Consider the following 144,179-nt stretch of genomic DNA (forward strand, 5'->3'; position numbering starts at 1 on the left):
GCCTGAGCCTAGCCCCTCTGTCATACAGGCGTTGCTGACGCTGCTGAGCCTGGAGCAAATTCTCCCGTGACAACCTCCCCAAAGTGTGGAGTTTTGCTCTCAGGTCCAACACGTACTGAATCTCATTTTTGGCGGGGCTCGGACCGTCCTCCCAGCTTTCTTTAATCAGGTCGAGCACCCCACGTGGCCTCCTGCCGAACAGCAGTTCAAAGGGAGAAAATCCCGTGGAGGCCTGGGGCACCTCCCGCACTGCGAATAACAGAGGGTCTAGCCAGTGATCCCAATTGCGTTCATCCTCGTTAATGAACTTCCGAATCATGGACTTTAAAGTCTTATTCAGCCGCTCCACCAGCCCATCCGTCTGCGGGTGGTAGACGCTGGTCCGAATAGATTTAATGCCCAGTAATTCGTACAGTTCCCGCAGTGTACGAGACATAAACGACGTGCCCTGGTCAGTCGGTATCTCTTTCGGGATTCCGACTCGGGAGATGACCTGAAACAGTGCCTGCGCCACACTCTTTGCAGAGATGGTGCGCAGCGGAACTGCTTCCGGGTACCGCGTTGCGTAATCCACCAGGACTAACACAAAGCGGTAGCCGCGTGCACTCCGGTGAAACGGCCCGATGAGGTCCATGCCGATGCGCTCAAACGGGACCTCAATGAGGGGGAGAGGGCGCAGCGGCGCCTTCGGTATGGCCGGCTGGTTAACAAGTTGGCAGTCCGGGCAGGACGCGCACCAGCGGCGCACATCCGCTCGGATGCCCGGCCAATAAAATCGGGCCGTTATTCGCTCCAGAGTTTTCTCATAGCCCATATGCCCTGCCATGGGGTTATAGTGGGCCGCCTGGAAAAGCGTTTCCCGGCGGCCCTGCGGCACCAACAACTGGGTGTGTGTTTCCTCTGTCTGAGTGTCACGACTCACTCGATATAATCGGTCGTTTAATACGACGAAACGCGGGTAGGTCTGCGCGGCCTCAGGGCGCACCACGTGACCATCAATAGCCATCACTTGGTCAAAGGCTGAGCGTAGGGTGCCGTCACGAGACTGCTCCAGTGGGAAATCGCCCATGGGGGACACTTCCGGGGCCGGCGGGACGTCCCGTGAGGGACCCGCCAGCTCCTCCCCCCCGGAGTCGGTGTCGGACGACCCCGCGTCACCGCTGAATGCCGCGCACACGCTACACCCCGCTTCCGGTCGTGATCGCACCCCCGCGTACTGCCCCAGTAGCTGATGAAACCCCGGCCAATTGGTACCCAGAATCAGGGGGTGCGACAGGCGCGGGCTAACCGCCGCCGTTACTCTATGCGTTTTGCCCTTATACTTTAATAACAGCGGCACAATGGGATACCTGTGAACGTCACCATGCACACACCTCACCTCCACCCATTCTGCCTCCAGCAATGCCCCGGGGCGAACCAAGCTTTGGTGTACGAGGGTCTGCGTGCAGCCCGTGTCCACCAACGCCTGGCGTATACCCCCTCGAGTCCTTACCGGAATACTGTATGTCCCTCCTGGACCGGGGGAGGGTGCTGGGGCGCCAGCAACACGAAACACCTGCCCCACTTCCATAAGCGGACAATCCCTCCTCAGGTGCCCCGGCTGCCCGCACTTCCAGCACTCCGGCCCCGGCGTCTGTGCTGCTCTCCGTGGCTCGGGGGCGGCTCCACTTGGCTCGGCTGCCCTGGACGGCACCAACGCCGCGAAAGGGTTAGTGGGGCTCAGCGCCGGCAGCCGCTCTGCCTGCCCTGGTGCCGGCACACGGCGTCTCGGGGCCGGCACTGGGGCCTGTTTGTTCGGCCTCCGTCCGGCGTCCCCGGGTTCCCCTGCTCCAGCGGCAAGGTGGTCTTCCGCTAGCGTCACCGCTACCTCCAGGCTTGCGGGCCGGTGGCACCGGACCCATCTCGCCGTCTCCGCTGGCAATCCCTCCGTGAACTGTTCCAGCACCACCTTGTCCACCAGCTTCGTCTCGCCCTCCGATGTTCCCGGTTGCAGCCAGCGAACCGCCGCGTCGCGCAGCTGCCGGGCCCAGGCGAATGGTCGGTCTGTTGTGGCCAGCCGACAGGCCCGGAACCGCCGGCGATGGTCTTCGGCGGTGAGCCCCAGCCTGTCCACCACCGCCCGGCTCACGTCCGGGAAGCTGCTCCTCGACGCCGGAGGCAGACTCAGGGCCGCTGTTTGTGCCTCCCCAGACAGCAGGGGGAGCAGCCGCGGAGCCCACTCCTCCCGCGGCCATTGGCAAGCCTCCGCCGTGGCCCGGAAGGTCTCCAAAAAAACTTGTGGGTCGTCCCCGTCCCCCATCCGGGGCACCGACACCGACAGCGGCAAGGGCTTCGGCGTGGCAGCGGCCCCGACCAGCCGTTCCAGAACTTGCGTCTGTCGGTCCGTCTGCTCCCGCAGCGCGGCCAGGTGGGCACGCTGGTCGGCCGCCTGATCCCGGCTCATCGTCGCCATCTCCGCCAGCATCTGCGCCAAGAATTGCAGAGGCTGGGCGGGTGGCGTGGCCTGTGGGTCGGACATGTCCCCACCGGCACTCTTCCTGGGTTTCGGCACCACTTGTAGAGTACACCCAGCACAGACACACGCACACACAGGCAGGTATAGCCAACTTCCTCGTTTATTGATATATTTGTATTTTGACAGCTGACTCAGTCGCACCGTCTGTCAGCTCGAGCCCAGCTGATCTCTCTTGGCCGCTCCTCCTCGTCTCACTATAAACACAGCGGAGGAGACCATCATTAGTCCATAAACAATATCAGCTGTTCTTACCAGCCTCGCGGCGCCGCCCCGTTGAGCCTTCCGCTCCACTCCTCCCCTGCAGCTGCGCCCGGGGCCACGCCTCCGCCACAAACTGATTTTAGTTAAATTTACAAAAATGACAAAAAGGTGATTCTCAAATCCATAAGAAATGCAGTGAGCCCTTTGGTGTATCCACCTCCTTGTTGGCCCATCAGACATGAGAAGTTATTACAAGAAGTTATTATTAAGGAAGTGATGCAAAGGAAAAAATTCAAATTAGAAGTCATTCGTTTCAAATGATCAATATGTATTGTGGAGGTCACGAGAGAGGTAGAGTGATGTGCAGAGCTGTAGTAGCTACTTAAGTATAAAACTGATGAACCATGGGGCCACGGGGTGAATTAAGACGAGAGGTGATAATCAGTGAAAAAACTACGTATTCAGTCTTTGTTTTAAGAATGTTGACAGAGAAGGCCAGAAGGACTGCACTCGACCTTTGTGTCATCGTGACACCCTATTATAGAGAAAGCACAGGGGGTCAAGAGAGGAACGTATGTACTGCATGAGGAAGCCAGGAGCGGCAGAGAATTAAATCCAGTTCTATTTATACAGCACCAAATCACAGAAAATTGCAGGTACTTTATATTGTAAGGTAAAGACCTATAATAACACAAAGAAAACCCCAACAATCAGACAACCCCATGCAGGCAAGCATTTTTAAGGACATTGTTTGGCAGTTTATGGACACACTGCACACCATGTTGATATATACCAAATAGGTCAGCTAATATCCATCCATCCATCTTCTTCCACTTATCCGGGGCAAGACTGTGGGGGCAGCAGCCTAAGCAGGGAACCCCAGACCTCCCTCTCCCCGACCACCTCCAGCTTGTCTGGTGGAACATCCACCCATTCCCAGGCCAGCCGAGAGACAGAATCTCTCCCGTGTGTCCTGGGTCTGTCCCGGGGCCTCCTTCCAGTGGGACATGCCTGGAATACCTCACCCAGGAGGCATCCTTGTCAGATATCTGAACCACCTCAACTGGCTCCTTTCGATGTGGAGGAGCAGCGGCGCTACTCTGAGCCCCTCCCAGATGGCCGAACTTCTCACCCTATCTCTAAGGGAGAGGCCAGCCACCCTTGGAGGAAGAGTATAATACCGGTATATAAAATATGCCCTTTTAACAGCAAGAAACCTAGTGAGCGAAAAAAGAGATGAGTGAAGAAGAAACACTCACTGCATCATAACGAAGCACCCAGCAGCCTAGACCTATTGCTGCTTAATGAGGGGATCAGGATAACCTGATCCAGTCCTTCTATATCATTTATCAAAAATAAACAGTTTATATATTTATATATCTGATCTTCTCTATGTACTCACCCCCTCGTACACTCTACTCTTCTTCAGCTTCCCTTCTGTCTGTTCCACCTGCTCCCATGACTTCCATGGGACTCAGAGCCTTTAGTTGTTCTGCCCCAAGACTTTGGATGCACATACTTCCCCATGATTCCATCTTAGTCTGTTTTTACCTTGTTTAGCTTTTATACTTTCATGCTTGTTTTTTTTATTTACCTTGTTTTTATTTGTTTTTATTTATTTATTTACTTTTTGTACTATTGTAAGGTTACCTTGTTATTATTATTATTATTATTATTATTATTATTATTATTATTATTATTATTATTATTATTATTATTATTATATATGATTTTTAGAGCCAAGAACAATAACCTCAGTTTTATCTGAAAATAAATGTGAAAAGCAGAAGCAGAAAATTATTAGGTCATCCAGGTCTTGAGGTCTTTAAGACATTCCTGCAGTTTATCTAATTGGTTTGTGTTATCTGGCTTCATGGAGCGATAAAGTTGGGTATCATCTGCATAGTAGTAAAAATATATATGCTATGTCTTCTGATGGGAACATGTATAAGGTAAGCAGAGTTGGTCCAAGCGCAGAACTCTTAGTGTGTGAAGAGGACTCTCCATTTACATGACCAAACTGGAGTCTATTAGATAGACATGATACAAACCACTGCAGTGCAGTACCTTTAAACCTACGGCATGTTCTAATCGCTGTAATAAACTATTATGGTCAAATGCTGCACTGAGCTCTACTAGACCTTAGTTAAGGCAGCTGAGTCAAGTGCCAGCTTGAGGGCCTGTTCAAAGCCAATTCATTGAGATGGGTTTGGGACCATATTTAATATTAAAGATGCTTGCTGGTCCTTGTTGGGATTCTTATTTCTAAGTCTGAAAACAGAGTTGTCTCTGTGACATCAAAGGAAATTCTAAAAAGAAAAACAAAAGGGAAGGAAAATTTATTTTACCCAAGGCCAATACCCTTACAATGAACCATCCTCTGACCTTTGTTGCAAGACAGTGACGATTCTGTCTTTTAATAAAGGTCAAATACACACTGAGCAGGTATATGACGGTGTACCTTGATGAAGGGCATATGGCTGGTGTTTTAATTTGAAGAGCAGATAACATGATGTTATCAGGACTGAGAGATGACAGACTGACAGACAGATGCAGGAAGGTGGAGAGAACAAGATGTCCAGATAATGTTAATATTCCAATTGCTGCACTTTACTGTTCTGCTTCATTTTTGCTTAGTTTTGTCTTTATAAAAGACAGATGGGAGGTTGTGTGAGGTCCTGTTTCTAAAGTAGGAATCCACAAGTTTAGTGTACTCATTTACAGAAATACAGAAGGAAAATCTGAACTGCTGAGATACAGTTTCTCATGTGTTTATGCACCTGTGAAGGACACTGGTAGCAGGGAAGGCGGGAGGGCTCGTGTTTGAAGGCAGAGAAGACAGTAGAAAAGATGACCTGATGAGAGATACACAGATAATTGAGCAGATAGATGGAGACATAGACACAGAGACGTGCAGACTGAGAGGATTAGAGAAGTAGAGGTGGAGCTGTGCAGCACCTTGACATGATACACTAGAAACACATAGATATACGCGCTTTGTATAGGGAGTTAAAGACATTCATAGGCAGGTATCTGTGAAATACAGCAGATTTGTAGCTCAGGACACAGTGGGACAAACACATCGAAGGGCACCTACAGCCCAGGTTTTGCAGTGGCATTTCTTTTTAAGCTGCACTTTACTCTAAAATCCACTAGATGTCTCTGCATAGCCACTTATTAACAGACAAAACTGTATGTAAAACACGGACGTAGTTGCCAGATTTCAAAAGTTAAGCCAGTTAAGTAAATGAAACATCCTTTGTTGGGGAGGTTCAAGTTTGAGGAAGTTTTTGTCGTTGTCATTGTGAAGAATATGTTATTTGAATGTCTGCATATAGTTTATAGGTAATCAGTTTAACATTAACTAACACTGAAGATTCCACAGGAGTCATGACTGAAACATTACTTTCACCACTACATTAGAAACCTGGATATTCTTTGGTTGTCTGGAAGGACTTTGCTGAGACCTACGAGTTCTGTCCAGGGGGTCTGGGTCCACCTGAGGGTTTTCCTCATTCTCATATAGTTTTAATGAAGACACAGTTTTTATGTATGAGCACAAAGCTGACAACACGAAGCAAAGATAAAACCATTCTAATGAGACTTCAAGTATTGAAGCACCCTTAATTATAGTTTGCTTAGGTAAATTAACTTGAATAAGCTGTTCTGGACCAGGAAGCTCAGATTTGCTGATCTCAGAGTAATTCAACTCAGAATTCATTTTCCGGAGTGTCTTAAAATTCAGAGTTTGATGAACATGTTTAATGGAAGAGCTTAGGTTGCAAAAAATGATTTGCTTTGTTATGTTAACTAGTTATTGTGGAGAGTAAAATCACAGTGATTCAGTGGTCATTAAATTGTGTGCAAATTTGGCAAGATGATGATAAGTCATTACACACTGCTCTCCCCTATATTAGCCGGTTTTACAAGTGAAGAGTGCTGGTATCAGCAATGCTAGGTCTGTATTTATTTGGTAACAGATCAGCACCAAAATTTGAGTATCACACACTATTGTGACTACAGTAATGTATTACATTACCATGTTCACTAAAACTGTAATATGGCCACAGTAACAGATGGCTAATGAACGGCTTCCATTGTCCAAATTTGGTGAGCCAAAGGGAAGGTATGCTTCATCATATTTTCTAGTCTTTGGCTTGGAAGGAAGTTGGTTTGGAAACATATTTGGCGATGCTTCATCTCCTGCTTTGCGTTTGTGTGGGAGTCCTGTCAAAAACCTGTCCATTATGTTAGCAGTTTCCAAGCATTCTCTCTTTTTTTCCCGCTTTTCATACTGGACTAGTTTTTCTTCATCACTCTGAGACTGGAATTTTCTAATTTTGATGATATTGCATAAATGCAAGAAACAAGTCCTAAATATTTGTTTAGTATGTGCATTAAATGATATATCCGAGCCAAAAACAACTTCAAGATTCCTCACAGTGTCTGAAATCCAAGGTAGTGCCATCCAGAGTAGTGATCTGGCTAGATACCGCAAGATTTTTAGGTTCAAGTACAATAACATTAGTTTTATTTGAATTTAAGGTCATCGAGGTCTTTATGACTTTCAGACATTCCTGCAGTTTAATTGTTGTGCGTTATCATGGATAGATAAAGTGCCATGCCTTCTGCATATCAATAAACATGTATGCTATGCCTTCTAATGATGCTGCCTAAGGGAAGCATGTATAATGTAAACAGAATTGGTCCTAGCACTGAACCCTGTGGAACTCCATAATTAACCTCAGTGTGTGAAGAGGACTCTCCATTTACATGCACAAACTGGAGTCTCTTAGATAGATATGATACAAACCACTGCAGTGCAGTACCTGTAATACCTACAGCATGCTCTGATGCTGTAATAAAAAATTGTAGTCAATAGTATCGAACGCTGCACTGAGGTCTAGCAGGACAAGCACAGAGATGAGTCCACTGTCAGAGGCCATAAGAAGATCATTTGTAACCTTCACTAAAGCTGTTTCTGTGCTGTGATGAGCTCTGAAACCTGACTGACCCTGACTCTTCAAGTAAACCTGCCTCTGCAGATGATCAGTAAGCTGTTTTACAACTACTCTAAAGAATTTTTGAGATAACAGGTAGGTTGGAGGTTAGAGAAAGCTGGGTCAAGTGATGGCTTTTTAAGTAACGGTTTAATTACTGCCAGCTTGAAGGCCTGTGATACATAGCCAATTACCTTTACCATCTACTGTACACTCTCTGTAGGCTTCTCTCGTTAATCTGTGATTGACTCCACTGTAGCTGTCTCTGTGACCTCTGACACCCTCTTTCCTCAGCACCGTACTGGGTGAACAGGAACTTGCATTTCCTGTTATACTAGACTATTCTCCTGCTCCTCATAGTCATACCACTCACAGTCATTAACCAATTCGGAGTGGTCATTAAAGCAGTGTGGGTCTTGTGATTTTGTGGTTAATATTGAGCTCTCAGGGAAGGCATACCTGCACTATGGATGGTCAAGGTCAAGGTGTGTTTGTTTTACTTTTGTGTGTCAACCTCATGTGTGCTGTACATGTGAGAGATAGAAAGAGAGCAAGATTTGTGGCACTGAGAGGAAGAAAACCTAATTAGAGCATTAATTAGGAAGCAAACTGCTTATTAAATAAATCATGTGGTCATTAAGTGATCACATAGCAGCTCCTCTGCATTTCTTCATTCTACCCACATGTTGATATTGAAACTTTAAACTAATTTAACAGTTACACAACTAAGTGTTACAAGACACACTATATTGCCAAAAATATATAATTTTAAGTGGCATCCTGTTTTTAATGTACAGGGTTTAATTTGATGATGGACCACCCTTTGCAGGTAAACTACCAGTCAAAGGTTTGGACACCCCAAACCTTTGACTCTTTATTTTACTACTTTCTACATTGAAGCACATACAAATATATGAAGCAAGATATATGGAAATATGTAGCAAAGAAAAAATGATAAATAACTCTAAGTATGTCTTATATTTTAGATTTGCTTTGCTGACAGCGCTGCAAACCCTTGGCCTTCTCTCAATGAGCCTCATATGGTGTAGTCACGATGAAACTGGCTCACATGAGAACCATCCCAGGAAAGCAAGACAATGAGTCACCTCTGGTGCTGCGGATAAATTCATCCTAGTCACCAGCCTCAGAAATCACAAGTTAACAGCAGCTCAGATTAGAGCTCAGATAAATGCCACACAGAGTTTCAGTAGCAGACACATCTCTACATCAACTGTTCAGAGGTGTAAATCAGGCCTTTATGGTCAAATAGCTAAGAAACCATGACTAATGAAAAGCAACAAGCAGAGGAGATTTGTTTGGGCCAAGAATCACAAGGAATGGACATTAAACCAGTGGAAATCTGTGCTTTGGTCTGGTCTTGAGTCCAAATTTGAGATCTTTAGTTCTACCTTTGAAGCATGGAGGAGGAGCTGTGGGGGTGCTTTGCTGGTGACACTGTTGAGGATTTATTTACTTTTACTACTTTTACTATTCAAAATTGAAGGCAGACTGAACCAGCACGGCTACCAAAACATTCTACAGCGACATGACAATGTTCGGTATTTAAGAAGGATATGGTACACTGTTAGAAAAAACATCTTAAAAAAACAGTAATATTCTGGCAGCTGGGGCACCAAAACAATACCGTAAAATAACAGAAAATAACTTATTCATAAAAATACGGTTATTTCCAGTAATGAAAATACGGTTTGTTGCCCTAATTTTACATGGGATTTTGCCTTTTTCAAGTGCTTTTAAACATTAAATTAGGAACAATTTAATGTGATTAAACAATGAAATTACCTATAAACAAGGTCAATGAATGCGGCAATATGAATCATAATACTTAAATGTACAGAAATGTACAGTTAACAGTTGGTTTAAATAACAATGGATTGCATTCATATAGCGCTTTACGAGACCCTCAAAGTGCTTTATAATTCCCCTCTGACCATCACCAGTAGGTGGCAGGTGAAGTGTCTTGCCCAAGGACACAATGACCAAGACTGTCCAAGCTGGGACTCAAACCGACAACCTTCTGATTACAAGGCGAACTGCCAACTCTTGAGCCACGATCGCCCTAAGTAACAATAACAGTAATTATTATTTGATGTGAAAAAAAGTTTATAAGAATCATGTTATATACTTTTCCATAGCATTAGGTGGACTGGAGGACATCTAACCAATAAGAAGTTAGAAATGATGTTGCTTTCTGTTAACGCCAGACTACAACTTATACAGTTCAAGGTCCTTCATTGTTTGCATTTTTCTAAAACAAAGCTATGCAGCATTTTTCCGTCTATTTCGTCTTTGTGTGAAAGATGCAGAGCAATGGATGGAACCCTTGGTCACCTTTTCTGGTCTTGCCCCACACTCAGGAGTTTCTGGGCAGAGATATTTAATATATATAACCAGATTTATGACTTAAAATTAGAGCCGGATGGTGTACTTGCAGTGCTAGGCTGCTCCCTAATCTCATTGGCACTCAGACGTCCTCTTCAGAAAGCCTTAATGTTTGGCATGATTGTAGCTAAAAGACTTATTCTCAGAGCCTGGAAATCACCATCTCCTCCATTGTTCAGGGTTTGGCTACGTGAGATGATTGCTTGTTTGTATATTGAAGAGGTTCGTTATCGTTTGGCTGACACACATTTTAAGTTTGTTGAAATCTGGGGCCCTTTTCTCAATCACATTAATGGGAATTCAAGATAAACTTTAACCCATTTGACTGCACTTTGTGTTTGTGTGAAACTGCACTTCTGCCGGACCCTGAGTCCTTCCTGGACATGTTTCCCACATCTTCTGGTCTTGGTGAACTCTCTGTTGCCCTCCCTAACCTCACACAGAAGATCATCTTCTTTGGACAATGGTGTTTCTTTTGAACTTTTGATTTGTACTGGCTAACTGGTGTATTTTTATTTATTTCTTTTTATTTTTTTTCCCTTTCTTTCCTGTTTTTCTGTTTGGGGTTTTTTGTTGTTGTGTGTTTGGCTTCTGTTTTTTCTTCTTTTTTTTCTGTGCTTAAATGTTATTGTTTTTGAATCTTGTGTCCTTTGTCTGGTGTGACGTTATGTAACTTTGAACTTAAAATCTTATAAATAAACATTAAAAAGAAAGAAAGAAACGATGTTGCTTGTCTTTGCTTTTTCCCCCACCACCCTGACAAAAATGCTACCAGCCAGTTGTGGATGCTGGGGTGTTATTGTGGAATACTTAAAAAAGGAGCTGAGCCAAAAGTCAAAATGCCTGCTGTGATAATGGCCTATTGCTTCCTATTTGACAAATAGAAAATTAAAAGTTGTATTGACACATACCTATGTTGTTGTTGTTGTTGTTTAGGTTACCATGAGTCTTCACAAAGACACTCAGTCTGAGCAGATGGAGATAAAAGCAACATTTATATAGCACTGCTTATTACAGTAAAGGACTGAAGCAATTAATCGAGTAACTTGAATGGTTACATCTTAAAAGATTTTGATGAACATTTTTTGCTTTGAAGATTTGTTTGTCTCTATAGCACTCAAAACTCCTCAAACATGAAGTTTGAGAATATCTGTATATATTAACCCTCAGCTGAACAAATAGCTGAACAAACAAAAATACTGAGGCTAGTAAAAGGTACAGCTGCTGTATTTCCTGGGGAGAGGAGAGATTAACTTCACTCGGTGATGGAGCAAGAAGTAAAACAGGACAGGAGAGGAAGACTGCTCAGTGGTATTTGATAAGCTGGAAATTTAATGCTTACACGTAATGTCCTAATTTTTAAATCTGACATTGTACAGAATGTGAAGCTGTGTTTTTTTTTTCATGTTGTGAAACATCCTTCAAAACAAACTGTATTGAAGGTTGCATGAAAATACAGGTCAGGTGAGTGTGGGATAAATAGGTTAGCTTTCCTTTAAATTTATAGTAAAACACTGTTGGCTTGGTGCTGGGTGGTTGTGGTGTTCATGGTCAGAGTTAGGTTAGAGTGGCACAGCTTCATTTAAACTTTGGATTCAAGCTGATGATGATGAGATTCTTTTATTAGATTCCACCATTATGGCAACTGGATACTGGCTAGTATAAATACAATATGAGCACTTTAGTGCCAGTGTGGGAAAGCCAAGATATCCCATAAAACATCTGCTTACATCTTGTTGAATTCAGCTGTGCAAATCCACAAAGACCAGTGAACTTCAGAGGAGCGTAAGCACAGGCTTGCTGGTCACAGCTGGCCTGTGTGCAAAGAAAATCGACTTCAGCTCTCAATAGAAATTTTTGTTTGTTGTCATTTTGTTTATTTTGAGCTGAGTCAGCACAACCGAGCTTCCCCCACCTGCTGAATTCCACTCCGACTATACTAATTCTTCTGTTTAGGTGAGGAGACAGTATTAGTATTCCCATGTACTAATATTGTGTTATCATTCTATAAATAATGACAATATTCATAAGATATTAATAATTAATGATAATATTATTTCTCTCATATTCCTTCGTTCTGTTGTTTCTGTCCTTTCCAAATGCCCGCTGTGCAGGACACTGAAACTTGTGTTTTGTTGTTCTGTGTCGCCATCTTGTGGATGGAAAGGTGATTTAAGCTCGTAATCTGACCAAGCAAACTTTATTTCCTGGTTTGATGGAGAAGTTTTGGTGAAGAAGAGGCTCAAAGTAAAGACGCACTGAAGAAATGGACTTCAGTCACTGAATTTTGAAACATTTTTTAATCTACCACTAAAATATAATTTGAACTCTTCGATGGTTTAATGGTGATGTCATTACAACAGACTAATAAGTTATTTTTATTTCTTCTTTTTCCTATTAAAAAGTTTCCTTTAGACCTGTTACAAGTTTGGTTTAGGGCATCAACACCCTTAAGGCAATACTCACAGTTTCAGCAACCTTTCCTTTAATCTGCACTGCAACAAATTTCAAACCCTGTCAGCTTGGTTTAAGTTGGTCATTGTGAAGGTCTGATGATTGATTACTTCATTACTCTGATTATACATCTCTCACAGAGTCTGGAGCAATGTTATAGGACCATCATATCAGAGGAGATCAGGGGATCCGACTTGAAACTGAAAACATTTTATAGTTTCGATTTTAGGGTGGAGAAACCACACCCATCTACCAGGTTCCCAAGTGGCACATTGGGGGGCAGGGGAGCAGCCTTCAGATATGAGGACCAGGTTAAATATACCCAAATACCAAAAATAAGCAGTCCTGGACAAACATGGATTGCTCTTTGGCCAGGCCTGTTAGCCTGGAGTTACAAGTCAAACCTTGGGAAGCAGCAAGGTGTACTGGCTTTTGGCAGAAGAACTGGAGTCCTGTCTGGACAATGATGACACTCAGACCAGCATCCTGGTTTTAGTCCCAGGATGACCTAATTTAGTTAGTGAACTGTTGCTGTCAGATAGATGTAGTGAATCACAACTTCCTAGTTAATACCCATTAACTACATTTATTTGGAAACACTGGTGTCAGTTGGATGATGACAAGGGAACTGACCATTGGAACTGACTTAGCTTCACAAAAATGGGTCAACGTTGTAGCAGTCATAACAGTTGCTAACTATAAATAAAATAAATAATTATAAATGTGTGTTTGCACAGTGATTTCAGTTCATCCTCTCACCGGACTCAGCTGTCAAACGTTGATAATTCCACCATCAATTCAACCAAACATTTGGCAGATCTGTACACCGATGAAAGGGGGCGGTAATGCGGGCGGAAACCCGTACAGTACCCACTAGGTGGCGGTAAATTACTTACAATTGGTTTGCCACCCGCCATTAAGGGCCATAGAAGAAGAAGCAGCAGCAACAGAAGAAGAAGAACCATAGCAACGAGTAAATATCCATGGCGGTCACAACTGTAGTCAAGTGCGATCCAGAGTTCTTCTATTTATTTCTCATGCTTACTGTCGTTACTGTAAACACAACAGAGAGCGACTTTAATACGACGGCTTTTGATGCCTACAATCTTATTTATAATGTTACTGAGAGTTATCCGCGTACACAGCCTCCAGCGTCCGAGAGCACGACCACAGCTCCGAGCTACAGCACCGAGATGCCGAACCTACCGGCCGTGCCCCTGCCAGTCTCCGGGCACCTACCCACTCCTCTCACCAGTGGTAACCTGTCGCTGTGATTTAACCCCAGTTTCTACCCCAGTCCCCCCGTTTTTAGCACATGTTCACTGTTTTTCTTTGTCCACCAAAATAGCTTTTAGGTAATTCAGTTTGCCAGCTACTTTCAGAGATGTGGACACATTCAAATTAAACCCATACCCATTGTACCCATTGTACAACTGTGGCTAGGATATCTGTTCTCTCGGAGGTAGTAAGGAAAATGTTAAATGAAGATATTTTAACGTGGCGTTTGATCTGACCTTGTGGTATTTTATGTTTTTCATTCGGATAGATAAAAACCTGGGATGCTCATTAATGCCAGGTATATACAGACTCTTCGTTTAAGGAGAGCGTGCACATGCGCTGACACACAGACCTGTGTATGAATAATACGACTGCTCTGACATTACTTTTTTGTGTTTCTTTATTTTTAATAAGATCCATTCTGAACTCCAAAGTAGTTAAATTTATTTTGAAATAATATTCTGACATGTTACCTCTTCCCAAAACGTTTTACCCTCCTTTACAGGGATCCTTTAACCTCTCTGCATTTAGTACATATTTTCTAAATAATTATTGAACTTGTCAGAAGCCAAGTCCCAGTTGTTCACAGTTAGTCAGAGTAAGAGCTCCAGTTGAAGCTCGTTCCTGATCCTCTCCTGTGATATCAGTTTTATTTATTTTTATTTATGTGTTTAGCATGAATTAAAATTTGATCAGATAGGGTGTGGACAAAATGAACTACATTATGCTTAAAAGTTTTCCTAATATGTTGCCTCTTGTGTTTATTAATGGCTTGAACATTAAACCCGCATTTGTACCATTTGTAATGTACTGAATGCATCAAGACTGTTCGTCATCTAGAAAATATGAACTATCTGACCTGTGTGTGTTTGTGTGTGTGTCAGCTGACAGGTTATGTCCCTGCGATGAGCAGATGGATGTATGTGACATCAACTGCTGTTGTGACAGAGTGTGTAGTGGGGATGTGCCTCTGTTCACCAGTTGCTCTTATCCCACTGTGAGGTATGTAGAAGTCCAGCTGAAAATCTTCTCTTTTTCTACTAATGGGCTGCAGTGTCAGTTCACAAGAATAGATTTTTCTCCTCTTGGCTCTGTGCGGTATAATAAATAGATTTTGTTAGAATGTTTTTATGTGCCAGTGTGTGGTATTGCTGTATTTTATATTTAAAAACAGTGGTTGGTGCAAACAGGAGCAAAGTAAGCATTTCTTTAAGTTTCAGCTTGTTAAACAAGTGGTTTAATAAAGGACGCTTATTGGCTTTGTGGTGGCTTTGATCGTGTGTGTTGCTGTCGTCCATGCTAGAAAAACATCACTCCACCTGAGTTCACTGAGGAAAATGTTGGCTGCTTTGGCCAAATTGTAAAAAACAGTTTACATGCACACATGCCCTCAAATATTAAATAGTCCAAACACATCCAATTTTAGCCCTGCTTTCTTTCCATAGCCTAATGCACTTCCTTTAATAGGACTAAAAAACCACTCAATTAAAACAACTGTTTGTTAGTGAGGGTTAACTTCAGCTACAGAAAAACTCATAAATGTGACTTATAGAAGAACCATTAATCCCCCAAACTGACCATCAACCTAACAGTTTAAGACTTTTAAGAAATGTTATTACTGAGTGAAAACATTCAGCGGTTTGTATGCTTGTTGTCCTACTGATGGACAGCTGACTGTGGAAATGTTCATGCACACTGCACTGACCTGATCAAAGCAACAGTAAACAAATGGCAACACTTGGTCTTCTCTTGCTAAAAGATGAAATCATAAAAATGTTTCCCAGTAGAGCAAACAATTCAGCAAAACATCTGCATTTGTCTGCATGTCCATAGCAATAAGCTCCTTCTTTGTCTTTCATCACTTTGCAGTGGCAGCAAGCAGATGTGCAGCCATGATGTGGCATTGTATTCTTTAAGGAGAGCAGCAGACGGTTATTCAGAGCTGCAATCATCTGTTCAGAAGGAGACCAACTACGACATCTTCTGCATCGAGTCACAAAACCGTAAGTCAGCAAATGGGCTTTTATGGCGTGTTAGAGTAAACGCTTCAAGAAACCATTTGCACATAAGTTTGGTAAAGTTAAAAAAGGCAAATTTAACAGTGTGTTATTTACAATATTATGTATAATAGCTTCCTTAATGACTATCTGAGCTGGTTTCTTTTTTTCTGCAGGAGTTGATGGACTGTCATATCCCTCTCCCGCTCTGCCAACTGACAGCAACTTTGTGTCGCTCTTTAAACAATTCACCAGCTATATTTTCGGTTTAGAGAAAGTTAACCAGGCGTCCTCTGTAAACCTCCAGACCTCGGGCGGATACCAGGTGAGCCTCTGTTTGAAAGGAGTCACTGCTTATAGCTCATGTAGTATCAGTAAGTGTACGTTTGTCCACATCGAATCAGTCAGTGACTTTTTTATTCTTAGATAGTCCATGAGTACTTTAACATATGAAGGTATGTTTAGTCCACAACCTGTGAGGAACTTGTTTTCAAAGAAACTCAGTAAGAACACTCAGTGCACTCCTTCATAGGTGAGTCTGAACTTGCCATTTTCCTGTCTGTTCATTCTCTGCTGATGCTTTGGCTTTTCAGTATGGGGATGTGATCGTGACGGCAGGGGCGGCTGAACAGAGAGAGATCTTGCAACTGCCAGCTCCCGGTGTCACTGCTGATTGTGTGGATAACAGTCCTGCAGGTAATGCCTTTGTACTTGTAAATTATAGAAAGTAAAATGTATTCATTATTATGACATCATCACTTTTAACTATGAGTAGCGGTGTTTCCACTGACCGCTGTAGATTTACCTGGACACTTGTAAAGAGAGGGGGAATTTGTTTTTTCTGCAGCCTGTAAACTCACCACTTGATTTCACTCAATCCTATCCAGAGTCCTTTAATATTGTAAACATTTGCAATTTGCAAACTACTCCCCATGTGGTAGTGAAACTGAAGCAGGTAATGCAAACTGGAAATGGAGGCTGTTTGCCTTCAAAATAAAAAGTTGCTCCTTTTAAATGTTGGGGAGACCAAAAGTACAATATCTGTACTGATGTTGACTGACCAAGTGTAAAGAATGAAATGAGGCCATGTCATTGATGCAATATTATCAACCTAGAGAATTCAAAGACAACCCAAAAATCAAAGTGAAAAAGTAATGTGGCAAAAATTTCATTGCAGCATTTAAGAATACTACTCAGAAGCTGGCATCGCCCGCATGTGTTTTTATGCATGCCTGACAACATCGGGGCGTGCTTGTAATGAAACAGTGGTTGGTGTCCTAGGGGATCTCCTTCCAGATCTTATGGGCCTCACTGAGCTCCTGCACAGTCTGAGGTAAAACCTGGCCGTATGGGATGGACTGAAACATGAAGTAAAAAACAGGACTTACTGTATCAGCATAGGGTGTGACAGTGGGGCCAAAGATTTCATCCTGGATTAAATCTTTCTCTACAATCAGGACGCCCTTGCCTCGTCTGTAGAGGTCTGTGCATCAATCCATTGATGTGCCTATGCAGACCATCACTGACCCACCACCAAACCAGTCGTGCTGAACGATGTTACAGGCAGTATAATGTTCTCCAAAGCTTCTTTCATATCTATCACATGTGCCCAGCATAAACCTGTTCTACTGTGTGTAAAGCACTGGGCACCAGTGGTAGACCTGCCAATTCTGGTATTCTATGGCAACTCCCAGTCAGGATACATGGCAGTGAGTGCAGATCCACTAGAGGACGTTGGGTCCCCAGGCCGCCGGAGACATAAAAACCTTCTGGTAATGGCTCATATTGACATACCGTCCTGTGGAGCTGGACTACTTGGGCAACCTCTGCAAGGTCCAGCCCAGTCACAAAACATGAGGAGGGAAAAGCTGCCAGAGGCCTCCACATAAAAAACCCACACCTGTTTGTCTCATTGTTGTCTTTAAGTGCACCTGTAATTTCAGCAGCAGCTCTCTGCTCCTTAACTGAACAGATCAGTATCCCATCTGGTTTAATTGACTAGATGCCATAATCTGCTTAAAACGTGTTACTTTCATTTTTTGGAGCTTTGTGATATTTAACCGCTCCCTTGTCAAAAGGCGTCACCACAGTGGGTAGCTCTTTGGCAGAGATGCAACCTCAAATGGGATTTGTGTCTCTGGCAGAAAAATGAATGTGTTAACCACTACACTATGTAGCCATTCTCTTTCTCATCCCAGTCTCCTTAAAAAAGTGTCGGTCTTTACTTGTGCCCAGAGTTTGCATATTTACTGTCACTTTCTTATTGAACAGCAGTTCCTTTGTTGACATCCTGTAAAGCTTTATGAAAAGGATGAGAGGCTTTTTCATCAGTATGAATGAGGTTGTTTTAGCTTTCCTGGTTTGATTTGCAGCTTTCCTGAAGGATCAAAGCAGTCGGTGCTCCCGTCGCGTGGTCCTGGATCAGGACTGCGGCCATCTGCCAGCCCTCAGCATGGATAGCTACACTGACACCCAGCTGTTTAGTGTGAGTCTCACATTTACTGAGCTACACACTGGTTGGCTCTTAAAAATCCACTCTTTAATACAGTGTATTGTTGAAGTGAAATTCACTTTATGCCCAGGAATTATAATGTCATTGAATTTGAATTGCAACTAATGAACAGCATGCACACCTGTTTTGTGTTCCTTAACTATATATAGTTTAAATATAGATCATTAATTAAAAGGTTTAAAGTGAAATGTTTTGTGCTTGACAGGATATGAGCACAGATGCAGCAGTAAGTATCCTGACCTTTCTCTATTTGTTTAACTCAGAAACAGTTAGTATGTTTATCAGAGTTAAACATACTAACTAATTATCAGTTAACTGATAAATTAAAAAAAATCCAAGTTAACAAGACGAGGTCACAGACTCTTAAATGTGTTCATTAAAAACAGTGTAGATGTTATAAACAGTTAATCTGACAAAACAGACGACCTGTATACATTAGCTTTGTGAATTTGTAATAATTTTCTCAAAGATATTTTTATTAAATTGAAGCAACGGAAAAAAAAAGAGATACACACAGAATTCCCATATGGAAAAGATATAAATCTTATAAAGTTTGTATCTGTCTTGTGTGAAACTTGTATGAAAAGCATACAAGAGTGAAAACACATATATGATCCCCTGAAAAATCATATAATGAAACTTGTATGTTTTGGATACTTACTAAAAAAATATATGAAAGTAATAAGAAAGTGGCCACTTTCATGAGTAAATCATGTAAGTTTTTACTATTTCTTTTCCATATGAGTCATTACATGGCAAGCAAGTAGATTTCACAATGGTTGTTTGAGCTGACATAATACAACACAGATTAATGACGCATTCACGTATCTTTAATTGCTTGTGTCAGTGGCTCTGAGTTTTAAACATTTGTGTTTGTGTACATATGTATTTGCAAGATTAGTTGATTAAGCAAACAAAGTCGTTTTTAGCTGTAGAAAGATTCTCTGTGATGTGAAGATTTATATTCCTTTATACTTTTTGACACTACCATTGCACCTAATTTCCCGCTGTTTCCATTAAAGCTACAGTCATGGTATAAAATATACCCTATGCAACTTCTAAGACTACAGATTGACATTATAAAAAACTTTACCAAGTTTAAAATTAGGTAAATACAATATAAGATGAATTCCATGATCTGAAACATGTGACAAATAATAAATGTAACAATTTTTTTCATAACACTGTAGCTCTTGAATTTCTGTGAGCATTGCAGGTTCTGACCTTGTGGTGAATTTGCTGGGGCATCCAGTTCTGGGAAAATTGGAAAGTATCTTGAATGTTTCCTCCTGTGACAAATATTTCAATTTTCGATTGTTTTGCAATGGCCTTCATAACACGTCCCAGAATGATTTTTTTCTCCTTATCATCGTGTTAACAATCAGCTTAATCCTCTGGACGAGCAAAATGTCTTCATTTTTGTTAAATACATAATCAATACGGTATAATATGTAAAGTTTATTTATTTTAACCATGACTGTACACCCCTAAATTTGGTTTTGATGCCCACTAAAATCCTTTAATGCACCAACTCAGTAATATTAATATAAAACCTGGCTCAGATAAACTCATGGTGGTTTGTAATGCATAAAATAACCAGGTGATAAAATCTATGTTCAGAATCTTCCCATGCCAAACACCTTTAGGTGGACCAGGACATTTAGTAAGACACAGACAGCTTCTCCTGATTGTGTCTCCTTTGATGTTGCTACATGTTGTAAGTTGCACAACACGCACAAACAAACTTGAGGTTAAGTGCTGCAATGCAGTAACAGGAACAGTGGCACAACTTTCTGCTCAGTTCCTAAAGAGCAACTAGCAATCACTTATTTTCACATTAACATTCAGAACACAGTTGTGTTTTAGATGACTATTTACTGAGTAGTATTTGCAGCATGCTGTGCTGTTTAAAACTGTCATCATGTTAGACAGCCGCTGGCGCATTGTGTATTGTAGTGCAGTAGTTTTAATGTGTCAGAAGTTCAGAAACACAGTTAAATGAAGACTGATATGAGTCCCTGCTGTTGCTGGAGGTTGTTCCTGTGGTGGTGTCTTCAGTCATCCTACAGTCTGCAGATCACACTCAGACTGAGCTGAAGGTCACAGGTGGAGGAAACATCAGTCCTGTTCTCATCAACCCCACCCTCTGTGGTAATGTGGTGCTGAAGGTGGGTCACACACACTGGAGTTTATTTCTCACTTCCAGCATGAAGAAACGGTTGACACACATATTTGACATCCATTAGCATACAATGTTGACTGAGTTACATAACATAGTATAATAAATATAGCATAAATATATTATACAGTGAAACATCCTGTAATGTTGTTAATTCGTGACATTTAGTTAGTTTTTTTAATTAGACCTGTAGTTCCACTGAGTCATCCAGCTGTGGAAAATATCACACCTATCTGTGTTGACGTCTTTGCTGTGCTCTCCACAAACACAGGAGATTTTTTTTCTGAAAAGTAAAGTCTACAGATGTGACCACATTACACTCTGGTTTAAAATTGTGTGCAATAGTCAGAAATATCCTCTTCCTGTTTTCTCTTTTCTGGATGATGATGATTACGAGTCCGTGTAGCCAGCCTCTGTCAGTGCGCCCCAGGGCGGCTGTGGCTACAACGTAGCTGCCATCACCAGTGTGTGAAAGTGTGTGTGAACGGGTGGATGACTGGTTGTGTAAAGCGCTTTGGGGTCCTTAGGGACTAAATAAAGCGCTATACAAATACAGGCCATTTACTCCACACAAACACACAGGCACGCAGTCATTTCAGAGAGATGCAAAAGTCTGGACATAGGCACCCAGACATGCCTGTGTTGTCAGTTATCTTTGGAGGTGGGACGTGAAAGTACATTGAGGCAATTCAAACACAATCAACTTTCCAAAAGGGAAACATCTTATGCTTTTCCAGTGACGTGCACCTAATTGTATTTCCATGTCTAGTGCCATTCCCTTACATCTAAATGAAGCAATCTAAGCAATACTAAGTCTTTATTTGTTAACCACCCCAACACTTCTCCCTATTTAAAAGTTATATGCAAAAATAAGTTAATTGAAAGTGTGTAATTAGAAAATTATGTCTCCTCAGGTTCTCTATGTGATAAAGTACAACCCACAGGGTAAGATAGAAAATGCAACGGTGTCTGTGGTGCTTGGATTTGTAACTGAAGCTGTGCTGCATTTGGAACAGGAGTTTCAGGTCACGTACATCCAGGTAGTATATTCAAACAAACCTATGTATGTGTAATGGTTTATTTTTTTGGAACAATCAGTCACAAATGTTTTAGCCCCTCACAAAAGCTGGCTAAAATATCCTTATTTAAGTAGCGTGTGGGTGAGGCTGCTTTGCCAGAATTGTGGACACGAGGTGATGATGTTAAGGATAAAAGTGGGATGTTTGAGTTTACCTGTACATATCCTAATTATCTGAAACTTTGAGCATTTTAATGTGAACATTCACCACTGTACGTGACAGTAAATAAGGGAAGCAGAACAGGTTCAACACAGCTTGTAGTTGTATTACTTTGACTTCAAAACTATGATTGCCAGCTTGTCTTCTGTCTCTGTGTTGTGTACTTCCACAGCAATTCACTGGTAGAGATCAAATCAGGTGCTGTTAGAATGAGGGGATTTGTTGGTTTCACAGATTTGTTCGTTTTAATTGCTCTACATTTCTTCCTTCTGAGAAAGACTGCAAGAAGTGTTTAGTAATTTAGGAAAACATGTTACTCCTTGACCATTCACTAAATCTGAGTAACGCTCTGTGTTTTGTGTCTCCTAAACAGGCAGATGGGGGGGACGTGAATGTCCACTACAGCGGAAATCCAGGTTATGTGGTCGGCCTGCCGCTTGTGTCTGGAACAAGAACAGCCGAATATCCTTTACCTGGATAAAGGACAGATTTCCCTCATTGTTGTACTACTGCAAGCCCATTTCTGTTAGCGTAAAAACAAATAAATAAGATTACAATTTTTTGGTTAAAAAAAGTTTTATAATAAAAGATTAAAACTATAAGTAAAAATCAATTTTTTGAAATATTAATGGGAAAATTTTAAGTATGAAAATTTGCTGCCAGATTTCAGACTGGCTTGTGGTTCAGAGTTTCTAAAGGAAGAGCTTTTAGCTCCGTTTAGGTTCAGGAGACAGACACTTTCTCTACTTTTAAGATAAAGAGAGATACAAAATATAGGCACGTGCTAGTTGAAAACTTTCCCAGGACAGTTCTCCATCATTTCCCAGGCGTTTATGTGCCACTACTGCATGTCATAACTTTTGTTTTCTCTCTCCTGTGTCTTTCTTTTTAAAAATTTGTTCAGCGTCCATGGTCTCTCCATGCTCTTTACTATCAACCCCTAACTAGCCGTGGCAGAGTATGATTTTGTTGGAACTTTCTGTTAAAAGAGGGTTCTTCCTTCCCGAGGCTGCCCGTAGGGCATCATCTGATCGTGTACTGTTGCTGGTTCCTTAGCTGTGTGAAACACAGAGACAATTGTTGTTGTAAACTGAAGCTCTATAAATTAAACTGAATTTCAGTGGTTGATGAAAGACGTGTAATGTTTTGATGTTCTCTAAGAACCAGGATTTGTCCATAACATTCCTCTCCACTGGGATTGTCAGAAGCATTGACCTCAGAGACACTCTGTCTCTGCTCCTCAGCACTGAGGACCAGGACTGTCTGCAGGGTCCACATCAGCGCTCACCTGTCCTCTTTGGTCACGACTCTGTGTCTGGCTGCCTGTTAAGGCACATCATCCTCACATTTTATTCATCACACTTAATGTAACAAACGCTGTTTTTTCTTTAAAATTTCTGATGGCAACGTTTTTCGATCCTGCAGGTTGGAAGATGGTGTAAATTGCACTATTGTCTCGCAAGAGCTTCTAGGAATTTTGAGAGGATTTAACTATCCTTATTATGTGGCTTCCTTTGGAAACTCCCGCCTGGACAATCTCCTGGACTGGGTGCAGATCAAGACCAACTTCAATCCCACAGTGAGTGAGGTCAAACAAGGGGCACAGTATCTTACGATGATCACTGTCATTGCACTGAGTGATGAGTCAGATGATCTAAATTGAGGTCTGAGGTCTTAAACAGAAGTGAATTCACTGTCATGTTTCTGACTTGCAGGAAGCTCCAAGTTGCAGCATCCCATTGTCACTGCACTTAGAAATTAAATGGACCAATTACGGATCCTTCGTGAATCCTCAAGCACAGATTGTGAGCATCAAAGAAGTAATTCAGAGCAACACCAGCAGTTTGGTAAGACATCATTTCTGTCGGAGCATTGATAGCAGAAAAAAACTGCAAGCAGAGAGAATCATTTGTACTGTGTGTATTCTCATACAGACCCTGTTGTCCAGAGGCAGCAGTGTCCTTCCAATCAGAAGCTCAGTGGCCTTCATCCCAGTATCTGCTGCTGCTCTTCCTGGTTACAGGGCCACACCTACCATCAATGCCAAACTGCCCTTTGACTTCTTCTTCCCTTTTGTTTGATCCAACTGCAGCTTTCACTTATTTAAGCTTCCCCATAAACACTGGTACAGTGTGTGGTCATCACTAGTACTGTTATTGGACCATCAGTCTGCAACTGTGTATTGTGTGAATAATGTACATCTGAGTTTTCCCTTTTTTATAATAAAATTTAATACATGGTTTCACATTCGTTTCTCAGTTCTTGAAATCAATGGTTTAAATTTGTTCTAACAGGTCATACAGAACTCCAAAATCACATTAAGATGTAGTTTTATGTACAAGTTATCGTTCTGCCTTTCACTTATTTACAGGTGCTTTAGGCTTTATGGCATGAAAATCACTAACATGTATATACTGGAAATTCATGATGCAAGTGCAGTCCCTTAATTTGTCTCCATCACCACAATAATGATGACATTAAATCTCAGTGCAGTTAGTACTAAACCATTAAATGTTCTGCAGCATGTGGGTACAAGTAGCTCTGCAGCAGTGAGCTTGTTGAGCTAGACGTCTATGCCGTGCTTCTTGAGGAGGGCTTTCAGGTTGTCGTTCTCTTGTGCCTGCAAACACAGACAAGAATCACCTTGTTACTCACTGTAGGCCTTCGTGCCACATACTTAAGCCTTCTGAGTAACAATATGAAGGAGTAAAGCCTAAATTGCTAAATAACAGACACCTTTCTGTATTACTGCTGTGAAATTTACAAAACAGACAAAAAGTAAAATAAGTTATAATAAATATATCTGATATTCCCCGTGCACAGAATAACAGTCAACACTTCCTCAACAAGAAAGGAAATACCAGACAACAGTACTGGTTTAGTTTATAGATGCATTTGAATATATACTGTGTATATAATTTATATGTTTTTTACTAATTTTAATTTTATTGAGTGTCTGTATCGTCTTAGCTGTTTTACTGCTACAATGCCAATGAGGATTCTGATACTGACTTAATGTGCATGGAGATCTTATCAGTAACTGTATTCATCACTCAGTCAGCAGCATTACAGTTTTGCCTTCTACTGCCTGAAATCCAAAGCAGGACTGAGTGTGTTGTGAGCGATCTGCCATCATTACTGCAGTTTTTGTGGAATTCCAGGCCTAAAGAGTTCCCCCACTGGGACTGTCCATTTGGGAACTTGGTGTTTTCATTTGTTTTAAGCGGCAAGCTAACTAAGGATAATGTTATCCTACTGTAACTGTGAGCTCGTTAACATTAAAAAACAGAATGAAAGAGTGACTAGAACTAAACAAAGCTTTAAAAAAAGAAAAGGTCAACGTTTGCTTTCGTTATGAGTTTGGCTCATATCGGTTCACTTTAGCTCCCTAATAATGTTACTAAAAGAGTCACCTCTCTGTCCTCACACCAGAAGGAGTGAATCTAAAGTATGAAGCTTTTCTGACTTTGCCACACTTCTGGAAAACTCTCGAAGTTGAATCCTGAAGCAGTGAATGAGGTGACATCTCTACTAAGAACCTGAGTGACCTCGTCCTCAAGGTCAAGGTCAGATTTTGTGAACACAAGAATGAGGCTAAGTAGCACGAGGGCATCTACTAAAACTCTCAGACAAGCGTGTAGCCCAGTGACATTAACCAATCAAGGTCAGAGGTCAGTTTTTCTGAAAATCTGAGGATTTTTGAATTTATACCATAGGTGCATCTACTAGGAGGCTGAGGAATGACACCAGTATTTTTATGGTCAGGAAGTGTGTCACTGGGACCTCGTTCTCTAGAGAATGAGGTCCCAGAAAAGAAACTGACTTTTCGGTAACCAGGCAGTAATCTGTAATCTCTGTGCAGGGGTGAAAGATTCCTGACACACTAAGCATCTCACAAGACATAAGTAGTCCAAGCCTGCCAGCAGTAATCTTCATGAATATTTGACATCACCAGTTTATCACTGCGCTCCTGTAGCTCAGTAACTCTTTGAACCAGGTGGTCATAGCTTTCCTTCAGCTTGTGAACCTTCTGGTCTGCACGGGTCTTCACTGACACTAGGATTCCTACAACAAAATAAAAAATGGTCAGCATTTTAAACTTTGCCCTGCTAACCATGACATCTGGAACTTAACATCAGTCATTTTGATCTCATATAAAACCAAAAAACAAAACCTGCAAATACAACAATGTGAAAAAAATCTTTTAGTGGGCCACCATTGTGCTTTCTGAATAGTGACGTCTAATGTATTTTACATTCCCAATCTGCTTTGCAGCAAGATAAAAATGTATTCTTTTAGCAATTTGAACATGAATGTACATAGCGGACAATCAAAATGTGAATGTAAATGAAGACGATCATAAAAGAGAGGAGGCAAGAGGAACTCAGAGACATGTGATGCTGTTGCATCATTGATGAGCTGATTAAATAATCAGAGCCATGACCGTTGGTTTATCATTTCATCCATTTCCTGTGAACACTGCAGAGTGGCACTGACCGTTGATAATCCTGGCTACCCTCCAGAGTCGGAGCAGGATCAGAAGACCTATCCCATCAAAAGCATCCTCATGGAAGATGAAGACAATGTCCAAGATGAAAGACACTGTCACCACAAAACCATCAAACACCTCGAATTTGTGCAGGAAGAATTCCAAGCGGTATGCAAACATCTTCCCAGCCAGCTCCAACATGAAGAAGGTGAGAACAGCCAAGCTCAGGTAGTGAAAAACCTGAAAAACACATAACGGTGTAGTAAAATCTCAGTAATACCCATGGGATGTCTCTTAGACTGTGAAGAAAAGTTGCTTGCCTCTGGAGCAATGTGGCCATGCTCGAGCTTGATGACAGCCAGATCTATAAGCAACTCAGCCAAGACAAAGATGGCATCCAGGATTACCAAACACACAACCAACACCTGCAAGCAGAGACAGTTATGATGTCAGCTTCTATTAGTTTTCAAAGTAAAAGAAAAAAACTGTGGTGGAAGGTACTTGAGCTCAAAACCAGTTGTAGTTGAACTAAATCTAATATCTGACATTGTGCAGAAAATAAGGTCCTCTTGCTTTAAACTTTCTTGTCTTTTGCTGCACTTTGAGGAAAAATATGGAACAATAGCTGGGTTATAAACTGGTACAGTTAAAAGGACGCTAATTCTGCATAGCCCATTGAATACCTGTGTTTCACTGTTCTATGGCATAATCCAGTCAATATTCAAAAAATGATGAGGAATCCTCTGAAACACTTGTTACCCGTAACTGTGGGATCAAACCACCAAGCTTCTGATTAGAAGATGACCTGCTCTACCTCCTGAGCTAAAGCCACCCCACTGGTCAGAACAAAACTTCGATAAAGGCACGTAAACGAGAATGAACAGTTTGTAGACTGGGGGAACCTATACAGATGAGAACCATAAGGAGCGTGTATAGAGGCGTGGTCAGACGCCTGACTTCTGTTACTCTAAATCTCCAAAACAACAGCAGCCGCTTTAAAAGCTGTCCAGACATGACTGAGATGATGATCCCGAACAGAAGCTCAACCAAATTTACATTTTTTTATTTTTATGGACTTTTCCTGGAATCGTTTGCCCACCCTCATATTTCTCTGTCATTGTAATAGCTTAGTAGCTTTGGCAGACTGGAAGGCTCAGACAACAGTTTCTTTGGTACATTTTCTGAAAAGACTACAGCGACATACCTGGAAACGTTCTGAGCTGTAGAGCCTCTTGAATGAATCCCTAAATGTTAACGTAACTGGAAGCTGTGCCGTAGCCGGACTCAACTCCTCACTGGAAACATGCAGTTCTTCCTCGTCGCTATGGACCACATGCTGGTCCCCCACAGCAGTGAAATGCTTCAGGTACCGAGACATGATGGCAGGTTGAGGGATGAAGAGAGAGGACCACGTCCCACTTCAGCGCACCTTGGAGAGAAGTGTGCATTTCACTTTAAAGCCATGAAGTGTGGAGCCATAAACCGACATTTTGCAAGCTGTAGTTCATAAAGTTGAGCAATGTTGCAGGTTCCACTTATGACCAAAAATGGCATATGTTCAAAATGCTGTATACCTTCTCTACAGATTTCTCCATGTTAGTCAATCCCAGTTTACTTCTCCTTTTTTAATATTTGCAACATGCTACTGACAAACCAACTTTTTGGTATAGCATACAAAGGAAGCTGAGGAGCCTGCTTATCTATCCCACACCCCACTCAATAGATCTGGAAGGAAAAGTCATAAGACTGGTTTGGTTATCATGAAAATCCATCCTATCAAAATGTCATGATATCAAGACAGAAGGGCTGTTGAGCCCAGAGCTCTACAGGCTAATTATGAACCAGCTATGGGTGCTCTGTTCTTCAACGATAATCAAGTGACAGAAGCACCAAACCCCAGACATTCTTCATTAACTGCAGAGCTAATAATAGTACATCTTACATCTTAAATTCACTACAAACAGTTCCGCAAAGTTAATTTTAATTTCACTACTACTAACACACTTCATTTTTCATATGCGTTGATCTGTGATGTGATGGAAGATGCGCAGCAGAACACGGAATTTTCTAGCCTTACTCCAATGCAAATGGTCATTTTACAGGCGTTTTAACTATACTGGTGTAGCACTTAAAAGTACAAGAAGTCAGAAAGTGAGCGTAAAATTTCCGACTACGAGATTCTGCAGCACTGAGCGCAGCTTTGTCGCTTTAGGTCTGCTAGATTTTTCTGTTTATGCGTCTCAGACGTTGGCAGGAGGCTGAAACTCGTGATAGGCACGTCCATCCCTTTTACTTTTGCCAAGTAAGCATTTTACTACTGAGAACAGCGCTGGCCGGACTCCGCACAGCGGAAGCTGTTATTTGGTTTACACGAATAAACGGTGACAGCAGCTTACCTTTACCTTCCACCTTCTCCTTTGGCACTTTCAACGCTCCTCTCAGAGAAAGTTACTCGGCGTCAAAAAAAACCCAAAGAACCTCAAAACTCCGCCTCCGTCTTCAGACCTTCCTCCGCCCGATTCTGTCCACCTACCCGTCCCCGCCCGTTTTTATTTGTTTTGTTTTATTTTGTTACCTAATATAAAACGTTTATTTCGTTATAGTCCATTTCATAAAGCTATACAAATCTTTTTTGAGCAAAACTGAAATATTGCTGACAAAAAGCTCTAGAACAGCTGCCCCTTTCCCCGCTTGCATTGTTGCTCTAATTTTCTTTCTACTCCAGAATAGCAACACTAAGCGTTATGTTCGAATATATGTGCTGACTGATTGATTTCTCAATGTCCATTGGTTTATTTATATTCATTATCTACGCGTTTCATTAAAACATTTATTTAAATCATCCTCGATAGTGATGATATAGATCAGTGGTTTCCAAACCGCTCACGCACACACGCACATATTTTGCTCAATTGCGGTTTATTTCTCACCTCAAACATTTACTAAACAATTAAGCAAATACAAGTAACCTGCAGGTAGTAAGAAAATAAACTACTAACTCTTTTACGCTACGTCCGCACCTACACGGGTATTTTTGAAAACGCAGCTGTTTCGTCCACGTGTTTCGAATCACACACAAAACTGAGATTATTTAAAACTCATTTTTTGCGTTTACGTGTGGACGAGGAATACAGAGTTCGTCACGCAACGTTAAAGGTATGTGCCTTTTTTCACGTCAGCTGTGCGCCACGTTATTGCTTACATGAGAGGAATTGCAGAATGGCAGATTAACAGTATTTTGTCTCTATCTTCAGGTTTTACACGCTTACATAAACACCCAGTTACTGTCCTTCTATTTACAAAGGCAGAGGCGTCACGGTGTGATGATTATTTTCCCTGTGTAATAATATTCAACATCAATACATTTTTTTTAAAAAATGCCTCTCTGTGCAAAATGGGTTTAAAAACATAAACAGCTGTGGGATCCTGTTTGTTTGAATCGGGGGAACAAATCGTGGCAGGATCAGCCTGATGTTATTTGTATCCTGCTGTAACTTTACTGTATAAAGAGCAAACATCTCCAACATGTCAGGAGTAGTTAGTCATTACAACAAGTGTTTGTGAACTAAAGATCAAGAATGTGGGATCCTGTTTGTCCGTGATCTAAACAGCCCAGCGCTGCTCCCGACGAAGGAAACACCAACCCTGCAGGGAGACCTACCTCGGCACTCCTGCAGGTGAAGCCAAAGGGAAGATTTGCTTCACCATATTTTCTAGTCTTTGGCTCAGAATGAAGTTGGTTTGGAAATCTAACACTGTTAATTCAATTTACATTTATTTATATGGTGTGAACTCACAACAGTCACTTTAAGGCATTGGACTGTAAGGTAACCCTACAACAACAACAACCTCTTTGAGCAAACGGGAAGTAAAAACTCGCTTTTAACAAGAAGAAAGCTCCGACAGAACCAGGCTCACGGACGGGCAGCCAGAAAGACAAGACAAACAACACACTAGAAGAGAGCCAAAGATTAATCATTTAATCACTAGTTATTAGATTTGAGTATAAAAAACAGTGAGTGAAAAATAATTAGTTCTCTATTCATAAAAGCTGGACCTTTTAGTTATGGACACAAAACCAAATGTTCAATAGACAGCTCAGCTCCTCTCTTCACTTTATAAGTGTATAAAAAAAACAACAAAAACCCCTGCATATCTGGTGCCACATGCACTTAGGGACATGTTTGAACATGCCGTTCAATTTGATACAAACTGATTTGCACAGAAGTCCAATAACCAAACAGCATTTGGGTTCAGATCAGGAAGGCTGTTGCTCCAGTCACCACTAAATCAAACTTTTAATAACCGGCAACAGTGACAACAGTTACCATGCGGAACAAGCTCAAATACATGCATTAAATAGTCAGTGTAGATTATCACTAACAAACCTGCTTGCAGCAGCCGCCAATCTTAATTTTAACCCAAAGTAGTGTAGCTACATTGGTTTCAAAATGTGGGTGTAGATATGAAGGTTTTAAATTCAAACTACATTAAAAAAGCTTTAAAAAAAAGTTATGATCACTACTATACCGCTATAGATAATTATCTTTGATTTAATCAGAGTTCTGCCTTTGCCAGCATGTAGTCCAGTTGGTTTTATGTGAACACAGTTGTGCCAGAGTTTGTTTTTCTCCTCCCCACAACTGCAGTATTCAGGAACCTTCAAATATAAATTCATCACAAACATCAAATGTCTTGTTCCATTTAGGCATTTATTAAAGCAATGACACATTCACTGTTCAGTTTATTCACCTTTGAAAGAGGTAGCTTGAAAACACAGGAAGTAGTGACAAAAAGGTTTAAGTACATTTCTCAAATAAAGAGGATTCCATCACATCTAGGCCAATGAAACAGACAGATGACTAATGTTCAGCCACAACGACAGGAACAATCATGCATTTGTCTGTTATTTAGCCTCGTGTACATTAATGCTTGTACCATTGTATAGTCAGACTTCAGCACCACATCATCTTGCTGTTGTTGTTATAACCCCAAATGAGTGATGCCATAAACTTAGCAGTAAAGAGTTTACTAGAAAGCCGTTCTCATAATCTGCAAACCGAGCAATAGACATTTGGTGGCTTTCAGACAGAACGTTGGTTTAAGGGATTTCAGCATTAGCTTCATTTTTCCAACCAGAATTTACAGCCATCTGTTCTCTTCAAAACACCACACGGAAGCTTGCATCTCTTAATCATTGAGCTCAGTTGCAAGATAACCTCAGAATTATCCAACTCACAATGTACACTTGCTGTACTCCAGTGTAAATGTGTGTCCAATATCACCTATTGATGCTGCTGCTTAGATTAACAGACATTAAAAGGCAAACATTTTGATAGATCTGGTTTTAAACCTTCAAATGAGGGATTAGAGAAAAAAATATAAAATAAAAACCCTCGTCTTGAAATCTAGAGCCCCTGTGAGGTTGAGGTATGCAGACAGGACTCCACATCCTGACATGACATTTGCCGAAACTGGTCGATGTAGCCAAGATAGCAGTTGCATCCCCAAGTCATCCAAAACTGCCTGTCAGGATCCCTGTCGACACAAAACCAAAGCACACGTATTACTATTATTATTCAATCTGCACAGTGAAGGTAACTGAACTATTCCCAGCAGCATGTTTCAGGCCTTCAGTCAGGTTCTGGTAAATTGTTTTTACTTAAACCTGTGCCAAGTCCTGACTTTCTCTCCCAATACTAAGATTCTCCAGCAGAGATGAGCCAGTCTCTGTCAGAGCAGTACAAGATTGGGTTCACACCATTTCTCCACATCCTTCATGTACATCACACATACCTGCAGTCAGTCAGCATGAGCTCCTTGCAGCATAATGTGTTATTATTCACTAATCAGTGCATACAGGGCAAAAACTTAAATACAAGTAAAAGTTGTCAGTGAGACCCACCTTCAGTCTGTAGATATCAGTACCACAGATCCTCTGCCTGCAACACAACCACAACCACTATTATCTCATCTATTCACAACAGCCTTTTGCTCAGCGCCAGGCCAGTGTCAGTCTCAGTGTAATAACTTTAGATTTACCACACACCACCCACCAAGAAACTGATTTGAATTGTCCAAGAATTTCCAGCCAGTGTCAGTCTGGATGTTCTCCTCCCACAAATGACTGATCAGTGCATCCCCATCGGAAACTCATGCCACTTTGGATGGAGTAAAATCTGAGTAAGCAGCAACATCTAGCTGCTGTAATGTTGTGAGTCTGTGGCATCAGTTGGTCCCTGTTAACTACACTAGCTAAGAGTCTGAAGCAAATCTAGCTTAACATCAGTCTGAAATTACACCAGGAATGACAAAGATGTGAACATGACAAGACTGCTAAATAGTTCAATGCAGAACACGTCTATAAACTGAATTTAACTTACCTTTACGCCTAAAGGCAAGCAGTGTGTAGTTCTACTCCACTGCCAACACTCAGCCTTCATGTCTGTTTAACACTGGGTGCCAGCATGTCTGCAAGAGAAACCAGTGCAACATCAGGATAGTCTTCAAGATGACAATTTGTAGGTGTTCACATTTAAGGAGCTTTTAATTTGTCTGCATCCTCAGACTCAAGACAAATCATATCATCTGAGAAGGGATCCACTTTAAAGTGAAAACTAATGCAATGGCACAAACCACATTCACATCAAGCCCCATTTTCTAAACTGAAGTCAGGGAGCACAAACGTGCCAGTTTATTCTTATGTTGTCACAGTTACTTCTGCTAGCAGACTTATGTGGCAGCATATCTGTGAGAACAATGGAGAAATATGTAGTTGCAAAGGGAATCCCCCCAAAAAAATCTCATTACAAAAAATGGAAAGTTTATCTGGTTTAAACACTTTAATTGGCATTTTCCTTGCCCATGTCACTCAGTACTATAAAAGCTATAAACAGAATTAATTAGGCAAAGGGGAAAAGACTGTCTTGAATAGACATGCCCCACACATTTTTTTAAATTGACTGGCTTGTTTAATAGCCAATAAAGCATTTTCTAATTTATCAGTTTTTCTTGGAAATGTTTTATTCCCAAAAGCAGATTTCTCACCGTAATACTTTAAATCTAAAAGACTTACCAACTGAAGTCACTGCCTGTTGTGTCCGTTCCATAGTAACAACATGGCGGTGCCGCAGAAGTGTCCACTGCAGCCTGTCCATCTGAACCCACTGGGGAAAAGAAGCGCGAAACCAGTTAAAAAGGTCCGGCATGAGAAGCACTGAGTGGTAACAGCAGACATCCGTCGTTGTTTCACACACGGTACTTCATCTCTTTGTATGTTGGGCAGACACTGTGATTTTTTCCAGTGGCGTCAAACTGTGCGTCCATAAAATGAAGGTTAAAACAGAAATTCTGTCGCTCGCTCTCGGTCTTTCACTCACACAGACACACAATCAACCTTTCTAAATTGCTAATGAAAAACATGATCAGGCAGCTGTGATTGAGCAGCATGTAGAGCCAACTATTGTCACGGTTGTTGTGTCGTGATAATTTTGTGAGGCCACATGGAAAAGGCTCGGATGAGCTTTCCAAAGTTCTACAAGTTGTGCCTCCATCGCTTGTGTCCAGATCACACGCTGCACTGCCGTGCTGCTTTTTCACCGACGTTTATGTGTTTGCGCGTGCGCAGTGTGAGAAGCTGCGGTGACACCCTCACGACGGTCGGGACCAAGCGATTGATGATCGCGAGCTGGTCGTGAGGTGTTAATCGCTTCTCGTTACCCCGCGTAAACTACACGACGCACTATGAAGGCCAAAATCGGGCCGATCGCCAAAACGCTCGCACGACTGAAAAATCGGCTCAAAATGGGCCAAAAATCGCAGTGTCTGCCCAGCTTAACGTTGCTCCTGCACAGGAGTAGCCCACAGACTGGTTGTTGCACATATTTTTTGATGCTGTCTCCCATCAAGAGCCCACAAGTAAACGCGGACTGCCATTGCACTACACCCGCTCTGCGCACTCACAAAACTTTCGAGTCCCGTTTTAACACAAATTTGTCGCATGGATAAATTACACTCGCTTTAGTCCTTTTCCTTGTCGACGCACCGCACGGGCCTTTACTGAGCAGACCTCACCATAATGAATTTTCCTCCTTCCGCACCACATCTTCCTGCTGACTGAGAGGCAGACCACGCGTCTCGTGTCAATTTATTAAGCCCGGATACCGCTGTGCATTGTGGGAGAGGAAGCTCTTCCATCTGTTTTTTTTTTAACCTTTATTGAAAGAAATTATCGACAAGTCAAGGAAACAGACCAGTATTGAAACAATTTATATTATAATGTTGATGAAGCAAGTCATTTTAACTTTAAAGGGAGAAAATAAAAATATCTAGGGTATAATAATAAGGAACATAGGCCTTTTGACACAGGCAGGAATATTCAGAATAGCAAGTACTTTGTGATTTTACAGTATAGTACAGCAGTTTTTTATTTATATTAGAAAGAAGCCTAAGTGACTTAAAATAATGACAAAAGTAATTCAAGAAGACGGTAAACAGAGGAGGGGTATTTTTTCCACTTACATGCATGAATAAAATACTTACATAACACTATTACAAAATTGACAACATCTGAGATTTTAGAATCCAGATTGTCCATAAAGTAAAGAACATCCTTAGATGTGAAAGAAGGTATATTGGAAAGAGTGAAACCCAACAGTGTATTTCAAACCAAAGAGCATTAACATACTGACATTTGAAAAATAGATGCTCTAATGTTTCTGCATCAGAAGAACAGAAAACACAAGAGTCGGACTCTAAATTAAACCTTTTATACAGGAATTCTCCAAATGGATATATGTGAATACTTTAAAGTATTTGCGATAAGATTTAACAACGGTATGGGTATCGCTTTACAAGCCTTATTATAATTATTAAATGAAACGTCATTTTTATTTATCAATAAATTCTTCGTACCATAGCAAGTTTCCGTTTTTGCCAAGATCAAAAATAAAACATACAACCCCATCATACCAGTTTGATTTAAATAAAGACTTCTTATTGACGACTATAACCCTATTATTCCACATCACAGAATTGTGAAGTGAAAAATTGTGGGTGAAAATTAGTTTCCCAAAATCCAAAGCCTGCTTATAGAAACTAGACAACTTAAGAGGAATCTTAGAAAATTGCATTTGAGCAAAAAATCGAACCCGCCGACATTATTAAGGAGTTTGTTTGGAATATGGTACCACATAGATTGAGGATAGGAAATGCAATCGTTTAACCATGTGAGCCTGAATGCAGCAATAATGGATTCAAAGTCTAAAGCTTTTAAGCCCCCATTTTCATAGTCTTTAACCAATTGTGATTTGCATATATAATTATTTTTCCAGATAAAGCTGAATATAATAGAATTGGGCAGTTTAATCGTTTCTGGAGAGGTAAAAATTGAATAACAGGGGGTATATGAGTCTTGAAAGTTCTTCTGCTTTAGACAGTAAGATATGACCTAATATGGATAAATCATGTGTTAGGCAATGATTAAATATTTTTTTAACTGCATTTAATCCAGCAGTTATGTTATTAATCTCTTGATCATTAGTATTTTTACTGATTATTAAACCAAGGTATTTTACCTCCTCTTTTACTGGAATATTGTTAATAATACTTTGATTACAGCTGTGTACAGCTAAGATTTCACATTTTTTAAGACTTAGTGTTAAGCCGGATGCTTTTGAGAATGAAAGGATTTTATTAATTGCAATAGAGACCAAATTTATATTCTTTAGAAATAAGGTAGTGTCATCAGCAAATTGACTAATTTCAAATTCTTTATCAAGAATGTTTATGCCTTCCAGATCTGAAGAGAGTTTGACATAAATGGCAAGCATTTCTGTTGCAACAATAAACAATAACGGGCTAATAGGGCATCCCCGTCGAATGCCACGATTAATTTTAAAACTATTAGAAAATCTGTGATTGAGTGCAATACTACTTTTTATATCTCTGTACAACATTTTCACTACACTAACAAATCTGGGGCCAAAACCCACAGCCTCCAGAGCTTTAAATAAAAAATATGCTTCAAAGAAGCAAAAGCTTTAAAGAAATCAAGAAATAAAATAAGGCTATCATCGATTAAATAATTGTAATCCAACATATCTAATACTAAACGGGTATGACGATGAATGTGATGTCCTTTTATAAAGGCTGACTGTGTCTCATCTATTATTTGAGTTATTCCTGTTTTTAATCTGTTGGCATAGACATGAGCTAACAATTTATAATCACAGCAAAGAAGTGTGATTGGTCTCCAATTATCTAAAAGGATAGAGCCCTTGTTTGGTTTAGGAAGTAAAGAAATTATTTCTCGTTTCATAGTTGGAGATAGCATCTGATTATTTATCCATTCATTAAATACCTGGGATGGAAAGGTGCTGCGCCTAACTGGAGGGCAGACTAACTGTGAATATGAAGAGCAGCGCCGCCCTAGGCCACAGTAACAAACAACAGCAACAGAACCTGAAAAGTCAGCGCCACCTGCTGGTCAGGCTCAGACCACTGTGGATCTTAAAGATGAGGAGGAAAAGGAAGGAGAAGAAGAACAGCCTGGTGCAGCAGGAGCAACAGGCAACAACTGCTCACACTGCCAAACCAATACACCAGACAATTATATCCACGCTATTTGGTTCTGTCCACCAGTTCAGAAGTTTTGGCGCGAGATATGTGAAGACTTATCGAAGTGTCTGAAATGTAACATTCCAACTTCCCCCTTAGTGTGTTTGTTGGGCTTAGATAATGTCACTACAGATAAGAATATAGCCCATTTGGTTTTCACTGCCCTATGCATAGCCAAGAAAACAGTCCTCATGAACTGGAAAAATAAAAATAATCTTAATTCTAACCAATATAGAAATTATCTAATAGATTACATTAGTCTCGATACAGCCTCTGCCACCACATCAGATCAATTGCTCTGGGCTCCTTTGATCAGCTCCATCACCTAGTGGGGGTGGGGGGTCATAGTTTGGTCCCGCCTTCACTGTTGTGATTGGTGTGGGGGTAGGGACAGGCTTGGGGATTCCCCAGGAGCGTCTTCTTTGGAAGGCTCAGCCCGGGGTTGCGGTCATCAGAATCAGAATCAGAATCAGAAAGGGTTTATTGCCAAATGTTGAGCAGGTTTACAACATTAGGAAATTGCTGCGGTGCTTCAGTGCAAACATACTGTCATAAATAGCACTTAAATAGACATGGAAAAAAATAAAAGTAGGGATAAGAATTAAAAGTGCTACGTGGAAAGATATGTGCATGAGATATACATGAGATATATACATGAGAATAAGAATTAAGAGTGCTACGTTGAAAGATATATACATGAGTGCAGGTGGTGATCAGTGCCAAACATGGAATGATGCAGTGACACAGCGTAGGGTCATGTGTTAGTGGCGGGTACAGTCATATGGTTATTGTTCATGTGTCCAACAGCAGAGGGGAAGAAACTGTTCTTATGGCGAGAGGTTCTGGTGCGAATGGACCGGAGCCTCCTGCCTGAGGGGAGCAGGTCAAACAGACTGTGTCCAGGGTGAGAAGGGTCAGCTGAGATCCGAGCTGCACGCCGCAATGTCCTGGAGGTGTACAGGTCCTGCAAAGATGGGAGTCTGCAGCCAATCACCTTCTCAGCAGAGCGCACAACACGCTGCAGTCTCTGTTTGTCCCTGATAGTGGCTCCAGCGTACCACACGGTGATGGAGGAGGTGAGGATGGACTCGATGATTGCAGTGTAGAACTGCATCATCGTCCGTGTTGGCAGGTTGAATTTCTTCAGCTGCCTCAGGAAGTACATCCTCTGCTGGGCTTTCTTGATGACGGAGGTGATGGTGGGCTCCCATTTCAGGTCCTGGGTGATGGTGGTACCCAGGAAGCGGAATGAGTCCACAGAGGTGATGGAGGTGTCAGTCAGGATGATGGGGGGGAGTGGGGCTGTGTGCTTCCTGAAGTCCACAATAATCTCCACTGTCTTCTGGGCATTCAGCACCAGGTTGTTGTGGCTGCACCAGGACACCAGACGTTCAACCTCCCTCCTGTCATGGCCTGTTAAGGGCTCTGTTGGTTCTTAGATGATGGTTTCCTCGTGGCTGAGCGTAACTGGAGTCATGTGCGGACGCATTTTACATCCACAAACGTGGTTTGTGATACATGTGGCAAGAAAGTGAGGGGTTGTGGCAACACCACCAAATCATATCACAGAATATGACGAGCGTATGTTGAGGCGAACTGAAGAGGAGGACAGGGACAGGTGCTGCTAGGGCGAGACAGACGTCTCTCACAGAGTCCTTTAGTGCGGCAGGCAGGCAAGGTGTTCAAATAGCGCACAACTTCAGTTTTTTTATTTCTATATGATGAACCCTGCATTATTAAGTGATAAGAATAAGTAATCTGATGACCTGTAATCATTATGACGCTATAATTTGAGATACAATAAATAAAATACGTTTTTGTACAAAGTATCAGTAACAGATCAGTATCGTCGATACCACCCTGAATTTTACTTGGTATCGGATTGGAAAGGAAATCAGTGGTATCACACATCACTAGTTGAAACAAATAGGAACCCCAGCCGACCTGTTTGTACCATGACTAAAAATAACTATCTCCCCATTGTTGTGACCAAAACTTCACATCATGTTCCTCAAAATGAGTTTCCTGGAGAAAAAAACAATTTGCCTGTTGCCCCTTGCAGAACTGAAAAACAGCTTTGCGCTTAATTGAGTCTTTAAGTCCCCTTGTGTTAAAGGAAAATAAAGAAATGTAAGTTTTCAATTGGAACACAGAACACATGAACAGCTTTAAAGATGAAGTTTAGGAGGTTGAGTAGGAAAGTCTTGAGGTAAAAGTCCCATCATCTGAAATGTTCCACTATATTCCTTTCATAGTCAGATGTCAGCCCGTACCTGGGGTCTCTTCCCTGATGCGTTTGCCTTCTATGAAACCAAAAGGGCCCCTGAAGCCCGCAGCCTTGCCTTCCTTCCGAGCCTGGTCGATTTCTGGCCACAATGCTTGTCTGGATCTCCAGTCCTCCGGGGGTCAGGTCTTCAGCAAAGCGGATGCCTTCTTCTTTGCACACGGGAGAAGCCTTCGTTCACCTCCAGATGTCATCTCTCACAGCATGTCTCACAAACAGAATAATGATTTGTCGATGCCGCTCTTCCCACTCTGTGGACAACATCTTCTTTAGGTCCGGAGCAATCCTTCCTAGAAGTTCCACCACTACTTCTCTGATATTTTCATTTATTTTCTCCTTTTTCCCTTTGATACGGAGACACCATCTTCTTTTCTATATTTCCTGGCTCAACACACGCTCTTTAATGTCGTCATTATCTTTTTTGAGTGATTCAATCTCTTTTTCCAGGTGTTGTATTTTCTTTTTGCATTCTTGTAGCTCCTCTGAATCAAACTGCACCGATTTAGCGATGGAAGCCAGCATGGCGCTATGTTGTTGAATTTGTTTGCTAACTTCGTCCATGCGGTCATCAACACGTTTTCCAAGATTCTCAGTAGCTTTTAGTATACTGTCTTTGGATGTGTTGGGGTCGTTATCAACAGCCGTACCTTTTGCTTTTTTCTCCATATGTGGTTTTTCAGGAGTATTATCAGGGGTTGTTAACAGTCTGTCCCTCTTGTTGTGAAAGGGAGGTCTTTCACTGCCGGAGGTTTCGTGTTGTTGTTTTTCTTCATGTTCGGGCTGAAACATCGTCAATATAACTCAAAGGAGTGAAATATATAACTTTAAGATTATCATCATCATCATCACAGTTTATTTATATAGCACTTTAAAAACACACAAGGCTGACCAAAGTGCTGAACAATAGAAATATAAGAGATTATAACATTAGTGAGGAGTTCAGACGGATGTGACTGCTCAGCCCGCCATCTTGCCCTGCCCCCTTTGTGTGAGGACCTTATCAGGAGGAAGTCGGCTAAAGCTGAAGCTGCGGCCTGGCCCGTCAGGTCTGAGTTCAGCTTTTTTGTTTTTTGCTTCTTTTCTCCATCTTTATTTCAGGTAATAACAAATATACAGGGGCTTGCAAAAGTATTCGGCCCCCTTGAACTTTTCCACATTTTGTCACATTACAGCCACAAACATGAATCAATGTTATTGGAATTCCACGTGAAAGACCAACACAAAGTGGTGCACACGTGAGAAGTGGAATGAAAATCAGACATGATTCCAAACATTTTTTACAAATAAATAACTGCAAAGTGGGGTGTGCGTAATTAGTCAGCCCCCTGAGTCAATGCTTTGTAGAACCACCTTTTGCTGCAATTACAGCTGCCAGTCTTTTAGGGTCTTTCTCTACCAGCTTTGCACATCTACAGACTGAAATCCTTGCCCATTCTTCTTTGCAAAACAGCTCCAGCTCAGTCAGATTAGATGGATTTGTGGACAGTTTTGGCATCATATGAATGATAACAATAATATATTTCTCTGTTTGTTGTTGTAGGGGTACCAGTCGAAGAACTGGTTTTTGAACAACAGCAGCGTCTGGATTTTGAAGAAATTCAAATGCAACAAAATGATGATGAGGAGGACAGAGTTCAGGACAAGGAAGAAGAGGCTGATAATGAAGAGGAGGAAGAGGCTGATGTTCCAGCAGCGGGCATAGAAATAAATCCACCTCAGGAAGTAGAAGGACCCGGTAACAGTCGCCCGTCCGTCGGATAACAGTCGCCCGTCCGTCGGGTAACCCGACGCACAGATATCCATCAAGAACTGTATTTGTCTTATGGTGAAGCTGAGGAGAAGAACGACAGGAGAGATGTGGGAGGTGGTGACGGTACAAAGCCCAAATGAGACGTCCATCCTGACATCACCGACTCAGGACTTTCATGAAAGCCTCCACTCTTTGCTGCTGTGGCTCGCTCACGCAGAGAGCGGACGGTACGCAGTGGACATCGGCCACCCAGACACGACTCTCACAGCGCTGCAACAGCACAGCAACACCCTCACTGCTCTGCAAAAGGAGCTGCAGGACAGGCAGGCTCATCAGGCCTCCCTTCAGACTCTGTGGTCTCAGCTCCAGCCTGAAGACGGCACAGAGGAGAGCAACGAGGCCCGGGAGAAACTCCACGTGACGGGGAGCAAGCTGAAGCTGCTCCTGAAGCAGGTGGACGGCGACCTCAGCAACCTGCGGCAACGTCTGGACTGCGAATCTGCTACAGCCGCCCAGTGTCAAAGTGTTTCTCAGGAGGCTGCAAATTCAAAGAAAGGCTCCTCCACTCAAAGAGAGAAGCGGGAATCGTCTCCCCCTCGATCCTTCTTCTACCGGGCCCTGCGTGCCGCCTTCCCTCTTCAGCTCCTGCTGCTGCTCCTCCTGCTCCTGCCCTGCCTGATTCCAATGTCGGAAAGTGACTCCACCCTTACCAATAACTTCGCCCGGTCCTTCTACCCCATGTTACATTACCCCAACGGCCCACTTGATTGTAATATCCCTCAGGGCTCTATACTGGCCATTTGTGGCCACTTTGCTTTTCGCTTTTCGCTTTTTTTTCCCGCATTTTTGTTCTGTTAAAAAAAAAAAAAAAAGGAAGTAGAAGGACCCTGGGTCAATAACAGAGCTGAAATCCCAGCAGGAGAAATTGAAATGAACCCGGCCCAGGCCCGGCTGAGAGTGACAATGAAAGTGTCCTTGAGAGTGGTCCTGACAGTGACACCGATCACAGTGACACTGACGACGACACTGATAACAACAACAGTGATAACAATGACACTGATGAGAATGACAATGATGATGGTGGAGACAATGTTCAGGATGGCCCTGTGCCACTGGCCTCCAGCCCAGTACTGGGAGGTTCAAGGAGGAGACCAAGGGAGGAGGAGGATGATGAAAAAGAAGATGGGGCACCTGGACATCTAGCAAACTAATCAGAGGATTCAAAGATGTACGTTTCAGTTGCAGCTAAATCTGTGAGTCGTCTGCATAACAATGAAATGAGATGCCATGTTTTTTAAAAAGTGAACGAACGCATAGAGAGCATATAAATTGAAAAGAGAACTGGGCCAAGAATGGACCCCTAGGGGACCCCACAAGTGAGTGAGGTTTTTGAGGATGATGTATCCCCAATCTAACAGAAAAGCTTTGGTTGGAGAGATAAGATTTAAACCACTCCAATGCAGTCCCTTTGACTCCGACAGTGTTCAAGCTGAGAGATAAGAATCCTATGATCTACGGTATCAAAGGCAGCACTGAGGTCCGATAGTATTAAAATGGCAGAATCTCCCAAGTCAGTAAAAGTGAAAAGGTCATTAAAACCTTTTAAAAAAGCAGTTTCGGGGCTGTGGTGGGCTTTAAAACCAGACTGAAATGCTTCACTAATGCCATTTTTATCTAGAAAGGTCTGGACCACAGCATGTTTAAAGTCAGCAGGGACACACCCAGACTGAAGACTGCTATTGACAATAGACAGCAAACTCATACCCACAGTGTCATAACATCTTTTAGTAAATGAGATGGAACAATATCCAGAGTACAAGTACAGTGAAGATTTTGAAGCAGTTCCCCTGATGGTCCACTGGCTTCAAATCGGTCTGCTGCGCGGCCTCTTGACTTAAGAAAATCTCCTGTGTTCTGGGCCAAGTTATTAATCAACAGCAACAACATGATGTTGAGGAGGACAATCTTCAGAATGATGAGGAAGAGGCTGCTGTTCCAGCAGCAGGCACAGAAATAAATCCTCCTCAAGTTGAAGGACCCTGGGTCAATAACAGAGCAGAGATCCCAGCAGGAGAAATGGAAATAAACGCGGCCCAGCAAGCAGAAGATTCCATAGCTGAAGAAATGAGGTGGTTCTGGGATAACGAGGAGGCTGAGAGTGACAGTGTCCCTGAGAGTGGTCCTGACAGTGACGCCGATCACAGTGACACTGACGACAACGACAGTGATGATGATGGAGCCAAGGGAGGAGGAGGATGATGAAGAGGAAGATGGGAAACCCAGAAAACAATCCAAACACTGAAATTTGCTCCTGGACACTCAGTGTTGACATTTCCAATTTTTTCTTTGGAAGGTTCACCAGCATACCCACACCGGCGAAAGAGAATACCTCTGTGACCAGTGCGGTAAAAAGTTTAGATCTTCATCTAATTTGAAGGTCCTCAAGCGGATCCACACTGGAGAAAGACCATACCTCTGTGACCAGTGTGGGAAGTCCTTTAGACAGTCAGCGCATTTAAAGAAGCATTACCGTACCCACACACCAGAGAATCCTGTCAATGCTGACCATGAAGCTGTACCGGCATTTCCACAATGACCACACTGAAAATGTTAAAAGCCTATTTGTAAAGCATAAAATATTAAAAAGACAAAAAACACTTGATTAAAATACATGATTAAACTCTTAAATTCATATACAAGTGCTGTTTTCTGTTGTAACTTTTCGGTTACCGTTGTTTTATTCAACTTCCTTTTTGCTTTGTCTGCTTTTTCTATTTGCTTGTCTTTTTTTTCTTGAGTTGCAGTGCATTTGACCTATCAAGGCCACCGTACACCCCACCTTAATAACATTGTAATAAAAACTCGAGGACTTAAAACCTTTATATCACAGACCTTGTGTTCTCGAACCAACTACGATAGACATGTTTCCAGCAGTGAGACCAATTACACCACAAAAAATTGATCGTTGATCTGTGTGTTCTGTCTAGTATTACACAGATGTTTATATAAACAGTGATTCCTACAGTAATATACAGTAAATGTTTACAGTCCAAGGATACCTATAATTACATTACTGTCCACAGAGTCACACAGAAGACATAGATTTTATTGTGAGCTGATTATAAATCAGGACGCTCTAGGCCGCAGGTCGATGATCGATTTTGTAATTGTATCACCAGACCTGCGACTATATGTTCTGAACACTTGGGTAAAGAGAGGGGCTGAGCTGTCAACTGATCACTTGGATCAGGTGGCGGGGGAGGACGCTGGTCAGACCCGGTGCACCTAAACGCGTAGTGAGGGTGTGCTGGGAACATCTAGCAGAGGCCCCAGTACGTGAGATCTTTAACGCACACCTCCGGCAGGGCTTCAACAGCATTCCAAGGGAGACTGGGGACATTGAGTCCGAACGGACCATGTTCAGCACCATTGCTGAAGCTACTGCATTGAGCTGTGGCCGCAAGGTGGTTGGTGCCTGACGTGGTTCTAATCTCTGAACCAAATGGTGGACACCAGAGGTGAAGGGAGTAGTGATGGGATTTCCGGCTCTTTTTAGAAAACGGGCTCTTTCGGTTCGGCTCACTAAAGAGAACCGGCTCTTTCGGCTCCGAACTGGCTCTTCAGGTTGTTTTGTTGCTTTAATTAATTTATTATTAACAATAATATAAAATTATGCACAAAAGGAATTACTAATGTAAAAAAGTGGTTTTATTTATATATGTTTATATATAAATATTAGGGGTGCAACGATACACAAAATTCACGGTTCGGTTCGATACTTTCGATACACGGTTTGATATTCTTTCAATACAAAAAAAAATGTTCATGCCTTTTTAATTTGTCATTTATTAAAATTATAAATATATATTTTAACTCAAAAGTACAGTTTTTAAATTTAATGTTGCTGAAACACCAAAGTAATAAAAAAATTAATCTATCTGATCGAGAAATCCCTCATCTTTGGAAAAGAGAGTTTATTACAGAGAAATGGCTCTTTCCAAAATAAAAGCTATACTATACTCTTCTTCTGGGCTATATTCTCAGCAGCATATTAAACATTTCAGGTCCCCATAAGGAGAATCATGTGCTAACGGCTGTCTAAATGACTCGGGTAAAGTTTGTAGCATGCGTGCTTGTTGTTTTTGTCTGCTTCCACTTGTCTTTGCACTAGGATGATGTCGGAATAAATTTGCAGTCATATTCGTTGTGTTCCCACTAGTGTTGTCAGCGTTAATCTCGTTGAAATAACGTTAATGCCACAACACGGCAAATCTCGGTTAACGAGCTACCGCGGATCGCCCCGTGCGTGGGGCTGGACGGCCAACACGTTAACGAGCTAACTGCGCTAACGCACTAGTTCCCACCAATGTAATTGAGCATTGCGTGGCACATCCAACATACTGTTTTACTTTAGTCCATGACGCGCTTACCTTCAGGGTCATACGTCACATGAAAACCAAAATAGTTCTAAAGGCCAGATCTGAATGAGGGTGGGGGAGGTTCAATTTGCCATGTTGCAACGAGAGCTTAACTTCTGTCTCGCTAGCTTGCCCTGCGCTCAGTGAATCTGCCTTCGACTACTCCGCCTAGGCTGCACTGTCGAGTGCAGAGCCACTGAGCGCTCAACACAGACAGCATCGTCAGAAGGAAAGTTGATAAAATAAATAAAAAATGTTGTATTGTTCGATACATATGCGTACCGAACCAAAAGCACTGTATTGAACGGTTCAATATCGATACGAGTATTGTTGCACCCCTAATAAATATATGCGGTGGCCCCTAGAGACAAAACACGTACAAACTCCAAAAAGCATTTCTAGCATGAACTGAACTTCCAAAACAGCTACCTAGATCACTTAAATTACACAATTGAAAGCATGAAAGCATATGTGTATTGTTTGTGTATTTATACACAAGCATTCATATACAGTCAAATAATTTAAAAAAAAAAGTTCATTTACCTGTTACTACCACATCGTTGGTACTTGCCGGCTTGTGTAGCCACTAGGTAACACAAGCTCAACACTGTGCCTAGCATCCAGGAGCACTTCTGTTGTCTTTTGTACGTGTTTTGAGTTTTTATGTGCTTCTGAGTTTTTACGAGTTTTGGAGTTTGTACGTGCTTCGGAGTTTATACGCGTTTTTACGTGTTTTGGAGTTTTTACGTGTTTTGGAGTTTGTACGTGCTTCAGGGTTTGTACGCGCTTCAGAGTTCATACGTGATTTAATTTTTCAGCTTTTTCCTTTTACAAATTTAAAGTGAAACAACACAAAACACTGCAAACCACAACACAATTAAATATAAATTATAATATGAAAACAAAAAGAAGACCTACGATGTTGGAGAGAGAAATAACATCATGGAAGAGACATAAAGTGAGTAAAAAACGTCCTAAATGCATTTCGAATTTATTTAGAACTACAAATTAAATTTCTTTTAGCAGTTATTGTTTTTTAATGTCACAATTCCAACCCTGCTCCTTTATCCAGACCTGGACCAGCAAAAGTGACCCGAAATTGGCGCTCTGGTGGAGTTACTTTGTGTGTGAGAGTGCGTGTTTATAAGTAGTTTTAAACCTTGTGATCCACAAAACAGCATAACAGTTAGTGATGGGATTTCCGGCTCTTTTTAGAGATCCGGCTCTTTCGGTTCGGCTCACTAAAAAGAGCCGGCTCTTTCGGCTCCGAACCGGCTCTTCAGGTTGTTTTGTTGCTTTAATTAATTTATTATTAACAATAATATAAAATTATGCACAAAAGGAATTACTAATGTAAAAAAGTGGTTTTATTTATATATGTTTATATATAAATATATGCGGTGGCCCCTACAGACAAAACACGTACAAACTCCAAAACACATTTCTAGCATGAACTGAACTTCCAAAGCAGAGCTACTAGATCACTTAAATTACACAATTGAAAGCATGTGTGTATTGTTTGTGTATTTATACACAGGCACTCATATATATATTCAAATAATTTAAAAAAAAGTTCATTTACCTGTTATTACCACACACCAAATCCGGTCGTTGGTACTTGCTGGCTTGTGTAGCCACAAGATAACAAAGGCTCAACACTGCGCCCAGCATCCTGGAGCACTTCTGTTGTCTTTTGTACGTGTTTTGAGTTTTTATGTGCTTCTGAGTTTTTATATGCTTCTGAGTTTTTACGTGCTTCGGAGTTTGTACGTATTTTTACGTGTTTTGGAGTTTTTACGTGTTTTGGAGTTTGTACGTGTTTTTACGTGTTTTGGAGTTTGTACATGCTTCAGAGTTCGTACGTGATTTGAAGTTTGTATGTGCTTTGTCTCTAGGGGCCACCGTAAATATACTTTTATTTATTCACTCCACATAAAATGTAATAAATAAATCATATAATACAAAAATCAACTATTCACATTTCAAGTTTTAACTATTTACATTTTCAGCTTTTTCCTTTCACAAATTTAAAGTGAAAAGACCACAAAACACTGCAAACCACAACACAATTAAATATAAATTATAATATGAAAACTAAAAGAACATGCATATTCTCTGTCATATGGACCTGCATGAATAAACTTTCTCAATCCTTTATCATCTGCAACCGAAAATAGTTGTGGATGATTACTATACCTTTCTAATGTTGTTATCCCTGCCTCTCTTTCTCTCTCTCTGTTCCTGTGCTACTGAGTGTAACTACCGCCCCTCCCCCCTCTGCCCAGCGTAAAGCACAAGGCTCGCGTGCAGAGTGAAGCGGAAAAAAAGTGCGAGAGAGAGGCTGAGAGAAAGAAAAAAAAAAAAAACACGTGACGGCTCGCGATAAGGAGCCGGCTCGCGTCGTTCACGTCAAAGAGCCGGCTCTAAGAGCCATTTCGTTCGCGAACGACCCATCACTAATAACAGTAAAAGAAGAATTGACTGCGTTACAGTCAGTGCGGGAGTAGCAGCTTCGCTCATGCGCAATTCATTTGCCGTTTGGACGCACAGGTGTGAACGTCTCCTGTAGTGATGGGATTTCCTGCTCTTTTTAGAGAACCGGCTCTTTCGGCTCCGAACCGGCTCTTCAGGTTGTTTTGTTGCTTTAATTAATTTATTATTACGATAATATAAAATTATGCACAAAAGAAATTACTAATGTAAAAAAAAAAAGGTTTTATTTATATATGTTTATATATAAATATATGCGGTGGCCCCTAGAGACAAAGCACGCGCAAACTCCAAAACACATTTCTAGCATGAACTGAACTTCCAAAACAGAGCTACCTAGATCACTTAAATTACACAATTGAAAGCATCAAAGCATATGTGTATTGTTTGTGTATTTATACACAAGCATTAATATATAGTCAAATAACTAAAAGTTCATTTACCTGTTACTACCACACACTAAATCCGGTCGTTGGTACTTGCTGGCTTGTGTAGCCACTAGGTAACAAAAGCTCAGTGTACGTAGAGTTTGTACGTGTTTTGGAGTTTGTACGTGTTTTGTCTGTAGGGGCCACCGTAAATTTACTTTTACTTTTATTTATTCACTCCACATAAAATGTAATAAATAAATCATATAATACAAAAATCAACTATTCACATTTCAACTATTTAAATTTTCAGCTTTTTCCTTTTAAATAAATTTAAAGTGCAACAACACAAAACACTGCAAACCACAACACAATTAAATATAAATTATAATATGAAAACAAAAAGAAGATGCACATTCTCTGTCATATGGACCTGCATGAATAAACTTTCTGAATCCTTTATCATCTGCAACTGAAAATAGTTGTGGATGATTTTCTAATGTGGCGTTGTTGTCCCTGGCTCTTTCTCTCTCTCTTCCTCCCACTCTGTTCCTGTGCTACTGAGTGTAACTACCGCCCCTCCCCCCTCTTCCCACCGTAAAGCACAAGGCTCGCTTCTGCTGAGCGAAGTGGAAAACCTCACGGCTCGCGATAAGGAGCCGGCTCGCGTCGTTCACGTCAAAGATCCGGCTCTAAGAGCCATTTCGTTCACGACCGACCCATCACTAGCCTCCTGCCCTGATAGCAGCTGGGGGAGGGCTATCCTCCGCCTGTGAGCGCTTTAGCACGGGTGAGGTGCCCAAGGCAGCATCGCTGCTTGTTGAGAGTAAGAGCGATACACGTTTTCACGTCAAAAGGTGGTCATAAATAAGTCTCCAATAATACCAGAAAAAGTCGCCAGATTTGTCGCTAGTTGCTTTTTAGAAAAAAAAGTCGCTAAGGGGGTCTGAAAACTCTCTAAATATAGCGACAAAGTCGCTAAATTGGCAACACTGAGTGTAACTACCGCCCCTCCCCCCTCTTCCCAGCGTAAAGCACAAGGCTCGCATGCGGAGTGAAGCGGAAAAAAAGTGCAAGAGAGAGAGAGAGGGTGAGAGAAAGAGAAAAAAACCCCATGGCTTGCGATAAGGAGCCGGCTCGCGTCGTTCACGTCAAAGACCCGGCTCTAAGAGCCCTTTCGTTCGAGACCGACCCATCACTAGAAGGGAGTCACCAGGCTGAAGAAGGAGTCCTATCGGGCTTGGTTAGCCTGTGGGAAGGAATACTTCGAGGACCTCCTTAATCCCACTGACATGTCTTCCAAGGAGGAAGCAGAGTCTGGGGATGAGGGGGATGACCCGCCAATTTCTGGGGGCAAGGTCACTGAGGCACTTAAACAACTCCTTGGTGGCAGAGCCCCTGGTGTGGATGAGGTGCCTATTTCCGAATGAGGGTCATAGTTATGGGTGTTTTTGTGCTGTTTTTTTTATTGGACGTGATGGTTATCAAAACCAAACATGACAAATTTGGCAAGCGCAGGAGACACGACATGGAGGAGATTTGTCAATCAGGCTGCAGAATGCAATGCACATTGTTGACAGTTGAACTGTGCCATAAAAAAATCAGCGAAAAAGCGAGGCAGTGACGGATGAACAGCGGGACCACTGTGTGCTGTTTATTAATAAACAATAACATATATTTCGATATGACGACATGCATAAGAGCAGAAAGGTATTTGTACATAAGTGGGAAAAGCGGTGGCTTGCTAGCTTTTGTGCGGCTTCCCCGGTCAGTCAAAAATTTCAAAAAGAGAAATGAATGAACTTAAAAGGTTGCCAGCTTCACATATCTGAAGTTGCAGTGACGTGCCCATGAGCTCCGCTGACAGCCAGCTGTGCCAGAGTGACCGAGCCCCAGGCCAAGAGGCCGAGGGCACCCCACCCCCGAAGGGGCCCGAGCAAGCCCCAGGCTCCAGGCCCTTACAAGCAACCACCAGGAGTGAGCCGGTGTGTACCTGGACGCCCATCCCCGGACACAAAGAACCACCAACGCACTGATGTCTGAGGGCGTCTGCCACTGGCAGGGGGAGTGGTGGGGGGAGATAGGCCTCCATACCTTGGAGGGCCTGAGATGTCCCCAGAGAGGTGGCGTCTGATACCGAACCTGACATATAGACACAAACAAACAGGCACACACAGATACAAACATCCATTCCCACCCTCATGCTCTCATATGTAATTACTCAGCACTCCCCCAACGTAGAGGCAGACATAAATAGAAACTGTATACACAATCACACTCCCCAAGCGTACTCTATACCCCAGGTCTAGGTACCCTTGCCCATGGAGGGGGAAACTCCACCCAGGTAGTGTTACCTTCTTCCCTGGGGTGGAGCACCACACTGTATATAAATGCCTCTGTTTTGCACATGTCTCAACCAACTCTGTATATTTTTATATATTTTATTTTATTGTTTACGCTATTTAATTTGTAAAATATGTACACACACGTGTAGAAACACATATTTAGTATACACATCCAGTAATGCATATACTATTATATATAGTGTACATATATTCATTAGTCTCAGATTTAGATGCTAATGTGAGACAAAAGAATCTGCTGTGATGCAAATGACAGTCTGCTTTGTCTTACGTGTCTGTAAAAATTGAGTTTGGTCTTCACATTACTGCAGCGATTTACCAGAGATGTGCAGAGCACTGGAGGAGATTTGTTCACAGCAGGCAATTTAAAATTATGCAATCCATACATTATTAGTAAAACTCCTGTTACGACATATTTTTAAATATTTTTTACAAATTGCGTTATTAAAGGATTTAGCAAAGTATACCGTAGCAAACCTTTTGAGGAATGTACCTAGGACTAGAAGACAGACGTAAATTAAAATTCTCATAAAAATTTCAAACAAAGTAACCAACTAAAACATGTTTTGTACTGAGACCTAGTGTAACTCAAATTGGTTTTAATCTGATTTAGCTTAATAAAAGCTCTCACCACCTGCAACAGCCATAGGCAGTATGCAACATATATGCAGGGTGATAAACACTCCAAAAATGCTGTCCTTTTTTGTGAATAGTTGTTGTTGTTGTTGTTCAGTACAACAAAATTGTGGGCAGTCCACACCAACTGTGCATCGTGTAAACATATAACTTGTTGGTCAGCAAGAATAAATAACAGACAAGAGGACTGTATATGACAAGAGGAATATATACAAACTAGAGAAATATATGCCAAACAGGAAGAAGGCACACAATAGAAGACAGTGTACAAGGTTCATGGAGATGGGAGTGGCACGGGAAAGCCTGAGCTAAAGGTTTGAGTTATTACAAGAATTTATCAACTCACCAGCAGGTGGAAGCAGAGTGTCTGTCATCACTTGATCAACATGCTGGGGCTGCAATGCTGCATTTATTCTACATTGACTTAAACTAATCATAATGAAACAAAGTGCTATAAAGAAATTATTATTTAATTTAAAAATAAAAACTGCATCGAACTGCTGGGCTAATACTTCTGACAAAGTACTATTCAGGTTTCAGAGCTCATCACAGCACAGAAACAGCTTTCGTGAAGGTTACAAATGATCTTCTTCTGGCCTTTGACAGTGGAGTCATCTCTATGCTTGTCCTGCTAAACCTCAATGCATGAAGTCAGATAAAACACACCAATTAGTTAAACTGCAGGAATATCTTAATAAAGACCTGGAAGGCCTCTAATTTTTGCTTCTAAATTCAGATAAAACTGAAAATCTTAGAAATATGATATCTAACAGGATTCTCACTCTGCATTACCTTGGCCTCCAGTAACACTGTGAGAACACCTTTCATTTAGGACCAGGATATGTCCTTCAATGCATATACAAGACTATTTTATTCCATTTGCGTTGTATCTCTAAAATTACGTAGAAATATCCTGTCTCAGACTATTGCTGAAAAACTAGTTCATGCATTTATCCGGTCGTTCAGTCTGACGTCACTAGCCGTGTCTGTGCCTAAACTCCGCTGCAGGTCCATATATCAGACGATCACTGTGGCATTACTGAGAGTTGAAAAACTGTCTAAAGTCTTTCATCTTTAATAAAATGATCAGCGTTCTGCTCTACCAGGTGTAACAACTGAGTTTAACATCCAGGCATCCATGAAAACGGAATTTGTGATATTTAACGGAGTTAGAAGTTAGCAGGAAGTTAGCTCGCTAGCTTCTATCTAAATACAATATAGCATGTCCTGACTGCGGGGTTTTGGAAACAAATTCAAACGTACAGCTCTGTTATCACTTCCAACATAAATGAAGACAGGAAACTAAACAGCAGTGACGTTTGTAGGGTTACTGAAGTTGGGCTAGCTGGTATATAATGATGTGCTACGTGACCGCTAGCGACACAGCTATGTTAGCATAATATAAACAAGCTAACTTTTTTTCCACTCGATAAAAGTTAACGTGAGTGTTCTCGGTGGTCAGGAACAAATGTAATCGCATGGCAGGATGCTGTAAAAGGACCAAACTTCAGCCAGGAGAACAACTGAGATAATCCATCCACAATACGAGGTTAGTCATTCATATACTGCTGCATGGGCTGGGCTGTAGTTACATCCTAAGGTTTTAAAAACTGATCTTAAATAAATGATTAGCGGTAATAAAAGCCGAGGGAGGTCAACAGTGATCACTGACTGTTTTAGGAGCTTTTTGAGATTAAATAGAAGAAAATACAAAACATTAAACATGTTAACAACACAAAAGCCATAAACGCAGACTACTTTAGGCCCGGAAGTAGGATTCGTCACGTCATCACTTAACGACCGGATTGTTTCTAGGCTAGACTGCACTGTAATGTTTTGTTCATTTAACAACCCGCAACACACAAAAAATGCATGAAAAATTCAGCAGCAGTTTGTGTGATCCAAACGAGGTGTGAATCCACTGAGAGGCATCTTTTTCTGGCAGTTTGCATAAATAGTATATGCATATGCTTCACGTGTGATATAAAAATAGTTTTATGAGAATTTCCATTGTAGCAGTGTGGTTTTCTTCTGTAATTGATCGTGCCTGCTCGAATCATTCATGTTTCGTCCTGCACATTGTGGTATTTGCTCACAATGATGTGGTTTAAAAGCTTCTACTTTAAAAAGAAGTATTTAGCATTTAGTTTTAAAAGTTGTAGTTGTATATTTTAAAGTTTATCGTAACAAAATGAGTCCACATTCAGGAAGGAAGGTCTAAAAACTATCGACAGCTTCAGCTAAAAATAGTCTGCGGCAGCTTGTTTTGAACTAGTTACACGTCCTGTTGATGCCCAAATGCATATGCATTCTGAGTAAACAGGGTTGGTAGGGCGTTGAAAGCAGAAAAGTAGCCAGCCATAGTTTGCATCTTGCATGTGGCTTACATGTGGCTTTGCTTGTTCTTTCACAAGCACTGATACTGGGACATACCACAATACTGGAAAGTGAAAAAGTACAAGACTTTTGCTGATTCAGTCAAACTATTTTTAGATAGTTGCCTCGTCACTGCTGTTAGCTTGTAAAGGTCAGTGTTTCCACCTATAAACATACATAAGGTCTGAGAAGTTTTGGAGAATCTTGATTAAGCAATGAAAAAACAAACAAACAAAAAGAAAACACATGGAACAATAAGTGAATAAGCCCCAGGATTTAGTGATTTCCTTTATCTGTGCAAGAAGCTCCGCACTTTCCCCTGTAAGAGTGTTATAGCATGTGTATGTGCCCATTTCTACCCCCCGGTTTAGCATGTGAATAAGGGTGTTACATATCAATATACTAAAATATATTTTTACTTTATTTTCTTTTTTCATTTTTATTATGTCCTCGTTAAACACTTTGGTCAGCACTTGCTGTTTTTAAATTGCTATATAAATAAGTGTCTTGGCAGGATGACTGACTTACAAAATGATCAGTTCTTGACATGTCTCTTCATCTCCATGTCTCTAGTCATTTGTGGTTTCCCTTCATGTCCTATCCACAGCTCAGACACAACCAGTAGTCTCAGTTATGCAGAGCACATCATATATGAAGCTGTAATTCACCACAGGGTTGATAAGAACTTTCTAATCTACAATAAAATCTCTTTATATAATTTAAATAATGAATGAACAACCATTTTGGGTTCTGTGGGTTGTGTATTGGGTTATGTGTGGGCTTGTTCCAGTGCAGGATGCTTGAGTTTGAAGGCCAGATCAACACCTTGCACTTTGTATTCTGTTTCCTGAACTGTTTTTGTCGCATAGTGGGACTTCTCTTAGAAATGAGATCTAAATCTAAATATCAGGAAGTAGGAACACGAGAATCTGGAGGAGCACCAAGGACTCTGAGAAGAGCTCGAGAAGATGTGGAGGGTGAAGGTAACAGTGGTCCCAGTGGTAATTGGAGCACTAGGTGCAGTGACTCCCAAGCTAGGCCAGTGGCTCCAGCAGATCCCAGCAACAACACTGTAGATCTTTGTCCAGAAGAGCGCAGTACTAGGAACAGCTAAGATACTGCGCAGGACCCTCAAGTTCCCAGGCCTCTGGTAGAGGACCCGAGCTTGAAGGGCAAACCGCCTGAAGGGGCAACAGGGGATTTTTTGCTGCACGCTGGTTCACAGCATGCAGTGAACCAGCGTGCTTCTGTTTTGATGACTTTTGAATTTTTCCTTCATCGTGTCACACCTCTGTGACGGGTTTCACCTTCCCTGTCCTTTGAATGTAAAGTGAATGATTTATATGATTTTGTATTTAATCAGCATGTCAACAGTCTGCAAATTATAAAAAAAACAAGGTAACAGCTTACAAAAAATTAAATAAGAACAATTTTCATTCATCTTATAGACAAAATTACATACGTTACAACAGAGATCTTGAAAATACTGAAAGTATGATAGAAATAAAAGACTGCAGGTGACTTCAAGTCCTTATTTGCAAATGAACCGACTCAAGAACTACTTTGATAGTAAATTAAACCTAATAGCAAAAGCACAAAACAGACAGACAAACAGGCAGACAGGACACCACAATAAAGACTTTTGTTCAGTATTTTTCAGGTCATTGCATGTTTGATTATGAGTAGGTGTCTGCTCAGCTCTGATATACAGAAAACTAATTCAGTGCATCACCACTGGCAGCACAGTATCAGTGAAGCCAGTGAAGGTGTAGTTGTAGCAACCAAAACTACTCTGTTGGCTTGTGCAACAAAAATACTTGGTTATGGTTAAAAAATGATCTAAGTTTGTCTACTCAGATATGAAACTAATTATGTAACATGGAATTAACATTTTGTGTGCAGGGAGATAAAGTGTGTGGAAATGCGACTGGGGCTGGTTTCACTTAATGTCATGTAAAATGTGACTTATTATTTAGGGTACAATAACTTGAAAAAGAAATAACTTAATAGCAGATAATTAAAAAAGAAAAAGATGAATGGATGGATTTGTAGCACACTAAGCTGCACACAGCACACACTTCCTGCAGTCAGCTTTAATCAAAACAATGAGTGTACGTCTGTGGTGGCCTCTTTTCATATTTTCCCTCATTATTTCTCACCTCACAGAGAATTACTCAATAAACATCTTTTACTGTAAGTACTTGCCTACAATATCATGTCATGACAAAGGAAAAAAACCCTGTTTGTTGGTCATTCATGTTTCAAAGTGTCAGGTTAATTTTTGGCACTTACATTTTTTTCAAACGGTTGGTAAAACTTTCAGTTTTTAAACTCTATTTTTTGTGTAAACAGAAAATAGAGTTCAGAATAAAGTTTACGTTACGTTGTATTATCACTCTGTAAAAGTAGAGCTAACAGGTGATCCATGTCAGGTTTGTCTATCATCATTTATTTTTTAACAGGCTGACCTAAATGAACTTCACAATTTTTTTTAACATTTACATTTACAAAACAATTAAATGTAACAATTTGAAGCTCAAAGGTCGATAAAGACTAGCAGATCAAGTAGAGTATAATAAAAATTATGGAATTACATTACAATTCTCAAAAAAGCAAAAGTGTAACACGACATAACTTATGTTAGCTTGCAATAATGTGTTTGCCTCTAAATATGTAAATGGTTTGCAAATTTTTACAGGAAGTGCATTTTGTGCTTCAGCCAATCACTGTGATTTCCACTTTGTAAACCTTAATCAGCTCATGACTAAATCTTCCTTTGAGTGTAAAGATATTAGTTATGAAAGAGAAGGCTGAGGTACCACAATGGTTGGAAGACTGGTTTCTTTGATGCTTCTAAGTACATTGTGTGAGTTTATCATTGTAAACAATGTAAAACATGAGGTTTTGTAATATTTGGCATAACATGATGAATATACTTTTGAGTGCTTTTTTCTGTTTTGTTCTAACTGTTACTGTTTGTCTCTTTGCTTCAGCTTTGACTGAAACGAATGAGGTTCCTCAGCAGATCTCTTTAACTGTGGCTAAACCCGGAGATAATGTGACGCTGACATGTGCGCTCTCTGAAAGTGATCAAGGGTTGTTTTACTGGTATAAGCTGAATTTTGGATATATGGTTCAAACAGTTGCTCAAGGAAGTTTTGGCAAAATATTTCAAAAGAACAACTCAAGATTCAGTGCCACAAAAGTGGGTAATGTGCATTCTCTTATCATAAGAAATGTAAGCAAAAAAGATGAAGCAACGTACTTCTGTCAAGCAGGATCATCAGTCAGTATGAGATTTAAAAATGGCACAATTGTGGCAGTGAATGGTAAAGTATGTTAATTTGATTGTTTATATCATATCTGCGGCTAAAGCCAAACAATTCTAGTTAATGCTATTTTATGTCTCTCTGTGACTCCCACAGATCCTAAAACGCAAAATACATTTGTCACCATGAAGAAAAGTCGAGAAGTGGAGCCAGTCCATGTGGGTAATGCAGTCACTCTGCAGTGTTCGCTCCTCTCCAAGAACAAAACTGAGACAGATCAGTGTCCATATGGTGAAACATCTGATAGTGGGACCTACTACTGTACTCTGGTAACATGTGGACAGATCCTGTTTGGGGAAGGAGCTAAAGTGGAGACCAGTATGTTTGTAAAGTCTTATTTACGTCTTTAGTTATTTTGCTTGTTATTGCTGTCTTGGTTTCCATGAATATATACTAGAGGGCTTCGCATGGTAGTTTTGAGCCCTCTAAAATTGATGTGAGTTAGATAATTAGGTGATCATTGTGTGGATATGCAATATGATGTATCATTAGCTGCTGACAGCTCAAAATACTTAATATAAACATTATAATGTTCTTACGTCTCACAGTCCACAGTGGTTGGAAATCTATAAATCAGATTTGCAGTTTAAAGCTTACAAGAATTATTGCAGGTTCCTTTTGGCTGCCTTTGCTACTTGTGCTTTTTCTTCTTCGTCTTGGCATAAAAATCACAAATGTATGAACTAATGTTTATGAAGATTTATTACTGAGACACTGTACATCTTGGAAATTGAGTCAAAAAGTGGTTGGAATCCTGAATGTTTTTTGTTTTTAGCTTTTCCTGAGTTTCTACTTCTGAAACTCAAAATTCATGCAGTGAATGAAAACTATTTAAATGAAACTTTAATACTGTGACCTCACTCACAGTGAGATATGTACATTATTGTGCCATTATATTAGAATGTTAACAGTCTGCTGTAATGTTTTCTTATTCCAGAGGAGTTCCTGCTCGTTACTGTGCTTGGAGCACTGCTGGCCTGCTCTGTGTTTGTGAACTTTGCACTGATTCTCACCAAAAAGAAAAAAGAAAGAAAAAAGAAAAAACAACCTCGCGAGCACTGCAAAGGTAAGTTATTCACATCTAATATAACGTAGTGTGCGTATATATATATATACATATATATATATATATATATATATATATATATATATATGTATATACATATATACCCTGGGCGCCTCCTGGGTGAGGTGTTCCAGGCATGTCCCACCGGGAGGAGGCCCCGGGGCAGACCCAGGACACGCTGGAGAGATTATATCTCTCGGCTGGCCTGGGAACGCCTTGGTATTCCCCCGGACAAGCTGGAGGAGGTGGCTGGGGAGAGGGAGGTCTGGGCCTCTTTGCTTAGGCTGCTACCCCCGCGACCCGGCCTCGGATAAAGCGGATGAAGATGGATGGATATATATATTTACCATTTACTGAACTGTAACCTCAGTTTGTTCTTAGCTGACAGGAGTAGCACCCGTATTAAAACATGTTAAAATATTAAAAGCTAATACTAATATCAATCATTGTTTCTACAAGAGAGTATCTTGTAGGTTTCTTATGACATTTATAATAGTGATGGGTCGTTCGCGAACGAAATGGCTCTTAGAGCCGGCTCTTTGACGTGAACGACGCGAGCCGGCTCCTTATCGCGAGCCGTCACGTGGGTTTTTTTTTTTTTCTTTCTCTCACCCTCTCTCTCGCACTTTTTTCCGTTTCACTCTGCACGCGAGCCTTGTGCTTTACGCTGGGCAGAGGGGGGAGGGGCGGTAGTTACACTCAGTAGCACAGGAACAGAGCCAGAGAGAGAGAGAAAGAGAGGCAGGGACAACAACATTAGAAAGGTATAGTAATCATCCACAACTATTTTCGGTTGCAGATGATAAAGGATTGAGAAAGTTTATTCATGCAGGTCCATATGACAGAGAATATGCATGTTCTTTTAGTTTTCATATTATAATTTATATTTAATTGTGTTGTGGTTTGCAGTGTTTTGTGGTCTTTTCACTTTAAATTTGTGAAAGGAAAAAGCTGAAAATGTAAATAGTTAAAACTTGAAATGTGAATAGTTGATTTTTGTATTATATGATTTATTTATTACATTTTATGTGGAGTGAATAAATAAAAGTATATTTACGGTGGCCCCTAGAGACAAAGCACATACAAACTTCAAATCACGTACGAACTCTGAAGCATGTACAAACTCCAAAACACGTAAAAACACGTACAAACTCCAAAACACGTAAAAACACGTACAAACTCCGAAGCACGTAAAAACTCAGAAGCACATAAAAACTCAAAACACGTACAAAAGAACAACAGAAGTGCTCCAGGATGCTGGGCGCAGTGTTGAGCCTTTGTTATCTTGTGGCTACACAAGCCAGCAAGTACCAATGACTGGATTTGGTGTGTGGTAATAACAGGTAAATGAACTTTTTTTAAAATTATTTGAATATATATATGAGTGCCTGTGTATAAATACACAAACAATACACACATGCTTTCAATTGTGTAATTTAAGTGATCTAGTAGCTCTGCTTTGGAAGTTCAGTTCATGCTAGAAATGTGTTTTGGAGTTTGTACGTGTTTTGTCTGTAGGGGCCACCGCATATATTTATATATAAACATATATAAATAAAACCACTTTTTTTACGTTAGCAATTCCTTTTGTGCATAATTTTATATTATTGTTAATAATAAATTAATTAAAGCAACAAAACAACCTCTTTTTAGTGAGCCGAACCGAAAGAGCCGGAAATCCCATCACTAATTTATAACTAGGAGTAGTGATGAAGTTCTTTTCTATCCTGACTGTTATTTGTACAGCTCAGAGCCTTTCATGTAATTTATTATGTTTTTATTTATTATGATATACACTTTTAATTAATTCAGGGCATTTGTTTTTTCTACCCTTTTAGTGCTATTTTTTTTTTAAACTTTAAATAAATAATTCTCAATTGTGGCTCATGAGTTGTCCCATATAATATGTTCAACCTTTAAATTAAGCTCTTAAACAACTCTATTATAACTTTAAAATCATCAAACTGATATTTATTTGAACTTTTGCATAAATATTTTAATATATATATATATATATTATAATTTATGCAAATTTAAATTGTGCTCACCACAGCCATGAAAGTCATGAAACATTCTATTGGTTCTGATAAGAGAGGCCTTTCAGCTCACAGAACATGACCAGAGCAGAAGAAAGACTACAATCACCAGTTGCAGTATGTGACAAAGTTGGAGTCTGCTGAACTAAAAGATATGAATTTAACAACAGCAGTGCACTAACGCAACCTGATGAGCCTACCTGTAGGCAAATGTAAGGGAAAGTCATGACAATAGTAAATCCACTGCGCTGTTCTCTCAGATGAATGAAAAAAAGCTCAATCTGTCTGACGATGTATTTATTGATAATTTGCATCTTTGAATATTTTTTATAATTTATTGTATTTTACTGTATAAATACATTTGCCATTTAAGATGATTGCACACCAGATTGGCAGAGGATAGTTAACTTTTATTTATTAAAGTTCTTCAGTTTTGGAAAAAGGGCCAACGATTATTTTAAAGCAAACAGTCATGTTTAACAAAATTAGTGAATTTTCGACATATTCAGCACTTTCTGTGTGATATTTCTGTTCGGCTCTACTCCATAGAGAGAACTGTCAAACTTCACAACTGCCAGAAATTTGAATTTCAAATTAATTCCTCGTGGTTCATGCAAGTTTTCTGTAAAACAATTTTTTTCCCTAAAACTATTATCAACATTTCCATTACAATAGTGTATATAAGTAAACACAAACAAAAATATTCCTAGTTTACTAGAATTCAAATAGTTACTTAATAGATGAAGTCACAATTGCAGATAATTAAAGAGAAGTTGTTTCAAATGCATTTCATGAACATAAAAATGACTCCACCAGACCTAAGCAGCTGTTCCAGTAGTCAGATTTTAATCGACCAAAGTGATAAAACAGGAGGTTAACGGTTTGAATTTGCAGGTGCTAAAATGTGCTTCTATCATCATGTGAAGCTGAAGCTGCCGTGAGAGTAAATGGAGGCTCTGTACAGCATTACTAAAGCCTTAAACAGTTTATTCTGGATTCTGACCTGACAAGGTAAAAAAAAAAAAATCACTGTTAATATCTTTTTTAATGAACAGGAAAAGTAGAAGTCTTTACTGATGTTGAACAGGAAAAATCATCTGGGGATCAAATGAGCAATGAGGTAAACACACACACACACACCATCTATAGCTATCCAAATATCCATATAATGTCTATCTAATAATGACATATATGACTAGACTTCGATCATAATATTGGATAGGTACTGCACTTGATAGGTGCTCTCATTGACAAATTAAATACTGAATTTTTAAGGTTGAAACACACAGAACGAGTAAGATAAACATTCTGGAAAAGATATAGGAAGCAGTTGGATGTTGTGAAATACAGGAAAGTGCAGACAGCAAAGGTAAAAGAAATAGTTTTGATCTGAAGCTGAGGTGTCAATGACAGTTTAGTAATGAATCACACCTGACATCCCACCAACAAGTCCTTTAAAGTGAACGAGGACATGTTTGGTTAGGTCACACTTTAGTGTAATATGTCTAGTTTAGATGTGTGTTTTCATGATCGTAACTAGCAAATATGAAACAGCTGCAGTTACCATTGCACGGAAACATGAAGTCGTCTCAAATAATAATCGTTTGAAGAGAAACAAACAGACAAGGCTATGTGTTGTTCTCTGTGTTGTTTATGTTTACGTGTCCTATGTTTTTAAAAATATTTTCAAATGTTTGTTCATTTCTGTTAATAATTTACAGGAGGGTGAAGAAGCAGGACTAAACTATGTGGCTCTGGATTTCCCCTCAAGAAAATCTTCAAGATGGAAGAGTAAGAAGGAGTCACCAGAGTGCACCATATACTCTGGCATTAGAGAGGGCCAGTAAAAGGCTGTCCCCATGAAGCATGCAGATTCCTCTGGGGTAAAGAAAATGTGTTGCGATCAAAAAGAAAATTACAGTGAGGAGGGATTGTTTTTTTCTTCTGTTTCATTTTTTTTGCTGTGAGAGAGACTCTTTTTATTACCTTTATGATTCTTGTTTTGATGAAGAAGGTGGAGTAGTTAATATATATGCTGTGTATGTTTATTGCAAGGCTACGGAGCCCCGCAAGGGACATGGGAGAAAAAAAATGCAGATAAACTTTTGCGAGATCTTGCAAAAATAGGCAGCATGCTTCAGAGGCTGCTAGCTCGAAGCTGACCGGGTGGTTGAGGCACGATGTGCTGGGAGTGCAGTATTCTCGCTGGCTCTTGTAGGTCTCAACATCCCAGTAAGCTTTGAACTGCTGGGTAACAAACGTCTCCGAAAACATGAGAACGCTTTTGCAAGTATTTGATGTGTTGATAAACTGAGCAGATATTTGAAGTTTACACGGCTACATTTGCCTGAAAATATCTTAAACGTTTATTTTGTGACCCAGAAAGCGTAATATTAAAACTAAGTAATATTGCTGCCACAGTTGTTGGAAACTGGAGTTGGCTGGGCCTCACTATGAATTTTGGGATAGGTTGGGACACAAAGGACGCATTTGGAGCAGCCTTCGAATTGGGACAGCCTTCGTCGTCTGGCTTGTCAGCTTCGAGCTGGTGGCCTCCGGAGGATGCGGCCTATTTTGCGAGATCTCGCAAAAGTTCATCTTCCTTTTTTTTTTCTCCCATGTCCCTTGCAGGGCTCCGTACAACGCAGATTGGTAGCTGTGCAAAAAGATATACATTTTTTAAGTAAAAGTCTTAGGGGCAACAATTTATTTGCTGCTTATGTTCTTGTAACTTTTTAGTTTTTATATTCAAAGTTAAATAGCATCTTGCTTATCTGCCCACTGTAGTATCTGTGAATACTTTTATAAAAGATACTGGAAATAAACAATACTATTGCATCCAGTGTTGGGGTTGTTATTCAAAAAAGTACGTCATTACACATACTAGTTTGTTTTTTTTTTCCCTACTGAGATCACTGCACCACTCCGTCCCTGCAGCTGAGGGACCAGGGACCATGCCTCTGGCACAAAAAGTAATCCAGTATGTTAGTTATTCACACCATGAAACTGGTCACATAGATATTATTATTAACTACATAAACTAAAGAACCACACACTGAAACAAATCTATACTGTAATGAGGACTTGCATATTAATTGAGTGACTGATGAAGCCTTTATTTGTCGCTTGCAGTTGCGTGCAGCGAAATTGGACCTCTGCTTACCATACATACATTACACAAACATCACATTGGGGAGACAGGTCAGAACAGGGAGTGTAAAGAGAAACAAATGTACAACACAATAAGGCATTGGAGGAGAAAAACGACAACTCTATTTAGACTGAGCTAGTGGTAGGGGATAACAATGAGAACAGAAAAAAACTCTTCAGCAAAAAAGCACATAAATCTTCACATCGTAACCAATGTTCCCTCTAATTTTTCATGTGTCTGAGCGAACACACAAGCTCTCTGAGCGGACACTTGGACCACTGTGAACAACAGCAGACGTGTGCACTCGTCACGGTCTGGCTGGCAGACCGTGGGGATGAGGAAAGTAGGACCCAAAACGCAGGACTCTGCGATGCCACAGTGCACTTTATTTACAGTGAATAGACAGGTAAGTCCAACAATTAACTCAGAGATGTAATTTGCCAATGGTGCTCATCCCTTGCTCCCAGTGCGTCCCGTGTTGTAGTCCCCTTAGTTTGTGTGCTCCCCAACTCGCTTCTTCGCTCGACTTTCCTGGAGGAAGAAGGGAAAACCACAATTAGCCACACACGCTAGTCGACTACCAAGACCACACGCCTAGCACAGACTATACCGGTCAAGAGTAATAATCCCACGTCGACTGTCGCTGCGAGTCCAGGTTAAATACCTCTTCCTAGCCGGGAGGGATGATTACCACCAGCTGGTCAGGTAATCAGCTGCAACAGCAAAGAGGGACTCCCGATGACGACAGTCGCCCGGACACGCCTCTCCCACAACGCGCGCTTCCGTCAACAGCCCCAAGGACGGGGGGAGAGAGAGAGAAGCAGACACACGCACTCTACATACAAACGTGGACAGAACAGTAGACGACACAGACCCCAAATAATAGTCGTAATAATAATAATGACAATAATAACCACTGCTCACGGACCCCTGAGTCCTCCAGAGCCGGGTCCGTGACAGCACTGTGGTCACGCCAGCATCGAATCCATCCAAGTTACATGGTTTATTAAAATAAGCAAATTACAGCATTTACATTTATGTTAGACTACTTTTAATTAACTGCTTTAGCCCACTTACAATGAAAATTTGAAAAAAATCTTGTTAACACTATTGGAAATAAAAATAACTTGAACTCCAATTTTGAAAACACAACTTTATTTATTTATTTTTTAAAATAAAGCTCTGACTTGTATTATGAGTCTGTGGTCTGGGAGAGATTCCTGTGGAGCTGAACAGGGCTTAGCGGTAATAAAAGCCGAGGGAGGTCAACAGTGATCACTGACTGTTTTAGGAGCTTTTTGAGATCAAATAGAAGAAAATACAAAACATTAAACATGTTAACAACACAAAAGCCATATTAAACGCAGACTACTTTAGGCCCGGAAGCAGGATTCGTCACGTCATCACTTAACAACCGTATTTAGACAGCAGCATCGGTTCGCGGCATCTCCACGAGGTCCAGCTGATCCGCCGTCTGCATCAGATGGGGGGCAAGCATCGGATGCATTTGGAATGGGGAGGGGAGTGAGTGTGCATCTGTGTCAGTGTACATGCGTATGTGTACGTGTGTTTGTGCATCCTGTGTTCAACTTAAGAGAGTGTCCTATCACCCAGTTAACCAACAGTCCTTCAGCCAACGGAGGTGTCCTTGAAGGATTTTCTTTCTTTCTCTCTGCCTGGCTTGTGGATAACCAAAGAACCCTTGTAATGCATTTCACTAGCTGGGCCCACATCCTCATTTTAGGTTTGACAGCATTTTAGTAGATTAAAAAAAGCGAATCAATAAATAATTTTGCAAAGTCATTTGGATTCGATTTCGGAGCAGTCCTGAGTCTGTCTTTGAAATTCTGTGGCTGAATAGATAAACATGAATTGAGCTGCAGTTTGGGAAAGCTCTCGAAGGGGACTGGCGATGGCTCCCAGGCTTGGCAGCTTGTAGTTGGAGGTGAATATGTCTTGTTAATATGTCCTTGTTTCCATTCTGTGAAATAAATGCATGAGGTCTAATATGACTACGTCATTTTACTGTTTTCAGCTGAGGCTATTAACTAACTATAAATACACCCAAATGTGTATTTCCTAAGCCTAAAAGAAGAACAAATGACAGAAACTGCATACATCACAGAAAACAGAATTTGTAACAGGATGTAAGGTTTGTTTTAAATTCATGCCATGGTCAACACTGTCATTAGCATCCGCATTTTACTCCTCAACATTTACCACAGGTGGCCAAGTCCAAGTATCAGGGCAGCTGACATTCTTAGAGAGGAAATAAAAACATATTTTCTTGAGCTGCTGCTCATTTCCTTTTCTTTACTAAGAAAATGGGAAAAAAGGTGTGGTGATTTACTAAAATGTGGAAACATGCAGAAACAAGCATACAGTATATAAGGGAAAGGGATTCTTCAACACAAAACAGCACAAAGTCAAGATTTCTTGTAATTTTCAAGTTGTCTTTGTCTGTCAAGATGATCCCACTCTGTTTCAACACTCTGGAGGCCAACCTTATGACTGATAGTGTTGAACATGCTACCTTCACTGTTCATCTGGTATAGACGAGTCTTTTTTTAGGCCTGACATTACTTTGTTCTCCACTTGTCCAGTTTGCTGTTTTTTTTTTAATTTTTTTATTTACTTAAAATGTTCTTTAAAAACACAAAAAGAGCACTCAAAGCGCTTTATACACCATGCTCACCTTTCATACTCATTCACACTCCGCTGGATGCATCATAGGGCAACTTGAGGTTAGTACTGTATCTTTCCCAAGCTACTAACATACTAGCATGCAATATTTGGCATGCAGGCTACAGCAGCCAGGGACTGAATTTAGAAACAGAAAAACAGGCTTCATCGAGGTCTTTATGTCTCTTGTGAAAATATATGCTGTACCTTCTAATAATACTTGCTAAAAGAAGAAGAAGTACAAGATGTATAATGTAAACAGAACTGGTCCTAGCATGCAACCCTGTGGAACTCCATAATTAACCTTAGTTTGTGAACAGGACTCTCTATTAAAATGAACAAATTGGAGACTATTAGATAGATATGAATCAAACCACTGGTGCACAGTACCATAAATATCTACAGCATGCTGTAATTGATGTGATAAAATATTATGGTCAACAGCATCAAACGTTGCACTGCGGTCCAGCAGGACAAGCACAGAGAGATGAGTGCACTGTTTCTGTATAGTGATGACTTCTGAAACCTGACTGAAACTCCTCAAATAAACTATTCCTCTGCAAATACCGTATTTTCCGGATTATGAAGCACACTTAAAATCCTTTGCTTTTCTTAAGAATCGACAATGCGCCTTACAATCCGGTGCGCCATATGTATGAATTCTGGTTGTGCTTTCTGACCTTATTTGGTACACGGCGCTCGAAAAATCTTTAAAAAAATCTTTTAGTAGGACTTTGGTAAGCTACACAGCTGCACCGCCTGATGGATTGTCGGAGCATTATGGCTACTGTAGTCAGGAGCCTCCCGGAGTAACCCGGGTCCAACACTATGTCTGCTTCAGGTCCCAAAGTCAAACGAACACTGCGGCATCGCTGAGAGTTAAAAACAGTCTAAATCCTTTCATCTTTAATAAAATGATCAGCATTGCTGCTTTACCAGGTTAAGTTTAAAATCCAATCAATTTATTAAATTTAACGGACTTAGAAGTTAGCTAGAAGTTAGCTCTCTAGTTTCCACCTACACATGATTTACCATGTTCTGACAGAGATTTCTGAAACAAATTGAAATGTGCTGCTCTGCTATCACTTCCAACTTAAATGAAGACAGGAAACTAAACAGCAGTGACGTTTGTAGGGTTACTGAAGTTGGACTAGCTGGTATATAATGATGTGCTACTGGATCGCTAGCGACACAGCTATGTTAGCATAACATAAACACAGTGAAGCAGAAGGATGAACGCTAACTTTTTTCCACTTGATAAAAGTTAACGTGAGGGTTCCTGATGGTTAGGGACAAATGCAATCGTATGGCAGGATGCTGTAAACGGACCAAACTTCAGTCAGGAGAACAACTGAAATAATCCATCCACAATACGAAGTTAATCATCAATATACTGCAGCAAGATGGGAATAGAGCAGCACCGAGAGAATTCAACATTAATGAATCAATTGTACGGAAATGGAGGAAGTAAGAAGAATTAGGTAAGTACAGTTTAATTTATCTGTTTTATTTTAGTTAATGCGCCTTATAATCTGTTGCACATTATGTATGAACACTGTTAAATATCAACACTTCCCCGAGTTCGTTTGATTCCTCATAGGTATCTGATGGAAGACAACACACTGCTCAGTAGACCATTTTACACTTTTACTCTCTTACAAAATCACTTCAAGAAGAGAGATGTGTCCTGCATGACACTCTGCCGCGGCTCTCGAAATAGCGGTGCGCCCCTAACAGGTTTATTACCGGCTGTCCCACACTAGACCAAACAACAGCATTTCACAGGCATTCAGTAGTCACGTTGCATAGCGTACTCATAGGTTATTGTCTATTAGCGCCCTTATTATCAGGGCTATGTCCACTTAATACTACACTATATAATTATATGACACTTATTAATATAAAGCATAGCACTGAGACACTTCAGATAATTTTATCTTAACATTCCCCCTGTTGATCTGCCCCAATGGCAGAATCAGTTTCTTTTTTTGTAAACAGGGTTGAGTCCATCAGCTCAGCAATAGTACCTCCTACATGTGACCCATCCACATTTAGTCCCTGTTCCCTTATACCAGTTTGAACCCATCTCAATTACAATTCTTAACGAGATGGTTAGGCAAATTAAACCTTCCGTTTCTCCTGTGGATGTGATCCCTCCATGGCTCTTTAAAGATGTTTTCCCTTCAATTGGAACCTCAGTCCTTGCAATTATAAATAGCAGTATTACTTCCAGTGTGGTTCCTGATGGTTTTAAACATGCAATTGTAAACCCTTTATTAAAAAAACCTGGCCTCAACCCTTTAGCTTGCTCAAATTTTAGACCCATTTCAAGACTTCCATTCCTCCCAAAGTTATTGGAAAAAATAGTTTTTACCCAGCTGAATACATTTTTAGATACTAATGGTATCATGGAAGTTTTTCAGTCTATTTTAAACATCTACACTCCACTGAAACAGCACTTTTACGTGTTTTTAACGATATCTTTTTAGCTAGCGATTGAGGAAGTCCTGTGATCCTTGTGCTTTCAGACCTTACTGCAGCATTTGATACTGCTGACCACAATATTCTTATCTCTCGTTTGGAACACCTGGTTAGCATCAAAGGTGCAGCACTGGATTGGCTTCGTACATATTTGAGTGGTAGAACGTTTAGTGTTAAAGTTGAACATTTTGAGTCCACCTCAGCCCCCTTTCTTGTGGGGTGCCCCAGGGTTCAATCCTTGGCCCTCTTCTTTTTTCATTATACCTGCTTCCTTTGGGGTCTGTTTTTTGTACCTCAGCCACACATAAGTCAAATATCTGGTGGTCTGCAAATCTCATTCTGACAAAGTGACAGTAAATTTAAATTAGGTCTCCGATCACAGAGACCTAAATATTAAATTTTTAATCAAATTAAACATGAAATATTTCACAATTTTTTGAAACAGTGATAGTTTGTGTGTTTAAAAAACGTGTTTTTGTTCAACACTACATTAATTTAAACAAATTGAGGTCAAATTCAGAGAGGAAGGTTAAAAACTATCCACAGCTTCATCTAAAGAGAGCCTGCGGTGAGTTGTTGTGAACTAGATTCATGTCCTGTTGATGCCCAGATGCATATGCATTCTGAGTAAACAGGCTTGGTGGGTGTGGGAAGCATAGAAGTAGCCAGTCACAGCTTGCATCTTGCAGTCCACTTGTGGCTTTGTTTGTTTTTCACAAGCACTGATTCTGGCACATACCAGAATACTTTAAAATGAACTTTTCTCTTTAAAAACACACTTTGATGCTAGAATTCTGCCAATAATTGGACACAGGATTACATGCAGGAAAGTTTTTGGCATGTCTTCATCTCTTGTTTGTAGCCCCTCGATGTCCCTTCCTGTCCTATCAACAGTATGTACGTTGCACCAGCTCAGCCCGCAGTGGTCTCAGTTATGTGCATCACATAATACACAGCTTTAATTCTCCACAGGGCTGTTAAGAATTTCCTAATCTACAATATTGTTCATGAGTATAATGTACTTTTTTATACACTGTTACTTACCAATATCGATATTGCACTTATGTGTTTCTTAAATATCTATAACACAGTTCACCCCGTGGTTATTATTTGTTCTGTATACAAGGAACACTGATTTATAACTTTATAATACTCTAAGTAAACAAAAATATATCTCTGATCTACATTAAAACCACCTTAATAATATTGTATCGTACCTTCTGTTGCTACCAGGGGGCAGGGATAGCTCAGTAGGTAGAGTGGTTGCCCCATGATCGGAAGGTCGGGGGTTCGATTCCCCTTAACAGCTACCCTGAGGTACCCCTGAGCAAGGTACCGTCCCTACACACTGCTCCCCGGGCGCCCAATGGCTGCCCACTGCTTCACTGAGTGAATGGGTTAAATGCAGAGAGCAATTTCCCCACGGGGCTCAATAAAGTACAATAATGTACACTTTCTACCAAAACCATTGTGAACTACTGGGAAATTGACACGGGACCTCTAGAGTTGCCTTGTTGTTTCTGGCACTGAAGTCTTAACAGGAGATACTTTGGGTTCTGTGGGTTTTGTGTGGGCTTGCAGTGCAGGGTTCTTGTGTTTTTGAAGACCAGACAAACACCTTGGATTCTCTATTATGTTTCCTAAAGTGTCTTTGTAGCATGGTAGGACCTTTTGCTTTCTTAGGGGAGGTGGCTGAAGTTAGTGAGTGCCTTTTCCATGAGAGGTTTGACTGGGCTTCAACAGTAAAGATCTCTGAAGAACTACAGTTTGGTGTCTAAATGTAAATATTACTGAAGCTGGATGGAAATGCTCTTGAAGGTTATGATATGCACGAGGACATTAGTTTTATGTTTACTTTCTAACAACAGCAACAACAACAACAGCAATAATAATAACAATAATAATTATTATTGTTATTATAAAATCATAAATCTAAAATACATTTAGAAAGAGGACAACACATACTCATATCTATCTTGTATGTTGTGTAAAAGAGTCAGCAAGCATAATTTTGTTGGTTATTTTATTTTAATGTATGCAGTCTAGTCACTTGGATGAGTGATGAAACGTTTCTCCCACTGAAAACGCTACGTCCAGATGAATAGAGTCAACTTTTGGAAATTTATTTAACTGGATGATTGACCATGGATCAAAAGATGCAGTCTAGTCTACTTCCTCACCTGAGGAATCCCTGCACCCATACCAGCTCCTCGGGTGAGGGAGGCTGGGGCCCAGTTGGTCCTTGCTCTGGTTTCCAGGCCGGCTGAGGCTCTGTCAGTTTCTGCACCCGTACCAGCTCCTCGGGTGAGAACGGCAGTTGCCCAGCCGTTGCCAGTGCCTGTCCCGGTCCCCAGGGTGAGGTCAGCCAGGCTACAGTCCGTCTCCGCACCCATACCTACTCCTCGGGTGGGAGCGGCTAGTGTACGGCAGGTGCCTACAGCCGTTCTTGTTTCTGCTGAAGGCTCAGGCAAGCCCGCCCAGCAGTCCTGCCTGTGTTCCAGAGGCTCAGGAGACTTAAGTCCACAACCATCATCACCACCATCACTACTGCATGCATTTCAGTCTATAGCTCAGTAATTAGCTCTGTTAGCAGCTCAGTCCATAGTTCAATTTCCTGTGTTACCGTTAGCTCAGCCCTTAGCCCACTGGGCAGCTCAGCTATCTCCGCAGCGTTCAGCTCAGTCATCTGCTCCACCACCTGCTCAGCCTTCTGTTCAGCCAGTGGTCTCTGCACGTACTGGTCCTGCATCTGCTCCAGCTGACGAGGCATGAGGCTGGACGGGCTCCTCGGGCCCCCCAGCTGGAGCAGATGCAGAACCAGTACATGCCTCATCAGCTGGAGGGCCCGAGGAGCCAGTCCAGCCTCCTTCTGTTCCACAACCTGCGGCTTCCACGCCGTTGCCTGCAGCGCCACCGCTTGGTCCTGCCTTGCCTGGTCCACGTCCGGCTCAGCCTGCTAAACATCGTCCACGCCTGGTTTGGCGTCAGCGGCCACCTTCAAGGCCTCCTGACCTGCTTCGTCGCCACTGCTGGCTCCGCGGTCAGCGCCCTGATCTGTTCAGTCATGGGCTGTTGAGCCGTCGGCCCCCTGGTCGGCCCCCTGGTCGGCCCCCTGAACTGTATAATCTCCTGTACAGCTGTCCTCCGGGTCGGCCTCCTGAGTGGTGCTTTTGAACTTTCTTCGCCTGGAGTCATGGTTGCCACCCTGAAATGTTTATAGACTGTTTCCTCTGCTCCAGTGCCTTTCATGGACTTTTGTTTTGGACTATTTTGTGATTTTCCAGGACATCTTCACTACAATGCTTTCTTGATTGTAAACTTGTTAAACAAGTGTCCTCTGTAGTACAGTCTAGCTTTTATCAACTACAACAAATTTCTAAGGCTAAGTATTACATTACCGCATTACCGTGAATGGATCTTGAAAAACGTATCTATGCCTTTGTTACTTCAAGATTAGACTACTGCAACTCCCTTTACCTGGGCCTCCAATCTAAATTTTAACCTATTGTGTTACTGGGTGTTCCCAGTTGATATTTCTGTGTTGATTTTACCTAACTTTTACACTAGGAGTGCAATATTTCTTTTAACATAGTGCTCCCAGGTTACTTAGTGCTTTGTTTTGTCTGGAAATGTATTTGTACTCTATTATCGTAACTAGGGATGGGTACCGGTGTCCGGTGCCATGATGGCAGCTGTTCTGACATAAACGGTAGTAACCAGACCGAAAAGCAGCGCACATTTCGGTGCTTTATTTCGGTGCTTTTTTTTCCTGAGCTGTGATACACTTCTAGCCAATCATTTTACCTTTGCAAGCGTAGTAGGCGGGCCCAGGTACGTACGTTCTTTTAGAGCAGAGCTACAGATTAAAAATGCCCAAGGCGAAGCGGCCAAAGTCTGGCTGTACTTCACAGCAAAATATGCAAACTCAGCAGCCTGCAACAAGTGCTTTAAGCTGATACTGTGATACTGTCAAAGGAGGTAACACCTCAAATCCGATTAAATACCTGGCGACGCATAGCGGGCTTTTTTTTTAAAAGCCGAGAAATGCACCGTATTTGATAGCTTGCTGCGAGACCTCACACCGAGCGCATCTACTGCGGGTGTGGTGCCTGTTATCTGACCCGGAGTTAGCAATGTCCCCAAAAACCCGAAGAGGAGAGTCCTGGCCCCTAGCCCTGCCAGTGTAGCAGAAATGATGATGATGCAGCAGCAGCCGTTCTTCTCTGCGTGAGTAGCTTCATGTTGTTCGTGTGTAATTTACGTTGAGTAGGCTAACCACGTTATTACATTAATGCATGTAAGGTGAACTAGCAAACATCATCATAGCTACATGCGGCTGTCTTCTTGTTTGATGGCAGATGCTCCCTTCACCCTGGCCAAAAAGGCTAAAATGACCAAAGAAAAAGAGGGAAACAGTTAAACATGAGAGGTTTTTGGACAAAGTTTGTGTTTTTTCCATTGTTTAAGCACTGCTTCCAGCCAAGAGTGATGCCATATATGCCCCATAGCTGCAGAAAAGGCTAACATTGTTATCTTTTTACAAAAAACCAGCTGAACATGAGAGGTTTTTGGACCAATTTTGTGTTCTCCATTCTTTAAGCACCGGTTTGAGCACCGTTTAAGCACCGGTACCGGTTTGGCACCGGTATCGGATAAAACCTAAACGATACCCATCCCTAATCGTAACCATGTACAGTGAATTTTATTTCATATTTTACTATTGAGAAGCACTTTGGTGTACCTCTGGTCTTTAAATGTGCTATATAAACAAAGTTTTGACTGCACACAGCATACACTTCCTGCAGTCAGTTTTTATCAGAACAATCAGCAGCATGTCAGTTGTGGCCTCTTTTCATATGTTCCCTCATTATTTCTCACCTCACAGAGAGTTAGTCAAAAAACTGCATCTTGCTGTTTGTACTTGGCTTCAACGTCATGACATGAAAACAAACAAACAAACAAACAAACAAACATTCATTTTTGGTCACTGATGTTTGAGAGTGAGGGTAAATTTTTCCACTTGGGTCTTTTGGTTTTAAACAAAACTGAATTTGGTTTGAGTCTAGCCGAGTGACTTTGACCAGAAGATGGCCAGTGTAAACAGAAAATATATTTAGCTTTTAGTTCTTTTAGTATTAAAAAAGGGTTTATATAATGATATGAGTTAATTATTGGTTTACTTTAATGATACAAGATTAATAATATCAACTACAGCTAATGACTATTTGACTTTTTCCTTTTTGAGTTGTGCTAAACATAAAGCGTATTAAGCATCATGTGCTTAAAATGACAAATTGGGCATTACGAACAAACAAAATTTGTTTTCAAATGTAAATTTAGTCGTATTCATGTGTAATTGTCTACCTGTATTTCCATGCCGATATTACGTTTTTGTTTCTGCAGAATCATCAATAGAAAATGATGATAAGCAACTAGATTTACTGTAAATGGTTTGGTAAATTTTACAGGAAGTGCATTTTCCTTGCTTCAGCCAATCACTACAGTGTCGACTTTGTAAACCTCTATCAGCTTGTCACAAAATCTTTTGAGTGGGAAGACATCAGTTGTGCAAGAGAAGGCTGAAGTATCACAATGATCGGAAGATTAATTCCTTTGATTCTTCTAAGTACATTGTGTGAGTTTACTTCTTCTACACTGTCAGATGTATCATTTTAAACAATATAAAACAAAATATTTGAGGCTTTGTAATATTCTACATTACATGATGAATATACCTTTTAAAAAAGGTTTTCTCTTTTGTTCTAACTGTTACTGTTTGTCTGTTTTCTTTAGCTGTGACTGAAATGAATGAGATTCCTCAGCAGATCTCTGTAACTGTGGCTAAACCTGGAGATAATGTGACTCTGACATGTGCGCTAAGTGATACAAAGTTGTTTTATTGGTTTAAGCTGAATTTTGGATATATGATTCAAACAGTTAGTAAAGGAACTTTACTTTATGAAAAAATATCACTCAATGGACAATTTATCAACTCAAGATTCAATGCCACAAAAGTGGGTAATGTGCTTTCTCTTACCATAAGAAATGTAAGCAAAGAAGATGAAGCAACATACTTCTGTCAAGCAGGATCATCACACAAGTTTAGTTTTATTAATGGCACAATTGTGGCAGTGAATGGTAAAGCATTTTCATTTTATCGTTTATGTCATAACTGTGTCTAAACCCAAACAATTACAATTAATACCATTAAATGTCTTTTTGTGAATCACACAGATCCTAAAACCCAGCAGAAATCTATCACTGTGAAACAAACTCCAGATATGGAGTCAGTCCATCTGAGTGAGCCAAAGACTCTACAGTGTTCGCTCCTGTCTAAGGACAAAAATGGAAAACATCAGTCCCCAAATGAAGACAAAGTGCACTGGTTTAAAGGTGCATCAGAATCCCATCCAGGCAGCATTTACCACGGCAGTATCAAAAATAAAGAGGACGGGAGATGTGAATACAGTTTCTCCGAAACTATAACAAATTCACCTGATGCTGGGATGGACTACTGTGCTGTGGTGACATGTGGAGAGATCCTGTTTGGTAAAAGAACTAAAGTGGAGATAGGTATGTTTTAAAGTATTATTAACATCTTTATTAATAATTTATAATTCCTGTGAGTTTGTTCATGAATAAACAAGATATATTCTCAGGCCTCTAAAATGAATTTGAGTTAGATCGACTAGAAGTATTAACAGCTCAATTTACTTTAACAGAAGATAACCTGATACTGAGGTGGTTATGTATACAGCTTATGTTACTAAGGTTATACTGCCAGGTTCATAATAAACTCACTTAAGGTTAACATAGCATGCCAACCCATTAATCTTAATTCATTCTTGTGTGTAAAGAATAAAAAGTGCATTTGAGGTTGCTGAGAATAAATGTTGTCTGCACCCATTTTGTCATTAACTGCAGTTTTTAAAAATTACCATTGAACTTGTGATATGTAAACTATTGCTGGATGCATAAAAAATGATAAACATCTACAGGGTGGGCCATTTATATGGATACACTGTAATAACATGGGAATGGTTGGTGATATTAAAGTCCTGTTTGTGGCACATTAGTATATGTGAGGGGGCAAACTCCTCAAGATGGGTGGTGACCATGGTGGCCATTTAGAAGTCGGCCATCTTGGATATAACTTTTGTTTTTTCAAAAGGAAGAGGGTCATGTGACACATCAGACTTATTGGTAATGTCACAAGAAAAACAACGGTGTGCTTGGTTTCAATGTAACTTTATTCTTTCATAATGTTATGTATTTTAACTTATGATAATTTATCATTAAAGTACCATATAACTAGGAAATTCAATCAAGTAGTTGCAGCCTTAGATACTTTGTTTTTAGCTTTTCCTGACACAAGTCTTTGCTTCCTAAATACAGAGATGTTAAGTGTCTGCTGCAATGTTTTCTCCTTCCAGAGTTCCCAGTCGTTACTGTGCTTGGGGCACTGTTGACCTGCTCTGTGCTTGTGAATTTTGCCATGTTCACGAGGTTAATATTGTCTGGTGAAAATCAGTGCAAAGGTAATTCATATGTGTATATATATATATATATATATATATATATATATATATATATATATATATATATATATATATATATATATATATATATATATATACATATATGTACACACACACACACTTGAACATATATTTATTTAGCAAAGGCATTCACTCAATGCTGAAAACATTCCCCGGCAATTTACTTATTTTACTATTTACTGAGCCATAATGTCAGTTTCCTGTTCTTAGCTGACAGGAGTGGTACCCAGTATACAGTATAAATATATTTTAATATATATATACATGAGCTATACCCATATAAACAAATACGCCATCTAGGAGAGAAAAAAAAATCAGCATGAGAAACAGTATATACACTACAAGTCAAAGGTTTGGACACAGCTTTTCATTTAATGGTTGTTATTTATTTTTATGACTATTTACATTGTAGATTGTCACTGAAGGCATCAAAACTATAAATAACTATGAGTCAACACATATGGAATTATGTAGTAAACAAAAATAGTGTGAAATAAGTCAAAACATGTTTTATATTTTAGATTCTTTCAAATCTTCGCCCTTTGCTTTGAGTACTGCTTTGCACACTCTTTGCATTCTTTCAGTGAGCTTTGTGAGATACTTACCTGAAATGGTTTTCTAACAGTCTTGAAGGAGTTCCCAGAGATGCTGAGTTGAATAAATCCCCACAATTGTCACGAACAAAGCAGCCCTCACACCATCACACCTCCTCCTCCATGCTTCATGGTGGGAGCCACGCATGTAGAGACTGACCGTTCACCTTTTCTGCACTGCAAAGACATAGTGGGTGGAACCAGATCTCAAATTTGGAATCATCAGACCAAAGCACAGATTTCCACTTGTCTAATGTCTATTCCCTGTGTTTCTTGGCCCAAACAAATCTCTCTGCTTGTTGCCTTTCCTTAGAAGTGGTTTCTTAGCAGCTGTTTGACCATAAAGGCCTGATTCGCACACTCTTGGTCTGGGGCAGTCCTCATGAGCCCATTTTGTCGTAGCGTTTGATGGTTTTTGCGACTGAACTTGGGGACACATTTAAAGTTTTAGCGGTTTTCTAGACTGACTGACCTTCAGTTCCTAAAGTAATGATGGACTGTTGTTTCTCTTTACTTAGCTCATTGATTTTCACCATAATATGAATTCTAACAGCTGTCAAATACGGCTGTCAGCTGTGTACCAACCTGACTTCTGCATAACACAACTGATGGTCCCATCCCCATTAGGAAGGGAAGTTATTAGGGTGGATGAGGTTCGCCCTGAGTTCCATGAAGGCTTTTGATGTTGTAGAGCAGGGGTCCCCAATCCCAGTCCACGAGGGCCAGTGTCCCTAGAGGTTTTAGATCTCACCCTGGGTCAACACACCTGAATCACATGATTAGTTCATTACCAGGCCTTTGGAGAAGTTCAAGACATGTTGAGAAGGTAATTTATCCATTTAAATCAGCTGTGATGGATCAAGGACACCTGCAGGGACACCGGCCCTCGTGGACTGGGATTGGGGACCCCTGTTGTAGAGCTATTTTGGTTGACACGTCTCTACAATGTTGTGTGGAGATCAAGGGTGGTACTTCTGAATTGGCAGACTGGGGGTGGTGGTTCCCATTTTTAAGAAGGGGGACCAGAGGGTGTGTTCCAACTATAGGGGCATCATACTCCTCAGCCTCCCTGGGAAAGTCTATGCCAGGCAGCTGGAGAGTCCGTCCGTTAGTTGAACCTTGGATACAGGAGGAACAATGCGGTTTTTGTCTCGGTTGTGGAACACTGGACCAGCTCTTTATCCTCTCAAGGATACTCGAGGGTGCATGGGAATTCGCCCTACCAGTCTACATGTGTTTTGTGGACTTGGAGAAGGCATTTGACTGTGTCCTTTGCAGTATCCTGTGGGAGGTGCTTCGGGAGTATGGGGTGTCTGGCCCATTGCAATGTGCCATTTGATCCTTATACAACCGTTGCAAGAGCTTGGTCCGGATAGCCAGCAAAAAGTTCATTTCCGGTGGGTGATGGACTGAGGGCTATCCTTTGTCAGTCTGTTCATAAGTTTTATGGACAGGATTTCTAGGCTTAGCCAAGTGGTGGAAGGCTTTCACTTGGGTGGTCTCAGAATCTCATCTCTGCTTTTTGCGGATAATGGAACCAAGTATGAAGAGGTTGGAATGAGAATCAGCACCTCCAAATCTGAGGTCATGTTCCTCAACCAGAAAAGGGTGGAGTGCCAACTCCGGATCAGGGACAAGTTCCTGCCCCAAGTGGAACAGTTTAAGTATCTCGGTAGTGACCGAAAGAATGAGATTGCAGATACAAGCGGCAGAAATGAATTTCCCTCCAAGGGTGGCTGTCCTCTCCCATAGAGATGGGGTGAAAAGTTCAGCCATCTGGGACGGGGTCAGATTAGAACAGCTGCTCCTCTACATTGAAAGGAGCCAGTTGAGGTGGCATTGACAAGGATGCCTCCTGGGTAAGGTGTTCCGGGCATGTCCCACCGGGATGAGGCCCAGGGGCAGACCCAGGACATGCTGGAGAGATTATGTCTCTCAGCTGGCCTTGGAACGCCTGGGTGTTCCCCCGGACAAACTGGAGAAGGTGGCTGGGGAGGTCTGGGCTTCTCTGCTTAAGCTGCTGCCCCCGCGACTCAGCTTCAGATAAGTGGAAGAAGATGGATGGATGGAAGTTTCTTGCTTCTGGAAAAGAGACCAATGATATTTTAAACCAATGAGTCATGTTAAATAAAATGTGTGGATTTTCAGCATATTTCTGTAGGATGTTTCTGTTCGACTCTATTGTGTGGGGTGAACTGTTAAAATTCACCTCTGTCAGATTTTAATTTTAAATCAATTCCTAGCAGTTCATGGAAATTTTCCAGACTAATTTTTTATTTTGTAAAACTATTGTTAGCATTTTCACCACAATTCTGCATAGAAATAAACAAAAACAAAAATTGGCAGTGATAAATGCTCAAACAATTGGTTCTTGATTTTGACGTGACAAGCACTTAAAATAATCCTTTAAAAAAACATTTTTAATGTCTTCTTTCTATGAATAGGAAAAGTACCAGTCTTCAATGATGTTGGACAAGAAAGATCACCTGCCAACCAAATAAATGATGAGGTACACACACACACACCCCTATAGCAATCTATCTATATTGAAATGCATGACTTGACTTTGATCATAATATTGGATAGGATGAAACACACAGAACGAGGAAGCTAAAGATTTTGTAAAAGAAATAGAAAGCAGTTTGATGTTGTGAAATACAAGAAAGGGCAAAAAAAGAAAACCTAGAAAAACTAGGTTTGATCTGAAAAGTAGGTGTCAAATGATGGTCTAGTAATCAGTCACATCTGACATCTCACCAGTCCTTTAAAGTAAACAATGACATGTTTACTTTAGTGTAATATCACTTTAGATGTGTGTTTTCATGATCATAACTAAACAGCTGCAATTACCATTGCATGGAAACATGAAGTCATGTCAAACAAGACTGTTGCCTAAAGACAAACAATAAAAAAAAAATGTCTGTGCATTGTTCTCTGTGTTGTTTGTGTTTATGTGTTCTAGGTGTTTAAAAATATTTTCAAAAGTTTGTTCATTTCTGTTAATAATTTACAGGAGGGTGAAGAAGTAGAATTAAACTACGTGGCTCTGGATTTCCCCTCAAGAAAATCTTCAAGATGGAAGAGTAAGAATGAGTCACCAGAGTGCACCATATACTCTGGCATCGGAGAGGGCCAGTAAAAGGCTGTCCCCATGAAAAAGGCAGAGTGGGGTTTTTTGTTGTTGTGTTATTGCCGTAAGTCAAATTGTTTTAATTGCCTTTATGAAGATTTTTTGCCAGGATTCTTGTTCAGGTACTCTAGACTGATTAAATAGGTAGAGTTGTTACCATATATATGCAATGTATGTTTATTGTGTGGCAGACTGGTGCCTGTGCAAAAAGATGTTTTTTTAGTCTTTATACAGCATGTTTGTACTTTATGGTCTTGTAACCTCTTACTTCTTTGCTTGTTATACCTAAAGCTAAATAGCATCATGCTTATCTGCTCACTGTGGAAATACATTTATAAAAAAATTATAGAAATAAAAAATATTGATTGTATCCACCATTGGGTTTGTTATTCAAAAAAGTGATGCATTACACATTACTGGTTATTTTTCTTAAAAGTAATGTAGTATATTACTTATTTACAACTTGAAACTGAATGACATGGTCAGATAAATACAAAATATTTAACGACATAAAAAAAAGGTCTCGATGCATGCTCAATTATTCAGGTAAGTAAATCTCCAGAAGTTGATTCTGTTTATCTGGATGTAGCGTTTTCAGTGGAGGAAACGTTTCATCACTCATCCAGGTGACTTCTTCAGTCTCAGCTGACTGCAGGTTTCCCCAATCTTATAAACAGTACGTTTGCATAATAACCGAAACCAGCCCACTGAAGGAACGATGGGCTGGAAAGTCAATTCCTTCATCATAGTTATGCAAATTCTCATGACCATTCATCGACAGCCACTGATCAAAGACCACTGATTAATGGCCATGAGTACTATTCTGCACAGACATTTTTTATTTTTAGTACTATTCTGCCCTTTCACTTAACCATCATCTCATGTAGAAAAAAACACACTGTTGTTCCTTTCTGGCAGATTTATTCAATTGGATGCATAGCATAGCTTTTTGAAATACATGAAAGGATGAATGGCAAAACTGTAAACATAACACAAAATATCCCGTGTGAGCAGGATGTTTTTTACAATCAGAAGATGATATGACCTGTTACTATGCAAAGCAAAGCAGAACTTAATAAGCTAACATTTGAGGTTAGATAGTGCTACTTAGCGTCTAGCCTAATATCAAATGAAGCACATCATTAGATGAATTCACTTGCTCAAACTATCACAAGCAACTCACAGCAGTTAGTGCCAAACACACACTGGTAAAACACAACATTACTGCCAACTTACAGACTGTGATGGCTTAAGAGGTAGCATAGGCAGGCACAGGAGTAGCAAACTGTCCTTCTCCCATTAGACAGGAAGTAGTGAGAGATAGCCCTTTTGGTAGGATGTCAAAATAAAACGAACAGTGGCCCAGAAACAAATAAAGATTGCATGAACTTATATAACACCACATAACATGTGGGGCGACTCTTAAGGAGCCAGAACAAATACCATTCACAGAGAGTTGGGGAATGGCTGCAATCACAGCATTGTAAGATGGTGACAGATGTACCCTTAGGCCCCCTCCTCGATTCAGAGATGGTCTTTCCCTTTTCACGTAAATGGCCTCCTTGACTCCGCCCTCAAACCAGCGTTCCTCCCTGTCCAGGATGTTACATCCTCATCATTGAAAGAGTGTCCGCTGGCCTGTAGGTGTAAATAGACTGCAGAGTCCTGGCCTGACGAGGTAGCTCTTCTGTGTTGTGCCATCCTCTTCGCCAGAGGTTGTTTGGTTTCCCTGATGTATAAATCCTGGCAATCCTGGCACGTAACAGTGTACATTATGTTACTCTGTTTATGTTGGGGGACACGACCCTTGGGGTGGACCAATTTTTGGCGCAGTGTCTTTTGGCGTTTAAAAGCCACAGAGACCCGGTGTTTAGAAAAATGTGTCTCAACTGTTCCGATACTCCTGACACATGCGGGATCACTACAGGTTTTTGCTTTGTCAGCAGTTGTCCTTCTCTCTTGAATCGGCTGGAGCTTTTTTTTGGCGCCTTCACACACAAGAGCACAGTGCAGCAAACATACATCCAATACAATAATAACAATAACAATAATAATAATAACAGCAATAGTAATACTACAGGTCCACACTGCTCACGGACCCCAAGTCCCCGGAACCGGGTCCGTGACAGTACCAGAGTGCTGTAAACAAATAATAGTGTTCAATTTAAATGTAAAAACTGTGGGTAACTGGTGGACTAACACTTCTGACATACATTAAATTGAGTCAACATTTTTGTAAGTAAAATGATAAATTACAAATTAAAAAATGCACAGAAAATTGAGTAATGTGTATGTATAATCCAAATGAGATGTAATCCACAGGAGGTATCTTTTTCACGTTTGCTTTTTATTTTTAGTTTCTGTGTGGGGAGCTAACATTTTGAACCCCTCCCACAGAGTCTACGTTTTTTTTTAACAGTAGCAGGTATCAGAAATATTTCACTTCTGAAATAAAAGTTGGTCTATGAGAATTTCCATTGTAGCAATGTGGTTTCCTTCATTGTTTGTACAAGGAAAGAAATGTTCAAATTCAAATTCAAATTTTTATTTGTCACGTACACAGTCATACACAGTACGATATGTAGTGAAATGCTTGGACAACTGCTCGTGACCTAAAGAAAACAAAAAAGGAAAAGGCTATGAATAAGATAGGAAATAAATATGAAAAATTAAAAAGGGTAATTTAACTAGGAAGGAATAAAATATAAATTAAGGTTAAAAATGAAATAACTGTACAACACACTGGGAAAGAATAAGATAAAATATATAAATTAAATTGAAAATAAAATAACTGTACAACAAAATACACAATACACAATATAGAACTATATAAGAATGTATGAACAAAATACACAAGAAGTATAAATAAATATATACACAATAACAGCAGCAGTGATTTAAGTGATGAAGTGAAAACAATGTCCAGAAAGTCCAGTGTGTGTGTAAGAACTATATGTGTGGGTCAGGACTGTGTGGTGGTGTGATTGAGAGACCGTATCGCCTGCGGGAAGAAGCTCCTCCTCAGTCTCTCTGTGTTGGTCTTCAGGGAGCGGAATCGCTTTCCTGACCTCAGCAGAGAGAACAGTCTGTTGTTGGGATGGCTGAGGTCCTTCACCATCTTCCTGGCCTTGGTCCAGCACCGCCTGCTGTAGATTGAGTGCAGGTCAGGGAGCTCGGAGCGGATGGTGCGCTCAGCTGACCGCACAACCCTCTGTAGAGCTCGTCTGTCCTGCATGGTGCTGTTCCCGAACCAGGTTAAGATGTTTCCCGTCAGGATGCTCTCTATGGTGCACGAGTAAAAGTTCCTGAGCACCTTGGAGGGCAGTTGGAAGTCTCTCAAGCATCTGAGGTGGTAGAGACGCTGACGGGCCTTTTTCACCACGGAGTGATTGTGCTATCCTCCACATTGTCGTCAAGTTTTTTGCTTATCAAAGTCAAGAGTCTAAGGACCTCAAGGACATTTGTGGTAAGTTTAATTTGCCATCTCTGACTTGGTTTAACTTAAATTGTGTGTAGAAATCAAAGGTTGTACAGTTTAACCACCTGTGTGGTTGTTAGGTCTGAATATTGTTTTTTAGTCCCCCACACTCACCTTAAAGGAAACCAAACAACATTCATCGTGGTTTCTAATACTTGACACGTCTTTTTTCTTAGCTCCTCAGTCACACAAGTCAAATATCTGGTGGTCTGTAAACCTCATTCAGAGAAAGCGACAGTAAGATTAAATCACACGAATCTAAATATAACATATTTAACCTCATGAATCATAAAAACTTTCCCTCAATGGAGAATTATCTTTAACTTTCAAACAGTTGTAGTTGTGTGCCTAAAAAGTGTTTTTGTACAACGTTATATTACTTGAAACAAAATGAGGCCATATTCAGGAAGGAAGGTCTAGAACTATCGACAGCTTTAGCTAAAAAGAGCCTGTGGTGAGTTCTTATGAACTAGATTCATGTCCTGTTGATGCCCAGATGCATATGCATTCTGAGTGAACAGGCTTGTTGGGGTGTGGGAAGCACCGAAGTAGCCAGTCACAGCTTGCATCTTGTGGTCCACATGTGGCTGTGCTTGTTTTTTCACAAACACTGATACTGGCACATACCGCAATACTTGAAAATGAAAAAGTACAGGACTCCTGCTGATTCAGTCAAACTATTTTTACACAGCTGCCTGTGCACCACCAATGTGATTGCTTTTAATGATCACTGCTTCCACACAGTTGTGTTCACAAGTTCAGTTGTGTTCACATAATACACAGCTTTAATTCCCCACAGGGCTGTTTAGAACTTTCTAATGTACGATATTGAAATAATAGTATTTTCTTTATACCTTATATATTTAGTAATATGAGGATAATATACTTTTTCATACACTTATACTTAGCAGTATCAATAATACTGTAAACATACACGGCAGACCCAGTGGCATTTTGATCATCTTTATTTTACCAGTTGCCGTACACACACACAGAGCTACAGCTCTCCCGCTGCCAGTTCAACATAATAGCAACCAAATTCGCCAAAAACTCAAAACTTTTAAGCCGGCGAGGCGTGATTGCAGATGCTGCTCAGGTGCGTCAATCGCACCTGGAGCAGCATATAATTTGGATCATCCAAATTATACACTTTGATTAAAAGTTATTTTAAGAGCAATGGAATATAAATCCCTATTTCATGTTTTACATGAAACAAGGCCAGCAGAGAAAAAAAAAATGTAGATCGGTTATCAGTTTCTTACCCGTATATTGATCGACATGGAAACAAGAAGTAAAGCCTCAGAAATCTGTTGTAGTGCTTTGCTTCGTGAGAGGAATGCAATATTTTTCTATTACAGAGAGAAAATCCAGGCTTTGCTGTCAGAATCACACAATATCAGCTATGTATTGAAAAAAATCTGTCAATAACAGGTCACGGTAACTTGGAAAATATGTAGCACTAATTAAAGAAATCTGATTTGTAGGATGTTAAGCTGCACACAGCATATACTTCTTGCAGTCAGTTTTTATCAAGACCATGAGTTCGTGTCTGTTGTGGCCTCTTTTCATGTTTCCCCTCATTATTTCTCACCTTGCAGAAAATTACTCAGAAAGCTGCATGTTCTTCTGCTGTGAGTACTTGCCTTCAATGTCATGTCATAAAACAAACAAACCCCCCCCCCCCCCCCCCCCCAAAAAAAATTGTGTTTGTTCATCTCATCTCATTGATTATGACTATTATTAATTCTGGGTTTATATATTGTTATGACTTCTAGTGTAATGTTTCTGTTTTGTACTTCCAGCACTCAAAACTTTCTCTGTTCTATAAATTCTAGTTCTTAAGTTTAGCTCCGGTTTATTGCCGGCCTTGTTGCCACATTTCTATGTGTTTTGTTTCCACTTCCCTGTTGTGGCAGCTGTTTTTCCACATGTGTGTTCACTTTCCCAGTTACCCTCCAGTGTATTTAGCTCTTGTGTCTGGAGGTCTGCTTATGCTCTCTCCCTTAGTCATAGCCACAGTAGTATAGTATCATAGTTTGATATCTCAGTTCGAGTCGAGTCACAGTTCAGTTTTGTTCCTGTAATCATTCAGGAGCTAAATAAACGATTGGCTGTTGGTTCGCACCTCTGCTCCATTTCCCTCTGTGTCTGCATTTGGTTCCACACCTCACTCTCTTTGCACGATTTGCCTCCAACATATCAGTTATATGTTGGTAAATGAAATGTACCAACATATAACAACGTTATTTTAGTAAAAAATTTACTTTAAAAGCACTGTGCTGAATAATGTTGTTTGTTCTATCACCAGCTTTTAGTATAAAAAAGCTTTCTATTAAAGTATGAGTTAATTATTGGTTTACTTTAATTATACAAGATTAATAAAAAACAACTACAGCTAAAGGCTATTTGACTTTTCTTTCATATACTGATGGAGTCGTGCTAAACGTGAACCATATTTAGCATCATGTGCTTAAAATGACAAATTTGAAATTACAAACAAACTAAAATTGTTTGATGATTAGCGCCCAGATTCACTGTAAATGGTTTGGGAAATTTTACAGGAAGTTTATTTTTTTGCGTCAGCCAATCACTATGATGTCGACTTTGCAAACTGTAATCAGCTTGTCACAAAATCTTCCTTTGAGTGGGTAGACATCAGTTGTGCAAGAGAAGGCTGAGGTAACACAATGATCGGAAGACTGGTTTCTTTGATTCTTCTAAGTACACTGAGTGAGTTTACTTCTTCTACACTGCCAAATGTATCATTGTAAAAAATATAAAACAAGATATATATTAGGCTTTGTAATATTCTACATTCTAACTGTTACTGTTTGTCTCTTTTCTTTAGCTGTGACTGAAATGAATGAGGTTCCTCAGCAGATCTCTGTAACTGTGGCTAAACTTGGAGATAATGTGACTCTGACATGTAAAATCCCTAGGGATGATGTTGGGTTGTCTTACTGGTATAAGCTGAATTATGGATATATGGTTCAAACAGTTGATAATAGAAATTTTGAAAAAATATTATTTCAAATTAACAACTCAAGATTCAGTGCCACAAAAGTGGGTGATGTGCATTCTCTTACCATAAGAAATGTAAGCAAAGAAGATGAAGCAACATACTTCTGTCAAGCAGGATCAGTATACAGTATTACCTTTATTAATGGCACAATTGTGGCAGTGAATGGTAAAGTATATTCATTTGGTTGTCTTTGATAAGGGAGGGTCGAACCCTAAACAACTACAGTGAATTTCACGTCTTTTTCTAATTCCTACAGATCCTAAAACCCAGCATAGATTGTTCACAGTAAAACAAACTCCAGATGTGAATTCAGTCCATCTGGGAGATACAATGACTCTGCAGTGTTCGCTCCTCTCTGAGAACGAAAATGACACAGATCAGTGTCCAGATGAAGACAAAGTGCACTGGTTTAAAGGTGCATCAGAATCCCATCCAGGCGTCATTTACCACGGCAGTCTCAGAAATAAAGAGGACGGGAGATGTGACTACAGTCTGTCCAAAACTGTAACAAACTCATCTGATGCTGGGACGTACTACTGTGCCGTGGCGACATGTGGACAGATCCTGTTTGGTGAAGGAACTGAAGTGGAGATAGGTATGTTTTTAAAGTATTATTTTAATATTTGCTTATCTGTACTAGTTGTTCCTGATTCCTGATGATTTGTGCGTGAATAAGCAAGAGATATTCTCAGGCCTTTAATACTTTTATCCTTTGACCATTGGTAAGCAAACTGTTACTGGATGCATAAAAATTAACATCCAAACTAACTTTTATGATAATTTTTTACTGAGATACTGCATACCTTGGAGATTGAGTTAATTTAAACCATCTATATGAAATGTTATTACTGTGGATTAACTGAGTGAGTAATGTACAGTATTATACTATTATATAATCGAACGTTAATTGTCTGCTGGGATGTTTTCTCATTCCAGAGGAGTTCCCGCTCGTTACTGTGCTTGGGGCACTGCTGACCTGCTCTGTGCTTCTGAATTTTGCACTGATTCTCTCCAGAAAAAAAATCCAACCTCGTAAACACTGCGAAGGTAAATTAATCACATGTATAACATACTGTGTACATATAATTAATATCAATAATTAATATATATATTAATAATTAATAATTATTAATAATCAGTAATTATTAATAATTTATATGAATACAAAGTTTCCTTATTTTATTTTTTACTAAACTCAGTAAAAAAATTTCCTGTTTCCTGTTCTTAGCTGACAGGCGTGGTACTCAGTGTGGTCGATATTACTTAAAATTGTTGCATTAACTATTGATTCATGTGCTCACACGTGGCCAGAGGATAACAGTAAAAAAGTCAATTAAATGCAGAACCATTACCATGGTACAACATTAAAAGCTAACACAAATACCAGGCATTATTTATACAAAAGAATATCTTCAAATATTGTAAAAATGGTGCCTTGTTGGTTTCCTGGCAGTAATGATGATATCGCCCTATAACGTATTTCTACAATCTCAAAAGATTTGTTCTTGATTCTGCCAGACAAGCACTTAAAATAAATAAATTCACTGCTAACCTTTTCTTTTTATGAACAGGAAAAGTAGAAGTCTTTACTGATGTCAAACAGGAAAAATCACCTGGGGATCAAATGAGTAACGAGGTATACACACACACACACACACACACACACACACACACACACACACTATGCGATGTTCTCTCTTTGTGTATTTATTATTTTCAATTTTTTATATTTTTGTTAATAATTTACAGGAAGGTGAAGAAGCAGGACTGAACTATGTGGCTCTGGATTTCCCCTCAAGAAAATCTTCAAGATGGAAGAGTAAGAAGGAGTCATCAGAGAGCACCATATACTCTGGCATCAGAGAGGGCCAGTAAAAGGCAGATTTAAGGCTGATGCAGATGCCATTCCTCTGGGTAGATGAAAAAGGAAATTACAATGACAAAGACAGATTCTTTTGTAAGACGGATTCTTTTAACAACCTTTATGAAGATATTCTGTCAGGATTCAGGATTAGAGAGGTAAAATGGGGAACAACCATTAAGATACTTAAAGACAAATGGATTCATAAATGAACTGGAAGCCAGTGAAGCCAGGTTTTTGGACCAATTTTGTGTTCTCCATTCTTTAAGCAGCGGTTTGAGCACCGTTTAAGCACCGGCACCGTTTCAAAAGTACCAATATGGTACTGGTATCGGATAAAACCTAAACGATACCCATCCCTAGCAGTAAGTGATTCTTTATTTAAGTTTTGCTCACTAAAATACCTCAATCATGTATGTTTTCCCCTACCTGAAGTATCACATGGACATATGGCCTTCTGGAAGAGTACATGAGCAGAAATATCACCATAACCCAATATTCATTCTTAACTTAAGGCTAGAATACAGTTTTGCTTACTGCAACTGCTGCATGCACTTTTCATGATTTGGAGAAGCAAAGCATGAAATGGACACAGTGGACCGGTGTGTCTGTTACACTAGTTCCACCAAACATAGCGCTGGTACTTCCGAAAGGGCACACTCAACTTTTATTGTAAGAACAACAGAAGCTAAATAAAGGAGAAAAAAGGGCATTTCACAGAGCAGAGAACTCAACAATACACAATATACTTGCAAGGTAAATATTCCAGACTCAAGCTCAGTAGCATTATCTTGCTAATAAACCACAGTAGTTTTACCTCTCGGAGCCCTCCGTGTTGGTTTCCTGTGTGCAACCTGTATTGGGCAGTCCACTGTTTCTTTGAAATTATGGACTCATGTACCAGTGTGAAGTGAGTGGTACTGCACATTTGAACCTGGGTGGGCAGCCCTGTACTGTACTGGCATGAAATGTGGGTCACATGGATACCAGTAGGTAACCCCAGATCTACATTGTGGGCATCCTGTGGGTATGATGCCGGCATGTGGTGATGCCCATTCTGGGCCCACACCATACCACAGAATGGTCAAAATCTAGGTGTGGGCTGCCCTACTGACTTGTGTGGATGGCCCCATGTGGGCCCACAGTAGATGAGTGGGGCATGTTGGTCTGCCCGCAGCGCCTAGATATGAGCACATAGGGGGCATATTTCCTGGGTAATAGGTAGAGTTCAGTAGACATGCTTTATTGGATTTAGGCACATTTAGGGACTATGTGCCTAAATATGCACTCACAGGCTTTATCTCGTGCTCAGCAGACTCATTATATACCTTGCATGTGTATAACGGTGTTTTAAATGAATGGATTGAGTCTGCAACATAAGCATGTTAAGGATGTTTAAATATTACACTTGTCATAGCTGTGGCGTTTCTGTGAAAACCCTAAAAGGTTATTTAAACATCATCAAGGCCTATACAAAATGAGGCACCAAAGTGCCTGTTGTTACAATGTTACAAGTCTCACATGTGTGTGTTTTTTTCCCCCCAGGGATCATTTATAGAGCAATATGATTTTTTTTGTATTTAACTAGCAAGTAACTAGCAGGTTGCCTGCTGTCAGTCTTTCCCTGGTTAAAAAAATGTGTTAACCCACTCTTTTCAATCTGCATGGTATTGGGTTATTAACACAGCTCATATTAATGGATGCTGGCATCTCATGCCACGCCCATGCAGCCTGTTTCTTAAAATTTGGCCAAAAATGTACACATGTGATCTGCTGGAGGTCATTTTATGTGACTGGCAGTGTTTGTGATCTTTTTTCTTGCCCAAAGATGCAGATACTGATGCAGATACTGATCCTGTGGCCGGGATGATGCACTTCTACAGCCCTCTCCTCCTGCCCTCTTGAGTCTCTGCTGAGAGATACAGCAAGCCTTCTGGCAATGGCACATCCCATGTTATCAGTAGTGACAAAACAGTAGCAAAGACCAAAACTAGAACAAAAGGAGGGATAAACAGAACAATGGTCTTTGACCACCTTTCGGGCATTATACTTCGAATCTCAGCTGCACCTGTAGTCAGGTGAATATGTATTGAAATGCAATTTTGCAAGTACCCAAATATAATAATAGACAGATTTTCTGTATTTTGATTATGAAAAATTTCAGTAATATTTAGGTGACGGTAAATTTCAGTTATTTTAAGCCATCTGGCAACCCAGCTACTATAAATTTTCCCACTTGAATTTCATTTGAGGAGAATGAGAAACAAACGTCATGACAAAAATCTTAAATGTTCACAATTTTATTAACAGAACTTAGAATAAACAAACAATAAATACCTTAAATCCTCTAAATGTCAAACACAAGCTTTTAGGATTTACATCACCAACCAAAAATGTCCGTCATTCAATTAAATTGATAAAGTGACAAATTAATATTTGTATGGCATTTCATGCAATATTTTTAAAATGTAGATTTAAGTAATAATTAACATTTCCACTTTATACAAAACATAGTGTAGTAACATTTTTGTCTTCTATAATCACTAGGGCATTGGAAAAGAATTACACAACTCACCAGCAGGTGGCAGCAGAGCATCTTTTGGGCCTACAATTCTTCTTCTTAATAGGAAGTTAAATGATTTCAGTTTACTTCCAAAAGACAACAAGACTGAAACTGTAGCAAAAGTTTTTGTAGTAATAGCAGGACTACATATGGCCTTACTTTGTGTTTGACTTTTTACTCTGGAATGTAGTCATGAAAGGGGCTTGACCATAGTAACGTCAACCATTTACAAGAGAAAAATGTGCAATTAGTGTTCATTTTAAAAATAAACATACTGGGAAATTGGTGGGCTCATGCAACACAGCATCACATTCACTTTGTGGTCATCAAACAAGATTTTTAATGATCAGAGTTTCAATGATCGACCTGCGTATTTGCACTGAGTTGATTTAACTTAAGCAAAACTTAAAAATAAGTAGCTTGTAAATGATTCATTTATACAGGATTCTTTGGTTGTAGTTGATGTTTCACATGCAGCAGCATGAACAATGAATGGAAAATTAAGCAGTGATGTGGTTGTGTGGTGTGAATCCACAGAAGGCTTTTTTTTCTCATTTTTTATTTTTAGTTTCTGAACTTTTCCCACTTTGTTTTTTTAACGGCAGCAGTTCATAGACATAGCATTTACACATTTGTACTGTAAAATACAACAGTTGTGCTGTGAGAATTTCTATTGCAGAAATGTGGTTATCATGATTTTTTGTTTTGAAAAGCTGTGCTACTTAGTCACCCGGTACATTTTAATGTTTGTTCAAAGTGAAAGTGGCAGAGAAAGCTGATCTTCCCCTCACATGCCTCTTTTTCTTACCTTTATGCATTGTGCCAATAAATAGTGAGCTCATAGTAAACTCATCACAATGGCTGAAAAAGGGAACTGTGTCCCTTGTCATCATTATTTCGAAGCTAATAACATCAAAATTGATGTAATGAAGCATTTAAATAGAAAAACGTTGCTGCTGTTCTCCAGTGCATCTGTCATATCATCCCCATGCTTTTGCACCTTCTTAGTATCATATATGAGTTTTCATTTAGTGCAGCTCATTCTCATCCCCAGACTATCCAATAAGTATCACTTTTTCGAAGCTACTAATGTGGCTAATTTACATACAACGTGTCCTTTGACGTGCGTGCTGTAATGAATATTTGTCAGGCAGAGTAGAAATGAAGATGAAAAGGGAGAAGAAAAAAGTGAAAAACACAAACTTCTAGGTCACCACACCTTAATCAAATGATTAGTTCATCACCAGGCCTCGGGAGAACTTCAAGAAATATTGAGAAGCTAATCTAGTGATGGATCAATGACACATCTAACTGACTCTCCAGGCCTGGAGTTAGCCACCCCTGTCCAAATTGAACCAATCCTGACTATCACCCCTCCAGCCGTCTAATGAGGACTCTACAGATTTGTTAAATGTGGGTGTTGTCAGGGGCCAGCAAATCTCTGACAGGAGAGTCAATGTACTAGCACTGAAAGACATGCAGCAGGAATACAGCAAATAATGCTGACAAAGCAACATTACACAACGTGGACTGGGTTATGTGATGGCTCTTAAGATTGCTTTTAGTCCCCCATACCTGCCTCATAAGAAACCAGACAATATTCATCCTCGTTTCTAATATATGTCTTTTCTTTTTTCCTCTCTCCACAATTTTATGCAAGTAAAGGTCACAACGAGGTCCGCAAACCTCATTAAATGATGAAAGAGTTTAACTCTCAGAAGTTTACCGAAATTAATTTTTTTTAACTTAAGCACACTTGTAGTTGTTCAGGTTTAGAGTAATTCGTTTTGGCCTTATAATAATCAAGGCCATATCCAGGAAGGCTGAAAACTGAAATCTGTCTAACGGTTTAAGCTAAAAATAGCCTTGGGAGGCTTCTTGTCAACGAGTTACATATCCTGTCGATACCAAATATCATGTGCGTTCTGAGTAAACAGGATTGGCGGGGTGTCGGCAGCAGAGAAGTAGCCAGCCGCAGCTTGCATCTCACAGTTCGCCTGCCACATGTGGCTTTGCTTGTTCTTTCACAGCCACTGACGAATACGTAGCAACATTCTTTGAAAGACAAACATGCAAAACGTTTGCTGTGATTTGGCACAGGTGCAGGTGCACTGGTGCTAAAACATGTGCATCTAATGAGTGCAATGTTCATTGTTTCCATACATAAATGTTTCTGGGTTTGGTCTTCTGATAATCTTTCAGTTATCAGAAGTATGCAGCAATACTTTTAAGAACTTCTCTGTAAAGGTATTAGAATGTGCATAAATATTAATTTAACTGTCTAGTAAAGCCTATTAAATTGTTATAATAATACTTTCCTCTGCAGCAATCTCGTGTTGCATCTGTCCCCTCAATTTTAATAGTGCTTAGTTTTCACACAGTCACTCTCATATTTACCCCTAATACACTGAGCTGCACCCATACATGCATCCAGCAGACCACTTTTCACACAGATAAGTAGGGAGGGGGGCCGGCGGATTTTTTTACACCCCCAATTTCCTACACCTATCTGGGGCTGGGGTCATACATGCCAACCCTCCCGATTTTTCCGGGAGAATCACGAATTTCAGTGCCCCTCCTGAAAATCTCTGGGAGCCACCGTTCTCCCAGATTTCTCCTGATTTTCCACCCGGACAACAAAATTGAAAAACTATATCCCAGAATTCATAGCGTGGCCAGCCAATCCCAGCTTCCAACAATGGCGGCAGCGACTTCGTTTTAATGTTGCTCTTATTGCTCTTTCTGTGTCACAAAATAAACTTTTAGCAGATTTTCAGGCGAGAATGAACCTGTGTAAACTTCAAGTATCTGAGCCGGCGAGAACAGCGAACTCCCGGCACATCGGCCCCGCAGTCTTTCTCTACTCAGGTTAAACCTGATATATAAGTAACTTAGATCATCTAAAATGTGATTGTTTGACTTTTTTCCGTGTTTTATTTGTTCCTGAGTAAATCGTTTTGGCTGAGATCAAAGTTATTAGATTAGATTAGATTAAATAAAACTTCATTAATCCCTCGGGAGGGTTTTCACACAGCTGAATAAACGTCAAACAGAAAACTGATTAAACAGAAGTGTGAGATGGTCGAGAATTTACGCCAGTGTCCTGTTATATTTAGATAGCAAGGAGCAGGCGGCAGAGTTTCCCTCCACCGAGAGAGCTCGTGATGTACAATCACTCACTTCCGGCCTACCTGGCTTTCAGAGGTCCTCAGGTGGATGCAGCGTCTGAATTTCGACAGCCCCGGCTGGGGGACAGTAATGACGGTGACAATTTACTTACTTTAAATAAATAATTTTAAATAATTAAACAATGTGAAATTGAAGTTTTTTTGTATTTGTATATTTGAATGTCCCCCTAATTCTGAAGTGTCAAGGTTGGCAAGTATGGTTGGGGTTGGCTGTTGATTTGGAGGGATTTTAACTACATCCCGGGGACACGGCTGACTCTCCGTCAGTACTTCAGAGGGTGGCGTAGTTTGTGTGTTTGTGTGTGTGTGGCTAGGCCTGGTTCTGGGGCTTACTGAGCCTTAGTCCCTCTGGGAAATTGTAAGAGTACTAGGATTCCCCTCCCTGCTGCTCCTCACTGGTTGTTGCCCCCCCACTACCTGTGCTAACATCTCTTTCACATGGACGGACACACACACGTGCACACACACGTGCACACATGTGCACACACACATGCGCATACACACACACAAAGAGCAATTGCAATGTTTATTTGTGTCCCTTCCTTTGTCTTGTCTTTCAGGTGCTGTGTATTGTTTGAGTTTGTTACAGCTGTTACAGTTGCTGCATCAGTTGGAGACCCAGCATACCTCCCTGTTTCATCGCACCCCCTTTCTTTTCTTGTCCTCTGCTTTGTTCTCATGCTGTTCACTCCCTGTCTGCGTCATCATAATAGCCACACAGATAATAATATGAATAATACAATCAAAGATATAAAGTTGATCCTACAGAGAGTCCAAGGTGCTCCTCTTAGGAAAGAAAATGTGTTTGGCACAACAAAGCTTTCAGACCGTGATACTGCAGGACAGGAAAAAGAAGCAACAACCCCCCCCCCCCCCCCCAAAAAAAAAAAACCCACATTAAAACCAAAACTGTCTGATGCCCAGGGAGGGAAATGAGACAGACATAGAGACAGTAAAGATAATTTAGTTATCTGGCAGAGTGTAGTGTTAATTTGCTTTTGAACTGTAATAGTCTTTAACCTAGCATGCTTTCCTAATCAGCAAATAGCTAGTTTTAACATCAGTTAAAGTGCAGCGGCATTAGCATTAGTATTGCCCAGTCCATAAGGCAATTGTGGCTATAACAGGTACTTTTTTTAGTATCTACCCCACTGGGGTTTCAAGCAATTCGATAATGTAACGTCCACAGACTTCATGCAGCTGACTGGCAGATCACCCAATGTCACTCAATGAGTTGTGACAATCAGCCGCTATTTATTTTAAACTTGGCAACGAGGAGAAAGGCTACAAACAACTGCAAGCTTGAGAAAAAGCCACAGACCAAGCAGCAGGTATATCACTGACTTCACATCCTCCTTTGTTGTGGGGTTTTTGTAGCATACTAATTACATCATGGGCCGCCTGGCGCTATTGCCATACGTCATTAGCTGGGTCCGGGTCCAAACTCTGCTTCAGGTCGCAAAGTCAAAGACACATTGCGGCGTCAGTGAGAGTTTAAAAACTGTCTAAATTATTTCATGATCAGTGTGGCTGCTCTACAATTAAGTTTAACATCCAGGCATCCACGAAAAACAGGATTTCTGAAATGTAATGGAGTTATCTCACTAATTGTGCAGTATTATCCTAATATATTAATATTAGGATTAGGGAATCCTAATATTTATCTTATTTTACATTATGTTGCTTTGATAATGTAAAAGAGTCAGGGGGAATAATTTTGTCGTATATTTTGTTTTGGTTTACATAACAATACATACAACAACAAATAAAGTGTTTAGCCCAGCTCTGTTTGCATAGCACACAGGGAAAGTGTCATATCACAGTTCATGAGATAAGAGGATTACAATCTGCTCTGAAGTGGCAAGGCTCACCAACCAGCAAACGTACAGTGACCTTTAATCATCAAAGCACCTGATCTGCTTTTTGCACCAAGGAAGAACTACTGTATCATATGGTAATTGTGTTGATCTGTTGATTTTGTATTTAGTCACTATGTGGTGCAGCTTTTGAATGATCAGATTACAAATTACAGGCTACAAAAAGATTAACACACTTGCAAAAGAGAAAAGAATTTGAAATATTTTATATATATATATGGTGAAAACCCCCCAAACAAAAATACAAACAAAAATATTTAACCACACTTTACCACACAATTTAAAGTCTTACCATTTCCTGAAATTTAGGTGCAAAAAACAAAACAAACAAAACAAAAAGTTAATTTAATGGGAGAAAATGACCACTAATCTCTTTTTTCCTATTTTAATTTTTTAATTATATTTTTAGTGTTAAAAAAAGCATCTAAGTTAAAACAGAAGTCTATGCACCACAACAAAGACTCTTGTTCAGTAGGTTTCAGTTCACTACATAGTTATTTGTGAGTGGGAGTCCAGTAAACTTTGCACGGGACAGCTAATTTGGTGCATCTGCACTGACAATAGTCTCAAGATAGTTACTTCTGTAAAAACATTCTTTGGACAGTTGAAACCACAATCAGCTACCAGAATGTTGGTAAGGAAAAAGTATGAATAGGGCTGATCCAGAAGAATGTTCCAAAGCATAGCACATCATTTATAAAACATGGCTTGAGCGTGCATGGCTCCCAGGATTGATGATGAGACACAGGGCAGAAGCAGCCAAATGAATTCTGTCACAGCTTCAGGTCTTCCAGGAAGGGTTTTCACAAGGTTTAGGAATGTGTTCATGGGAATTTTTGACCATTCTTCCATATGTTACGTTAGACTCCGCCCTGTATGCTAAAGTTACTCCATGATGTTGAAGTCATGACTCTTTGCAGGCCAGTCAACGTCTTTCACACCAAACTCACTCATCTATCTTTATGGACCTTGCTCTGTCATATAGCAACAGGAAAGGGGCCATCCCCAAACTGTTCTCACAAAGTTGGCAGCATGAAATTGCCCAAAATGTCTTTTTATGCTGAAGTATTAAGAATTTCTTCCACTGGAACTAAAGGGCCGGGCTCACTTCCTGAAAAATAATGCCATACCATAACTCCCCCTTACATGGCGTACCACTTCATGGTGGAGTTGCTGTCATTCCTATTTGCTTCCGCTTTGTTATAATACCACTCACAGTTGACTGTGAACCATTTAGTAACAAATGTGACGTCCTATCACCAATGTTCCCTCTAATGTTTCATGTGTCTGAGCGAACGCACAAACTCCCTTGGACCACTGTGAGCGACAGCAGACGTGTGCACTGTGGTCACGCCAGCATCGGATCCATCCAAGTTACATGTTTATTAAAATAATCAAATTACAGCATTTACATCTATGTTAGACTACTTTTAATTAGCCCACTTACAATGAAAAAAAAAATCTAGTTCCTGACCTGTGTAGCATGTTAACACTATTGGAAGTAAAAATAACTTGAACTCCAATTTTGAAAACACAACTTTATTTTTTTTCTTTTTTTTAAATGAAGCTCTGACTTGTATTATGAGTCTGTGGTCTGGGAGAGAGTCTGTAACTCTGTCTGCAAAATACAGGATATAATGACCAATGTTGGGCAATTAATTATATAGTTACTTCTTCAAAAAAGTAACTGAGTTTTGCAAACAACAAAGTATTTTGCAGCTGTTTACCTAAAAATGCAGCCAAGGCGTTTTTTTAACAAACATTTCAAACTATTTACAGAACAATCAGCTGTTCTGCATCAAATCTGATGCCACACAAATTATTTGTGCCGCTCCACAAAATAATTTCTGTCCACTATGAGATGAAGGAGAACAACAGCCTGATACCTGCAGGCCTGACAGCAGCAGATGTGTCACTGCTGTAACACCTGTAACACTCAGCAGGCGCCTCATTGTTCTGACACACACAACAAAACTATTACTTCTATGACTACACTGCACACTAACTACACACTAACTACACAAGATTTGCGCTAAACGTCGCAAATCTCTCACATCTCAAACACGCCACTACTAAAACTTCCTCCCTCCCTAAACAACAAATGCCATGTTTTGATTGGTCGACATGGTACATTTTTCGACCAATAGGAAAGGGTGGGTTCTTTTAATTTTGTTTTTTCTCACAGGCTTTCGAGCCTTTTTTTCTTATAAAACGTTTCTTCCTGCAGTAAATATAAACAACGACAGTATTCAGGAAGAAAAACAAACATTGCAGATATTTTATCATAACTCTGGTTTTACGTGGCCGATCAACACAATTTAATAACTGGTATAAAGTCCTCACTTTGTCCGTCAGTTGTTCCGTCTGTCCTGCTCACATCTCCAGTGGTTGTACACGTTGTCATTAACGTGGCTTCACTCCACATCAGCCGCTTTGCTCGCTAAAACACCGGTGTCGGCACATAAGGACGCTGTCATAGCCTGACAACGACGTTGATTAGCTGCATATACGAATGTGAATCGCATCATTGGCTGGACTGTGGGATAAGGTGGCCTCGTTGTAATCAGCCAGTCACTGACTGACTCACACTGCAAAACAGAATTGTTAAAGTATTAATTTTAATTTCAATTCAGGTTAGATATTTTTTGTGCGCAACGCAGTTTTTTTCTGCGCAGACACCGTGCCAGCAGTGCGCAATTGCGCACGTGCGCAGCTTAGAGGGAACATTGCCTATCAGGATACCACGCTGGAGTTCACTGAGCTGTTCAAAGCAAGCTGTTCTTTTATAAACGCTTGTAGAAGCAATTCTTATTTGTTTGTTTGTTTGTTTATTTATTTGTTTTTGACCAAAAGAACAAAATTCAGTCATTATACATACACTGTAAAATATAAGCTTTAGAAATACAGCCACTGTTTTAAGGATATCTTTCTGTCTTTTAACCACCAATTGGATTTTACCATTTACCCTTCAGAGATATGTGTGTAAAACAAATAATGTGATGGCAGAAAATAACCAATATATTTAAAAACCAATTTCAATTCAATCTTTACAGTGTACATAATTGCAACTAAGTTAAAACAGAAGCCTTGAAAATACTGAAAGTATGTCATAACAGAACCCCTCACCACAACAAAGACTCCTGTTCAGTAGGTTTCAGTTCACTACATATTTGTTAGTGGGAGTCCAGTAAACTTTGGTTGCACAAGGCAGCTAGTCAAAGGAGCTTGCAAAGAAAAGCGTCTGGACTTCTTTAAGTTGCTTGAAGACGTTTCACCTCTCATCCGAGAAGCTTCTTCAGTTCTAAGGTCAAATGGTGGAGAGTCCCAGATATAAACCTAGTGGGAGTGACCCCCCACAGAGGGACAAAAGGACCCCCTGATGACTCTCCACCATTTGACCTTAGAACTGAAGAAGCTTCTCGGATGAGAGGTGAAACGTCTTCAAGCAACTTAAAGAAGTCCAGACGCTTTTCTTTGCAAGCTCCTTTGACTACGATGACCTGGATGACTGAGAACCTTCACAGACACAAGTCAGCTAATTTAGTGCATCTGCACTGACAACAGTCTCAAGATAGTTATTGTAAACAAATTTGAATCCAGTGATACATGTGCTTCCAGTTTTTAAAAGAGAAAAATTCCATAGGTTGGAGGGGTGGTAGAGATGTAATTCATTCAGAAACAGCAGTTAAACTTAACTATGGAGACACCATGCAATGCCTTTTTATACTACTTTTATACTTATTTTTTTGGCGAGTGTTTGGGTGGGTTTATGCAAGAATAACCTAACCCTATAACTTGCTAGTGTTATAGAAAGATCATAACTTGTGATATATGAGAAGTCATGTGTGTTCTTGAGACTTAAGCTAAGTAAAAGTCATTCTAACTTGAGCGAAACAAAAGGACAATTTATGCCCATGTAAATATACAGATAAATTACTATTTCATGGTTTGCCAATAGACTAAGGCAGCATGGAGGGAAATAAAATCAGGGTTTGCTAGAACATAAAATTTTTCCTGTCCAGTTGATAGAAAGATTAATAATTCACACATATAGGGGACACACTAAACTAGGCTGGACCATGTGAATGAGACACATAGTTGCAGGAAGCATCCAGTAGATCTACAGAGATAAGTTGAGAAAGTGCTTACATACATTTTTGATCCCAAAAGAAACAAAAGTAACCATTAAAAAGCCCTCTTATTGCATTATTGTATAAAAGGAGTACTGATATCCTTCTGTTTCAGCTCATGTTTGGCTGTTTCAAGTATGCATGTAAAATAAATTAAATTTAAAAAAAAGACTAAAACCAAATTTATTCTTCAGTGGGGGAAGAAACTGCCTAATAAAGAGCTACTTTAATGTTTTGTTCAACTTTGTGTAGTATTTTGGATGCCTCAGAAAGCAGCTATCCAGATGAGTGGATAGCTGCTTGTATAGTGAATTCAAAGAACCACAGATTTACAGGTTACAGAGGGTTTGTTAGTTTGCAGACTATTTACAGACAGAAAAATAAGACTCTGCTTTTTTCTGCTCTTTTGGGCAATGACCAATGAACATATTATTATTAACTTTGTTTGAAAATACTTTTACTTATTATCTATTTGTTTTCTGTGACGTTCTTCAGATTATCGTTTTAAAGTCACAACACCAAATTTTAAGTACATACATTGTAGCTATGTGAAATGGGGATTGCTTTGCTTGTATTATGGAAAATATGAGTTGCACCATGCACTTGCTGCAGTCAAGTACTTGTGTAGTGACCTCATTTAAACTCCCCCCCCCCCCACAATCATTTCTCACCTCTCAGAGAATTGCTCAATGTGCTGTGGCTTCTTCAACTGTAAGTAGTTTCTTATTATATCATATCAGATTAACAAAAAACATTTTTGGTCACTGATGTTTAAGGGTATCAGCCTCTGAAACAACTGTTCACCGTATTGATATAATTTGCTGTATAGTTTTACTTTCACACTTTCACTTTGACCAGAAATAGAATCAGAATACAGGTTTTTGTTGTTGCTGCTGTTTTGTTTTTAGAATCATGAGCAAGACTTTTAACAGTGATCAGAATATTTTCATGCTTTTAGCAATGTTGAAAGTTTTCTGATCACATTTGAAATTTTACCACACTGTAAAAGTATGATTGTTTTTTTTTAAACTCACACATTCTTTAATAACTGAAGATAACCAGAAAAACCCAACAGATTAAACATGCATTGATCTATGCATTGCATTTAAAATAATTATTTGAAACCTTTTACCAAAATGTTGGGATGTAGATGCATAAAGTATTGTTCTGTAACTTGTAAATCGGTAAAATCCTGATACAAGTACAATCCCAAGAAATTCTGTTTTGCTTCTTTTGACTTTCATTTTTTTCTCTCCAGTACCTTTACTCTCCAGGCTGTCTTCCACTGCCTCCCTACCTTCACGGTAAATAATGTTTAAATATCACAGTCTATGGAGACTCCTGCCTGGTTTTATCTGTCCACCAGTCAATCACCATTAAAAACAAGAAAGGGCTAAGAGCTGATCCCTGTTGTATTAAAATGTACTTTGATCTATCTACAGTGTTGGGAAGGTTACTTTTAAAATGTATTCCAGTACAGATTACAGATTACATGCCCCAAAATGTATTCTGTAACGTATTCCGTTACGTTACTCAATGACAGTAACGTATTCTGAATACTTTGGATTACTTAATATATTATCATGCTTTTTACAACTACGTGAATGTACTATTGCTGTGATCTATTACTTTTACTGAAGGTCCGAACCGTAGTAAAGGGGCTCTGGCTAATATGTCGGGTTCCGTGTCGGGCTGAAAAATAGCTTTACTTTGTTGTGTGGGTCAACTTTTCTTGCGAGAGACAGAGAGAGGCGTTGAAAGGCTGCTCCAACGGAACTTATTGTTTCGGAGGAAAACAGGAACATGGTGTACAGTCGAGTCTTAATAGCTTACTTACAACTGGGCTCGTCAGGCTCTCTTCTTGGCTGCAGTGGTTATTATTATATTTACATGCTTCCAGCTCCCGTTTTTGCTCGATGACAACTCGTACCTTTCCACTCCCCTTTTTCTCCCTCCTCGCGCTCACAGACCCATAACGTGTATGGCAGTCCATTCTCCCTGCAACACGGACTACACTGCCCATGAGGCTACATTCTTTAAAGCAGTAGCATTCTGTCTATTAGCTTAGCACAACAACAACAACGACAACAACAAAAAGGCGCTCTCTCACCCAGGAAACACGCAGAGCGAGAGCGTCACCCTGTAACCATGGCAACCGTAACGCTGCCGCCTGGAACAACAGAACGTAGCTGTCAAACAAAACCCAAACAGTCCTGACCCGCGACAATATGAAACAGGAAAGTACCGCAGTGTAATCCATTTATTTCAACAAAGTAACTGTATTCTGAATACCACCTTTTTAAACGGTAACTGTAACGGAATACAGTTACTCATATTTTGTATTTTAAATACGTAACGGCAGCACATGTATTCCGTTACTCCCCAACACTGTCTATACATCTACGTTTGTAAGATTTTCTTCTAAATATCGGAATGTTTTTCTTCCAGATTCCTTGCTAGCTTGATTATGACTTTGACTGGAAAAAACAAGACACAAATCAGTTTGTGTGCAGTCAAAACAAAACTGCAGCACTTGAGTCGTGCGCCACTAGATTATACTGGCCATCACATAAATAAGTGTGCAGTCTGTGAACACTGAAAACTTTATTCTTTTAATTCATACTTTGACCTATGCTGCCTGGTTATAAGTGTAGAAATTAGTTGTTATTGTTATTCTTCAGTTATACAAGATTAATAAAAGCAATGACCAATGAAAGTTATTCCTGCAGAATCAGCAGCGACAACAACCTGTGTAGATTCACTGTAAATGGTTTGAATTTTACAGGAAGTACATTTTCTGTGCTTCAGCCAATCACAGTGATTTCCACTTGGTAAACCTTGATCAGCTTGTGACTAAATCTTCCTTTGAGTGGGAAGACATCAGTTGTGCAAGAGAAGGTTGAGGTACCACAATGATCGGAAGACTGGTTCCTTTGATTCTTCTAAGTACATTGTGTAAGTTGACTTCACTGAAACATCTGACATTGTAAACAATATAAAACAAAAATCTGTAAGGTTGAGTAATGTTTATATATAGATGATACCTTTTTAAGTGCTTTGTCCTGTCATGTTCTAACCAATTTTTGTTTTGATTTTAGCTTTGACCGAAGGGGATGAGGATCCTTTCCAGAGCTCTATAACTGTGACTAAACTTGGAGATAATGTGACTCTGACATGTAAAATCCCTAGGGATGATGTTGGGTTGTCTTACTGGTATAAGCTGAATTTTGGAAACATGATTGAAACAATTGCCTCAGGAAGTTTTGACAAAATATCACTAAAGGGACCATTTAACAACTCAAGATTCAATTCCACAAAAGTGGGTGATATCTATTCTCTTACCATAACAAATGCAACCAAAGAAGATGAAGCAACTTACTTATGCCAAGGAGGAACGGCATACATAATGGAATTTTTTAATAGCACACTTTTGGTCGTGGATGGTAACGTATTTTAATTTGACTGTTTTTGTCATATCTGCTTCTAAGCCCAAATAATTACAGTTAATGCTATTTCATGACTTTTTATGATTCACACAGATACAAAAACGCTGCAGAAATCTTTCACCGTGAAACAAACTTCAGACGTGGAGTCAGTCCATCTGGGTGATACAATGACTCTGCAGTGTTCGCTCCTCTCTGAGAACAAAGATGACACAGATCAGTGTCCAGATGAAGACAAAGTGCACTGGTTTAAAGGTGGATCAGAATCCCATCCAGGCAGCATTTACCACGGCAGTCTCAGAAATAAAGAGGACGGGAGATGTGACTACAGTCTGTCCAAAACTGTAACAAACTCATCTGATGCTGGGACGTACTACTGTGCCGTGGTGACATGTGGACAGATCCTGTTTGGTGAAGGAACTGAAGTGGAGATAAGTATGTTTTTAAAGTATTATTTTAATATTTGCTTATCTGTACTAGTTGTTGCTGCACTGATTTTGTGAGCATGTAAGAGAGCAATTTAAGTTTGATCGATCTTATATAAACATTATAATGTTCTTAAGCATCACTGGTTTCTTTGCCCTATGAAGTATTTTTTCAGTTTGCAGCCCACATGAGTTGATAAATTCACAGGTGGCATTTAGCTGCCTCTGTGACCTTTGCTTCTTTTTTCTCTGTACTTTTCTGTGTATGTGTTTTATCCCCATTTCCTGCATTGTTCACGTAAAGGCCCCTCTGTTTCAGCTGCTCATGTTGTCTTGTGTACTTCACATGATGATTTTTGTTGTGACAGTGTTGTTCATATGAACACTTAAAATACACCACAATCCAATAGGAAAATTGTATAATAAGAATATGTCACATGAAGTTTACAAGCATGTTAATAAATTAGTTTTGTTTTATTTTTTCAACTGTGTTTAAACTCTCCCAAATATGAACGTGCTGATGTTTAGCAGAGGGGTGGAAATTGAACTAAGCTACACATAGTTCACTAGCCCATTAATCTGGCTTTGTTGTACAGCTGTTACTGTGTAATGTAGGGAAGAAAAAGTGCTCTTGAGGTTGAGGAGAAAAAGGTTGTCTGCAGGCATGTCATGATTTTCAGGGTGGGCCAAGTTCTTTTTAATATAATTGTTCTGAAGTAGTGCTTAGTAAAAGTTGAACGTATACATAAAAAATCATGAATGAATGTCTGAACTTTTATGATAATTTATTACTGCACATGTAGGAAAATGAGTCAATGAAGTGGTTGGAGTCCAGAATGTTTTTTGTTTCTAGCTTTTGTGAAAAGAGTCTTAAAGTCCTAAATATGAAAACAATCATTATACGTACTTAACATAGAACTGATCTGTATGTAGACGTGCACTGTTACACAGACTTGTAAATGAGATGTTAAATGTCTGGGATGTTTTCTCATTCCAGAGGGGTTCCCGCTGGTTACTGTGCTTGTGATACTGCTGACCTGCTCTGTGGTTGTGAATATTGCACTGATTCTCACCAGAAAACAAAAACAAAAACCAGATTGGAAACACAGCAGAGGTAGGTTACTGACACATGCATACACATATGTACGCATGTGCACACACATACAAGCGCGCGAGTAACATCGGGTGTCGCCTTCTGCTGCTGTTGCTCATCTGCTTCAAGGTTCTGCTCAAAATTCAGAGATTCTCTTCCGGATCCCTTGATTATAATGAGTGTTTTTTTGAGTTACTGTTTACTGTCATGCTCGTGATTGGCCATGTCTACAAAATTACATCTTTCAGCACTTTGCGTGAAAGGTTCCAGCTTTGGTTTATTTAGTGGATGGTCCTCTGAGGGGAAAAAAAAGAAGGGGAACAAAGTTTCCAGTTCATGAACTGCAAAGTTTCTGAACTAGTAGAAATTCAAATGTCATATCAGGTAATATTAGTTCAAGTTTTCTCGGCAGTATACCCCAAACATGTTGTTTGTACTTTCACCACCATAGTTTTTTACGAATTATGAATGTCAGAAATGAACTATGTCCCAACTTCCCATAGAGTACATAAACAGAAGAGCTTCTGCTGAGCCTTTTATAGCAATGACAAAAAATTGAGGTGACATTGGGGAAATCCTCACTAATAATGCATGATGTGATAGATTTCAGTCAGAATTAGACATAAACACTAGAGATCTATCAAATCTGTCTTGCGCATTTTCAAACACCAAACCTCAGAAGCCCACTTCCTGGATGAGTCACGGATACAGAAAGCGAAGCAGAAGTCGTATCACGTTTCGTTCTATGACCATGATAGTGACTCCATAGACTAATGCAGCATTGTGGTAGACAGACTTTATTTCTTGATGTAAAAGAACAGGGTGTTCAGAGTATGAATCTTCTGGTGACAGCTAGAGTAGATCAAACTATGAACTGAATGTATCCATCATAATATTTATAGTAAAAAGAACTGAAGCTAACATGACAGCTAACGGAGTCCCTATGCAGTATTAATTTAGTCTTGATGATTAGATTCTTGGTTCTGACCTGGGAAACATTTACATCAAATAGCATATATTTTTAACACTGTTAACATCTCCATTTTAGGTCTTCTGCCAATGGTAATGTCTTCTTTTTATTAACAGGAAAAGTTACAGCCTCCAATCAATCTCCAGTCAGGCAACAGGAGAGATCGACTGTGGATCAGCTGAATAATGTGGTATATAAAATATTAGATTTTCAGACAAACACAGAACCAGCAAGCTTAAAATTTTCGTTAAGAAAAACACTTTTATCATGTGAAATACATGAAAATTGTCAAATGAATCTGAAGCTGAAGTGTAAAATTACAGTGTGGTCATCGATCACCACTGGCATCCCAACAAAAGCTGTAAGAGAGGGGGTTGGATTGGACTGATGAGTCAACAAGAATTGAACTTTGACACAGAGAGACACTCGTTAATGTTCAATTTTCAACTGTACTCTTTGTTTTTTTTCATTTTCCATTTTTTAAAATTTAACACTAAAAAAGTACTTTGGTTATGGTTATTAATTTATATGGTTATTCTTATAGGAAGCAGAGTTTGTGAGGTATTTGCAGTTAACTGTGACTATGTTCTGTGTGTTTTTAACCGTATAATGTAAATCGTAACCAGGCTTGAAATTGATTGTTCAATTACAGTTTGCTCTTACTAATTTGCAGGAGGGTGAAGAAGTGGGAGTAAACTATGCGGCACTTGATTTTCCCTCAAGAACAGCTAAAAGATGAAAGAATAACAGGGAGCTACCGGATGACACAGCATGTACTCTGGAATAAGAGACTACTAGTAAATCTTTCCCCTTTGAAGAAGATATATATATATATATATTACATATTTACTGTGTTAATATTATATGCATGCAATATTGATTAACCACTCAAATGGATAAATACCAATAAATAATCTGCTGTCATTAAAACTATGTTATATGTACCTCATGTGTTCATGATTCATGTATTTGACAAAGACAAGTCACAGTTTATTGTTTTTATTCCTTATTTCAACTTCACAGAAATTATGCTTTAGAGGAGGGGTCTCAAACTCAAATGAGCCGTGGCCACTTCTGTCATCTCATTGGAGGGCCACTTTAAAGTGGCCACTTAAAGGGCCTGTTACACTCTGCTGTCATATTAAATCATTTTTCGTATAATAATTAAAAAAATAATAATTTCTTTACATCAATATGCGGGCCGCAAGTAGAGGTAACGTGGGCCGTAAATGGCATGTGGGCCGCGAGTTTGAGACCCCTGCTTTAGAGTAAAACAAAGCTCATGTTTCCTGAACCTATACTTTTACATTTAAGTTTAACAATACACATAATAGACATAAACACGTGATCATATTACTAATTATATTAATTTATAAAAAAACAAAACAGAAAGCAGCAGGCATGGGATCTGTAACACAATGTGAGTTTTATTTTAAAATTCAGGACATGCTCAAAATTTCCTTTAGCATTCAACTCAACATAGAGAGCACACGGTTCTCAGCAAACTCTGCCCTTCTCGCTCTTGTTTCTCTAGCAGAAAAATTCAGTGCAGCATAGTTTATTTCATCATCAGCTTCAGTCTGCGTAGTAACAAAAAGCAAATAAAATAGTAATTTAGATGAAGATACAAAAATCTTTGGACATATTTAAACTAAATTATAGCATCATTTTCATTACTTACTGGTTGGTGCAAGTTGTCAGTTTGTACTTTCGATACAGCATTTCCTATTCCTTGACATAAAAAAAAATATTATCATGATAAATATATGATAGTGAAATACACTTAATGAGACATTGCCTTCTCAATTTACTGCAGTTACTGAAGTTTCACAAAGATATGATACCCACTCTGGAGCATAATCCATAAAAAAATTGTCATCAGTCGGTTCAATAATTTTTCCTTATGATTTTAAAGTTGAATTGGTTTTATGTTTTTAAAATGCATGAATGTTGAACCACTGTTAACGCTTACCTTTACATTTTTTACATATCCTTCGGTTGCAGATGAAGAAAACGTTTCCAATAACAGAAACAGCCAAACAGACTATTAATATTGTCATTTGAATAAATACTGGTTGTGTTGTTTGCTCTACAAAACAAACAAAAAAAATCAGTTCTTAAAAACATGTTTTGAGTATAACTTCCAGTACGGGAGACAAAATCAGGCACAGGTACCTTGAATATTAAGTATAGTTCCATTTCCAGATATTATTTCCCCACATGTGGCCACAGCGCAGTAGTAAGTCCCAGCATCAGAGGAGCTGACGTTCTTAGAGAAGCGATAAACACATCTTTTCTGAGGGTTAGATCTGTTCTCATATTCATTATGTCTTTTCCCGTCAGTGTAGATGATGTTTGGATGAGATCCCGCTCTGAACCAGAAAACATTATGATCTCCTGGACACGTCTTGTTCTCAGAATCAGAGAAGACTGAACACTCGAGAGTCGCTGTGTCTCCTGAATAGACTGGATTTGATTCCATCTGCTTTTGGACAACGATATAGTTTGATGACCTCTGAGTGTTTCCTGTGTAATACAAAACACAAAGACATTCTTCAAAACATGCTCAGAGATTTTTAAAATGTTTGTAAAAGTAGAACAGTTGAATACCTTTTACTAACAAATACATCCCGCTCCATTCACCACTAACACAACTGCCTTGCTCACAGTGATAGTAGCCCTCATCTTCTTGGACTGTCTTCACAATAGTCAGGTTGCCAAAATGTTTATCAATTTTTGCCTTAAATCTTGATTCAGGAAACTCTGGAGTATAAACAGGCTGTGTAGTTCCATAAAATGTAGCAACTAATTTAAGAGCATCTCCGACACTCTGCTTGTACCACTGGACTCTACTGCTGATCTCTTTAGTAGTTCTAGCACATGTTAAAGTTGCTGCTTCACCAAGATGAGCGGTTTTCACTGGAACCAGAGAATCTGAGTGAAAACAAAACATAGAAAGAAGAATCATGAGGGGAAAATATTCCAACATATTCCAATGTGTGTTTTTACACACACACACACACACACACACACACACACACACACACACACACACACACACACACACACACACACACACACACACACACACAAATCAACATAAATAATTATATTTCAAACATGTGATCAGAGTAAGAAATAAAAAAGCCCTTACAGCCGTCATGGAGAAAAACCAATACCATCCATAATATGACCATCTTGACACTGGTCCTTGTTGAGGCATTTCAGTAGGTTTAAAAGGTGACATGTGCTTGTTTGTTAGAGCATCTGATTGGTTGAAGCATCTGATTGGTTAACACAGAACAGACTTAAAAGTACACTTCCTGTCACACTGATCTTAACATTTTTTGCCTCTTTTTCATCTTCTTCTGCAGTCTTTCAGATGTCTGTCTGATAGTAGTTCATGTTGTCAGATGTTAAACACAGGAAAAGCAAATGGCAATTCTACTCCGGGTTGTAATACGTGCTGCAAGAAATACATCAAATACATCAAACTCTGCACTACAGAGTAAGTTTACTATCTGTATTTTTTCATTGGTGCGGGGCAATAACATTTTGTTCGTCATAAGATCTGAAGAGCAGGATGAACAAATACTATATGGTTTAGCTTTAGTGGACGAAATTACACGAAAAGCAGCAGCAGATATTTTGTTAATATCATATAAATTATTCCTATGGTGGAGCTATAGGTAAAGCCAGAATCATGCCAAGTGCAAGATCTCAACCATCACCTGCCTGGACAACAGCAGCACCCATGTGAGGATGCTCTCCCCTTAATACACAGAGTGGTTTCAAAGCAGAGCAACCTGGGCCTCAGCACCTCGCTTTGCACTAGGATACCAGACCTCTTTAACAACAGACCCTAGAACATCAGTATGTTCTGGGGTCAGTAGAGATGAAATTAAGTTTTCTGTTGTCAAAGACAGTTTTTCTTAATCTGGCTCTGTGCAAATTTTCCATTAAGACTGACATGCAATTCAATATTTTTTATAATTTTTTTAACCCCATTGACTCCAGAATTTACAAGGTTAATACTGAGGTGGCAAAATATGCATACAGGCTAAAATTCAATTCATCCAAATTATTGTTATTTATGCAGCACCAACTGACAACAACAGTCCAAAAGAGAAAATATCAGTGAGAAATGGTTCTGTGGAGGAAATGACTGATGTGTTTGATTTTTTAATTAATCATTTATACAGCGTTACTCATCTTTACTATATAATTTATAGCTACAGATATAAATGTTTATTTTTGTTTAACAACCCCATATATAATGTGTTCATGGTATCATTTATAAAGTTTAAATAAGTGATGTATTTATAAGCGCATTTATCTATATAATTAAGATATAACCTCATTGCTTGTGAGTGTGTTAACAGAGGTTTTATTAATACTTATTTCATAGGGTAAATTAGGGTTATTTCATCCAGTTACTAATTGTTAGTTAATGAGATATATCAGGGGTTGTGTCATCTTTTAAAAAAGACGACACAACCTCTGATCTATCAACATTAAGTATTTTGTGTGAGTTCATATAAAGCGATCACTGATTTTTCCTTATAAAGCATTTATTAATGGAAACAAAAGTATCTCAAATACCAGCTATCTTTACAGCAGAAAAATGATGCAGACAAAGCACACAGAGATACAGAAAATACTAATATTTATTGCCAGATGTAAACATAAACTACCTGGGTTTTACAGAATACTAACCTTGGAAGAGGGGTTTAAGCAAGTTCACTTACTGAGTTCACTTAATTTTGCTCTTTTCTTTCACTCTTTAACCTTTTTAGCTTCTTTATTACACTTTTTGAATTGGTTACATACTGTTTGGTTTGCTGTTTTCTCACATTGATTATGTCTATCTTTTCAGATAGATATATTTCAGGTGCTTGGCTGACATTTATTTGACATCAATTTAAAGGTTTGAAAAAATCCCACTAACCACTAACATGAATGTGTGAGAGAGTCTCATGGGAGGAGTGGATTTGATTCTATTGGCTGCTGGAAAGTGTAGTTTGTTGTGCACTTTTTCTTTACACTTTCTGTCACATTGGTCTCATCCTGAGCTTTTTCTGAGTCTGTGTCCATGTGTGCAATTGCATGTTAATATAAGGACTGTAACCATTGTTACATATATAATCACAATTCCGAAGTTGGGAAGCAGTGTTAAATATAGATAGGAACAAATGCAAATATTTGCATATCTCATAATTAATGAATTTGATGGAGGAACATTTTGCAACTATTTACCTTAAATGGCATCAGGGCGACCACACGGTGGATATAAAAAAGTACATCAGAGAGGTAGAGCTTCTCAGAAGTAAAGATGAGCAGAGGTTCAATAAACCTGCGAAAACGAAGTAACGGACAGTCCATAAGAGAAGTGAAGAAGCGAGTGCAAGCAAGGTGGAGTGAGTGGAGTGGAATTGCCACAGATGGATAGCAGCAAAAGTAAAGGTCAAAGTTTACATGACGGGCAGTGAGCCCTGCTGGTTTGAGACTTAGTAAGGGAGGCAAACTGATTCACTTGTGGAGAGCAGGGACTGTGCATGTTGTGAACAGTGTTGGTCAAGTTACCGTCAAGTAATCGGTAACTAATTACTGATTACTTCTCCAAAAAAGTAACCCCGTTACTTTACTGATTACTTATTTTCAAAAGTAATTAGTTACTTTTTAAAAACACGATTTACAACCTGAGTAGGTGATAAAGCGATAGATCTCTCAGCCCAATTCTACTTTTTCTGCATAATCCATCATACAAAATGTAATCAAATGAAAAAGTCTCTTTTTAAAACTTGTTTTATTAGTTTTAATCTTTTAACTTTATGCATCAAGCAAAAATTAAATTATCTGCAACATTCTCTGACTTGAATAAATTAGTTTAACATTTAAACCTATTTTCTGCACATTCCAGCACATAAAATAAAATATTTTTTGTGTTTACACTCAGTCTTTCAAATAGATGCAAGTAAAACACAGCAGAAAATAAATAAAGTCAAAGACTCAGCGGTCCTGTTGCTCTATTTTCACCTGTATAGCAGGAGTGGGGCAGGCGGAGGTTTACCCTGGTGCAGGTGTGCCGCGGTCAGTTGAAGAATCTCCCATTACGTCGTAGCTACTCGGTGCTTGTTGGAAGTTTAGGGGTTTTTTCGCTGTAAAAAGAAGTTTTCTTCCCACGCACAGCGGACACTAATGTTTTTGTCACTTTTTATGGAATCAAACTCAAAGTAAGGTCAGTACTTCCACGCTTTAAACGCTGCACGCTCATACTCTCTCTGCACTCGATATGTGATCCATTGTTGATCTGCACACAGCTGTTGTCACTAACGTCGCACTCGCTTACGTCACTGTCATGAGACATTCTCGCAAGAAAATCACGGTTTTAGTAACGCAGTAACGCAGCGTTCCTATGGGAAAGTAAAAGTAATCTAATTACCGTTTTTGCAATAGTAATGCCTTACTTTACTTGTTACTCGAAAAAAGTAATCGGATTAGAGTAACGCGTCACAAAGGAGGATGCTACGAATGGGATGAGACAGAGGCAGATGATCACAATCACAAAGTCTTTTTTATTAATTTTAATTAGTGACAACTGACAGACTGACAAATTATTTTTATATGATATTAATACATTATAGAAAGATGTAAGTTAAAAGAAGTTTTTCATTTAGGCAAAATATAACAACAACAACAACAATAATAATAATAATAATAATATTATAATTGTAACTTTTTTCTTTAATAATCACTGGGGAATTACATTTAAAGGATTTAAGAACTCATCAGCAGGTGGCAACAGAGTATTTGTCATCATATCATTAACATGTGGGGCCTGCAAGGTTCCTGCTCCTCCTATCAGAGCATCTGATACTAAATTAATTAATCTCAGGCAATAACACCAGTCATCATTACTTTTATGAATTTTAACTTCAGCACTTCAACAGTTTTTGTAGTACTTGCGTGGCAAACTGTGGTGTTACTTTGTGTTTCACCACTCACTAGAAGATTGTGCACATTAAATTCGATTTTGTACGTGTTGTCTGTTGACCTTAATAACGTCGACCATTCATAATGAAACAAAGGGCTAAACAGTTTTGGCTCATGCGTTCTGCTGTCACATCCACTCTCTGATCAGCTTCTTGTAAAAACTCTTTGGTTCATGTTTCACAAGCAGTGAGAAACGAATGATGCATGGAAAATTCAGCGGTGGTTATCTGGTGTGAATCCACAGGGGGGATTTTTTTTCTCTCTTGCTTTTTTATTTTTAGTTTCTGTGTAGGGGGCTAATGTTTTTCTCTCCTTTTTCACAGGACATGTCAGATAAAAATAAGAAGGTTTTAAACAATAGCAGTTTGCAGCATATCAAGCACTTGATAAGAACAGTTGTTCAATGAGAATTTCCATTTCAACAATGTGGTTTCCTTAATTAGTCACTGGTGTCGCTTTAATGTTTGTAGAAAGTCTCGGGGGCTGAAACAGCTGATCTTCCCCTCACGCACTTCTTTTTCTGACCTTAATGCAGTCTGTGACTCAATATAGTTCTCAACACAATAGCTAAAAACACAAGTTTGCTTAAGAAAACAAAACAACATCTGTTGATATTTGGATTTCAACAGAACTACACTGATACAATGCAATGCTTCCAGTGTTGCATTTGCAACTGAATTGTGCCTACCCTAATTAGTTTTTTCAGAAAGGAAGCCATCAGAGGTGCAAACAGCCAAAGGGAGGATATCCTCTTAGCTATCGTGTCTGAGCATTCTTTTAATGCACCTTATTCCCCATCCTCGAGGTGCCATTTAGTGCTATTTTGTCAAAGATGCTAGTGTGGCTAATTTATGTACAAAGTGTGTTTCTGCTGCAATAACAAATAAAAGGCCAGGCTTCTAATATCTGTCATGTCTTGCTTTTCAGTCACATGCAAATCACCTGGTGGTCGGCAAACTTCTTTCTGAGATACCGATGAGATTTAATTTGACCTCTGATCAAATAAGCCTTAAGTGCTGCATATTTAACATCATGAGTGCATGAAAGATTTTACCTGACGAAAGTCGACTATTACATTTTAAACTGTAAGCACAGGTGTGTGGCGTTTGTGTGACTGAAAATAATTACTTTTGTACAACTCTGCATAAAATTGAACGAAACATGGCCACGACCAGGAAGACAGATCAGAAAACGATCTTGTTAATGGTTTAAGTTTAAAAAAGCCAGCGAAGGCTTCTTGTGAACCAGCTGCATATTCTGTTGATAACAAAATTCATGAACATTCTGAGTAAACAGGTTTGAGGGGATGTCGGAAACAGAGAAGTGGCCAGCCACAGCCTGAATCTCACACTTCAGCTGCCACATGTGGCTTTGAGTTTTCTTTTACAGACACTGTCACCGTACACATACCACAATTCTTTGAAATAAAAAAGTACAAGACTTGTTGATTCAGGCAAACTATTTCTGCGCTGTTGCATGCTCACTAGCCAGTGTTAACTAGTTTACATGCACCTATGCAATGCTTATTTTTTGCACACATAAACAGCTCTTGTTTATGCAGCTGTCGTGGAAATTTGTTAACTCTTAGAAGTGCTTTACTGTCTTGATTAAGCAATGATAACACATACGGAACAATAGATCCAGATCTGAGTGACTTCCTTTGTCTGTGCAACTGGTTTAGTAGTCTTGTTGTACGTAAATGCCATAGTCTGTGTGTGTGTGTGTGTGTGTGTGTGTGTGTGTGTGTGTGTGTGTGTGTGTGTGTGTGCATTGCGATCTCTGTTATTATTTTTTTTCTGTTTAAAGTTCACTGATGTTTTGGTATTTAGAGGCCTAGTTTCTTTAGTTTTCCTTTCCTTATTTCCCTAACTGTGTCCCATTCCCCTGATTGGACTTCAAGGAATTAAACTTCTGTCTCTCCTGTTCCTCTGTCAGATTTTTGTGTGTGTCTTTTTTCAAGGTGCAGCATTACCAACTCCTCCAGCTCACACACTCTAAATCCAGTCAGAAAAGTCTTTCCAGCATGTTTGAGAGTGGGCCATCCTCCAGGAATATCTCATCAAGAAGGTGCCCAGAGGGGAGTCACGTCAGATGCATGAACCATGTAGCTTTGATCTCTTTCTTTTGATCACTACCAAGAACTTGTAACCACATTTGAGCGACAAGTAAATTGACAGCTTCTATTTTACATTCAGGTTTCTCTCAAACCCAGCAGACAGGAAAAATGTCTGCATTGGCCTCAATCCATCTCTGACCATGTCTACAAATTCTATCTGTCAAAATTGCAAACTGGATCATTAACAAAGGGGGGAATCCAACACCCACCAGGAATTCCTTTGACTTTCAACCAAGATAGTTTCAACCAAGATGGCGTGGCCACGTCCAGACGCCTTCCTGACCGCTCCACTCCGACTATCCACTTTTCTTGTTTTTTACTTATTTTTTGCTCTGGTTTACATCCCAAAATCCTCTAGTCTTATAGTATACGACAGCGGATCACTTGTAAACATCGGTGCCAAGGTTGCACATCTAATCTTGGACACTTTTAAACCTGACCCTTCCTGGCCGCCAGAGATTCTACGCGGCGCGGAGAACAACAAAGGACGGGCCGCTCATCCGAGGCACAGAACAAAGAAGCGCCGGGGAAAACGCGCTGGTATTAGGAACAGACTGAGACAGCAGGCGCATCGCGCACCACTGCCCAGTATCCTACTGGCCAATGTACAATCCATGGAGAACAAGCTCGATGACCTAAGAGCAAGGGTCACCTTCCAACGTGACATGAGGGACTGCAACATTCTGTGCTTCACGGAGACATGGCTGACCCCCACCGTGCCGGACCAGGCCGATTCATTCTTTGTGCTCCGCGCGGACAGAACGGCAGAGTCGAACAAAACCAAAGGTGGGGGAGTGTGTTTCATGGTAAACAGAAAGTGGTGTGATGCCAGGAGCATTTCTACTCTCTCCAGCGGCTGCTCGCCACATCTGGAGTTCCTGAGCATTAAGTGCCGCCCTTTCTATCTGCCCCGTGAGTTCACCTCAGTCATCGCCACGGCGGTCTACATCCCACCCCAAGCGGACACAGGTATGGCTTTGTCCGAATTACATGATGTGCTGAGCTCGCTTCAAAACAAGGACCCGGGCGCAGCCCTCATTGTAGCAGGAGACTTTAACAAAGCGAACCTCAGACAAGTCATGCCAAACTTTTACCAGCATGTCTCGTGTCCAACGAGAGGGGATCGGATTTTGGATCACTGCTACACGCCATACAAGCAGGGCTATAAAGCTGTCTCACACCCGGCTTTTGGGAAGTCTGACCACAACGCCATCTTCCTCATTCCCCAGTATAAACAAAGCATACGGAGGGAAGACGTGACCAAGAGGGAAGTAAAACGGTGGACTGCCCAATCAGAAGCTACGCTACAGGACGCACTCAACGACGTAGACTGGGACATGTTCAGAGCATGCGCAGTCGACATCAACGAGTTTACGGAAGTAGCAGTATGCTTCGTCAATATGCTAGCGGAGGAGATTATCCCCACTGCGAGAGTCACCACATTCCCAAACCAGAAACCGTGGATGGACAGATCGATCCGCACTGCAGTAAATGCCAGGACCGCCTCCTACAACGCGGGTCTCGCCACTGGCGATATGAGCGCCTACAAAGCGGCCTCATACGGCGTGCGGCGCGCGGTGAGAGATGCCAAACGCCGGTACCGGGAACGTGTGGAGTCGCGCTTCCACCAGGGCGACACACGGAGTATGTGGCACGGACTACGCACCATTACGGACTACAAAGCCAGGGACACTGCGCCGATCAACGCCGACTCTGCATTCACCAACGAGCTGAATCGGTTCTACGCCCGTTTCGAGGTTAGCCAGGCGGCTAATGCTATCTACCGCTTGACTACCGAGGACAGTGACGTCATCAGCGAGAGACCGGTGACCAGCATCGCGGAGCATGACGTCCGAGCGGCACTGAGGAGAGTGAACACAAGGAAAGCGGCGGGGCCAGGCGGCATCACCGGCCGTCTGCTGCGCTGCTGTGCTGACCAGCTGGCAGGTGTGTTCACTTACATCTTCAACGAGTCCCTGGCGAAGTCTGTGGTCCCCACATGCTTAAAAAAAGTTCCACCATCATCCCTGTGCCCAAGAACAGCAAACCCTCATCCCTGAACGATTACCAGTTGCACTGACCTCGGTAGTAATGAAGGTGTTTGAGAGGCTGCTGAAGAACATCATCTCCTCCTCCATCCCAGACACCACAGATCCGCTGCAGTTCGCCTACAGATCCAACAGATCCACAGAGGATGCCATCGCCCACGTCCTACACACCACTCTCAGCCACATGTACAAGAAACAGGGTAACTATGTGCGAATGCTGTTTGTTGATTACAGTTCAGCGTTTAACACAATAGTGCCCTGCAGACTGTTCACAAAGCTGAGGGATCTGGGACTTAACAGCCGTCTGTGTGCATGGGTGTTGGACTTCCTCACTGGCAGAACTCAGGTGGTGAGGGTGGGCAGGTGCTTCTCCAACAGCATCACCATCAACACAGGAGCACCTCAGGGATGTGTCCTCTCGCCACTGCTCTACTCCCTCTACACTTCAGACTGTGTGGCCACCCACGGCTCCAACACCATTGTGAAGTTTGCTGACGACACAGTGGTGTTGGGTGCCATCTCCAACAACGATGAGGCGGCCTACATGGATGAAGTGAAGAATCTGGCATCGTGGTGCCAGGACAACCACCTCCAGCTGAACGTCAGCAAGACCAAGGAGCTGGTGGTGGACTTCAGAAGGGGTCAGCACAGAGACTACAAGCCCATTATCATCAATGGAGCTCCAGTGGAGAGGGTGCAGTCCTTCAAGTATCTTGGTGTCCACATCTCCTCAGACCTGACATGGGCTGCCCACATTCAGGTCCAGACCAAAAAGGCTAGGCAGCGCCTGTATCACCTACGACAACTGAGGAAGTTCAGGGTCTCTCCAAAGATCCTCAGGATTTTCTATACAGGCGCTGTGGAGAGCATCCTCACACAGAACATGACATCGTGGTTTGGGAACAGCTGTGTGAAGGACCAAAAAGCTCTCCAGAGAGTGATCCGTACAGCAGAACGCTGCTGCAGGATTGCTCTCCCCCCGCTTCAGGACACCTACACCAGGAGATGCCGGACTAGAGCAGCGCAGATACTGAAGGACCCGTCCCATCCTGGCAACAAACTGTTCCAACTTCTGCAATCTGGTAGAAGGTTCCGCATCTTCCGGGCAAGGACAGAGAGACTCAAGAGGAGCTTCTATCCCCAAGCCATCCGTGCCCTAAACACACACACCCGCCCTCTCACATCATCTATAATTGACTGAGACAGGACTCTTCCAGACACTAAACCAAGGCACAATGTACATTTCAATTCCTTTAATTTTAAATATGTTTATATTGTCTATCCTGTAAAATAGTCAGATGTCTATTCATATTAATGTACAGAATTCACCTGCTTGCTACTACTACTGCACATTCACCCAGTGTATATACTATGTGTATATATATATATATATATATATATATATATATATATATATAATGTTCTTCCTCTACACCCCCCCCCAATTTTTGCACATGTCGAGAAGCGTGTCAGGCTACATTTCACTGTGTGTTATACTTGTATAACTATGCATGTGACAAATAAAGAACCTTGAACCTTGAACCTTGACTTCCAGGAAGGAACACCAAGCTCTGTTTGTGTGTTTACAAGGACCTTCTTCAAGCCTTCTCTCTCTGTAAAATACAGGTTGGCAGACATCTGTGGAGTTCTATTTATTCTAAAGGTCGCTCGCAAGGAAAAACACAATCATGAGTAAATTATCAGACAATTACATTCGTCAAACATAAATTCAATAACCCATGAAAAATTAAAATGAGCAGTCATGTGTACAAAGAAGCCATAAGACAGAATACGGCAGATTCATGCTTTTGGATAACTCTGCTTTCAAAGCAGTAAAAACACAGCAGAAATCCCTAAAAAGTTATAGCGCTGCCAATCAGTGATCTACGTGAATGATGTCATTTCCTTGTTACCCGGAAGCTGAAGCCCTCAGCTACAAATGCTACAGCTAAGCTACCGGTATTACAGCCAGTCTTGAATCACAAATTGCTGAGTATTTTCAGCCTGGCTTCACAAATGATGAAATCCTTGTGTTATTAGCTGAATCAGAAGGCATTACTATCAGCAAACGTACTCTTGAAAGCACCAATTTGTTGCGATTCGGTTTTGAGTGCGCATTCCTCTGCGCCATAGTCCTTCCCGGTAACAAGAAAATTACGTCATTCACATAGATTACTGATTGGCTAACTCGAAATTTCGAATTACTTTTCTCAAAATTTCCAGTTAATAAGTCTAAATTTTGAGAAAGATAATTTGAAATTTCGAGTTATGGATACTTTTTTTGTGTGGCGGAAAAACGGGCTTCCATAAAAGGGTGAAGCCTCTGCACTCCGGTGCCATTATCTGTTTTACACTATCACATATCTTTCATGATAAAAAAAAAAAAAATTCAGAAACTAAATGGTAGAAACACACATCATTTCTAAGAAAAGGATGTGTGTTTGTAGTCAAATGTGTAAACTTAATTAATTACTTAATTAGTTAATACAAAATATGAACAAGAAAATAAAGTCATTATACTATATGACTGGTCACTTTCAAAGCAGCAACGCCGCAGGCTATGCGACAGGTTCAGTTTACTGTGTTAACCACTGTTTAAAACTGGATTTATTTATGATTTATTTGTTGTGTTTGCTATTAACACTTGTTGTTTCCCATCCAATGGGTCATTTAGAGTCTTTGCAGGGTTGGCTTTCCTCCAGGCTTATGTTTCACACCCCTGGCTGGTCTGAAGTGGTGAGGCCTACCCCCCATTTCATATGTTAATTTTTCACTCTGTTTTTCAGAAAGTTTAATCTTTTCTGTTGTTTGGATGTAGAGTGATTGATTTGTACAATGGCATTTTTGCAATTAGTCAAAATGAGTTGTTGAAATTTTAAAAAAGTTTTCTTAACAGTCTCCCTGAAAATTCACACATAGCTTGCAAGAGAAAAGGATAACTTAATTTAAAGCATCTAAGTCAGGGGTCTCAAACTCAGCTGAGCCATGGGCCACTACTGGCACTTTCATCTCATTGGTGGGCCACTTTAGGGTTCAACAAGTACAAAAAACAAACAAAAACAAGAAAACACCCACTAAAATGTAGTATTTTGTTTGTTTTTTAAAATTTCAAATATTGTATGACAAGACAAAACTGCAAACATGAATGCATTTTTTTCTCTCACGCTTAACTAACTGAAGGCTTTCAATAAACCCATTGGTACCCTCTTTCTGGCCAGACACGTGGCAGCTCTTCTACTATAATTCAGTTTGTATTTAACAAAATCAAAATGCAGACATAAGTGTAGACATTAGTTTTTGACCCCTAGCAAAAGTGTTTTCTTACCTAATTAAATCTATCATTGAACTAACACAGCCAAAATATCAACATGTTTGTACTCTCTTGTTACCTGGGCCATGTCCGCGGCTCTGTCCGTGGTAACAGGACCTCTGACTAATACTGCGCTTTCCGTGTCTGGCTCGTAGACAGTAAATAGCTTTACTGTCTGTAAATAACTTCACTGTCTGGGTCAACTTTGCTAGCGAGAGACAGAGAGAGGCGTTGAAAGGCAGCTCCAACTGAACTTTATTGTTTCGGAGGCGGCGAACACTGTGTACAGTCGAGTCTTAACAGCTTACTTACACCTGGGCTGGTCAGGTCCTCTTTTTGGCTGCAGTGGTTATTATTGTATTTACATGCTTTCATCTTCTGTTTCTTGTCAGTAGCAACTCATACTTTTTGAATCTCCTTTTTCTCCCTCCCTCCCTCCCTCCCGCCCACACACACACACACACACACACACACACACACACACACACACACACACACACACACACACACACACACACACACACACAATGGGAGGGGCAGTCCCACATATTCTCCCTGCAGCACAGAATACACTGCCCATGAGGCTTCTTAAAGGGCTATGCCTGAAGCGCTCTGCTCATATCAACTAATATTAAATCATCTTTTCAATAATAATTTTTAAAAATATTTCCTCACTTCAATATGCGGGCCACAAACAGAGGTGACGTGGGCCGTAAGTGGTGCGTGGGCCGCGAGTTTGAGACCCCCGATCTAAGTTAAAACAGATTTCTCGAAAATACTGAAAGTGTGCTAAAACATTGCCCCCACCACAACAAACACTCTTGTTCAATAGGTTTCAGTTCACTACGTATTTGTTTGTGAGTGGGAGTCTACTAAGCTTTTGATTTAGTACATCTGGAGTTACGACACAATCTTGAGACTGGTAGTGCAAAACAAAGTTTAGTCCAATGATTTTTGTTCCCTTTTTTGTGAACATAAACTTTAACATATTCATTTGTGTCAGTGCACATATTTGTATCCACTACATTTTTTTCGATCCAGTTGATAGCATGGCTAATAAATTACATAAAGAAGGAACGGAAACAGCTGGGCTTGTCTGTGTGAGACACAGCGTTGCAGGAAGCCACCAGTAGCCGAAAAGGTCAAATGAGCTGTTCTTACACTCATTTTGATCCCCGAAGAAACAAAAGCAAAGCATTACAGAGCTGTTTTACTACGGTTTTACTCCATGAGATGAGTGCTGAGGTTTTGTTTTTTTAATTACAGAGCGACAACTCAGGCTTTAATTCTGATTCATTGTGATTCACAAACTCAACTGTATAGGTGTTTCCTGATATAGACATGAGTTTGTGAATCACAATCAATCAGAATCAGTCCTGACAACAAATTCAAGTCTGAAAAGTCTAAGTATGTGACATGAAGTGGGATTTGCTTGCATAAAACATAAATTATAGAAAATGTGATTCCAATTTGGGGTGCAAGAATCGCAAAACATACTTATAGCACTAAAAGAAAACAAAAAACTAACATGTATCATAGTTTCAGACTGCACCATCCACTTGCTGCATTCAGATTTTTTTTTATCAAGCCAGTCAGCATATGTCTGTTGTGGCCATTGTTTACAATTTCCCACATTATATCTCACCTCTCAGACAATTTCTCAATAAAACAATGAAATGTGATAATAATGAAAAGTTAGATAGAAGTGAAAACCATGCATTGCAATCAGATCTTACTGAACTGTAGCTCAGCAGAAGTATAAGTCAGATAAAGTACGGTTCTAGCTCTATTATCAGTTTGATTGGCATGAATTAAAGGACACAAATCAGTTTCAACACACTCAGAATCAAACTACAACAACTGACTCATGCACCACTGGATGTCCACTACATTATCGTGTAAACATGACTCTCTTGAGCACTAGTTTGAATCTCGTATTTTACACATATCCTTTAGGCTTAGCTACTTTAGTGCAGGACTATCTTACTACAAGTTACTGTTTTGTCTTCATGATTAATAAAGGTAACAGCTCCAGATAGATAGATAGAGCTAATAGCTCAGTTGTGCAAGAGAAGGTTGAGGTACCACAACGATCAGTTTCTTTGATCTCTTGTGTGAGTTTTCTTCTTGCGCGCTGTAGGATGTACGATTGTATACAATGTAACAATGTATGCGTGATGATTATACCTCTTTAAATTGCTTTGTCTTCAGCTCAGTTTAATTCATTTGAATTTTCTTTCCACAGCACCAAATCACACCAACAGTTCACTCAAGACACTATATTGCCTTTTTTTGCCTTTATTTTTTCTTCAGCTCTGAGCAAAATGAATGAGGTTCTGTATTAACTGACTGAGGCTAACCTTAGAGATGGTGTGACTCTATCATATAATGTCTTTAGGGATGATGTGCTGCTTACTGGTATAAATTGAATCTTCAAAATATTACTCAAATAATTGTTTGAGGAAAGTTTGATTAAATATCCCTTCAGGGAGGGTTTAAAAAAAGACAAAGGTTCAAAGGGGGTAAGGTGTATTCTCTAACTATAAGAGATGTAAGCAAAGAAGTTGTTTTCTTGTTGTTTCACTGTCACAGTAAATTATACCCAGATCATTCAAGTTAGACTGATCTTATATAAACTGCTTTCAATTTTTAGCCTACATGAGTTGATGATTTCACAGGTGGCATTTGGCTGAGTCTGTGACATTTGCCCTCTTTGTTCTTTCTCTGTATTTCTGTGTTTTCTTCTCGTTTCCTGTGGTGTCCTCTGTTACATAAAGGCACCTGAGTTTCAGCTGCTCGCGTTGTCTTATGCAGGTTACATGCTGATTTTTGTTGTGAGGTTGATGGAGAAACATGCCGACTGCAGGCTTTTTGTCATAAGCTGCAGTATGTAGCACAGTTTTTTAAAATTTTTTTTAAAGTTTTTTAAAGTTGTGCTAAGTAAAAGATTCCTGGATCCATAAAAAATAGCAAACTTTATCACAAAGATAAAGCACATCTAGGAGATGAAGTCAGTGAAGTTGTTGCAGTCCTGAATGTTTTTGATTTGAGCTTTTGCTGAAAAGATTCCTTACTTCCTAAGAACAAACTTAAAAATGCTTCCGTATGCTGAAAACTGTCCAAATATATGACACTGACCTGGTCTGTGCTGGTCAGGCAGACCAGAAGTAAATGTCAACACCAATTTACTATCATTCAAAAGAGAATCTTTTATTCCCCTTTGTGCTGTACGTGGATTGGACCCAGAAGCAGAATCAATAAACAGACTGATTTACTGATCAAGAAAAGTTTATTTAATTTAGGGACATCTGAGTGAGAGTCAGTCAGGTGTTGAAGCCACTGCAAACACAGGGAAAGAGGGGTTAGTACAAGGCAGAGAGTAACTGACAGGCGATGAATCAAAGTGAATGCTTATTTGGAACCGGTGACAGGAGAGCGGTGGAGCAAGAGGTGAGGGTGGCAGAACGGACCGTGACAGCACCAGCCACTTTATGTATATATGTGTTTGACAATCAGTCCAAAAGACACAATTTAATGTTTTAATTATTTCAGCTTCACAAATTGTTTACTTTAGAATAAAGTCCAAACTTAGCTACATGGTGTGAATTGTAAGAACTTGTAGGGTGTTACTTGTGGGATTCTCCAGCATGATGATGACAGATGTTTCACTGTTCTTTCTACTGTCTTGAGTTTCTGAACCTATACTTTGACATTGATTTTGAAGTGCTATTAAATTTAACTCTAAAGTATCCTTAAAATGATTTGGAGCTTTGTCACAACATGGAAAAATGGTAACATATTAAGATTTTGTGCTTAGTCTGGTGCAAAGAAGGTTTCAAAACACAAACAAAATTCCGATTCTGCAGTGATTTTTGCAAGGTCCTTAATTATTATTTTGACAGGATTCTCATTTTCGGTCTCTCTTCTGATTAATAGATAGTGTTATATGCACATGCAGTGCATGTTTGTTGCACAATCTGTATAGCAATGCACAATGATATATATTTTATCACTACAGAACTTATTACGTTTTTCTATTTGTAGTCACCAGAGCTAAATATCTTTTTCTATCTACAGCTAATATCTTGCAGTTCAAGATATTATAAAAAATAAAATAAAATAAACTGAATTGAACAACAGGTGAATCCTATACATTCAAACTGCCTGGATTGTTATGATAATTTGAAGGACAAAGTTTTGGATAAAAGTTTTATTATAGTCTCTGTGGAGGTATGGTAATATTTCTTTTTCAACATTACAAGAATGACTGTGTTTCAGTCTTAAAACAATACAACACAGTACACAGAACCAGAAAAAAAGAAGTTTCTTATAAAAAGAAGTTCTTGGGTCTCTCTTCATGTTTACATTTGCAACTGATCTGCGGAGTGAGATTACTTGGTAAAAATGTAGGATTAGATATCACTCTGCAATTTTGTTTGTCTGAAACAAGCCCCTGTTGTAAATGAGACACCAGGTCTCAACCTGTATGAAAAAAGGTTCAATTATAATTAAAAATTGAAAATGCACTTACATTAAGACAATTTCAAAGCAAATTAAGTAACATGGTTTCCTTTCCTGCACTGTCGTACAAATAAACACTAGATTTGTTTTTCTTGGAGTGGGGGGCTGTGGGGGTTAGTTTTTAACAAAGATGGAAAAAGAAAAATTAGAAAAGAAATAAGAAAACAAAGGGTGCCAAAGAGTGACAAATAAAAGGCCCAAAACTTAATTTAAGGTTTATTTTAATATTAAGGAGATGCTCAACAATGTCATATTCATTTAACTCAACATTTAGGAGAAAACAGTGTCCTCGGTATGCTCTCTTGTCCTTCTTCCTCGTGTTTTTCTTTCAGAGAAACTGAGCGCAGCGTAGTTTATATCATCATCAGCTTCAGTCTGTGCAGTAACAGAAAGAGTATACAGTACACAAACATGTAGAAGAGGATGTGGAACTGTGCATACATATTTAACCTACACAAAATCTGTTTGATTACTTACTGGTTGGTACAAGTTGTCAGTTTGTACTTCTGTTGTATCACTTTTTATTTCTAAGATAAACAAAAATAATAACAATAAATATATGATAGTGAAATGCACTTAATGTGACATTTCTCCTCTGATGTTTTTTTTTTTTTTTTACAAAAGTCTTACTTACATAAATGTATCATTCAAGTGAAGCGATAAGTTAAGTTAATGAGAAGTTAGATTGTTTAATGAGGTACACAAAGAAATAACAACCATTATGGAGCGCTTAAACATTAACAATTAGTACAATAGTTGCCTCCTTGCAGTTTTACAGCAAACTTGTTTTTATGATTTTATACATAAATGTTAAGCTACTGACAACACTTACCTTTACATTTTTTGCATACCCTTCGGTTGCAGATGAAGAAAAGATTTCCAATGACCGAAATGGCAAAACAGGTTATTAATATTACAATTCCAATAAATACCAGTCGTGTTGTTTTCTCTACAAAACAAACAAAAAAGGTTTTATCACTGATCTTGATATGAGCGTGTTTTAAGTACAAACTGAAAAGTACTTTAGACAAAATCAGGCACAGATACCTTGAACATCCAGTGTAGTTCCATTTCCAAATAATATCTCCCCACATGTGGCCACAGCACAGTAGTAAGTCCCAGCATCAGAGGAGCCGACGTTCTTAGAGAAGCGATAAACACACCCATCCTGAGGGTCAGATCTTTTCTCACATTGATCAGTTCTGTTTCCATGAGTGTAGATGATGTTTGGAAGAGATTTATTAGATCCATCTCTGAACCAGAAAACATTATGATGTCCTGAACATGTGTTGTTCTCAGAATTTGTCAGAACTGAACACTGAAGAGTTGCTGTGTCTCCTGGACGGAGTGGATTTGATTCTGTCGGCTGCTGTACAACAATATAGTTTGATGTCCTTTCAGTGTTTCCTGTGTAATACAAAATGTAATACAAGTAAATTATTCACCACATTCTCAGAGGCATTTAATAATTTTGTAAAAGTTGGTCAGTTCATTACCTTTTACTAACAAATATGTCCCACTCCATTCAAGTTTAATCCAGGTGTCTATTCCACAGTGATACATTCCCTCATCCTCTTGGGCTACATTCCAAATGGTCAGGTTGCTAAAATCTTTACTGTTATGTGCAGAAAATCTTGACTGAAAAAACTCTGAAGGTTTTCCAGAAAGTGACACTAATAATTTAAGAGTATCCCCGACTCTCTGCTTGTACCACTGAACCTTTCTGCTGCCGAGCTCTTCATTTGGTAAAACACATGTTAATGTTGCTGTTTCACCAACATGGACTGTTTTCACTGGAACCAGAGAATCTAAGATAAAAGAAAACGTTCAGTTTTTATGTTATTATTGTCATGGATCGCTGTGTGGCAAGCAGGAGGAGGACCCAAATGCAAAACTCACAGACACGGGGATGAACTCGAGAAACACAGCTTTAATGCTGGCACGGCAGAACACAGGAAATACAAAACTAAACTGGGAAAAGTAAACTAACACTCGCAGGTAGACACAGGAAGATCCACACAACATGAGGGAGAACGCGACGCCGAACAGAGGAAGACGCAGACAGAAATACACAGAGGGTTAACGAGGAAAGTGGGAACACACGGGGAACACAGGTGACACAGATAACCATAACGAGACAGGGCGGGGTGAACATAACGCTGACGGGTACAGGCACAGAGGTTCAGACAGGAGGAGAGAGAGCACGGGGAGAACGCAGACATAACGGGCTGGGGAAAACAGAATAAAGCACAAAGAGAGACGAGGGCTCATAAATACACAGAGGGGCACACAGGGGGTAAGAGTCACGAAGGGAAAACACATAAGGAACAACGTAACAGATCAACCCAGGAAGCATGGCCTAAATAAAGAACAAAATACAAAAATACATGAAAACTAAGAATACTGGGCCCACATGGCCCAGGACCATGACACCACCCCCCCCTAAAGGGCTGGCTCCCGACAGCCCAAACCCGAGAAACAAAAACAGAAAACAACCCACCCAGGGCGGGAGGCGGGGGACCAGGACGGAGGGACCAGAACGGGAAACAAAACAAACAACAGAAAACACAGGAGCACATGACCGTAGTCAAAATAAAGTTCAGGGGGCCGACCCAGAGCCCACAGGCACAAGAGTTCACGGGTCACACGGTCGGGGGGCCGACCAGGCGGGTGGCACAGGTGGCAGAGCTGGTCCGGAGGCCGGCCGCGCGGAAGGCAGCGGCGGAGGAGACGACGGAGCAGTTCAGGGGGCCGGCCGCGCGGAAGGCAGCGGCGGCTCTCCAGTGTCAGGCGTGCTGGCCATGGCCCGGTGGGCACAGGACCAGACGAAGCACAGGCCGAAGCTGCGGCAGACGAGGCACAGGCCGAAGCTGCGGCAGCTGACGAAGGCTCTGAGGCTGCAGCTGACGAAGGCTCTGAGGCTGCAGCTGACGAAGGCTCTGAGGCTGCAGCTGACGAAGGCTCTGAGGCTGCAGCTGACGAAGGCTCTGAGGCTGCAGCTGACGAAGGCTCTGAGGCTGCAGCTGACGAAGCACAGGCTGGACCAGGCGTAGCAGAAGCACAGGCAGATGCAGCCGGACCAGGCGACGACGAGGCGGTCGCAGGTGGCGGCTGGACAGGCTCCTCGGGCCCTCCAGCTGACGAGGCATGAGGCTGGACGGGCCCCTCGGACCCTCCAGCGGAGACAGGAGGCTGAACGGGCCCCTCGGACCCTCCAGCTGACGAGGCATGAGGCTGGACGGGCCCCTCGGACCCTCCAGCTGACGAGGCATGAGGCTGGACGGGCCCCTCGGACCCTCCAGCTGACGAGGTAGATGGCGGCGTGGGAGCCGCGGAGTCCTGGATGAGCTCATCCGAGCTCCCAGCAGGAGCTGATGCAGAGCCAGAGAGATTTGAGACCCCTGGCTGGATGTTAAGCTGACCAGCGGACCGTACTGCTATCGGGGACTGGGCTACAGGAGCTACTGGGGCCTGCGCTACAGGCGGCACTGGAGCTACTGGGGCCTGCGCTACAGGCGGCACTGGAGCTACTGGGGCCTGCGCTACAGGCGGCACTGGAGCTACTGGGGCCTGCGCTACAGGCGGCACTGGAGCTACTGGAGACTGCACCGGGGGTGACACTGGAGCTACTGGAGACTGAACCGGGGGTGACACTGGAGCTACTGGAGACTGAACCGGGGGTGACACTGGAGCTACTGGAGACTGAACCGGGGGTGACACTGGAGGCCCAGGTGACACTGGTGTACTGGGGTGAAGGCAGCGAGGATGCAGTCTCTCTCTTAAGGGAGGATCGAATGATTTAGCGATAAATCTTGACGGGAAAAGATGCCGATGCTGAAAATACCAGGCAGCGGGGGCTTCCAGGAGGGTAGCCGACTGAGCTGTGAAGGGCTGCGAGGGAGCTAACTGAACTGAGGGTGGCTGCGAGGGAGCTAACTGAACTGAGGGTGGCTGCGAGGGAGCTAACTGAACTGAGGGTGGCTGCGAGGGAGCTAACTGAACTGAGGGTGGCTGCGAGGGTGCTAAGCAGCTCGCTTTGACCTCCGCCACACAAGACACAGCTCCTGAATGAATAGTCATAATGTCTGGAAAAGACACAGAGTCCTCACTCACCACAGCAGGTGAATTAGGAGTCCGAATGTCCGGCTGTGGGGTGGTGCGACGGCGGCGTGAACGCCGTTCCTTCTTGACTGCAGCTCCCGATGAACCAGACAACGGCGCTTCATGCGCGCCGGGCGGCGTCGCAGAGGCTGGTGAACTGGGTGCTGATGGAGCGGTAGATGAGAGTTCCTGGAAGCTCAGGGGACCCCCGAGAGCCAGGCGGGTTCCCCGGAAGATCTCCTCATAGTCAGGAGCTAGCCACGGCTTCCACCGGAGCTCTTCATCCAGTTGATCGCATGCTGCACGCTGCCGCTCCTCCAGGTCGAAATCCATGACCTCCCCCGCATCCTCGTGTGGCTCGTTGGAGGGCGAAACATGCCGTAGCGCGGGGCGACGGCGACGCGAACGCCGCTTCCTCTTTGAGGTGGTCGTGGATGAAACTTCGATTTCTGTGGCGACCGGCTCCTCGTCTTCTGACCACATCCGTGCCAGATAGGAAGCGGAGGACGGGTAGGTCGGTCGAGGCGGTGAGGGTGAACGACTGAGCTGCGACAGCGAAGTGGAAGCCGGCGAGTAGAGGGACGGCGCCAGCGTAGAGGAGTGTGGTGCCGTGGCGAACCTCAGCGTGCCGACTTGTATGCTCACAGCAGACGGAGGGGAGGCTGCGCGGCCACGGGGCTGTGGTGACGCAGTCCGCACACCGGGCCGCTGATGCTGCCGCGGGCAGGCTGGGAGGATGGTGCGGAGGAAGTCCGAGATCAGAGGGGGTAGCGCCTCCCATAACCAGGGAAAAACCGTGACGCTTGTCCCCAACGAGGAAAGTAACTCCTCCCTCTCCTCCTCACTAGAGCTTCGGCTCCACTGGTAGCATAACGACTCCACCGCTTGTATTACGTCTCTGCCAGGAGTCGCTGGGTCCATATCGTGGTCGCGTTCTTCTGTCATGGATCGCTGTGTGGCAAGCAGGAGGAGGACCCAAATGCAAAACTCACAGACACGGGGATGAACTCGAGAAACACAGCTTTAATGCTGGCACGGCAGAACACAGGAAATACAAAACTAAACTGGGAAAAGTAAACTAACACTCGCAGGTAGACACAGGAAGATCCACACAACATGAGGGAGAACGCGACGCCGAACAGAGGAAGACGCAGACAGAAATACACAGAGGGTTAACGAGGAAAGTGGGAACACACGGGGAACACAGGTGACACAGATAACCATAACGAGACAGGGCGGGGTGAACATAACGCTGACGGGTACAGGCACAGAGGTTCAGACAGGAGGAGAGAGAGCACGGGGAGAACGCAGACATAACGGGCTGGGGAAAACAGAATAAAGCACAAAGAGAGACGAGGGCTCATAAATACACAGAGGGGCACACAGGGGGTAAGAGTCACGAAGGGAAAACACATAAGGAACAACGTAACAGATCAACCCAGGAAGCATGGCCTAAATAAAGAACAAAATACAAAAATACATGAAAACTAAGAATACTGGGCCCACATGGCCCAGGACCATGACAATTATCTCTCTTATTATCTCTATGTCTATCTATATATGAATCTATTCAACATAAATAATACGTTCAGTTTGGTCAGATGGTCAGATAAAACAAAAACAAACAGAAACAAATCCCCCCTTACTTCCTTGATGAAGAAAAAGCAATGTAATCCATAAGACGACCATCTTGAGAATGTGCTTTGGGGTTTTTCAGTAAGTTACGAAGGGGAAATGAGCACACTGGGTTAGACCATAAAATGCATCCGATTGGTTAAAACAGAAAAGACTTAAAATACACTTCCTGTCACATTGGTCTCTCTTCAGCATTTTCTAACTCTTATTATGTCTGTTTAATCTCCCGTTGCAATTTTTCTTATTATTTACTGTTAATTTTTGACTATTTCTGTCTGATTATAATTCACGTTCTCAAATGTTCAGAACAGAAAACACAACATGCATGACTTCTACGACTGGCTGTGGTGTGTACTGCAAGAAATACCTAAAATACATCAAACTCAGCACTTCAAAAGAAATTTGCAAGCTGTATGTTTCATTGGTGAGGCGCCATGACATTTTGTTCTTCAGAAGAGCAGAAAAGCAGACTGAACAGCGATGCATGGTTTAGCTTCTTATAAAACAAAACTAATGTGTAATTTGTGGAGCAAAACCATTCACCAGAACTCAATTACTCACTTTTTAACACTTTCGATTGTCTCATTTAATCATTCATGTTTAGCCCACTCGACCTAAACATGAATGATTTGATGCTTTTATCTACTATTATCTGCAGAACCAACAGTCTAATCAGTTTTCCTTCTTTCTCTCTTCTTTCACTTTTTTAATATCAGCAGTATAAAAAGAACTTTAAAGCAAATTAGGACAAATCCCTGAAGCACATTTGGTATTTCTGCACCATGAACTGAATACATTTAGGTTTCCATGGCAATTCAACATGTACATTTTGCACAGTATACAACATTTTGTGTAATGTGTAACTGCATAGGATCATCTTTATTTACTAATGGAAAACATTTTTAAGCTAAAGTAATAGCACAATACAGTCACTGCTCATATCATCAGTTGCACCTGTTTAATTCAAGTTATTGTTAGCGTTTTATATGCGTGCGTGTATGTGCATGTGTAGCTCCTTAACCAAAGTATCTAGTCAGGAAATCAATGATTAGATACTTTGATTTGAGTATTTCAGGAGCTGATTGTTAAGACCCGGCTCTGCTATGGGACAGGGGAAGGAAACCAGTTAAGGCACAGTTTTATTCACAGAAAAAGAACTTGGAACTAAAAAACCGGCAAATACCCAACACAAAAATAACAGGTTCACGTACGAGTAGAAAATAAAACTAGCAGTAGAACTAGACGCTATTCAAACAAGTTCCACACCTCAAACAGAGTTTCACAAGAAAGTCTCACAGACAGAAGCATGTGAGGTGAACTGCACATTCAGTTCAAAGCAGCCCCCAAATACATTTTCAACAGCCATTTGTAGAGCACAGGCGAGCACAATCAGTGGCTGATTGGTCCCTTTATAATAATAATGGAGTGCATTTATATAGCGCTTTTCAAGACCCTTAAAGCGCTTTACAATTCCACTATTCACTCTCAACACTGGTGGAGGCAAGCTACATTGTAGCCACAGCTGCCCTGGGGCAGACTGACAGAAGCGAGGCTGCCATATCGCGCCATCGGCCCCTCTGGCCATCACCAGCATAGGCGGTAGGTGAAGTGTCTTGCCCAAGGACACAATGACCGAGACTGTCCAAACCGGGCCTTGAACCGGCAACCTTCCAATTACAAGATGAACTGTCAACTCTTGAGCCACCTTTCCCCGGAGGTGCTACCCACGGGTCCCCAGACAGCCAATCGTCTGTGGGTCCTGGCACGCTTGGATTTCCTTGAAGGCCAGCTCACTTCCCCCGAGGCCAGGGGCTGTAACACTGATCAACTTGGAGTTTTCCAGTTAAACCATCTCAGCCATGATAATATACATGTACAAATGTTAGATAGTCATACATAATTTAATTCAAATCAATTTTATTTACACAGCGCCAAATAACAACAACAGCTGCCTCAAGGCACTTGTTGAATTTAAAAGCAGTATTTATGATTTTAAAATGAAAGGTAACTTATAGGTGTACTACATATGATGCTTGTTTCTAGCCACATAGTTAAAATGTGATTAGGAGGAGTGGCAAAGGCCATCTCGGCCATTGTATTCATGATGGGAGCAACATGGCGGTTTCCAGAAATCAACACCCAGTCCTATGGATTTTTAATGTATTCATTCTTAGTTTATAAGAATACAATTTGTTGGAAGACATAATTACACACTGATCAATGTATATTCATAAATATGATATTCTTTTATTCTTTAAATAACCTAAAACTAATTTGCTTACTGTACTTTTACGGCCAGGTTCTGTGCAAACACCAAGTAAGCGACTGAGAAATAGTTTAAATTTTCTTCCAAACAACCTGGACTTACTGCAAACAGCGTAACTGTAAATTATGAGCAGCAATGATTTCTCATGATAATCTATCTATACAGTCACCTCAGTCTGTCAGTTACTAAATTAACAGCTTTGCAGGACAGCTATTTTCCCTCTTCAACATAGCAGTCCAGTAAAGTATACGACTCTACTCCATTTGTTAGTCTCTCCTCCAGTCTTCCACACACTTGTGAACAAACGGTTCTCCAACCTGGAGACTGTCATGGTACGCCGCCCGGTGTCCGAGGAGCTGATGGGATGCCCACGCCCACGGGTGTGGCTGTTAACTCCACACCTGCATTCCATCTCAGGCGATTATCAGGTGGACTATTTGATCCAGCCCAGCCAGCTGCTCCACGTCAGTCCGTTAGTCGTCTCACAGCGGTAACGTACACCCACGGGAAGGCGGTTGTGAAAACCCTCATTTACCTGAACAAACGCTAATCTTTTCCTTTGCGCTCAGGTAACAGCTCGGCGTGTTTTTGAGCCACCTGCCCGTCTGGAGTTTGGATCGCCTCCAGTACCAACCACCTCTACTTTCCTGGAGCTCCCCCGCGGACCCTCACCCCTCCCTCCGGCCCCCGCGGACCCTCACCCCTCCCTCCGGCTCCCACGGCCCCGCTTTGACTGTAAGACTCACACTCTCCCCCACGTATGCTGCTATTTCCCCGCTCCCCAGTAACTCTCTTCCTCTTTCTGTTGCAGCCTCCCACAGTCCCGATTATGGCGTTCCTGCGTAACTCATCCCCCGGTCCTTTGGTTTTTCTAGTTTCTCGCGTGTTTTCCTTTGACCCTTCCGGGACACCTTTAGTTGAAATAAAGTTTATTTATCGTACTCCTGTGCGTGTTGTCTCTGCTTCTGGGTCCAGCTTGTGTACTGAACTTCGGTTCATGACAGAGTCAGCATTTGACCCTTTTTCAGCTGAAAAGCAGGGCCTCAAACTTGGGGGTACCAGTTATTTATGAGTGTTTGATCAGTGAAAGCAAAGTGCAATCTAAAAATATACATTGATAAAACATATCAAAGTGAACACAATCTCAGAATCTCTACCAGAATGCCTTTCTGTTCTTTAAAGAATTGCATATCTCCTGTTTGCAACCTTCCTGTATATTACTGACATGTTTTGGTGACATCTGCTTAATGTCTTTGGAAGTCAGTTTGGCACCAATCCACTGAGATTTTAATGGGGATTTTCATGTCTCATTACCAAAGGTTAGAGCTTGATAAGCTGACAGGCATTTGCACTTACATTTTTGATAACACAGTGCATTTTGACAGGTGACTGACAAAAGATTCGGGTGGTAGTAAAACTACCTTTTGTCATAAAACAGCTGTGTGCAGGCAGGATAGGACCAAAACTGTGATGGTCCTAGGTTGGTGACCCAGTGTTTTTTTGTACTTTTAGTTTTTGATTCCACCATGGTTGATCATGGTAGTGTTTTGGTTTCTTTATCAGTATGTCTAGCTCCTTAGCTCTTTAGCATTTCCTGGGTTCTAGTTTTAGGTTTTGTTATCTGGCTTCCCGTGTTCTGTGTTTACTGTTTTACTTTGAAGGTCCATGTCTCGTATTTTGTTTTGTTTCCTCCCCGGCTCGTCATGCTTAATTAGGTTCAGCCACCTCTCCCTTCTGTGTGCAGTTTCCTCCTGTGCTCGTCGTTGGTCCGTCTGTGTTTCCCTGCTTATCATCCCGTGTTTCCACACGGCTTGCCTTGCAAACCGTGACAAAAACACAGACTTACTGAGAGAAACAAAAACTCAAAAAAACAAAAAAGCCCACAGCTTTATTTGCTGAATGAATAAACAGTTCAACACTAAACTGGGAAATCTAAACAACTGATCACACTAAGAAATAGATGGAGAATCACACGCAACTATCAGGGACTGAGTGAGATGCTGACATAAATACACAGAAAGATAACGAAAAAATGAGAACATACAAGGAGCACAGCTGACATGAATAATCATAATGAGACAGGCGAAGCAAAACTGAACAGAACAAACATGGAAACATGAGACCTTCACAGGAAAAAGGATAAAACAGGAAACAGAGGAACAGGATGCACGAGTGGAGGAGAGGCAGATGAGAGGGAGTGAGGGAGTACGAGGGAGAGAGCAGACATGACGGGCCGGGGAAACATACATCAACATGATGGAATAAAACACGGGGAGGTGAAACAAGGCACAAGAACTCATACAACAGACACACAGCGGGAGACCGATGGTAAGGACACAAGGGGAAATCTAATAAACAAATCTCAACAGACCAACCCAGGTCTTATAGAATAAACCCCAGACTTACACAGCGGACCTAAACATAAAAAGTAATGCAAAATGACAAAAGACACAAGAAAACTCAAAACACTGGGTAAACTGAGCCAGGACTATGACACCTTTGGCTCTGAAAGAGATGACAACGGACTGTTGAACAGCTAAAATCCTATATCAGACAAACAAAGGCCAACATTTTTAAGGCCAGATGTTTACAAACTTAAAAGAACAGGGGATGCTACTCAGTGGTGTACTCATGGCCCTGAGTTTATGAGGTTTGAAAAGCATTGCATGAAGTGTTATTTACATGTTATTTACTTTTTACACAGTGTCCCAATTTTTTCAGAACTGGAAAGACTTTAAGTTTGGAGTTATATTTTGTCCACACATGTGAGTAAATGAATGATTCAGAATGAGGGATCAAAATTGTCCCTGTACACATGGACAGGATGTGACTGGGACCTGGTGGTTTATCAAACTTGCTGGGTCAAGTCAAATTCTGCAAACATGAACTGGTGTGCACCAGTAGTGGAAGATTTGATCAATTTAAAGGGAAAGTGCCAGGTGATATCAAATCAAATAGTTACTTCTGAGCTTAAAAGGAGCTAAGAACTATTTTAAGAAGCTTCAAATAAGTCAAGTGAAGTTTCTGTCCATGTCATGGGCAATATCCTGCAGTATAAAAATGCATCTTCATACTACATAAAGAAACACATGAAATGGGATATTTGTACAACGTAGAAAGATTAAAAAATAACTTTTTCAATTTATGCAAAATATAGTAGCATTTTTTTCTTAAATATTCACTGGGGAATTGCATGACTTTACCAGCAGGTGGCAACAGAGCCTTTGCTACCACATTCAAACTGTATGGCCTCTAATGCTCCTGCTCCTCTTCTCACTGCAGCTGAAACTAAATGACATAACTCAGTTATGAAACAGCGATAAATAACCACATTCATCATTACTTTAATGGATCCATTTTAATTGTAGAACCAGTTTTTATGGTAATAGCAGGATTAATTGTGGGCTTACTATGTGGTTCGGTTTTGACTCTAGAAGACAGACAACAAACATACAAAACCTAACATAGTTTATCTAATAACTTTATCATTTTGACTATTTACAATGTAAACAATTGCTAAACAAATTAGTGTTCAATTACACTTTGCAGGGGATTGGTGGGTTAACACTTCTGACAAATACTGCGCCACATCCACTGTCTGATCAGCTACCTGTATTTTTAATTAGTTTTAATTATCTACTTCTTTGTTTACATTGACTCATTAAAGACCTTCTATAGTCCTGTCCAGCTGTTCTAGGGGGACTACAGGTCTCCTGCAATCTCCTCCATGATCTTGCTGGGAGACAAAGTGTGAACAAACCTGACATGATTTGACATAGATTTGAAAACTGCGTTTTTGTGTGAAAACGCCCTGCGTCCACATTAGCGTTTTCAGTCGTTTTCACAGAGTTGTGCGTCCACATTGAAACAGCCCAAAACGCTTACGTTCCAGTCCTGCACATGCACAAAAGCGAGTGAGTACAAACTGATATTAATCTTTTTTAGGGCTGTCAAAATTGAGAGCAATCAAAACAACTGCTGTATAATGCCCTCCGCTATCTTTGTTTAATTGGTCAAATATTTATTTTACATGACTTATTCTCAGTTCCCACCCTTGACTCCACTACCAGTACTTAAGGTAGGAGCTGAAAACTTGAGTCTGATGAGAAAGACTCTGTGGAGTAATTGCATCTGTGGAATAGCCTGCCTTTCTGGAACTGAGGCTTTTATTAACACTGACATTGTGTTTGAAGTCTTCATCTTTGCTTATGCTGTAAATAAACCTTTTGATCTTTTAAATTAAGAGTCCTGCATTTGAGTCCAAATTGCTTTAGTGGCAATCAGCAATCATTTAGTTAGTTTTGTGATCCACAAAGTGAATGATCAACATGTGCATAAACAATAGTGTTTGATGTTTTTTGTTTTATGACTGAAAAAAATACTTTTCATCTTCCCAAAAAGCTTGATTCTGTTCATCCGGATGTAGTGTTTTCAGTGCAAAAACAGTTTCAGAATGGAGTCTAATAGGCGATGTCTCATCACATGAGCCACATACAATGTGCTGCCTTCCCCCATAAATCTGCAGCTGTGGTTTGGAAAGGAGCCATCCTGGCTCCTGTGTACAGTCCCAGCAACACTCAAGAACATGTTGGTTGGTTGTAGGACTAGCCTTACTAAGGGCAGATACACGGAAATACAACCAGTTCCTCAGGTGTCTTGCTGAAAAGGTTGAGTACAAGAGGGAATCCATCAATGCTCAGCCTTTCACAAACCAAGAGGAGCATCAGCATCCATTAGCATTTGTCTGGGACGGGGACAAGCTGAGGACTAGCCCTTCAACCCCGGATGTGGGACCACTGAAGGTCGCCAGGGATTGGCAGATACAACTCGACTTGGATCAGAGACTCATTTTCCCCACAGAGATCTTAACAACTACTCTGCGACCAGACCTCATCCTTTGGTTTAACTCCCAGAAACGTGCTTATGTCATTGACCTGACGGTACCATGGGAGGAAGCAATTGAGGAAGCATTTGAGTATAGGAAACTGCGGTATGCAAACTTGGGAGCTGAGGCAGAGGACAGAGGCTGGAAGATCAGGGTGTGCCTGGTGGAAGTGGGGTGCAGGGGCTTTGTTGCCAGTACAACAGCAAAACTACTTAGAGAAATTGGAGTCAGGAGACAGCTGCAACGGCATGCTATAGGAGAGTTAGCTAACACTGCTGAGAGGACCAGTCATTGGCTATAGCTGCAGAGGGCTGACAACACATGGGCAGCCTAAGGCAGTCAGCTAACCGTGAGACACATGACCAGGCTTGATCAACTTTTAGTGGGCCTGTCTCAGCAGAGGGTGTCATGTGATAAAAGGCCAAAACACCCTGTTAAGTTGAGGCACATAACTGATGATGTGTCCTGCTGGTAAAGCTTCCAGTTCTCCATTAGAAGTGATGCAATATCAAGGATTGTAACATCTAGTCCTTTTATTGAATCAGACTTTCAAATTATTCACAAACTGAAGAAATGTTTTCCTTTGGGTGAGAAAGGTGTCAGACAAATATATTTATGTATGAATACTATAGAATTAAGCATAACCATTGTGGGTTTGGATTTGCAGATGTTTGACCTAAGACTGCAGTTTGCCTATCGCCCCAACCGATCAACAGATGACACCATCGCCACCACCCTACGCCTTGCCCTCACCCACCTGGACAAAAAGGACACATATGTGATTGCTGTTCATAGACTTCAGTTCAGCATTCAACACAATCATTCCTCAGCACCTGGATTGCAATACCCTACAACAGATAGTGAGAGCAGCTGAGAAGATCATTGGAGCCTCTCTTCCCTCCATCACGGACACTTATTGCAGCCACTGCATCCACAAAGCCACCAGCATTGTGGAGGACCCCACACACCCCGCACACACCCTCTTCACCCTGCTGACTTCTGGAAGGAGGTACCGGAGCATTCGGGCCCTCACTGCCAGACTATGGAACAGTTTTTTCACCCAAGCCATCAGACTCCTGAAACCTCAGTGACTGGAGCGACACACACACACACACACACACACACACACACACACACACACACACACACACACACACACACACACACACACCTTCAGACACCAAGCTACTTTTTGCACATTACTCAGTTTTGCACATTTCCATTGTCCTGTTCTGTCTAGTGTTGCACTGTCTTGTCTTGGTTTTTTTTTTCAAATTTTTGCACATTGCACTTTATGTAATCCTGTGTTCGTCTGTCATATGTAGCACCAGGTTGTCTCAATTCACTCTGTACTGTACCACTGTACATGGTTAAAATTAAACAGACTGTTCGTAGCCTGTACATAGCTTGTACACTCACTACAGCCTGTACATACTTGTAGTTATAGCATATTCCTAACATATCTTTATACCGTGTACATTGTAACATAGATCCATATTCTGTAATATATCTGTATTATTGCTAAAGCACTTTCTGGATGGATGCAAACTGCATTTCATTGCCTTGTACTTGTGACATCTGCAATGACGATTGTAACGTGCCAAGAGATGTGGCTTTGCTTTTGGTGTTCTTTTTATCTTTCAGGTGTCAAGCCTCCACCTATTGGCCAGTTCGAAGTTGATTGGCATGTGTCTATTGGCTATCTGCGCCCAGTTGGCCAATCACACGCCGAGGATCACTACAAATGAGCAGCTCCCTGGCCAGCTGGTGGGTGCTGGCTTCTGCTGTGACAAACATTTGCGAACAGGCTTCTTTGTATTATGTGTGGTGGGAGGCTGGACAGGTAAGCTGGGGTATCCTATACACTGGTTGCAGGTTTTAAACTGTTAGACACACTAGGTTATGCGGTTGATGCCACTTTTGTATGTTTTCACTGACCTTTTTGACGAGTAGCTAGGTAGGCCTTTTGTTTTGCATTTTTTGTTTCAGTTAGGCCCTGGAAGCTATCGACCTCTTTTTGTTTTATTAATTTCTTTGATTTGGATCAACCGCCCAGTCCTCCTGGGCGGTTGATAGTTTGACTATCCAGGCAAGCAACCAATAAATCCTGCCTGATTCTTAACTGTTCTGTGGTCTTCCTCCTTCATTGATTGTGGTTGTCCAGTGTTGCTGTCTCCTTCCAACTTTTGCCTCCACCATGGTAGGGGGGACGTAACAACGATAAAGTTGAATTCTATTCTATTCAGACTTCGACTCCACGTTAACCTGTGCCGGTGTTTCAGGTTAAGGGTTTCTGTGTCTGTCTGCCAGAGTGTCAGGCGGTTTGACAAGACTGAAGACCTTGGCAAACAAAGTCTCCATCTGCAGCTTGTACAAATGCATGCACGTATCGACATTATTCTCAGGAAACCACCGATCAGCTCGACGGACCCTCCAGTTTACCTGCATACATCCTGTTCACCTGTGAGCTGTTACTGATTCAGGAAACACGAACACCCTCCTCACAGCTCCTGGAGCTTGTGTTTAGAATAGAATAGAATAAACCTTTATTATCCCACGGATGAGAAATTTCGGTGTTACAGAGCTCTTAAAGCAAGGGAAAATAAAATATAAAAGGAAGACACAAGGTGGTCCTATAAACACAAGCAACTGAAGTTCATATATACAGGTACCAATGCACAGAATAGGTATAGAAAAACTGAGAAAATTGTACAGAGATATGTATAAAATGTACAGTAAACAAACAAGCTGGTGAGTAAGATGACCAAAAGAATGTTAAACTGTGTTACAGAGTCTGACAGCTGCTGGTAAGAATGACCTGCAGTAGCGCTCCTTCCTACACTGTGGGTGTAAAAGTCCACTGCTGAACGAGCTGCTCGGTGTTCAGTCTCATGCAGGAGATGGAGGTGTTGTCCATGATGGATGTTAGCTTAGACAACATCCTCTCCTCTCCAACCTGCTCGATGGACTTCTGCGGATGTTCCAGGACAGAGCTGGTCCTCCTGACCAGTTCGTTGAGTCTCCCCCGTCCCTCTCTGCCATTCCACCACTCCAGCAGACCACAGCATAGAAAATAGCAGACGCCACCACAGTGTCGTATTGTGTTTCTCCACAGAGTGACGGACCAGGAGAGACGATGGACACTGAGATAACTACAGAGCACCTTAAAAGCCAACGGGGGGGGGGTTCACGGTCATTGGTTCATCTTTAATAACTTGTTAGTTTAGAAGTGATAAAGTTAAAAAATTAGTTGTAGCTTCCTGATCTGAAGAGTGAAGCCGACATGGAAGCGCATTCTCTCTAAAATCCAGCAGGTGGCGAACCCGCTGACTGTGAAACAGAAGTCCATGAGAAAACCATCACAGACCATCGAGACCATCGCCGACCCCTCCCTGTGATCAATCAGCTGGTAGTTTAGCTGACAAACTGATGCTGTGGGTTCCCTGTGAGCTTCTGGATGGATCGCTAACGCTGCCGCCACAGTTCTGATGTTCCTTTGGGAAATTTGTGTGTTTGTTAGGAAAGTCTGAATAAATAAAGTTGGATGTGATCTTTGTGTTCGAGTTTGCTCTCAGATCTGATTGGCAGGCAAGATGTTCACAACTTCAGTTTTTTTATTTCTATATGATGAATTCTGCATTATTAAGTGATAAGAACAAGTAATCTGATGTCCTGTAATCATTATGACGCTATACTTTGAGATACAATAAAAGATACAATAAATAGAATAAGTTTATATACAAAGTATCGGTATCGGATCAGTATCGTCGATACCACCTTGAATTTTACTTGGTATCTGATCGGAAAGGAAATCAGTGGTATCGCACATCACTACTGCCACCTGCTGCTCGCTCTCTACATCACATCCTGCCAAACCATCAAGAGGAAGCTTTTCAAAATAAGATGAAATACTGGCTAAGGTGTGACAGCTCTGAACCAATCAGTTTGCAGCAAACCAACAGTTTAACACTTAAACCCCCGCGAGCCATCATTTTAGGGATTCCTACCTATAAAACCCGGAGAGCAGTCAAATGGTGGAAGTGGAAGCTAAATTGGCTAGTCATTCATATGTATATTAGGCTGTTAAGTAGGAATTCTGGAGGGAGGGGAGTGGGGGTGGGGGAGTGGAGTGTTTCAGTTTGCCATCTTGGGGAGAAATCAACACACATGGGTGTATGTCCTTTGTTGCTGACATTTATTGATAAAAACAGTACAAAAAACCAACCATTTGTACACATATTTACAAATAATTCAACATTGTCAGCAATCACTCACAATCCTGGCACTGCCATGGTACCTGTAGTCTGCATTTACCACATGTGTATCTGTTGCAGTGAACACATCGCACAGTGGCATGATTGTTCTTGCATTTGTGTTTGACCTGACACATGGCTCTTTTTCCAGGGCTCGGTGTGGAGGGTTCTGCCCGAAGCAACTGATCTTTTCTTGCCTTCTTCGCAGCTACATGAGAGTGAGCCAACTCTGTTGCAAGCGCAACCAGGAAGTCCACCCGTCTTTCCTTCGTCCCGGTGCATGCTTGATACAGCACATGTGCATTCAGTGCTGCCATGTCAATCATGTTATAAAACACGGCAACTGGCCAGCGCCGTGTTCCTCTGCGGACAGTGTACTCCCGAACCATCTGGTCCATCACATCCACGCCACACTTTGTTTTGTTGTAAAGGGTGACAGTGTTTGGCTTCCTTTTGGTAGTGTTATCAGTCTGAACCACGCTGTGCATGCTGCTAAGAATATAGACTGTCCTCTTCCGTTTGGCCGCATACGCCGTCAGCGTGGCAGCAGAGGTTGAAAACACCTAAGAAATAAGATAAATTGTTATTTCCATAGCCCTTTTACACACAATGAAACACATAAACATAGAACCACAAAAGACCTGCAACATACCTGAGTGGTGAATTCATTGCGATCTGTCTGTCTAGTGGATTGAGGAATTTCCCTGCGAATCTTGTTGACTGTGCCGAGGATGGTGGTTTTCCGTCCAAGAAGTTTTTGTGCCAGTGAAAGCGATGTGAAGAAATTGTCCGTGGTAACATTTCTGCCCTTGTCTAGGAATGGTTCCATCAGCCTCATTACTACATTTTCAGAAAGTCTCTCCCCACTGGGACGATTGGGGTCCTTGCCAAGATATGGGAAGACATTGCAAATGTACTTGGATTTTAGGTCGCAAGCCACCCAAAACTTGATCCCAAACTTGTCCGGTTTACTTGCAATATACTGCAGGAAACAGCACTGAGTCTTTGATGGGAAAAGCTGCTCATCAACGGTGATATGTAGACCAGGGTTGTAGCACGTGATGCAGTTGGTGACAAATGATCCCCACACACTGGAAATTGCAGCGAACTTATCAGTCTTTGCTCGATCACTGCGGGTGGACTTGTCATCAAAGCGTAGGTGTTGCATGATTTCTTTGAAGCGGTTTCGTGCCATAGTTCCAATGATCTGTGGGTTTCCCAGGTTTGCTGACCAGCAGTCATTTAGAGATGGAAGCCTGCAAACCCCCCGCAAGATCACAATTGCAATAAATGCCATTAGTTCAGGGAGGTCCATGAACCAATGAACATGCTCCGTTTCCTGTGCATGTTGAATAGTCCATTCTTGAATGCTACGAAGCATGTCAAGAGTGATGAAACACAGGAAGCTCTGAAGGCGACTCGAGATACTTCTCCTGGCCTTAGCCGTTGGCTCTCCATCTGCAGCGTACGGTTCTATTGGGGTGAAAGGGAGACGGGTCCCCACCTGTTCTTCACGCCACACTGTGCCATCTTTTGCTGTCTCAGTCCCCAAACAAGCTCTCTTTTTAGGTGGAGAAGCAGTCTCCTCATCTGCAGTGTGAACAAATTCAAACTGTGAGCAATGGGAAGGTCAAACGAAATTACAAATGCATGCATAGATACTAATTATAATTCCAGTATCTCCTCATCTGTATCAGAATAATGTCTGAAATATCTTACTTACTACATCCACTTACTTGTTTGAAATGAAATAGGAAATGATATGAAATGTCTTCCTAAATAAAAAGATACAACTAGAGTTAGGGTTACTAGCTAACCCTAATCCTGCTCTGCTTTTTTAGTATTTTTCACTTACTTGTTTGAAATGAAATTGGAAATAATATGAAATGAAATCTAACCTGAAGACTGATCAGACAGCTCCGAGTCCGAATCCAGCTGAAGTTCTAGGTCTTCTCCATCCGAGTCACAAGGGTTGACTTCGCTCAGGATCATTTCCAAGGCCTGCTGCATTTTCTTTCCTTGGAGAGGAGGTTCGTACACCACAGAATTCTTCAGGGCAATGAAGGATTAGGCTAAATGCAGTGAGATTATATCCACCTCAACACAAAAGGAAGTCGTCCCCCCCCCCCACACACACAAAGAGGCAGTTGGCAGTTAGACATCAGCAATCATTCACACACACCCACTCCCCTCCAGAATTCTCAGGTAACGACCTAATATACATATGAATTGATGCGAAAAGACTAGCCAAGTTCGCTTCCACTTGGCTGACAGAGGGTTAGAAAAGTCTGGGACTTCTAGTGATTATACAATATCCCTCACTGGATGCATCCCTCATGTCTTGGAGAGCATTTAGTTTCTTCACCAAGGATACATTGCATAGGCTACTGATTAGAGCAAAAAAAA

At 40.8% G+C, this 144,179-nt stretch overlaps 9 protein-coding genes and 1 long non-coding RNA gene across 10 annotated transcripts; 6 read left to right on the forward strand and 4 right to left on the reverse strand.

Moving 5' to 3' along the window:
- Positions 1-13,503: 13,503 nt before the first annotated feature.
- Positions 13,504-24,022, forward strand: LOC146716753 (tectonic-1-like). The gene is made up of 14 exons (XM_085468171.1): positions 13,504-13,830; positions 14,736-14,853; positions 15,721-15,854; positions 16,025-16,173; positions 16,442-16,544; positions 18,221-18,333; positions 18,566-18,586; positions 20,394-20,528; positions 21,454-21,579; positions 22,151-22,239; positions 22,971-23,108; positions 23,203-23,356; positions 23,493-23,624; positions 23,712-24,022. The coding sequence occupies exons 1-14, from the start codon at positions 13,557-13,559 to the stop codon at positions 23,856-23,858; spliced, it is 1,833 nt and encodes a 610-aa protein (XP_085324297.1). The 5' UTR covers positions 13,504-13,556; the 3' UTR covers positions 23,859-24,022.
- Positions 24,018-29,595, reverse strand: hvcn1 (hydrogen voltage-gated channel 1). The gene is made up of 6 exons (XM_085468184.1): positions 28,663-29,595; positions 27,471-27,695; positions 26,587-26,691; positions 26,275-26,506; positions 25,730-25,842; positions 24,018-24,397 (listed from the first exon to the last, which is right to left on the reverse strand). Exons 2-6 carry the CDS (start codon positions 27,642-27,644, stop codon positions 24,341-24,343), a joined length of 681 nt encoding a protein of 226 aa, XP_085324310.1. The 5' UTR covers positions 27,645-27,695; positions 28,663-29,595; the 3' UTR covers positions 24,018-24,340.
- A 1,364-nt stretch (positions 29,596-30,959) lies between these two features.
- On the reverse strand, positions 30,960-34,452 carry LOC146716755 (uncharacterized). Its single transcript, XR_014922238.1, has 5 exons — positions 34,340-34,452; positions 33,342-33,432; positions 32,650-32,737; positions 32,172-32,208; positions 30,960-31,804 (listed from the first exon to the last, which is right to left on the reverse strand). It is a non-coding gene; the product is annotated as an uncharacterized LOC146716755 (long non-coding RNA).
- Positions 34,453-41,022: 6,570 nt separating this feature from the next.
- On the forward strand, positions 41,023-42,128 carry LOC146716756 (nesprin-2-like). Its single transcript, XM_085434652.1, has 2 exons — positions 41,023-41,765; positions 41,912-42,128. The coding sequence occupies exons 1-2, from the start codon at positions 41,023-41,025 to the stop codon at positions 42,126-42,128; spliced, it is 960 nt and encodes a 319-aa protein (XP_085290778.1).
- A 14,263-nt stretch (positions 42,129-56,391) lies between these two features.
- LOC146716757 (uncharacterized) lies at positions 56,392-62,078 on the forward strand. Its single transcript, XM_085434655.1, has 6 exons — positions 56,392-56,434; positions 56,562-56,897; positions 56,994-57,215; positions 57,835-57,988; positions 61,053-61,119; positions 61,721-62,078. Exons 1-6 carry the CDS (start codon positions 56,392-56,394, stop codon positions 61,844-61,846), a joined length of 948 nt encoding a protein of 315 aa, XP_085290781.1. The 3' UTR covers positions 61,847-62,078.
- Positions 62,079-74,078: 12,000 nt separating this feature from the next.
- On the forward strand, positions 74,079-79,941 carry LOC146716758 (uncharacterized). The gene is made up of 5 exons (XM_085435156.1): positions 74,079-74,451; positions 74,548-74,886; positions 75,747-75,851; positions 78,910-78,974; positions 79,479-79,941. The coding sequence occupies exons 1-5, from the start codon at positions 74,118-74,120 to the stop codon at positions 79,602-79,604; spliced, it is 969 nt and encodes a 322-aa protein (XP_085291282.1). The 5' UTR covers positions 74,079-74,117; the 3' UTR covers positions 79,605-79,941.
- Positions 79,942-86,201: 6,260 nt separating this feature from the next.
- LOC146716759 (uncharacterized) lies at positions 86,202-89,513 on the forward strand. Its single transcript, XM_085468228.1, has 4 exons — positions 86,202-86,690; positions 87,032-87,142; positions 87,667-87,731; positions 87,845-89,513. The coding sequence occupies exons 1-4, from the start codon at positions 86,426-86,428 to the stop codon at positions 87,968-87,970; spliced, it is 567 nt and encodes a 188-aa protein (XP_085324354.1). The 5' UTR covers positions 86,202-86,425; the 3' UTR covers positions 87,971-89,513.
- An 11,476-nt stretch (positions 89,514-100,989) lies between these two features.
- Positions 100,990-106,580, forward strand: LOC146716760 (uncharacterized). Its single transcript, XM_085468216.1, has 7 exons — positions 100,990-101,018; positions 102,500-102,669; positions 102,813-103,157; positions 103,254-103,592; positions 104,580-104,696; positions 105,762-105,835; positions 106,319-106,580. Exons 2-7 carry the CDS (start codon positions 102,627-102,629, stop codon positions 106,382-106,384), a joined length of 984 nt encoding a protein of 327 aa, XP_085324342.1. The 5' UTR covers positions 100,990-101,018; positions 102,500-102,626; the 3' UTR covers positions 106,385-106,580.
- Positions 106,581-106,628: 48 nt separating this feature from the next.
- LOC146716761 (signal-regulatory protein beta-2-like) lies at positions 106,629-108,847 on the reverse strand. The gene is made up of 6 exons (XM_085468204.1): positions 108,800-108,847; positions 108,256-108,579; positions 107,821-108,171; positions 107,618-107,734; positions 107,327-107,376; positions 106,629-107,225 (listed from the first exon to the last, which is right to left on the reverse strand). The coding sequence occupies exons 1-6, from the start codon at positions 108,840-108,842 to the stop codon at positions 107,115-107,117; spliced, it is 996 nt and encodes a 331-aa protein (XP_085324330.1). The 5' UTR covers positions 108,843-108,847; the 3' UTR covers positions 106,629-107,114.
- A 15,614-nt stretch (positions 108,848-124,461) lies between these two features.
- Positions 124,462-130,423, reverse strand: LOC146716762 (signal-regulatory protein beta-2-like). The gene is made up of 6 exons (XM_085435166.1): positions 130,381-130,423; positions 126,130-126,441; positions 125,681-126,040; positions 125,466-125,582; positions 125,111-125,160; positions 124,462-125,008 (listed from the first exon to the last, which is right to left on the reverse strand). The coding sequence occupies exons 1-6, from the start codon at positions 130,421-130,423 to the stop codon at positions 124,904-124,906; spliced, it is 987 nt and encodes a 328-aa protein (XP_085291292.1). The 3' UTR covers positions 124,462-124,903.
- Positions 130,424-144,179: the final 13,756 nt, after the last annotated feature.

Source organism: Copadichromis virginalis, linkage group LG2, assembly GCF_057382275.1.
Source record: "Copadichromis virginalis isolate Kocher_CV1m ecotype Utaka linkage group LG2, C_Virginalis_male_GT1.1, whole genome shotgun sequence".
NCBI lineage: Eukaryota > Metazoa > Chordata > Actinopteri > Cichliformes > Cichlidae > Copadichromis > Copadichromis virginalis.

Bases quoted from the DNA above. Each gene is read 5' to 3' on its own strand.
- LOC146716753 (XM_085468171.1), top strand. From the start codon at position 13,557: ATGGCGGTCACAACTGTAGTCAAGTGCGATCCAGAGTTCTTCTATTTA. The intron at 18,334-18,565 runs GTGAGTCTCACA...TGTGCTTGACAG, and splicing joins CTGACACCCAGCTGTTTAGT to GATATGAGCACAGATGCAGC. The intron at 23,357-23,492 runs GTGAGTGAGGTC...TCTGACTTGCAG, and splicing joins AGACCAACTTCAATCCCACA to GAAGCTCCAAGTTGCAGCAT.
- hvcn1 (XM_085468184.1), bottom strand. From the start codon at position 27,644: ATGTCTCGGTACCTGAAGCATTTCACTGCTGTGGGGGACCAGCATGTG. The intron at 26,507-26,586 runs GCAAGCAACTTT...TGTGTTTTTCAG, and splicing joins ATGGCCACATTGCTCCAGAG to GTTTTTCACTACCTGAGCTT. The intron at 25,843-26,274 runs GTCAGTGCCACT...ATTTTGTTGTAG, and splicing joins GGTAGCCAGGATTATCAACG to GAATCCTAGTGTCAGTGAAG.
- LOC146716756 (XM_085434652.1), top strand. From the start codon at position 41,023: ATGTGGGAGGTGGTGACGGTACAAAGCCCAAATGAGACGTCCATCCTG. The intron at 41,766-41,911 runs GTTCTGTTAAAA...TGGTCCTGACAG, and splicing joins CTTTTTTTTCCCGCATTTTT to TGACACCGATCACAGTGACA.
- LOC146716757 (XM_085434655.1), top strand. From the start codon at position 56,392: ATGGTTGGAAGACTGGTTTCTTTGATGCTTCTAAGTACATTGT. The intron at 56,435-56,561 runs GTGAGTTTATCA...TCTTTGCTTCAG, and splicing joins GATGCTTCTAAGTACATTGT to CTTTGACTGAAACGAATGAG. The intron at 56,898-56,993 runs GTAAAGTATGTT...TGACTCCCACAG, and splicing joins CACAATTGTGGCAGTGAATG to ATCCTAAAACGCAAAATACA.
- LOC146716758 (XM_085435156.1), top strand. From the start codon at position 74,118: ATGAATGAGATTCCTCAGCAGATCTCTGTAACTGTGGCTAAACCTGGA. The intron at 74,887-75,746 runs GTATGTTTTAAA...TTCTCCTTCCAG, and splicing joins AAGAACTAAAGTGGAGATAG to AGTTCCCAGTCGTTACTGTG. The intron at 75,852-78,909 runs GTAATTCATATG...TTCTATGAATAG, and splicing joins TGGTGAAAATCAGTGCAAAG to GAAAAGTACCAGTCTTCAAT.
- LOC146716759 (XM_085468228.1), top strand. From the start codon at position 86,426: ATGACTCTGCAGTGTTCGCTCCTCTCTGAGAACGAAAATGACACAGAT. The intron at 87,143-87,666 runs GTAAATTAATCA...TTTTATGAACAG, and splicing joins ACCTCGTAAACACTGCGAAG to GAAAAGTAGAAGTCTTTACT. The intron at 87,732-87,844 runs GTATACACACAC...AATAATTTACAG, and splicing joins GGGATCAAATGAGTAACGAG to GAAGGTGAAGAAGCAGGACT.
- LOC146716760 (XM_085468216.1), top strand. From the start codon at position 102,627: ATGATCGGAAGACTGGTTCCTTTGATTCTTCTAAGTACATTGT. The intron at 103,158-103,253 runs GTAACGTATTTT...TGATTCACACAG, and splicing joins CACACTTTTGGTCGTGGATG to ATACAAAAACGCTGCAGAAA. The intron at 103,593-104,579 runs GTATGTTTTTAA...TTCTCATTCCAG, and splicing joins AGGAACTGAAGTGGAGATAA to AGGGGTTCCCGCTGGTTACT.
- LOC146716761 (XM_085468204.1), bottom strand. From the start codon at position 108,842: ATGGTCATATTATGGATGGTATTGGTTTTTCTCCATGACGGCT. The intron at 108,580-108,799 runs GTAAGGGCTTTT...GTTTTCACTCAG, and splicing joins GGTTTTTCTCCATGACGGCT to ATTCTCTGGTTCCAGTGAAA. The intron at 107,735-107,820 runs GTACCTGTGCCT...TTTGTTTTGTAG, and splicing joins AACTATACTTAATATTCAAG to AGCAAACAACACAACCAGTA.
- LOC146716762 (XM_085435166.1), bottom strand. From the start codon at position 130,423: ATGGTCGTCTTATGGATTACATTGCTTTTTCTTCATCAAGGAA. The intron at 125,583-125,680 runs GTATCTGTGCCT...TTTGTTTTGTAG, and splicing joins AACTACACTGGATGTTCAAG to AGAAAACAACACGACTGGTA. The intron at 125,009-125,110 runs GTAAGTAATCAA...GTTACTGCACAG, and splicing joins CTGACAACTTGTACCAACCA to ACTGAAGCTGATGATGATAT.